Source organism: Serpula lacrymans (assembly GCF_000218685.1).
Source record: "Serpula lacrymans var. lacrymans S7.9 unplaced genomic scaffold SERLAscaffold_5, whole genome shotgun sequence".
Lineage (NCBI taxonomy): Eukaryota > Fungi > Basidiomycota > Agaricomycetes > Boletales > Serpulaceae > Serpula > Serpula lacrymans.
The window spans coordinates 3,011,506-3,123,542 of record NW_006763294.1 but is presented as its reverse complement, the minus strand read 5'-3'; the positions used below and the strand labels follow the sequence as shown (position 1 = coordinate 3,123,542).

Genomic DNA, 112,037 nt, shown 5'->3' with positions numbered 1-112,037 from the left:
CATCCCACAACAGGAACAGAATTATCGAATAGCATGCTTAGGCTGCTGGTGACTCAGCATGACAGGGGAAAATACTCCTGAAATGCACTAAGGTTATTCTGTAACATATAATCATAGGTAAGTTCCCAGCAGCTTAAAATATTATTGTCCTTTTCCAGCAGTTTCCATTTTTTACATGTTGCAGTATTTTGTTTGTAAACCAACTATTATGTTATGGTAGGACCTGGATGAACCTAAGGTTGAACTGGGACAGTGATTCAGAGTAGCCCTCACGTAGGTTCATCCCAAGTCACATGAAATTGCATAAGCATGCAGAGCACACCTTTCAGCCATTTTTGTTTTCACAAAAATTTATAATCAATTGTATGCGTGGGGACATATAGTGGATAAAATGGGTGTTGGCTTGTGGATGCTGGGCTGCCACAAAGAGCCAGCAATTTGTCTCATGCAAGACATGTTCTGCCTTTGACAATGATGCAGCAGAGGGAAGGATAATGAATATGTAGTACTTACTCGGACTGGTATCTTTGTGCATTTTTCAGTTCAGGCACTTGGATAAAGCTGCACAATTCAAAAAAATATCATATCTTTTGGATCAGCACATTAAATGGATTTGTGACATATCTTTGCCTGGTTGCAAGAGTGTTACATTATTTAAAGTTGGATGAGCCTGAATGAGAGGTATTGTAATCCTGCAGATGTATATGCTTGGTATTGTCAAACATCTTGTATTCCTTTGACTATAAGCCATTTTAAGTAATATTGATAGAAATCCAGGGTAGATAAATCTACTTTGTGATATGCAGTAAATTATATGATAAGTAGGAATGACAAAGTTATATAGTCAGTTAAGGAAAAGAGATATGGTTGAATTATCTCCTAATCAACTGAATTAAATCAGGTTAATTTGTAAATGGTTATATGTCACAATTAGTTACACTAACCTTTGGTCAAAGTCTCCTCCATCAATCTATAGTATATGATATTACACTAGAAGCTGGACAAATTAAGGTTCAATTGAGAGTAAACACCATTTGAAATTTGTATATATGTTATAAATGATGAAAGCAGGTAGTATTGTATTCTGCTTCATGGCTATTAGTACTATTGATAATGTATTGATGTTGGCTACATTTATGCAGGAACTATTTTTGCAGTAAAGCCCCCCTGACACCATGTGACATGTGGCAAATGTCTGGGATTATCCCATCTAATGGGATTATCCCACCATAACAAATGGTCTGATACCATGGGAAAATCCCAGAAGGGTGGTATTATCCCACTTCTGGGATGATCCCATCCTTGCTGGAGCACTTGGGATGATACCAGGAAAAACAAGCTCTTAGCTTTATACATTTACACAGATAGTTGAAGCTAAATGCTTATGTTTTGGGGGTGACTGAAGTGACACTGAGCTGGTTTCATCCATGCAGGTACGTTGTTTAGCATCTCTTGTTTAGTTGTGGAGTTACTTTCTGATGGTGTAACAAAAGGGTTGTCGGTGGCTGATGTGATTTTTTGGGGTGACTTAGAGATGGTTCAATTGACAAAGTAGTTCCAACAGTGTGCTCCTGCTGATACTGACATATAGTATTCACAAATGCTCTCACAGGACTTGGCTGTGTAAGTGGCAGGTAACTTGATGACAATGTCCCTAGACTTTGGGGCCATTATCTCAGTTGTGACAGTATCAGGATTAAAGGGTCAGACCCCCGTTTTGCAAAATGCCATATGAATGTTCTGTGGTGTCAGGGCCCGCTTGTGTGCCTTTGTATAGATGGAAATGTAACCTTTTGCCATTTTGAGGTTTCATATTGATCTTGTTCTTCTGTCCAGAAGCGCTTGAGAGGGCTGAAGGTAACAACATCAAGGCCCTGGTAGACATGGGTTGCATGTGTAGGATAGCACAGTATATGGATGTTATGCTCACAAGCATAATCAAGAAATTATTCTGAATAATGTAAGTTATGGCCATCCACAAGTAATAATCTTGCTTGGCTGTTTGCTTTTGCAGCAGTTTTTTTTGTCAAAATCCTCAATCCACAGACGGCCAATGACCCTATCAGTCCAACCTTTTGAAGAGTGTGCAATCCTACATAGATCCAGTTAGGAGCTGACTTAAGCTGGAGATGAAACAAAAGATCTTACAAATCATTTAGGGGGTTATCTTTGTGCCACCGTGTTAGAAACTTCTTACCTTTGTAGATTACAGTGGGTGGAAGATCCAAACTATCAGCACATTTTGTGACTATTACAGTGATGGTTTCACAATTCCCATCCCATTGCAGGTGCTGACATTTCTTCTTTGCAGGTCCAATAACATACTGTTTCAGACCTCGAGCCAATAAACATAGTCGCTTTGCGCTGCCAAATACAGTCCTCCTTAATATTCTGTGCCACAAGTACCTCCTCAAGCAAATTGCACCACTTCTTGTGTGTATGCTTGTTCACCACATGGCCACGTGCAGTGTCCAGTGCACCACTCCAGTATGGGCTAAGGTGTGCTGAATGTCTTCCGAGGAATCAACTTGTCCAACTCTTCCCAGCACCCTTTTTGGGAAGGAAGCTTCCATGCAGGCCTTCAAGATGGCATCAATGTGAGTCTTCAGCACTTTGTGATTGAGTGGGAAAGCTCTGTTTGCAAGCTCAATACAATAGGCAACAACATTCTCCTCCTCCTCCGGTTTTAACCATGCATTGGTCTCCTGGTTAAACTCAGCACAGCTTCTCCCTCCATTCAGCCAGCATGAAACTGTCTTATAGTCAACATGAACTTGCTGCCTTTTCCCCTTGGAATATTCCTCCTCAACGTCTCAGCAAAGCCGGCGCAAGCTCTGCCTCTCCTGCTTGGGCTTATCTTCTTTTCCGCATGGTATTTTTTCACTGCTTGCTGGATAGCCTTCTCCCTGTGCTTGCTATTGATCCGCTTTTTTTTGGACTCAGAAAGTGCATGTTGAGCTATTTTGTAAGACAACTGCTGGCAAGCAAGGGAATTTTTACTCTGCTCCAGTCTTCATTTCTCCCCAGCTCCATCAATCAGACACCTAACCCATATATGGTTTCTCCAGAAAGTGAAGCCTTTGCTAGCTGGTGTAACAATCAAGAGTTAGTTACTCTGGCGCACACAGGAAAACACTATAAAGGTAGTGGATGGGGAGTGGTTACCCCTTAGGCTGCAGAGAGTTTGTTGGTTAACAACAGGAGGACTCGCTGAGGAGTCTCCTTGATCTATTGGGGTATTTATACTAATACAGAGTGTTTGTACCTATGTACTGTACAGTTGATAAAGGCAGTGGCTGATAATGTCAGAGGGCGCAGCCCATGTGACCAGCTCCACTGCATGAGAGAGTTTGAGTCTAAAAGAAGAATAAAGGCAGCGCTGCACGAGAAGGTGGAGTTAGAACAAAAAAGGAAAGTGCTGTATGGCACAGAGTGTGAACTATAGTAAAAGGTTATTAAAGCGGAGGATGAAAATTAAAGGAAAGGTCCAAAAATTGTGTTATTGTAACAGCTGGCTCCTGGATGTTGGTGGTGGTCGTGAAATTACAGGAGATAGAACTATTGAGCTTCCCGCCAACATGCTTATGCCATAAAACACCATAGACTCATTAGTTGACACTACCTATCCTGGAATTGCAAATGGAGACAAAGATGACCATTATTTCTGTTAGTTTTGGTGATTCTGCACCTATTTGTGCTATTTATTTTCCCTTCTTTCTAAATCACTTTCCTCTTTATTCTTTTTGCTCTATTGTTCAGTATTCACTGAGCATCTATAATTCTGCCTTTGTGGCTGATTTGTTCACCTTTGTTTACAAAACTTTGGACTAGTATTGCAGAGTCCAGTATTCCTATTCTTTAGTTACTCATACTGGACTCTAGGTACTGTACGTATTCTGTACTCTCTGATAATATAGTTACTCATACTGGACTCTAGTTCTGTCCCTGTTAGCTCTCAGCAAATGGCTAGACACTTCCCAGAAGTTCTCAATTGAACAATTTCCTCCACCTGTCAGGCAACAAATACGAAGCTATATAACAAAGCACAATGCCTGGTCAAGTCCTTGCTGGAAGGCGGTGAATCAGGGTATGAGAATGAAGAGTATCGGTATGAGCGCAAATCCAAACTGATATTGAACTAGAGAACAATACATCGAGTATGTACTTCTTTATATAGTGAACGGCGATGGTCAGACCGAGAAAGGGAAAAACTGAGAAAGTGGTCTGACCAGCTAGCTAACCAATAAGAAAAAAGGAGAAGGTGGTCCGATCTATCATATTTACTAATTGTATGAGAAAACGTATTGGTAAGGGATGTGCGATTGGCTGTATCAGTAAGCCCATGAGAAGGCGCTGACTCACAACATTCTTCGCTTATCAATATTCCTCCGAAGTATTCCCAGACATAGCACTGGATTGTGGCTATGTCATCTGGATATCTTCTCGAGGGTCGACAACAAGTCTACCTCGTTGTAGGTACGATAGGACATGAGTGTGAATAGAAAATAAGAAGAAAAAGGATAAAAGTAATAAGACACCTGCTGTAATCTCTAGTCCAAGGGCAAGAGGAGTGATGGGGATCGAGTCTGCTAACCACGACATGACGGGAATGCGATAAGAAAAATCGATTCCTCACACCACCGTGTCATCCTCTCTGCAAAAAATGATGCCGTTAGCGACCTTAATTCAGCAATCCTCACAACATTCCCTGGAGAAGAGTTAGTAGCTCTGTCAATTGATAAAGTGGTTGGAGAGGGGCATGAACATTATCCTGTGGAATTCTTGAACTCCTTGCAAGTATCTGGCCTTCCTGAAGCGCACCTCAAACTTAAAGCTGAATGTCCACTTATGCTCCTCTGCAATATTGATCCCCTAAATGGACTCTGTAATGGAACACACATGATTTTGATAGAGATGAAGAGAAGAGTATTGAAGTGCCATGTCTCAGGAGGAAAACATGCAGGAAAGATAGCTTTTATTCCACACCTCACATTGGAACCTTCATCAGAAGAACTGCCCATCAAGGAGAGAGAATAAAAGTGCTATTTCCACATGGTTCAAATAACAGACATACCGTCAATTTGGTGTATTCCAAAATTCTGACTGGCTTTATCTGTGACTGGCAAGTAGATTTTTCCCCAATTCTCACCCTTTTTACTAAAGTGTTTTGTTATCAGATCATATCATCATCCTTTACCATTTCTGGAGTCTTTTTTTATTTCTCATCAATTTATCAATGTAATACCACAGACTTTTTATGCTACAATATATGTTGATGTTTGTAAAGATTCAATGAATCATCTGCTTGAATTCAGTATACTGTGCACAAGTTTAGGGCAGGCTTATAAAAACATTCAACGACGGAACAGCAAGTCAAACATGCATCATAGGATTCAAAGACTTAACATACATTACAGACAGCATAAGTTCACTGACTTAAACATTTTGATCACTTGACAGTATTGTTATAATTAATATAATTATTATTATTATTTATCATATAGCAGAAACATCGCACCAGTGGCAGAGCCACGGGCTGGACCTCGTAGACTGTAGTACAGTCAAACTAAAGGGTCCGCCGAAAAACATGGCATCATTATCGAAATGGAAAGGACCAGTCAGAAAGGACCAGTGGAGTGTTGAGTGCAAAATATATTAGACATGGTAAAGCTTGAAACACAATAAAAGCCTTATTAGTCTCTGGTCCTTCCGCTGTCGTTAGAACGAGACTGGATTTCAAGTATGGTTTCCCTAAGTAAAACCTTGTCAACTTTTCCGTTACTATGATGGGTGAATGAGACAATGGTGGCAAGATGGAATATCATATCAAACGACTAACCTAGTCATGGGCAATGCATCCAGAGCAATAAAACTGGACGGCACTGCATAGTATGGCATTGACCGTGATATGGCTTTACGCACAGTCTCAATGTCTACGTGTTTAGGGCAAATGATGCCCCAGAGGGCACTGTTTACTAGTAGAGCCACAGCTCGAGTCACTTCTGTGCATGACAGCATTGCTGAAGCAACTCCATCAAGTTCTACCCGGAATCCCTTAATTAGGCTCAGCTCAAGTGGTTGACTATGTCATTTGGCGATCAGCATACCTTCACTTTCACTTGGTCATCTATCCTCCCAAAATGTTCTAACAGACCTTCTGCATTCCATCTGCAGAGATCCCCGGTATTGAACATTAAATTCCTGGTATTTTGAGATAAGAAATGAGTTAAAGCAAATAAATAAATGAGTACTACTACGAACCTGTTTAGGGTAAAACGATCCTCCACAAAGCGTCCACTGCTAAGCTCGGGGCGATTAACGTAGCCTGATGATGTACCAAGGCCCGATGCCCAAGTCATGCCTATTTGACCAAATGGAACTGACTTCATATCATCGTCTAATATGTATATTCGATTGTTCGGCGTAGGATTCCCAATCACATGTGAGTGAATCGTGTTGACGATAGTTGTCTGTTGAAGCTTTAGTGACATTGACGGATATAAACAGCAGAAAATGCACCTCAGTTGGTCCATATGAGTTATAGAATTACATAACTTGAGACCAGCTGTCGGCCAGGGCCTGGGGGCACGGTTCACCTGCTGTGGCTACACAGCATACGTTAGGATAGTCACTTGGGTTGTAACATTGAAGGATCATGGGAGTTGAAATCACAATGTCCACAGTTCGCAGCACATGGGACCAATCACTTTGGGCTTTTCCTCGTATGCAGAGAGTGCAACCGTCAACAAGAGATCCCAAAACTTCCCAAGCACACATATCGAAGGCAATATTCAATAGTTGCGAAACCCGAGCACCTGACTTCATCTGGAGTTTCCCTGGTTGTAAACAGAGTGCTTCATGTAACAATTAATTCGTTGTCAGAATGAATGAATGGTGCACAGACAGTTTGTCAGGTTTCTGTGGCTTATGCTGACACCTTTCGGCCTTCCTGTAGTCCCTATGGATACACATTCAGAATACACTAGCAGAAAAATAGAGTCTTATCAGGCTCACCCGAAGTATATATTACATATGCCTCGTGATGACCAGCTGATGTGTCCGTGAAAGATGGATCGGGACATAAACTGGACCGTGAATGTCGAAGGAGAAAGCTGTCTAAATCGATGTTCTCCATATAAGATGGTACTTTGTTACGGAAATGGGATAGGCAGAGAACTAAACATGAATTCGAGTCGTCCGATATGAAGCGTAGCGTTTGGTCGGTGACTATACCTCCATCTACCGGAATGTATGCAGCCTCCGATTTGAGTATAGCTAGGATTGATATAATCATAGCAACAGAACGCTGAACCAAAAGGCAGACTCTCTTTCCAGGATGTATTCCGCAACTTCTAAGATGCCTTGAGAGAATGTCCGACGTCTCGTCCAACGTTTTAAAGGTCATAATTTCGTTGAAGTGTTCCACTGCGATGGCATCTGGGAATTTATTGGCCTGGACAGAAAAGGCATGATGTATGTACTCGTAAGGAAGTGACTGGTGGGCTCCAACGCCATGCAAGACAAAGCGGGATCGATCAGCAGGTGAAAGGTTCAAAGCAGATTGGAAAATGGACAGTGTCTCAGCTAATGTATGGCGCATATCGGCACGGCCTATTTCGAGACCCAAACGGTCGGAGGGATCGCAGCACGCGCTATACTGCTGACAGCCTTGGTGAAGAAATTTCATTGAAGTTATGGTTGAGAACGCGGTCATCAACCGAAAGGAGGCCCACCTGGATATTTTATATATTAACGCGTCAAATTTCTCTATAACTTGAAGGTGTCATCCTACAGGAAAGATTCCGGTAACTATTCACCATGCGAAACCTAGGAAGAGAAGTCTTCGCACATCCAAGCCCTATCGAGTTTACCGTGACACGATGATGCTGGGAAACCGCCAATGCAGTGGTGCAAGTTCCTCCATAATGATGTTATCAAATCTGGATATTGGGTTGCCGATGAGTGGGCTGAAGTAGATGATCACTGGGTGTCAGCGCAAGATGACGGGTGCAGAGCTCCGCCGAGGCATTCTAGTCTTGAGACTCGAGAATATCTTGCATTTGTCGTCCTTGTTTATAAAGAAAATGCTTCAAAGTGACACTCCACCATGCATTTTGACAATTCTATCCAGACGAAGTTCAACGTTCAACGTGTACACTTTGAAGCATTTTTGCATGACTTAACAACTCACTGGAATTAGTATGGGAATTGATCCAACAATCCACAAATTGCAAAGTTATCTTACATCCACCACTGTCGTTACTAACCGTCAGTTCAGGGGGGGGGCTATTCGGACGTCACAGAGGTCACACAAGCCGAGTTGGAGCTCGGCTTGATGAGTTACCTCTTTCCTCGTTTGGATCCATGGGGTATTGGTGGTTTCAACAAACCAAATCAACGTCCAGATCAACATATCTCATTTGAGAGACAAGTCCGTAACTTGCTCAAGCAGCACAACTCCCCTTTCCAGAAAGACGCAAGGTTTGCTTATATTTGTTGAAACATTTTGCAGAAACGTGAGGTGAACAAGAACACCTCTTCTTCTATCCGCTCTTGTGAGCGAGACACTATTGTGCAGGAAATGAAAACACTTGCCCCTGACCTAACAGAAATGATAACTATGTGGGAACAAAACCCTGCCGCCAAACCCTCCAATCGTCAACAGAAGCATGCAATGAGATTACTGAACCGCTTAAAGTTAGCAGCAAAGGACCTGAAGGGCAGCTTTGGTTACAAGTTATGCAGGTGCAATGAGATTAGGGCTCTTATTAAAAAACTTGGAATGCCTGCTTTGTTTATCACCTTGAATCCTGCTGATATATATAACCCACTCCTTGGGATAATTGCTGGATTGTCCCATGCACAATGGCAGCAAATGTCAGCCTTTCAACAGGGTGTTTTTGTTGCCAATCACCCAGGTGCTGCTGCTGAATTCTTTGATACCATGATCAAATCGTCTCAACATGTGCTTGCTACAATTGAGGTCCGGGTCTCTTCGGGCACTATACTGCACATTACGGTATGGTTGAGGCTCAAGGGCGTGGAACATTACATTGTCACATGTTGTTGTGGATCAAAGGCAATCCAAATCTGCAGGTCCTGTGTGATAAAATGTTTGACTGCACTGAATTTAAGCAATCAATGTTTGACTGGTTAGAGAGCACTATAATGTGTCACTTACCGGGGTGATACACATGTAACAGTAGATACCCCAGACTTTTCTGTTTGAAAGCCACCCCATGACTCTTCTCAACCAGACCCTAGAATGACTCTTGGTCCAATATGTAGTGCTATGTCTGAGAATGCCTTTGCTTCTGTGTTTAGAAATACTGTACACCAACTTGCTGTGGATTGTAACTGGCATGAACATACCAACACTTGGAAACATCTGAAGCCAGGTCAATCAAAAGTTGACGTAAATCGTTGCATGCGCATGAACGGTTCTACGCGTGCACTGACAAAACCCGATCCCGAGACGTAGTCAATACTGCTGAAAAGACTGCATCCATGGATGAACAACTAATAGCATTAGTTTATTATGTGACAAATTACATTATGAAGTCCTAGTTACCAACCCATGTTGGCTTGGCTGCTGTTTTATATGCTATCCGACAAAATGACGTCAAATTTGATGGTGGTCTTGCGTCTGCTCCTGTTATCAACAAGAGCCTCTTTACTAAAACCATCAACACAATGATAGCCAGACAGGAGATTGTGCACCCACAAGTGATGAGTTACCTTGTTGGAGGGGGTGACTATTACTGCAATCACTCTTTCAAGTCCATTAAATGGCAATTGTTCGACAGCTTTATTTGCAGAACTTTGCCTACAACTGACATGGACACTAACAGTTTACTGCACAATGATGATGCTCTGGAGGAGCCTGCAGAAAACATTGTTATGAATAACAATGATCTTAACCCATTCCATCAGCGTGATGATGTAGAAAACAATGAGTCTGAGGTGTTCAAAGCTAAAGACCAATTGAACATTACTTTCCGTGATGGCCAACCAACCATGTTGAATAATATTCTTGACTACATGTTATGACCAGACATTGAACCTTTTCGCTCCATGTCTTTGTGGGAGTTCACAGAAACTACTACAAAAGTCACAAAGGACAGTGAAGTTCAGCAAGTTGCTGGACTCTTGCCCATCAACCACAATGTTAATCACACAAAGCGCAGCCGTAGAGCGGATATTAGAGGAGACTTTCACCCTTCCCATCCCCAAAGTCACTCCCACCTATTGAGAGTACGTGACGTCGCAAGTGTTCCTCTCCTCTTGGGTCATTCTTTGCCCAGAGCAGACAGGGGTGATTGTGAATGCAAGGAGTGGTCACGGGTCATGTTGATCTTGTTCAAGCCATGGGTCACACTAAAGCCCTCCAATGACACATGGCACAAGACTTTTCTTGCACATAACTTTCCCCCCGCTCTACAAATGGGAATCAACAATATGAATGTAGAAAACAAATGTCGGGATGCTCGTGACAAGTATGAGACTGATAGACACACTCAGCAAACATCGCCTCTTTTGCACGACATCTTACCTGGCACTGTCCCAGCAAATGATCTTGGCACAATTGCTGAAACTTTGAACAACATGGTTGACGACAACAATTCCACAGAAGGTGAGGACTTTCTGGACAGCACTGGGCATGATGCACTACATAATCCTGTTGTATTTGCAGCAGAACACTCTGGCATCATGGATAACATCACTAACTTCCAATCTCCCCCTCACGGCAATGCTTTACCAATTACTGATGCTGATCGACCAATCATTGACATGCACACCACTCTCATGAAGGTCTTATGGCGCCAAAAAAGATCTAGGACATTTCCTCCGGACATCAACAATGGTCCGTCCACCGACTCTGCAAGCTCGACGCAACATTGTCATTCCAAGTCGTATTGAGCTATCAATTATTATCTTGACAATTGTTCAAAGCAATATTACTTCGCAACAATTGCATGACAACTTTAACTCTCACCACCTTTAATCTGTTATCAATGGCATGGGCCTCCATTTGAATGCCGAACAACAACGCGCTCTGTGAATTGTTGCAGAACACCACCTATTGCAATCACATAAACAACTTTTCCTCTACATCTCTGGTGTTGGTGGTGCTGGGAAGAGCCATGTGATAAACTGTATGGTAGAGTTCATGAAACACTGCAATGACAAAGGCAAAGTCCTGCTCAGCGCACCAACTGGTTATGCTGTAGTACTTATCCATGGCCACACCATCCACGCCCTTACCGGTCTCCCATAATCAAATTGGCAGAGCAAGTGTGACGAACTGGAAAGAATCTGGCACAACGTAAAAATATCTAGTTATTAACAAGGTGTCAATGATATCTGCCAAGCTGTTGAGCCAGATATCACATCAAATCAGTCAATATTGGGCTTGGGACCACATTAACGCACAAAAACCTTTTGGTGGAGTGAACATCATCTTTACTGGCGGCTTTGGGCAGCTAAGACCTGTAAAATAAAAGTTGCTCTTCTGTCACAGCCTTGTGCGCAACATCTCACCTGCAACCGCACAAATCCATCATGGCCAAAGTGCTTTGCACAGAGCGTTTCTGTGGCAACAAGTCAAAAAGGTTGTCATTTTGAAGAAAAATTGGAGGGCTGCTACGGACCCTTCTTTTGTGAATCTCTTGATGCACATTTGTGATGGTCAAGCATGGTGCTGCTCTCAGCCCATGTCTCCTGAACAAATAGGCACAGGGACAATTACTCTGTTTCCAACTACGGAACACTACACTTGAATCTGGACAATGGCATTTAGCATAACAATCCGCAAGATTTCACAGACTCACCAATTATTGTAACTGGAAGAAAAAACTAGAGACATATTCAAGCTCCTTCACTCCCCCCTGAAACCATCCCTATCCTACCCTCACCATCTTACTTCGTATACAAGAACAACAACCTTGATTTCCAACTGTGAATCAGTCACATACAACTTTTGCTCATCCCTGCCTGCACCTTCACTGACTACAACGTCTAAGGTCATTCTCTCATGGGGGTGATCGTCAATCTAGTGGCATGCAGAACACTACAAAGTGCCTATGTCATGCTCTCTCGTGCAAAGTTGTTGGCAGGCATTGTGATTGCTTGTTGGTTCAAATCAAATGTTGTCTGCAGGAGGCTAACAGGAGAGTTCCAAGATGAAATTGCACGTATAAAAGACCTTGACAGGCTTACCCAGGAAAAATTAGAGTTGTCTCATCCTGACTTACATCCTCCATAAAGGTAAGAGTGTCAATGTCGACTTTAAACACAACTTACTTACCTTCCAAATTGACAGAGAACAGTCACATTGTAACATCAACGTGACCAGAAACTGGCCCAACTGGTACTTCATAACATTATACGCAGTAATACACCGATGGGATGCGGGCAAAGTGACAGAATAGCGAGTGAAGTGGAGGGCAAGTATTCATTGGCAAAGGGACAATGGAAACAGCGGGCTGGTGACATGGATGGCATGACAGAAAGATAGCCAGTGGATTATTGGACATATTTATGAAACAACGTGTAAGACAAAATTGTATTTTCTGCACCACTACGGGTGTAAGATTGAAACAATACCTGTTATTGCCTGAAGCCTCGTGTGTGGACGTTTGAACAACTTGCACCACAATTACATGCCTGTGCGTCTACACGTATGATGTTACAAACAACAAACATGTGCCACCACACACACACCTCACATAAACACCGACGACTCAGCATTTCTGACCCCATACTTTACTGACATTATCATTAACCTAGCTAAGTGCTGATCACCCCTTTCCATTCCTACTTTCACACACTGCTAAGTCCCTGCAACTCTCTGGACTCTATGACCAACGAGGATTCAGCGTACATACATTGACTGTCATGTCGGTATCCTCCAAGTTGCCACTCCATGGTAAGCTCATCATCATATCCTGCTGTGAGCTTCATTTTGATATCCCTATCTTGTGTTACAATTGACATACCAGCACCTACTTACACTTCACCTTTTTGTACTTTTACTTTTACTTTTTCCAAGTCACATGACCAGTCATGTGACCATTTACTTTACTTTACATTTTCAACTTTTCAAAGTCACATTCCCAATCATGTGATGTATTTGAGTATATATACATATATACAGGAGCAATACATGGGGAAGGACTCAGCGAGTCCTCCTGTTGTCTACCAACAACTAACTTGTTCCTACCAAATGGGTAACCACTCCCACCTCTTCCTCTTCTTCTGAGTGTTGTTTTCATTGTGCTCCAGTGCCCCAAGACTGTGTCTTGTTGGCGTTGTCACATCTTGCCCTTTGTTTGATCCAAATACTACGGTGAAACAGCTACAATTGTGACTGTTTCTGGACGTCTGGGGACATGAATGATACTGACAACAGGCACCTATATGGGCATTCCACAGCAGTGGGTGGACATGAATGGTGTATCCTTGGTGGTCTGTCCTCACCAAGACAAGCACAATGTCTGATGAAGGCGACAATAAAGTAGGGAATGATAGTGGATTGATTAACCCACGATGCATACACAGAAGGTTGGGATATGCCAAAAAAAAAGCCATGGCTTGAAATATAGTTCATTGTGACTGTTAATGCGGTGCAAAAAATTGGTCCCGACAAAAGGGGAGTAGTCGCTGACATGAGTGACAGGGTTTGTGACCGGTTGCACATCTTGTCAACACAGCATACACCACTTGTAAGGATCTCTTCAAAACCAAGCTCACTCGAATACACAATCTCATAATCACTACCCATTAACACCATCCTCAAAAACACTGCAAAGTGCTCCATGGGTATATACATCTCCATATTGCAGCCAATACTGACAGCTGCCATATTGAAGACAACGGTGGGAATCATGCCACCTACAACTGCTTGAAACTGATCAATCAACTGCAAGAGTTTGCAAGGATCTGGGTAAAATAATCCCATTACAGCCTCAACTCAACGGTATATGGTGTAGCGGGCAAGTGCACACCCGTTGCACGAAGCTGATGCAAATTTCCAGATTTCTGGTAGTGCACAACATGCAAGGATTTCCAAGACATTTTCACAAGAGAATTTTTGAGCCATCTCTCTGATAATGGTGTGGAAGATGTCAATGCAATAAAAGTACACAGTGCTGATATACAGCAGAGATCGGCCACCCTCATTTTCTAAGGTTTTGTTTTAGCTAAGCTCATTCCCCCATTGCCGTCTGTATTTAAAGCTCTCTCGCCACTTCATTGTTCATCTACTCACTTGACTCTCACACCATGATCCCTCTGAGGCAGTTCTCTGCTAATGCACCTGTCACAGATGAGCAACGCAACTTAATACGCAACCAGTGGCCTGCAAAGGTTGTGGAAGCGTGCAAAATATCTTGGGCTGAAGAACTGCAAGATTAGCAGCACATGCCAGCTGAATATGACAGTGTCTGCAAGTGGGCCTATGTCTCTTACAGTGGGGATGATATCGTGCGCCATAAACAATACCTGGTCTTGTACAAGTTACTAAGAGACTCAGAAGAGGATATTCTGTATGCTGTTACCATCCATGTACAGGGTTTTCTCGGCAGATTCAATGTGTCTCACTTCGGAAACTGGAACAGGTGAATGCATTCCAATCAACATGGATATTGCTAATTGAGGTCTTAGTGATCCGGAATGCATCACAAACACCGTGCACCCCATATTACTTTGACGTCAAAAGGCAACAACCAACCCTGGATATCAACGCAGTTGGCAATCAATAATATTCAACGCCTCATCCACACAAAGTTGATGTCTTAAAAAGCAAGTGTCGACCTAGGAGATCTGGATCAAGGGGACCTGTACATCAGCCACTGGGTGTTCACAAGGGCAAGTATCACATTACACTCCCGTTTCTTGGCTAATAAAAAATCCAACAGGTAACTGATGAAAATGAGCATAAACCAGAAATAAAGGATTGTACCGATGATCGCTCCACTGCTTCTACATCAGTAGCAAAATGCTGGCGTGTCCTGGATAAAGTACAGATTGGAAAAATCTCCAAAACCGGCCTGGAAGTGGCCTGCAACCCTCTGTCCATCAGTTGTGGCAACTTTGTAAATGTTAGCATCAACTTTCAAATAGCGTACAAGAAAGCCCATAACGGTCATAAGTACTTTAAATGCCACCTGGTCCTGACCCACATTCTGCAGCTCATACCGGTTAGGGTGTTGAATGAGGTATGCACCTATTCTCTTTAGCCTGGACTGCAAATCAACACCGCTAACAACTACATAGCTCTGTCCGAGTAAATCTGTACGGCAAGAACAAGACACTGAAACGCTGAACAAGCCTGTTCAGCGCATTGTCCTGTCCGGACCAACATTCTTATCAGCTGCTGAGGAATCCAAGCAAATGGAAGTGTCTGAGGACTTGATTGTTGGCAATGAGACAGGTGGTTCCAGCTCGATCAATCATGCAACCACCCCCTGAATATATATGCCCCATTGCAAATATGTGACCTCAATTTCTTTTGAAATTTATTTAATACTTTTACCTGTTTCAAAAATATATAAGCTGTTGTGCCCCGCACAGGTCTAGACTGCACATTCAAAAGACACTGCACAATCTAACAAACACTGCCTATAGCACCATCCAAAAACAAGTGTAAAGTGGTGGACAAGTCTCCAACTCCATCTCCTCCAAAGAAACCAAGATCCAGCAATAATATCATTGTGACAACATGAACAAGACACAGTCTTGGGGCACTGGAGCACAATAAAAAACACTCAGAAGAAGAGGAAGAGAGAAGGGATCACCCCTTAGGTTTCAACAAGTTAGTTGCTGATAGACAACAGGAGGACTTGCTGAGTCCTTCCCCATGTATTGCTCCTGTATATATACTGAAATACATGAGGTACTGTACAGTTGTAAATAAAGTTTAAAGTCCAATGTCTAGCATGTGACCAGTCACATGATGAGTCTAGACATTGGTCAGGTAATGTGTCACATGCATGACTGGTCATGTGACTATGAAAAGTCGAAAATATAAAGTAAAGTAAAGTAAATGGTCACATGACTGGTCATGTGACATGGAAAAAGTAAAAGTAAAAGTGAAGCGTAAGTAGGTGCTGGTATGTCAATTGTAACAATCATTGCTGACAACAACGAGGATAGTGAATTGACACTTGAGTATGTGAAATTTATATATTGTGGTATGCACTCATTGGCACTGTTTTAGCTCATCACAACCTTTAGAGTACGCAAACACTACTCAGGAATATGGACCTAGCGATAACTTGTAAGTGTGCATCACTGTTGTGCAGCAGCTCATATGGAATGAATTATGCCAGCAATGTTGTCTTGGACCAGGAGATGTTAAATGAACTCAACACTACTACACGCAAGTACATATGGAAGGCATTATTCAATAAACACACTTTGACCTCATCTAATGTGCAGCCAAGTAACCAAACTTGCTATGTACTGCAATGCCAAGGCTCACATGTACACATTAGACAAGGTGCCTGAGCAGGGGCTTGATTGGAGTGTACAAGCAAAATTTGCAGATAAGAGCAGCATCCTCTGCCACGCAGGAGGTGTTAATCCAGCCATGGTATGGGTGACAGGACAAGTTTCAGGCTTATGGTTCTTTGACAAAACAGGCGGACCCTCCGAGCATGTAGCAATAACGGTAGTTCCATTTTTTATGGACGCGGCCAGCATAGCAAGGAAGATGCTGTCCTTGAGATCTACTCCATAGCTTGGTACGTGCACGTCATAAATTACTGTGATAACACTTAATATGTAATATGTGTCAGATATTACTGAAACTAGCTGGAGCGCGATTTGTTTTCCTCATTGGCAAAATACACGAGTGCCAGGCAAAAATACTCTTGTAAGCTGTTGCTTTCTACTACTGGGAGACCGCTCTTGCCTGATCAGCATTACCAATCACAGGTCCACCCCTTCACCGAAGTGTTTGACGCATGCAAGACAATCACTGGAAAGAGGAAGATGGCTACATATCCTGTAGCAAATCTCAAGAATCAAGATGTGGTAGTTATTGAAGCCTGGGTAACCCATTACAGAAAGAAAGACGGATTTGCCAAACCTGCTCCTGCCAAAGCCCATAAGTGGGTGAACTGGGTGGCCAATTTTGAGCTGCAGAGTGTTTTGTTATTAGACCGGCCGGAGCACTCAGGAAATGCAGACACCGTGGAAGACACCACAGTTGAAATTTAGATTCCAATACACGCCAATACTTTTACTTGCAATCAGACCATGCTGAATTTTTGTATGACATATGTATGACTTCATCTGTGGCGTACTTTATAAATTGATGTGCACCATAAATGCGTTGTAAACCTTGAACACTATGCATTCAACGGAAACCAGAAACAGATCTCTTAGCTGAAATTGACAAGATGTTGTGCTGCAACCCTTGTCAGGGCACTGCAACAATACTGAAAAAACTCAAAGCAGAACACCCTACATAGACAATTGGTAAAAAGGTATGTTACGGTTCCATCAAAAGGGAGTCTGAATGCTGACCCAACACAGTGTGTTGAAAAACTGAAATGAATGCCAAACAGGATAGCATCTGGTGCTGTCATCCATAGTTGTGAAGCCATACAGAGCCTGGAAGAAGTTGTTGCCATAATTAGGCCTCTTTCACTACAATCAAATGTTTTCAATCCAGATGTCCTTGCCAAATTGGCATTCTTAATGGATTGGAGAACTATCACCCCGCTCTGTCAATTCTACAATTGAGACCAGAGAATTGCAGATTGGTGGGATGAAGCACATTATCAAGACATCACAGGCCCACCATCCAAAATGAGGCCAAACACCATTGCAACCTGCATTGCTGCAAAAAAAAATCAGCAGGTAACATCAGGTCCCCTGGTGATCATAAAAAACTGCCCCCAAAACACTGTAAATGTTATCTTTCCCTGTTTCAATATGAACGATCTGGCCCGCACCATATGGTGGTACATTGCAAGTGGGTCAGATGCAGCTGAGGTGCAATGTGAACATGAGCTGGTTCGCTTGCTCAAAAACTTGTGACAGATGCCTGAGTACACTAGCTCATTATTTATTGATAAGAGACATACTGACCATCTGATAAGCCATAGCTCATCAACACCATCCCACAAAAATCCTATCACCTTCAAGTCAGCAAGATAATGCGCAAGGCAAGTATATCCATCCGAATATCTACAAACCAACCAACAAAAATTACTTTTTAGAACATGAACATCAGAGCATACACATTCAGAATGAACAGGGCATCATACATTGATGTTCCATGTTTCCAGCAAACATCAATGTTGCCTTTCACACATCCTCACCTATAATTATATCTGCAGAACCCATCAAACACAAAACTCCATGTCAAGTACGTACAAACAGATCAAGCTGTTTTCACAGTGTATTACAGCAATAGCCATAGTCACTGCCCTACCAATATTGCTCTGCAAAACCTGTACTTGTGAATCTCCTTCAAGGGTGAATTAGTTGTCTTCCACCAAAGCATCATGTATGAAGACGTGTTTGTCAACATGCGACATGGCAATAGGGAAGTGGTAAGGTGGGGGATCAAAAAGTGAGCACATTAACTTAAAACATCCACATGTACAACTTCAACACACATCACAGATTGTTTGGAAATTGGAACCAGTCATCAGCTTACATTGGAAGATGGGTGCAAATGGAGGGGACAACAATGTGATGGGGCCAAAATACATAGTACAATGTAAATGAATTCATCATGTAGATCTTACATCTACCAGCATACTATACATGACTTCTCAATGACTCCTGTTCTCAATTCCATGGAGTTTGAAGATAAGGACTTATGAATGCAGGACAGCTGCCAATCCGGGTCCAGGTCTGCCCCGGAGGGCCATGTTATGTTACTGATATAAACATTGGATGCTACATATGCACCATATACCGTGGGGGGCATTTGTGGCTTGCTTTATATTGCTGGACAGTGGTAAATATACATGTGGGATCATGTGAGTGTTGCTAGATATAATATTGAAACAGCATGTTGATAAATATCAGCTGGCTGTATACTCCTTATGACTGTATCACTGTAGACCCCAGAAAAGGTGATAATCACCTGATAACCTGATGAATATCCACAATCAACAAACCAGCTGATATTTGGTGCAGGGTCATTTATGGGTCATTTAAAAATCACCCGCTGGCAAGTGATAATCACTCAGATTGGGTGATTTATCTTTATTCAACTTTCAAAACAGATATAAAATGTAGCTAGGTGATATTCACTTTCTGTAAGGGTGATTTTCATCACCATGTGCGGGCACAACTTAAAAATGTAAAGGTCTAATATACACATATGTTAAAAGTGATTTTTTTATCTACAACATGAATGTTTTAGTCCAAATCACCTTCATAGATGGTGCAAGCTAGGACCCAAGTAGAGTGTCCAGAAGGACCACAAGTCTGCTGAGCGGTCATGGATAAAATCTGGCGGATGGGCAAAATATGCTGAAGGAATTGTTGCCCCTGAATTTACAGTTGCTTTGCCTATGGCCTCCCATACCTGTTTGTCTATGTGGTAAACCTGGTTTCCTGACAAAACCGGATAAACCCGGTCTCTGCCGAAGCAGCCATTGTTCTCCATGGAGCATAGCCACCACTCCATGGAGTAACCATTGTTCTCCTAGGAGTCATTATACTGTAGCGAGTAGCATCTCCGACTATAAGTAGTGAGGGGTTTAGTATAGAAATACCTCAGTTGTTTCTATAGCCTCTTGGGCAGCGGCTGAGGTATGTTACATTACATTTATTAGAAATCACCTTAAACTAACATCCATTGTAGTTTCACATAGGTTTATTATTTCCTTCATCTAGTCCCTTGTATTCACCAGTCCACAGATGTATCAAGTTGGGTATGATGTTTTCCCATATAAGGTGCATGAAATCGTATGGGAAAGAGTTCAGAAAGGATACAGATGGAAGATATCCAAGAATTGATGAACCTTTGACACTGTATTGTTTCAATAGACGTTCAGATTCAGCAGCTGTATGCGCTAACTGAACTTCTCGTCCCTGGGCAAATATCTCCTCGTGTGTTCGTAGGGGGAGTTCAGTCGGATGGTACCTTCAAATGGACGAAGAACCATTTGCATCTGGATGGTTGTGGCGATCAAGAGGAACATAGTAGGCTTTTCCTTGAGAACCTGGTAATCGAACACCAAGAATCTTGCAAGCGCGGCATGGAGAGAAGCCGTTGTGCCCTTTCATCTTCATGGCCATGGAAACTGCCGGAATGTCTCCTGATATTATTAGCAAATACGCGTGAAGGGCAAATATAGTTGCAGCAACAATGTCAAAAGCGCAAACCCCAGCAGCTAGTTGAAGAAGCTCCTCAACCATAGGCCATATAAATGAGTCAAAATCTTTGGGTTTTGATGGTCCAGGTATAATTCCTAAGCAGATAATGAATTCCTTGAGAAACTGTATGTCCAGAGGGAGATTGAAGTTGTATAGAATGATGGGCCTGATTGTTGAATTTCGACGGCAAAAAGGAGCAAATCCATCTGTGGCTAGCCCTAATGTAATGTCTCAAGGATCTGAAAAGTAGCAGTGAGGTAATGTATTCCTGCCTATAGTCACTTTCTTGTTCAGCAACCCTCAGTATACAGAACCGTTCATCATGTCGCCAATAAATCTGGGTTTATGAGCATGCTCTTTTGCTCGATAGCTCATCTTGTACACCAAATTAGGATTCTTGAAGAAACCAACCAACCGAGGAATCAAGGGAATATAGATGAAATGTTTCCTCTGTTGTCCCTCTAAGTAGCGTGACGTATTGCAGTGAGGACACTTGTCGAGCGAGGAGTTCGGCCCAACAAAACAGCAACAGGAATTGACACAACAGTCATACAATACTGGTTCAAATCCTGAAATGAAGGCCACTCGTTGTGTACTTTCCTTCCAACTCGGGAGCGGTTCAGATGTAAATACAGATGGCAGTTTATTGAAGGTGTCGCTGTTCATATGGGATCTGACTTTGAGTGCGAAGGCGCGCAGGATTTGCAGATCCGTATCACTTAACTCATCAGCTAACATTCAAATCATCAGTACTTAAACTCAATCTCAAACTTGATCAGCAATGCTCACCGACAGCACAGATTTCCTGTTCCAAGCTCAGCCCTAGCTCTTCCCAGAAGGGCAGTCCTGACAACCCTGTATCTGATTCACTTGCCAATTCCGTGGAATCATCCTTGCTATCACTACTAGCAGCCACAGTATTGTGGTAATGGGCCCCTGGTATTGTACTGAGATCATGGACAGCATCCGATAGTACTGATTCAACCATATTTGGAGGAAGCTCATTCTGATCATTAACATTTCCTTCCCACCCTATGTTTTTGATCATTGCAGAATCAATGTTGTGAGCATTGGCTGATACTGTGGTTGGATTCTTCTGCGACTTCATTCCTGCGCTACCAAGATGTTGTCTCTGCCATGGAGATGATGATTTAATCCTGAGAGGTGCTTGGTGTAATGCGCAGTGACGATACTCTGTTTGTGCACTAACTAATTGTCCACAGCAAATACATAGTTTCTTTGCTATAAGCTGGCTAGCCATATCAATTGAAATAAGTCTGAAATGTAAAATTTGAGTCACACCCCCCCTAAGCGAGTCAGCTAGAAAGATGACCAATAAACTCACTATGAACTTCTTGCACAGTATAATTGCCGAATTCAATGGACACAATACACGTCTGCTTGGTACAATTACAGTGGATGATGAAAAGAGACCAGATAGAAGTCAAGCCAAAAAGTGTTGATGGACAGCAAACAAAAAACACCTAGTCACAGTAGGAATACCGGTTTTGTCTTGCAAACTTGAGATGGACGACAGTCGACCATCTGGGATTTAGTACACCAGCTACGTCTCAATATGCAGGCTAATTTTTGAAGTCAACCTGAAAAAGAACTAGGAGATTTATTTAGACTGGTAAGTTAATGCAATCATAGGCAGAATCATTTACAGACAGACATTGTTGTAGGCAAGACACTACCACCCCTATTTGGCGCGCTTTCAGAATGACTGGGCTACCTCAGAATTGGTCAAACAATACCTCAGTAACCGCCGGAAGAACAAGTCACGCAAGGAGAGGAAAGGGGTGGCCAGCACTTCACCACCAGATATTGATCACCTCAAGCGTGAAGGGGAGCAGGAACAGGAGCAAGAGCAACCACGAGATGGGGCAAATACTGGGAATATTGATGAGAATTGGGAATAAAAATGCTTATTTTTTTTCACTTGATAATGCAATGTATTTTACTATCTCCACTATATGATATCAATGCATCGGTATATTTTGGCAATTCATTGATCACTACTAAAAGACAAACAGAAAAAATAGCCATGTAATGAGAATTAGTTCAAAAAACAGCCTGAAATAGGTGAATAAACAAGGTTTAGCTTTTGGTAATGTCGTACTGGAAGAGAATCCTATCCCAGTGAAAAAATGTTCCTGGGGTTTGGCAGCAACTATGGACGTCATCTTCAAATCAAGGAAGAGAGCATGACATAGCTTCACAGCCTCTTCTTTTCCTAGGTTCCAACCATCCCTTTGTAGGACTTCAAACCAACGAGTACTGCGATTGGTGGATATTATTTGGCGAAGTCGAGTGATTGTCTCGTCAGGGAGGTTAGAGGTATTAATGAAGTTGTCGGTATTAGGGCCAATACTGAAAATTGCTTCAAGGCCGGATTTATCTTCTGGATACCGAACAATACCTGTATCTATCAAAAGCTGCGCAGAGTTTTGACTTGCTTTTATGTTGTCAGAGGATGCATCCGTGGAATGGGGCGCTCTCAATTTCTGTTTGTGCAATGCCATGCCATTTACACATCCGATCTGATGAGATTCTGTCAGCAATGGTCATGGTATGCGGATGGGGGGGTGAAAAATCAGGTGGTATTGAGGGACTGGAGGCTAATGAAGTATGATGGCTGTTGTGCAGCCATGTGTCCCGGGGAGAATCCGGAGCCACACCCACCGCAGCAGCAAAGAGACTTTTGAGGCAATGTTTACCATGAGCTTAGAAGCAATGATGGGAGCTGCCTGTTTGGATGGAGGGTGGTATAATAAAAGTATCCAAATTTGCCTGGCGGGGAGTTTTTGGTCGGCTCAATGTTGGTATATCAACTGTGGAAACCCTGCAGTGGCTTCTTAACTTGCGTAAATGGGGGATGGCAATTTCCTCTGCAAAAATCTGCACCATCTGAGCAATGAGTTGCTCATATTGCTTCTGATGGTTTTCAATCTCCCGTGGAGATAAATAAACATCTATGATAATGTCTTCTAAAACAACAGCTCCTGTTACAATAACACAATTTTTGGACCTTTCCCTTAAATTTTCATTCTCTGCTTTAACCTTTTACTGTAGTTCACACTCTGTGCCATGCGGCACTTTCCTTTTCGTTCTAACTCCACTTTCTCGTGCTGCACTGCCTTTTTCTTATTTTAGCTACAACTCTCTCATGTAGTGGAGCTGGTCACATGGGCTGCACCCTCTGACATCATCAGCCACTGCCTCCATCAACTATACAGTATACATGTACAAATAGCTTGTAGTAGTATAAATACCCCAATAGATCAAGGAGACTCCTCAGCGAGTCCTCCTGTTGTATACCAACAACTAACTCGGTCCTACCTAAGGGGTAACCACTCCCTCATCACTACCTTTATAGTTTGTCTTAGTGTGCGCCAGAGTAACTAACTCTTGGTTGTTACAGCTCCTTGAGTGTCCTCAACAGGCCATATCCCTGGTATTTGTAAACACAGTGTAAATCCACCATTGGTCCTGTCTAAAGCAGTCGCCTAAATCACTATCAGTTGTGGCTTTGAACTTAGGGATGGAAAATACTGACTGCATCAAACAAGTCACCCGGAGTTGCCTGCAAGGATGATGACCTCAAACTATGACCAATTTCACCGTAGCTTTGTTTCATGAAAGCTTTGTGGTTGTTGTGCACTCCCTTTTCTTCCAGGTCCAGATCTAAGTGACAATTATTGGCATGCATGTCGTGGTGAAGAAGAGCACGAGCAGCAGCAGAAATTTGGGCACTGTACATTGCCTTTGAGTGCAACAGATTTTGAGCTTCTACGGGCATATAATAATGACCTGGAACAGGGAATGAAAGCACAAATGTCGATGGGGTGGTTATTTTGGTGCAATGAATGTAGGCACAACCATTCAAAGGCATAGAATTTCATATATGTAATACAGCGGCCACTGTCAGTGTATAGTTAAACCAGCTGCAACTGGTAGGTTGGTAAGTTAGTAAGTTGGTGCATGTACAGTCTAGCATTCTAGATGACGTACGAGTATATATAGTTCCCCAGATAACATTGAATCCAAATTTGTATGAATGTGAATCAAGTTACTATGTATATGCACAATCTTCAATCTGAAACTACCCATATATATGACGCATACATAGAGTCAATGGACTTAGAGTATATATTAATTTTTCAAAGCTTGAGCTTGAGTACTGATCAATCAGAGTCAAAAATGCCTATCTGGAAATGGTGGTATTACTGGATGCGTTACTGATGAGGGGCATTACTCAGGAACTACTCAGTCATTACTCACAATTTTGATAGGATAGCAGGGAGTGGAGTTTTTATTGAAAGTGCGGTGTATTACTATGAGACTATGCAGAAACAGCTACTTAGTAAGCTATAAGTAAATTTGGTGAGCCTTTCAATCATCTCCATTTCCGACAATTTCCAGGGAGAATTCACTAGCTCCTTCTAAATCCTTTCCGGTTCAACAGTATTCAGATCAGTATATTTCCTAGGGCATTTTTTGATGGGAACCTATGTCAGGTACAGGACGGGAGGGGGGAGATGATCGCCAAGGCCTAGCTTGGCTTTTGCAGAATATGGTATCACCTCCAGGAACCATAGAAGATAGCAACTGTCTCTCTTTGGCCTCCATTAGCCATTGACATCTGTAGTGATGCACCCTTTTTCTCCAGTGTCCGAGTTCTTGTTCTATATCGCATACATGCTGTTGCATATCTTCTGCGGTAGTTTTGATGGTGCTGAGAAAGGTTTCAATTTCTATCCTTTTTTGAGCATCTGGATGAACTGCGTATGTGTTAAGCATTCAAGTCAAAAAAAGACGATACATATAAAACTGACTGACCATGATCAGACGATGGCAAGCCCAAAGAACAATTACATCCATTCACATTCTCCTGTACAGAATTTCCTATAAATAATTTGTTTGATAAGTCACGGAATACATTGTGCATAGATAGCCTAAGAATAGACTATGCACCTTCAACTAAATTGATGTTAGGAGTAGCTGACGTGTTAGGACCCTGGCGGCTGGATTTATGACGAGAAGAGCGTCTTCTAGAAGAAAGAGAAACAGGTAAGTAAAACTACATCTTTAAGGGACAACTCACGACTTCAACTTGGGAACTTCTACCACAACCTTTCGACAACCTGAAATAGTGACCTTTAATCCTGACTCGTGAGTCTTCGAGGTTCTTTGTCTGGAGCATGGAATAAAATCCTTTTGAACCATGAGTGATCAGTAAAGGACTAGAAAGAAAGTAAGGAAGATGTACTGCAAAAAAGGCTGTCCCAAAACAATACACTGGTAGAATTGGTAAATTGGTTAAAACTGAGAAGGAGAATGGCGGCTCCAGATACCAATATCCATGCGTGAGAACTATTTTCAAACTCAGCGGCCAGACTGATCAATCAATACCATTATATTGAATTGCCACTTTTTGCTCATCAAACTTGAAGGTCACAACAATATTGTATCTGTAACAACTAAGAGTTAGTTACTCCGGCGCACACAGGAACACACTATAAAGAAGATGATGGGAGTGGTTACCCCTTAAGCTGCAGTGAGTTAGTTGGTATACAACAGGAGGACTCGCTGAGGAGTCTCCTGGATCTATTGGGGTATATATACTACTACAGGGTTATTTGTACATGTGTACTATACAGTTGACAGCGACAGTAGCTGATGATGTCATGGGGCCTAGCCCGCATGGCCAGCTCCACTGTGTGAGAGAGTTGTGTTTATAATAGGAAGAAAGGCAACGCGGCGCGAGAAAGGGGAGTTTGGACAAAAAGGGAAATGCTGCGTGGCACCATGTGTGAAAGCTAAAGTACAAGGTTAAAGCAGAGAATAAAAGTAAAGGGAAGGTCCGAGAATTGTGTTATCGTAACAGTATCAATGTCTATTCAACTGGAAATTGTAACGACCAAGAGTTTCTTACTCTGGTGCACAACTTAGACGCATAAGAGAGAGAGAGAGAAGGGATCACCCCTTAGGTTTCAACAAGTTAGTTGTGCTAGACAACAGGAGGACTTGCTGAGTCCTTCCCCATGTATTGCTCCTGTATATATACTAAAATACATGAGGTACTGTACAGTTGTAAATAAAGTTTAAAGTCCGATGTCTGGCATGTGACTATGAAAAAGTCGAAAATGTAAAGTAAAGTAAATGGTCACATGACTGGTCATGTGACTTGGAAAAAGTAAAAGTACAAAAAAGTGAAGCGTAAGTAGGTACTGGTACATCAATTGTAACAGAAATGATAACTCTATTCTCTATTACCAAGTAGGTTACATCAAGCTCAAGGATTCTTGACTAATGGAATACAAACAGAACCTTCATAATCTTGGTCGTATGCCAGTGTGTATCCCACATTTTCATATCTGGATCCCCAGAAAATGCCATAGTACTAGTTAGCAGGGACCTTTTTTTTGGTTTTTGGGAACTCTGCAGTAGACAAATTTAGCAAACAGTGAGTTCCTTTTATCCGCAAAACAAATTATTTCATATATTTTCCACTTTTCTAGGTCTTGTAATATGATCAATGTAACTACAAAACCCTCAAGAAATACATTAGATATATCATTCAGCTTCAATCATTAACACCTACCGCGCATTCTATTGAATACAAGCCATCAACATTTACACTCTGTAGATAGCTGTTGTAGAGTATACGTGACAACCCTAGACCTCAACCACGGTACCAGCAGCTTGATTGATACAATTACCAGGTATGTACACCCAGCAACTTCTATTGATCGGTACGATAATATACTTATCATCATTTTACAGCTAATGTCAATCCAAACTTGAGCTATGGATTTGTCCTTGGCATTACAGTAGGTCTTGCCATGTCTGTAGTAAGTAACATCACCCAATTACACCCATACCAACAAAACTAACCATATTTTTTCTCTCAGTATCTACCAAGGAAACTATCCCCAGCACAAGAGCAACTAGAGGCTTTAAAGGTAAGTTACTTATTCCTTTGATTGTTCAATGTTCTCGCTTATAACTTTTTAGGCAAATAAAATGGTGATCGTGAACTTCTTTAGTTCACGATTGTGGCTCGCTCACCATTTGTACAGAGGATGAGCAAGAGTCTCGCTGCTGCAACAGAGGTGGACGCATCTTGCAGTACATTCAACAATATCAAAGGCGTCCAAATCAATAATACTCACCACCACCACCACCACTGGAACTATGGACCTCCAGACTCGCTTCCAGTTGATGACAAATGTGACGAGGGTAGTTAGGTACCATTGGGCTTGGAAACCCATTGCAACGGGGTAGCAGGTAAGCATTTACAAATCGATATCATTCTTACACTGATTTCATTTTTAGTAGCCTTACAGATTTCACATTTTACACTACAATATACACTAATGAAGCCCACGCTGCTATCCAAACGCTCCTGTGAGGTAACCATCAAATCAGGAGATGTAAATCTTTGCATGATTCTGAAGGTTAGAATATGCTTAATGCATCCTATCTTTTCTAAGTAATAATATAGTCTAATACCGCCATAGGCATGGTGCAAATTACATCGGTGGTATCTATCCTGGATGGCTATTTTTCTCGCGCTGTGGTGCAGTAGCTTCAAGTTCTCTAGGTGCAAGCTTTGGAGTCTGGTAAGATTGCATATTATACTCCAAACAGAATTAAATTTGATACATGTTGTGTTCAGGAATAAGACATAGCCCCGATACTGCTGTGTTATTGGGCTGTCAGTTGATTCAGCCATACCCACTTCCTTTCACTCCTTCACACTTGACAACGCAATTGTATCTTTGCTCTTGGACGACCACCAGGGGAGCACCCCCAAAGTAGACGCAAGTACAAGATTGTCCCTCCAAATTCATGGTGTTGAGCAGCTTTGCACTCGGCCTCTCCTCATCACCCACCATCCTACTCCACTCCCTTTTGCTACCAGGAACAGCATCGGGCAATCTTTCTTGTTGTGTCCATGGTTTGCTCAGTGACATCCAGTGCTTACTATTCATTCAATCCCACACGCCGCACACCTTCACTTCAAGTCCAATGATATCAATAATAACCCGTTGACAACGAGACTGAGATATTGGTAATTTGGATTCACAGCAGGTTCCAATTGAGGCAAACAAGCAGCAAATGTATCCTAAACACTAGATTTACTACTATATCAGGGTCAGAGAAGCAGAAAACAACTGTGTATCATATAAAGAAATTGATATAGATGTAGGAGCAACTAAAATGAGTACCTCCTCCTGCGTGGCCTTAGGTTGCAATGAACAAAAGACTGGTAACCACCTAAACCAGCATAACCCGCATTGGACATGGATGGTGAAATGGTTGGCATTGTGGTATTTGCCTCTTGGAGATCTATGAAAGCAATGTAAACCAACAGTATACAACTCACAGGGAAAAAAAAAAAACGATTCAACAAACCATTATTGACATCAAATATCACATTTGGCGCACTGATGGGTTGACCAACGTCGGACTGAATGGCAGTGATCATGGTCACAAGGGGTGCAACACTAACAGCTGTTAAGGAGGTAGCAGAATGGAAAACAGCAGCTGGAACTGGGAGTGCAGTGGTTGATGATAGCAGTGTGGGATTGTCAACCGTTGTACCCTGATTGGCTACGAGAGCAGGGGTACTTGGTGAATGAGAAAAATTAGAGTTGCTAGAAAAATATTAATAATTGTAAGTAGTCGCTCAATAAACATCCCACACAGCTGAAACTCACCGAGTCTGCACAAGGAAAATACCATGTAACTCTGTTTTACGTTGATTGAATGCCTGATTTACCATAGCCTGCTGTTGTAAGTGGTTCAAAGAGTCAATAAAAACCGGGCCCTCATATTCCCTCCATGTAAGCCTTGGTGAAGTTGCGTGGGTACCCAACCACAGCTGATGGAACGAATGTGATATCTGTGAAACCTATGTGAGTGACGTGACAGTGTATAAGAATCATGACAAACTAACCAATGTAACAATGTGCACATAGGCTGTCAAAGGGATCATACCCAACTCACGCCAGTCAGTTAAGGTGAGCACTCGCTCGGAAGGTAAGAGAAGGATACAGCACAAGACCTCCTCAAAAGCAGGGTTGTTGTACAGACCTAAAACATTACCCTAAGTGATATTAGTAATAGCACCCCTGATGTGGAACTTGAATCTTACAAATTTGTTGAATGTATGTGCAAATGAAATATCACCGGGTCGAGAATGAAGCCAATTGAGTATTGCTTTTGTCTCTTCTGCTGACCGAGTGTGACCATCTATGTATCACGCATTGTAGGAGGAGGGTTGACTTGGTCAATCTTCTGATGGCTCTTCTTGTTGCCTACCTTTACCTTTTTGTGAAGATTTCCTTTTGTTTGCCTTTCCCTTATCTTTGGGACAGGGTCCATCTACAATTGTCGCAGTGCATCTCCTATCGCTGGTACAAAGGTTTCAGATCCTAGTCCTGGCTAGCTCAAGGAAGTGCTGATCCATGCAAACTTCTTGGTGAGGAACATAGAAAGCTACACAGGTATATTATTAAAAAAAAAGTCATTATCATGAACCTAATGAGATCAAAATATGGAGCTTACTGAAACTGCGACTGTCTGGATGCTCACGGATGAATTTTTGTTCAGCATCGACAGCTTCATTGTCGAGTATGTCTGCATCCAAATTGGAAAAAATATGTAGGATCTCGGTACTACGCAAACAAGTTAACATAACCTTGATAATTACATAGTCGTCTGCTTTGTTGCGAGGAATATTCTTGTACCATTCTAACGTGCAAAGACAGGGATCAGTCAGAGGGTTATTTGCTGCAGGATTAACAAGCCGCAAGTCGTGGGGCGGCTGAAGAACCTGGGGATCCTGGTTGACTACGCTAGGGCGAACAGATCTGACGGGAGGACACGCCTGCAAACACAAAGATCAGCTTACACATGCAATTATAAATGTATTAGCCATAGAATGTTCATACCAAAACCAACATCATACTCTATGTTGTGGGCAGCCAAGTTTAGGAGAGTAGTGTCTTCCGGTATGAAGCCTCGTCCTTCCTCGTTATTAAGGGATGTGAATACACCCCAAATACTAGAAGCCCTGCTCAAATTACTGCTATGGGCATTAGATGAGCTGTACCCTTCAGAAGATGACCCCTGGATCTGCAAATAAAACAAATGCGATGAATCAACGATTTTTGTACAAATGGAACTTGAAACTCACAAAAGGGGCCAAGGGTTGGAGGCCAGACCCCCATAGAAAATTCTCTGCTTGCAAGGATGCTTCAATATTTTCAGGACGTAGTGCAGCTGAAATGGAGGCTAGGGCCTCATTGTTGTGGAATCCATCTGGCGGGTCATCCAAAGAAGGGGCCATAGAAAGATGTGGTAGATTTCAAGCCTGACACGCTTGGAGGCACGTCAGATATAAATTATATACCTGGTGAAAGCATTCAAGAAACCTTTGCTTCGCCCAAAGCAACCGGATTTTGACCCTGAAAATGTGACAATGTCTATTGACGGGTAACTTGCCCCAGAGGTAAAATGTAAAATAATGTACCGTTGCCAGAAGTTGGTTGAATAGTGAGTGACAACTCAACCAACTCGCTCAGAATCCACGATAAGTAAGCATGCTCAGGAAATTATGACAACAAAGTGCTGGTTCCTGCTTCACTCACCTCACCCAAGTCCCAGATCTCAGACTTGAATAGCTACTGCCACATATGCCTCGCTCTCTGTGGTTTTGATAAAATTTTTACATGTAATTTCAACCATACAGATGTCAACTACGTGTCTCACAATTTCCCTGCAACCTGCTTTGACCACCAGTCAATTATATTCGCCCAAGCGGGACGAGGCTACTTTAACTTCATCAAGGTCATCCCAAGGCTATGCCAATTGTTGCGTTCTCAATAGTTCTGCATCTCCTTGCTATCCACGTTTTACTGATTTGGCTTCTGAACCTGGCATAGAACCTATCATCATATCACGTACTCAGGAGGAGACGACCAATATGCAGAATCTCATAGAGATTGCGGTCAACTTGGTGCATCCAGTACTTTCTAGCCTTCTTGCCATCTAATATGTTTGCAGCGACGAACTTTGTCGAATCCACAGACTGAATCTCTGACCCCGCTTCATTGCAGCAGCAACTTCACCATGCCCAGTTGTCACGCAGTGCTTTACATGCAATTGTGCGCACTTCTGAGTTCAAATGGTGTTATAGCCTCATCAAGGCTAACTCGTACAAAGGCTGTATGTTGAAAGCCAGAGTGGAGCTTCAAGCTGTGCACCATGATATTGGAAGGCTTTGTTCACTCTCTCAACAATCCTACTTCCTCCAAGAATGTCAGTCAGTGTTGGTCCATCCTGTATAATTGTATTTGAGTTCTACAACTTTTCTTGTGAGTTGCTTGTTACAAGGTAAATATGTTTGTATTTTTATTAATTTGTTTTCTGTAGTTTTTCGCAGTGTTTGCATTAGTTGTCTCATTATCTCTTTCTTTCAAGTTGTATCACTCAGTTGGAAATTTTGTGTAAAAATTTAATTAAAATTGAAACATTTTCTAGATTGAATAATACACTAAAATTCAATCATCCCCTGTAAGGTCAATGATGGTAGGTTCTATTCCGAGGGCAACAGCCATCATGCAGTTGTGGTGGGAAAATGCCCTTTTTGTCATGATCAACCCTCAGGAGCACTGGGTAAATATCCTCCTGAAATTGGGCTCAGTGAGTCCAGGGTGTCGCAGGGCGTCTAAACGAAGAATTTGATCCAAAAGTGCATCCGTTTCTCCGCGTGGTGCCCTGTTATGTCTATGGATGGATGTAAGTAGAGTTGTGATGCCTATTTCTCAGAGTGTCATTTCAAGTATATGAAGTGTGGAAGTTGCGCACCAATGACCTGTTGCCTCAATCTGGTTGAATAGACTACACGCGGGGGCACTGGGGAGTTTGTATCTGGTACGTCTGAGTTCAAGCGTGTTGCAAATACAAGTATATTGACTTTGACTGGTTGACTAGAACCTACCTTGACGGGGGTACCTGTTTACCAACAGCCCATTCCTTGTGTACATGCATTCAATACTGACTAATAAGTGGACCATATGGTGAGTAAAGGCCAGCTCGATGTTTGGGGGTAACTTTAGGACTTGCCTGAGTATCCACAGTCTCCTTTTGCACACTTGGCCATGTACTCCCCAACATACAACTCGTCAGCTTCAATGGTGATGACACACTCTGTATAAGCTCCTTGCTCGCCTTTCTTCAAAGCACAAAGACAGGAGGGGCCAAGAAAGTTGTAGATTTTTCAATGGTGGTCCAACTCTGAAGGTGTTATCCTTTCGCCTGACAAAGTTACCAGCCTAATTAAACCCAGACATTAATAGCGAGAAGCGTCAAGGTGCTACAGCAACTTACCACAACCAAGGATGAAGGTTTTCGGCTTCGGCATCATAGTGCCGGTGAATGCGTTTTAAGTATGGCAGAAATAGTGCCTTCTTGTTCAACATATCAAACCTGAGACCAGCATAGTTGATGTTGCTGTAGGCTGGCACTGTATGCTGGGACATTGGACAGATTAGGGATATTGTGTAAGTTGTGGTAGCAGTTGGGATCAAGTAAAAAATTGTGGTAAGGGCCTTTTTCTCTCAGATCAACTGCAGGATAACTCAGTAGATTTATATGCTTGGGTGTCCCAATCAACAAACAGGGTGAATGGGCAAGCTTTGTCAGTCAACCATCATTTACATTCAGGGTCCTTGGTGCTCTGGTCACCTTTCAACTTTGTTAAAAGCTACATTTTTATAGTCTATTTGTTAAATTTCCCCAGCTTACCAAGTTGACCACTTGCACGAGGTGACCACTGCCTTATATATCCAATTTCTAGACTTACTCGCGCCTGTCACCCCCAGTCCCAAGTTTTCTCTTCATTCGATATCCCCTCCTAGCAACTGATCTCTGGCTCTCATCATGCCTCATCTAAGCCCCTCTCAAATCGTTTCAGGTCATCGACATTGTGAGAGTGCTCTTCAAGTGGGCCCAAGGAAAAAGCTGTGAGTGGTGTGTGATTGGCCACATATGGGACTGACTAGCTAATGTGATAGATGTACCTCTGACCCATTGGTGCACCATGGCCAACATTTTGGACAAACTGCTCATGCTATGTGCGATATCAAAACCCTGGTTGTCAATGGCACACGGCGTATGGAAGACTTGGACCCAGAATTTGCTAGTGACCAGCATGGGTTAGAAGTGCTCAGAGTGGAGTAAGTCACATTTTCTCCATATTGTTTTAAGTTCATAAAGGAATGTTTTGTTTCAGCGAATTGAGAGAGCAACATATTTTCAAAATGCTTCTAGATATAATACCAGGTCTAGAAGAGCATATCAGGGCAAGCTTGGAAGAAGAAATTGGGATAATAGCAGAGTTGGTAAGTTTATCACTTTATTTTCTATGCAAACTACTAACCTGAAATGTGGAAGATCCAGTGGGGTGCATCTAGGCTAGGTCAGACAATACCAAAAGTCTCAAAGGCACCATCCTTGACTGGATAACACATCCAGGACAAACCATTTGTTACAATTGACATACCAGCACCTACTTACGCTTCACTTTTGTACTTCTACTTTTATTTTCCAAGTCACATGACCAGTCATGTGACTATTTACTTTACTTTACATTTTCAACTTTTCATAGTCACATGACCAGTCATGTGACATATCACCTGACCAGTGTCTAGACTCATCATGTGACCGGTCACATGCTAGACATCGGACTTTGAACTTTATTTACAACTGTACAGTACCTCATGTATTTTAGTATATATACAAGAGCAATACATGGGGAAGGACCCAGGGAGTCCTCCTGTTGTCTAGCACAACTGACTCACTGCAGCCTAAGGGGTAACCACTCCCCATCATCTTCTTTATAGTGTGTTCATGTGTGCGCCAGAGTAAATAACTCTTGGTTGTTACACCATTCATCCTCCTCTATCATGCAACATCAAATCTGATTGCGGGTTCAATCATGAGTGTACTGGGGCTTTGTTATGCCCAGCTGGCTTGGCCTGGTCCAACCAACAGTAAGTTTATCAGGCTATCACTCATTCACATTATTCATAGGTTTGCATAGGCTGAAAACGAGTTTAAAAGATGGAAGTTTGATCATCCCCGGCGATCAGTGGCCGAATTTCATCTACAAGGACTACAAGTACGATAGTGACAATCCCTGGATTGGAGCATTCCAGAGCTCATTGCTAGTATCTGTAAGTTACTCGCCCTTCTCATTTACGAAGAACTAACATTATGGTCATAGTCTTACAAATATGTCTTCACGTCGCCTAGCTCTGTAGAAAAAGAGCCAAAAGCAACCAGATCAGGCAATGCCCGCATTCATGGGATGTCATCTGTAACACCTGCCTCGATAGCCTATGTTGCAACGCAGGTAAATGGACAATTTCCCTTTTACTAAGGTCATAGCTCATATATGGGTATCCCTCAGGTCCGGTTTGGGCTATCGTTGTCACTGGTCTTTACTAAAAGTGACGCAATTACAGATTCTGAACGGTTTTACTCTTCAATACTTGATTTGTTCAACAACATTGATGAGAGAGAAGAAGTTGAGGCATTGCTGAAATGGTGGAACATGTAGGCCTTTCACAATATCATCATGATGTGTTTGATAGCTCAATTTTCCTCTGTTATCAGCCAGATCTTTCCAAGTCACTCGTCTGCTCAATGCCTTGTATCCAAAAACAGTGCATTGGCTCGTATAAAAGAAAAATGTGCTGCATTAAAAGCAGCTAGGGTGGAGTCATCTGAGCAGTAGGAGACATGTCATTTGGGTGAATGATGCCAAAGTAGAAATTGATATATAGCACATTTTCTCCTATGTAATTGCCCAATTAATAGTATATTAATAAAATTTTTGAACACAATATTAGCACGGCCGAGATAGAATGATACTGCCTGCAGATATACATACAATGCAATGGACGTCGTCCAAGTTGATCGAAGCCCTAGGTAGTTATATTCACCATCCATGTACATGTCACCGTTCTCCACAATATCAACCTGGGCAGCGTGTGACCATCAGACCATCAGTGCAACAGAGATGTGAACGGAACAATCCCTCATATTTATCAGCGTGGAACATATTGAGCGATTGAGTACTCACATATGTCCTTTGTTTTGCGATATCTGCATCCTTGAGCTATCAACGCAAGACTATCTATCCTGACGCATCTGAACGGTGTGCTGCCCAGCACATGGCCATCAATGTAGTCGGTACATAAATAGTCCAGTCTATAACATCATCAGTTCGGTTTGATTCGAGCGATTGAGTACTCACAATTATCCATATGAGATTGGTGGGCAGTTCCAGTATTGTACTTAGGTGCTTTCTGCATAGTGTTGGCAGTTGTAACATGATGTAGATATTTTCTTGTAATCCCTTATTGGTGTTTGTAGAACGGTGCATAGCCCTATGAGGTTAAAATCGAAAGAATAGTAGCTATACAATGAGGACTATAAGAAATCCACTTACACTGAGTGCAACACGGTCCTTGAACTAGTGATTGAGATAGTCGACAACCGCCGCCGCCTTCAGCTGTCCATAGGTGTGTTGCCTTGGAATCCAGCTACCGGAGCAACATGAGAAGCATTAGGAGATATTCAAAGTTGCTCCAAGAGAGCAGAATTTTAGCAGTACAAGAGTATTAAGCTTGTGATGCTTACACAACCACACCCACAATTATACATCTGATACTGATGGTAGCCACTTATATAGCATTATCAGAGCAACAGGAATCTCCAAACATCACTTAAACTGTGTGCCATTTGTATTCCCTATTGATCAAGCCATCAGTGCCTGAATTCTCATGTACATAGAAAATCTCACATAAGAGATAGTTCTCGTATTCTTCCACCCCACTGCTTCAAGACATCTGGGAGGGCAAAAGCCAGAGCCTTTAAACCGGGTTCTGGAATCAGCTCAATTGGCAACACAGAGTAAACCCCCAGTCCTCCTTGTTTGCGTCCCTACTCCAGAAGCATTTTTGCTGACACCATCTCATCTTCATCACGCTTCCATTGCTGGCTGCCAATTTTAGACCAGATCTGGTAGATAGCCTTCCTCGTAAACGTTGGATTAGGGTACTTCTGGAGGATTTTATTCCATAACTGTGAGAGAATATGTCAATTAGCGGACATAGTATTCGTCTTCTCACATAGTTAGCATACCTGTGAGCTAGTTGAATCTGAATTTTTTGCACGAGTTCATGGACCTCTTTTGGGATATCAATGCAACAGTAAGGAATATGATCCTCTTGGTGTGTCACAGATATTTCAGCAGTCATAGAGTGACGTGAAATAGTGATATACAGCCAGCCTTCACATGCAAAAGTAAGCATGCTCTGCTTATCACGTTGCTTCTCTACATTCGGAGCACTCTTTTTAGGCTTCTTGGAGCGTGTATTACTCTGTGCACAATGACATCTATACTGGATTATGTCACCACCAGAACGTCGATAAACATATTTACTATGATAGCTAGAAGATGATGATTGACTTTAATATCATGTGAAAATTGGCAGCAGTGCTACTTACAGCCAACGGTAACTCATCATATCCCAAATTAACTTGGTAATACGGTCTGCAATTGTGCAGGTATCCAGAGACAGATTTCGGTTGACACTGCTAATGTCCACATTAGCATCCACTTCAAGGTGATTCCCCTACCTGCTGAGAAGTGCGAGGAAGTCTTCGAGTGCTACAACACCAAGTCCAGCAGCCGCTGACTCATTGGTGGGTTCATTGGTGGTATTTTCCTTCTCAGTATCCCATTTTTCACGGTACTTCTCTTTAGCCCATTCAGACTGTCGTACAGAACGAGACATACAAGTTGCTTTTGGCAGTCCTTTGCCCTTGCCTTTGGTAGCCAAGGCAAACTGTTCCAAAGCAAGTACCCGCTTGCACCCAATGCATTCCTTGGTTGTTGCCTTGGTCAATGAAGTGCCGGTTATGTTGTCGGCATCACTGGTCCCTAAAGGAGGCATAGCAAACCAGTGCTATGGGCAAGAAGCTGATAGGCTGGGAGGAAGTGCGGGCAGTCAATGTAAATGTGGGCAGACGCGTTCAACATCCGGGTCCAGGTGGCTATGCTATATGATTGTTTGTTTGCATAGTCCACTGGACCTATTACGTGACCTCCGTGGATTAATGTGTTGGGAGAATTGCACTCACTTTTGTATGATCGCTCACAGCTGTTGAAATAGATATGATGGAGTAAAATAGTATTTGTATATATTATTTAGACAATTAGAGATGAGAGAAGATAAAAAAATATAATAAGTATTATTTTCGTGGTTTGGTGGTGAAGGTCAGATTATTGGTTTTGCGGGAAATTCCGGAGAACCAATTTTTTTCGGATTTGTCAGCTGATTGGAAAGAAATTCTGGAAAACCCAAACTTTGGATTTGTCAGCTGATTGTAAAGTTTGAGAAAATGAAAAAAATCTGAAATTAGACCTTCGGAGCGTTCTGAGGATGGGTCCAGGAACGAGTGGGGAAGGATTCTAGACCTAACCATCCGAGAACATTGGCTCACTACAGGTCGGAGACATCCCCACACTGAGTCAGTGATCAAGGAATGCTTAAAATACCAAACCAATCATGTGTAATTTTGGCAAGAAAAAAACAAATTAAAAACAAATTACAAAACATTGAATGTAAACCTGAGAATGTGATAATTACAACATATGTTTTGAGTTTTTGAGTGATGAGCGCTCAAGATGCTGAAATGCCGTGTCGTTGGTGAAAAGTATCTATGGATGCTAAGAGACGTGAACAAGATGAGTCCTGATTAGAAGCAGAAAGAAACAAAGGAAGAATGGATTCTATGCGATGCCAGTATAATAAAAATGCCCTGCTGTGCCAACATCCTTGAGTTGCAATGATGTCTGGATTGATGCCTTGAAGTAACAGTTCAGTGGTACCTCCGATCTGAAATGCATGTCCCAGCATATCTGGATATCCCGCTTCCAGCCATACTGCATTACATCGGTTCAAGAACCACAGCCTGGTTAATGGTGCCCAGGAACCATTTGCTGTTTCAGAAGCAAACAAGGGAGCCATGTCAGGTACCTTTGCGTTACAGACAAGATGGTGTTTGAGAGCTGTTATGGGACAAGTGGGGTGAGCGCGTGCAGTGACAGAGATGTCCGCTCCATCTTGTAGAGTGGTTTTCGTCCAAGGTATGTGAAATGTGGTGAAAACTGTGTTATTGGGTAGGTGATGGAATGTTAGTGGGATAACGGAACGGGATACGTGTTTGGCAGGAAGTGTTATGATAACACAATTTTCGGACCTTTCCTTCTTTTTCATTCTCCGCTTTAACCTTGTACACTTTAGCTTTCACACATGGTGCCACGTGGCACTTCCCCTTTTGTTCAAACTCCTCTTTCTCGCGCCGCATTGCCTTCTTCTTATTTTAGATACAACTCTCGCACACAGTGGAGCTGGTCATGCGGGCTAGGCCCCATGACATCATCAGCCACTGACTTTATCAACTGTACAGTACATAAGCACAAACACTCTGCATTAGTATATATACCCCAATAGATCCAGGAGACTCCTTAGCGAGTCCTCCTGTTGTATACCAACAAACTCTCTGCAGCTTAAGGGGTAACCACTCCCTCAACATCTTCTTTATAGTGTGTTCTTGTGTGCGCCAGAGTAACTAACTCTTGGTTGTTACAGGAAGAAAGAGATTGGTGCTGGGTATGATAAGTTCACCAAGACTACATGAATTGTTGAAAAAAGGAGAAAGAAATGAATATAGTATAATCAAAGGAGGTGCCTACCAACAACACAACCAAAAGGCCAGACTGGCATCAAGAGAATTGGTTAGGTCCAGGCCATGGCAGAGTGAAAGTAATGCCTCTATAGTAACAGGAGGCCTCTTTGTATGTTTGGAGGAGATGGGAACCAGTTTTGTGACTCCTCGGCGTACATGATGAAGCATTTCATGTCCGTGCCAAGGAGCACCGTTTATAGTGTGCCAGAAATGTAGCCCAGCTAACCAATTGTTGAGAGCGCTCAAAGAGATAGAGCCAGCTGCGTGTGCTGAGAATGCTGTTAAGAGAGTTTCTGATGCGGGCATACAATTCTCTTCGGGAATATTCAGTTGATCACAGTATTGAGTGAATTGAAGTAGCCCGGCCCCATAATTACTGCGTGTATTTTCGTCTAATGATCAAATCATGACCTGGAAGAGTTTGATTAAATGAGAAGAAGGAAAGGCAACATCAAGATCATGCTGGAAGGATATAGAGTGCGGAGCTGACCAAAGTAAAAGTCTGTCACTTGCAAGAACGTGAGGGCAATGAGATGATTGTTGGATGCAATTATTAAGACGTGGTGTCCTGGGAGTGCGTGTTTGATCAGTTGAAGAGGAGGCTAAGTGCCTCACAGAGGGAGGAAATTCACGATATAGGGCTTGAGTGGCGGCACCAACATCTACAGATTGTAGTATGTCTGTTAGAGAGTGGCGGTCAGACATGAGAGAAGAAGGGGGATATGTCGGTGGGTAGTCGGACTGCAAAGGGGAGACGAGAGGCAGTAGAGGGATGGATGCCGTGTGATATGGGGTCAGCAAGGTTGTCCTTGGTATTGACGTATATGAGGGTGAGAGAGAGGCTGAGTGGTGCCAGAACGGCTTCTGTGCGACAAATGCACATGTTGATGTGCATATTGTGACATTGCCCTTTGCGAAAAGAAGCAATGACTCCTTTGTTATCACTTCGGATAAGAAAGTTGGTAACTGATATTCCAAGTTGGATCCCCACCAACACTGCCAGTTCTATGGTGAAGGATTGGCAGTAATATAACCATTCGTCTATTGATCAGATTGTATGCGAGGGGCGCACATAATACAATGTGGTGGAGAGCCCAATACAAAAAGGTGCGGTACATTGTTTGAACTATCATGAAATGAACTTACGAGTTGTGCAATGTACTGAGCGGTGCCCCATTTTGTGGGATATAAGGAACTGTTGATTTCGTTGTTAACTGAGTGTCCTTGGGATCCGACGTATGATAGATGTCTGCAGACACAAAATTTTGTCGGTTCGCCAGGTAATCCTTCTTTGATGGAAACTTGTAGGGGTGAAGAGCGGAATGATCCTATTTTCAATTTGAGAGCGGTTTGAGTAAAGGGACCGGAGAAACGGCCTAGGCGAAGTTCGTTGATGATGTATTCGTGGATGACATTTATGTGAATTGGAGCACCAGGAAGATTTTTTGGTGTGTAAGTATGAGTGATGGGAGAAAATACACCAATTATGAAACCATAAAGTAATTTAAAGGAAAGTTCAGGATAAACTCAGAGTAAGTTGGTACAACAAAGTAAAATGTCAAAATTGTCCAAGTATACGTGTGGGATTTGTTAGTACAGGTGGTGTAGTCCATAATGAAAAAATGAGAAGTGAAGAATCAATTACATTTGCGAGAGCAGGCAGAGTGCTCTGAGGAGCCACAGAATAATATGTTGTTCGGGATGATTGTGTGTGCAGATCATGGGAGCAAGCATCATGAAAGAGACTGGCATCCGCGGTGGACCCCTCCCACCCACTAAGGACATACGTAAACTGCATGTTGAAATTGCAGCACAAAAGGCAGTTCTGTGAGAACATGCCCTTGCAATTTTCCGTAGCATCACGCTCTGCAGCCAAAGGGCTGCAGGCAATATGGGTGCCGTCAATTGCACCAATGGCGTCCTTGAAGTGGCAAAGTTTTGGGTTGTTGGCAATAGCAGTTGGTGTGGCCTCAGTGGCCTCAGAAAGATGTACATAGGAGTTGTAGATATTGGTGGAATTGAAAGCCTGAAGCATCCACTTGAAATACTTGGCAATTGTGTCGTTGGAATATTGAAAGTGTTCAGCAAGATGGCGGGTAGATAGACCGGTGACGCAGGCATACAGAAAGACATTGGTTTGTTCCTCCAGCATGACATGCTTGGAGTCAGTATACTCATGACTCTGCAGGAAATCAATAAGCTTTACAAATACTTCTTGCCACATACCCAACTCAGTCCTTATTTGATCAGGATGACCATCCATTAATTGTCTAACCCATCAATAACCCGTCAGAATTGAGTTATGATATGGCCTTGGCCGTAGTTGCTGCTCCTGCTCCTCAGCAACAGTGTGAGCTGTTGCAATGATCAACTGCACAAGGATTGACATGAACCTCGACATCTGCAGGCCATATGAGAGGATTTGTTTTCTAGTCAAGGCAATCTGTGAGTTGGATAGGGCTTGATTTTTGTCCATGCAATTAGAATTGGACTCAATATTGAGCTGCAAGATGGACCTTATAATAATGGCTGGTAGTGCTAACTAGGGGTATGTGCAAGAACTTTGTGGTCTGTGTATTTTCATTCTCCGCTCTAACCAGGAGGAGCTGTGCCGAAGCAAAAATTGAATTTTTTGAAAGTGAGAGTTCCCGTACAAGCTCTTACTTTCTCAAAAGTCACGCACATGGAACTCACTCAATAATTCAGGATTTTGTGTTAGGAAAGTTGGAGTGAGTGGTAAAAATACACAGAACCGCTATGGATTAAGTTGTTGAGGAAAAATGAGAGTGGAATGTAAGTTTTCAGAAATGTCCGAATACATCTGCAAAATGAGAAAATTTGCTTATACCTCACCTAGCATTAGGCGCATTTCAAAATTTGAGACTTCTGGTGTTGATGTCTCTGATTGGTGGAAAAAGTTGATATTACCATATATATCCAAAGGATTGAATTTTCAGAAGTAGATTGCGATGAGATTTCAGACATCATAGAGATAGCATTTTATCAGCGTGATAAGATAGAGATTGCCAGTGGTGGCTGATTGTCATTATCATATCAGAGAACGATAACTAGAAGTGTGAATATCTATTGTACAACAATCAATCTGCAAACTCGGTCAGAAACATATTATAGGTCTCTTTGTCCGAGAAATTATTGACATAGAAAGTCGTTGGAACCTCCATAGAGTTGCTGGAATTGATGTCACAGTTCATAACTGCACCAAAAACGGGTATGAGATCAACAGGCAAGTGTATTGAGTTGAGAGGATACACATTGCCTACCCGGATCCTTTCTCCGGTTGTTGAGTTGTGGAAGAGTCGTTCAACCATGTACATATCAACATCTTCTTCCACCAAAACATTCCCCCGGCCATCTCCTCTCGCTCCTGTATAACCAAAGTTTTGTGCATAAATAAGCACAGGCGATAGACATTGGTTGAGGACAGTGTTTCACGGCACTATGGCCCTGAAATATGATATGTGTTTGCACCACAGAAGTAGCTAGATAAAAGCAACACATCGGTTAATGTTATGATAAACTTTATAAACTTACACTCCAAACCACGCCCATCCTGATTACCCAGCATCACAGCATCGCAGTTTCCAAGTGGCATATTGGGAAATGGCGGATATGCTTGAATAGTTTGCGGCAGCATGATGATATGTGACCAAAATGTTGAGTGTAGCTCTATTTTGCATTTATACCACACCCAAATATGTGTGAATGATAAATTTGCACAGTCATCTGGCCCAGAAAACCTGTGACCAAATTGCTGTGCGTTCAATAAGCCTCGTGCATAGTTGGCTATGGCTGTTGGTAAGTCTTCTAAAGCAAACAGTTCTGCCGCATCATTGATCGAGATAGACTTTATACCTGGCTGCTTTGTGAGGTGAAACACTGACCTGGTGTCAATAGACTGGATCCCTTTCAAAAAATGGTTGTGGATGGGCTGGATGCTGGAGATATGGTTTTCTTCGGGCAAAGCGCGAGATAGCCAGCTTGATTCATGGTCAAGTTCAGTGAGCATTGAGCTTTCTAATTCCCTCAAACTCTGGATTAATCTAATAAAGTTGTTCAATAATAGAAAGAGGCCAAAAGTGTTTGGAGTCAAGTATATTATTATAGGCAAGATACTATAAGTGCTCTTATAGCCTATAGCAGCCTACATAGCTCCTATAGCTGTGAAGGTCATAGTTATAATATAGTCCAAGGTGCTTAAAAGGGCTAATAAATCATCCAGTATTAATTAATTATGTAGCCTGTATTAGTGAGATAGTAGTTTGTATCTTTGATATTTATAAAATAAGAATAATGATTTATTCAAATATAAGTAGTGACAATGAGTAAAAAAATAATCTAAGTCCATGAAAGGTCAATATATAAAACCTGTATGATATATTTTATAAGCTTTTATGGTGTAGTGGATAAATGTAATGTGTGGTGATAGGTTGCTTAGTCACCCAAAAGCTGACTAGCAGGTTGAGAGTGCAAATCCTGTCTGTGTTAATTTTTTTTTATCAGCCACACAACAATTTCCAACATCTATAAGAGCATTTATAGAGCTATATGAGGCTCTATAGATGGCAGAGGTTCTATAACAGGTTTGACCACTATAATAGCTTTATGAGTACTTATAGTGCTATAGAGCTCTATATAGCTACCCCCATTTTTCCTGATAAAACTCTTGTGGCGTGCACCGAGTTCATCTCTTCCAATAGCTTCCTTACACCACAGCAAGACATGGTCAAAGAAAACCTTATGGCATGTATGTAAATCCTCGGGAACACAAAATTTGCTTGGGTCTGCCAAAGGCCAATCGTGCCAAAATGGATGATGGACACCACTCAAACCTTTAGCCTTTGCCTCTGAAACAAAGCTGGCAAAGTCCCACATATCAGATTGGATGCTGTTAATGGCTAGGAGTCTATCCATGCCTAGCCGTGGTCGACAAGGTTTGTTATTGCCAAATTTCTTCAAGCAAGCATGTGAGATTGGCGGGAGGTTCTTTGTTGTGCATGCAATCATTTGCTGTTCTGGTAAGTCAGCTACCCAAGCAATTAACGGTGTATATACTTGACGAGCTACACCATTTGGATCAGCCATCCATATGCCTGTGCTAGCCGCCATCTTGAGGTTTGTTGTAACAATGTCCATAAAGGTGTTAGACACAATCCAAGAGAATAGATTGGTATTCAGTGTGACAATCCAGGAATGTTGGAATAGGTAAGAAAGCCGTGCGGAGCCAAGAGTGAGTTGTGGCTTTCATAGGCACGTCCAATGAGATGTTTGCGAGTGTAGAAAAGGTAGGATGCATGTCAATACCACCTGTTCCCTGAGTAACTGTTGACTTGTCTGACGCACCAACAACTCCAACAATAGTAGAACCAATAGGAAGTTGATCCTAAACTGCCTATCAGCTAAATGAGTGAATAATGATACAGATACATACCTGTATAGCCCATGCATAGTCACCGGTCATCCACTCGCTGTACTCCCATTCGCCATCTTTGTTCACTACTTGCTTGGGGTCCATCATCATGTGTTTAGCAAAGATAGGATTTCCAAACAGTGATTTGACGACTTCAAGACCATCCCTATACAACAGGATCATGGGTTTTTCAGTCTTGTAATTTCTGGCCTGTATTTCTTCCATTTTCCATACTGGCCCGCTTGGCAGTATCTCCATAAACAATGTTAGACAGTATGCCAAACCAAAGCTCAACTTTGAAGGATCTTTTGTCTGAAAAAACATGAGCACTTCTCACAGATTCTGAATGATGAAGTAATTACCCAGGCAAGTTTTAAGAACTTATTGATCTGTGTTTGATTGAGCGTTTCCATCAGGACTTTTGCCAGCTCCCATTTGTTCCGTGAGTGCATTTGTTGGCATATTTATCAGCATTCATTTATTCCAAGGCATTTGGTAGTATGCCATAGTTGGGTGCAGAGTTAGGGTGATAAGAGAGCTTGGTTCCCAGTGGGATGGCGCCCTGATTATTCCAGTGAGGCAGATCAGGGGGTGCATTTCTAGCAGGTATGTGAAGTTGTTCGCCATTTGCAGTAGTAATAGGTTCCGCTAGAGGAATGCAAGAGAGAAAAGGATTGTTGAGGTGACTGATTACTTTATGCCAGTCTCTGAATTGTTCAGAGCACCCTTGTGTAGGACAACTGACTAGATTTTCTTCCATAGGATCATTCTGGATGTGCTGTTCCATGTCTGCAATACACTTGGTCAGTTTACTGTCTTCCTGCTGTATGCTCACCTAACAGTGCAGCAGGAATGCACAAGTCCTTCAAACTCCAATCAGTCTCTTTAACTCATTACTACAATTTTCTCTGGAGAGAGTGCTATTTTCACCAATATTCCTGACCTTTCTCCCACTGGTTTTGCTGTCAATCCTAACACTGAAATCAATTTCCCTCCTACCTCCAACTGCGATATGACTTCTGACAACCACAAAGTCAGTATTACTTGGGAGGGAGGAGTTCCTAATCTAGGCGCCAACTTGTCCCAAATCTCTGACAAGCACATATCTGCCCATCACCATCCGCACTCTCCATGCTCATTGAAGGGAATCACATTATACACCCCTTACCCTCAGCCTTCCAGTGGACTATCTCAAAAGAAGCTTCCTCCTGTCATTACAAAGATTGAACACTGAGTGTCTCCTGAAAAAAAAAATCCCCAAAAGTCTCTGTAAGAGCTTGTTAGCTTTCAATTGATCATAACTTTGACAATTTCTAGGTAGAAAAACTTAGCAATAACTTACCCTTCTTGCTTGCTGACGAGGAAGACTTAACCCCTGACAAAGTTGGTAGAGCATTTGAAATCCAGGTGGCAGAAAGAGAGTCCTTGCGATGCAAAGTACAGTTTAGTGCTTGGAAGATCAATCAGTCCACAGGGATGATTGATCTCCACAAGGACATATTAAACACCAGTCGCAAGAGGCTCAGCAGAGTAGATAAGGAGGTATCAGTGATAAAGGTGTATATGGATGAGAATGACATCAACTATGTAGACCCAGATAGCTTTGTCTTTTCAGCGCTGGCACCTCAGGCTTTCAATCCTCACTTGATGATATTTTGGAAAGCTTGTGGTACAATACCAGAAAAGTATTTTGGCCATCACTTACCCAATGGCACAGGAACGTGAAGGATATTTAAGCGGTGTTGGTGCAGGATACAAATGATCAGACTACTCCATCCAAATCTCAATCCTAAGTAGCTAGTCATGTCTTCCGTAGTACAACAATGGTTGCACGACAAAGGTGTATATACCCGGTCAGTTATATTATGTTTAGTGACTGCAGATTGATACTCAAAGTTTCCTACAGACCTCTCTTAGGGTCCGAGGCTACACACTACCAGATAAGCCAGTTCACAGAAGGGTTTGTATAGTCGCCTCTCGTTCCTGAGGGACATAGCTAACTCCGATACAGAGCTAATGAATTCTGCATGGAGGTTCCATTTAAATCCACTTTTGTTGAGGACAGCTTGGCCGCAAAGATATGTGATGCTCTTTGCCATCTAAGGTCTGAGTAATCTTAATCTTATAAATCCATATGAATAATGCTTACGGTGTACTAGATTTTTCTCTCCTTTAATTGCGGCAGAAATTTGCAGTCAGCAAGATAGCCATGCTTGGTTCTACACACCTGCACCTGATTCTCTGCATGTGTGCAACTGGGCAAGGGATAGTCTGACAGTTCACCATGATGATATATCAGATGACGACTTCATCCTCTCGAAAAATGAAATCCACCTTCCAGAAGTGGATAAGAGTGATTTGGTTTGCAAATAGTATTTTGCATGCCTTTTTCTATTGTGCAGCACTGGCTTGCATTCCATTTTCATACACGCAACCCACTTTCTTGCAGATGGGTTCACGGTTCTCAACATGCTTTACACCATATTCCATCATATCACTGTTACGATAACACAATTTTCGGACCTTCCCTTTACTTTTATTTCTCCGCTTTAACCTTGTACTATAGCTTTCACACATGGTGCCACGCGGCACTTGCCCTTTCTCGCACCGCGTTGCCTTTCTTCTTATTTTTGGACACAACTCTCTCACACAGTGGAGCTGGTCATACGGGCTAGGCCCCATGACATCATCAGCCACTGCATCTACCAACTGTATAGTACACATGTACAAACAAACATGTAGAGACTCCTCAGCGAGTCCTTCTGTTGTATCCCAACTAACTCTCTGCATTCTAAAGGGTAACCACTCCCTCTTCGTTCTCTTTATAGTGTGTTCCTGTGTGTGCCAGAGTAGCTAACTCTTGGTTGTTACAATCACTGCGTCAAAATCAGCTAGAACCGTTGAGGACCAGCATTGGGGGCTTGAGTGGAAATATCTACCTGTAGGCCCTGTTACGGCAAGCGGAGGCCTGCAGGACAATTGGGAAATTGAAGTACCCTTGCAGCATGAAGCGATGAAAAATCTTGTTTCTACTCACCAGGAGGCAAGTCCCTTACACTGCTTTTTTTTGGCGCTATACAATCTTAAAAACACAAAAAGTTTTCACGGAATATTACTGCGGAGAGAATGCAAATTCAGCAGCACGGGCATCTGTTGCATATCAAGCGAGTCATTGATTCCGATACATTGAGCAAACTCCTCGCTGCACTAAAGCAAGCAGGTTCAAGTGTTTCTTTTCTCCTTGATACTGCCCAAGTTCTTGCAATCTTTAAGCAAGAGTCAGTCCAGGCAACCTTGATGCAGGATACAAATGTACTTTTGGACTTTTCCATGTAAGAAACTTCTTTTGCTGTGACATCAAACAAGCTCATTAATTTTCTGCAGAATTTCTTTGGATAAATTCTATGTACCACCCTTCAATAGTTGAACACACGTGGCTTTGGCAATGTGCTTTGTGCTGAACATTTTTAGAACAAAAGATATTCCTTGGGATAAAAGCTTGAGAGAGCAAGTGCTAAACATAATGGTTAACCTGAAGCATCAATATCGAAGATGGCTGTCAAGTAAACACCTACCACATTTAGCGGCTCAGACAGTCATTCAGGGTACATCAGTAAAATGCGCGACTGCTTGGTGGTTGCTTGAACGTGCTTAATACCTGTCTAAGCTGTTCAAGTAAAGAAAGCGCCAAGCAGCCAGATCAGAATTCAAGAAGGAATTAAGTAGGGTCTTCCACTTAGAATCAGCTTGTGTCACCTTATAAACAATTGATGCTGCTTGGAACAATAAAACAAGTGTATTAAGCCATCCTAAGGAAGGAAGAAATATTTAAGCACACAAATGACTATGCAAAAAAAACAAGCCGAAAACATCATGGCCAAGCACATGCATAACTTGAAAAGCAGAGAAAAAACTGAGCAAGGAGGCATTAGTAAAATAAACTCATAAATGAACCACAACGTGTTTTATATGACCTATAAATCCATCAAAAAAGCCCGGGGGTCCATAGACTGGCCAGTGCTATCCTCTTGTTCCTTTAATTTGAGGTGCCCCTTTGTGTAGGTAAGAGCCTTCTTCACAATATTGTCCAGCAAGCCATCTTTGAGTTTACAAATGGAGTCATAATAGCTGCGGGTTTTTGGGCCCCAGTTAACATCAGAAAATGTTGCATGACTACCAGTTGCCTTGCCTGTGGCCATGTTGAGCTTGGGTGCCGGTTTCAATATTGCTTGGGCCTGTTTACCTTTGCCCTTTTCGTGAGTGTCATCAATGGGCTCCCACTGCATATCAGCCTTAGCCCAAAGGGTAAACACGCGCTCAACCTAAATAATGATAAGAGATAAATCAGCTGATTATGAAGAGACTCACCGCAGCCGCACAAATGGCTAATGCACCCCGTGGCGGATATTTTCCAATGTCTGTTTTGGATCTGGCCCGCTCCAGTGCTTGTATATCAACTGCAGTACTAATTGTGTTGAGATGGGATGCAAATGTTTGTAGAATAAATTCAGAGCGGAAAACACCACAAAGTTGCTGTGGGATTGAGTGACGAATAGTGGTCAGAAATAAATTAGTGGATACAAATGAAGACTCACAGATGAATTGCTGGTGTCAGCGTAGAGGAAATATAGCTGGTCGAGCATTGCCTTTGAAAAGTCCTGACGTGCCTCATATGTATTGAACTCGGGGTCACTACTAAAAAAATCCTCAAGTATTATTATAGCTGCTCCACCTAAACCGACACACCATTCAGAGAAGCATTGGCTAAGCTATTGGATAAATGAGGCTTAGACACTAATTGTGAGAATGAAAACAAAACTTACTACACAATAGACTGGATCGTGAATAGACACAGAGTATGAGATATCCGGGAAGACTCTTTCCCAGGTTGTCTGTAAAGCTGATAAGGCTGCATTGTCAGTGGTGCACCATGGATTATTGGTTGTACCAAGCCATTTTGTATAAGTTGGCACAAATACAGACCGCCACTGTCCTCCTTCAAGGCAGCCATATGGCAAGTCGGAGTTCTTGGATTTGATACCAATAGCACGACCATTTTCTGCTTTGATGCATTTTGAGACCGGTGCAAGGGACATTATGCGATCAATCTTTACCATGCTCTGTTAATCAAAGGTTCGTTAATAGATCAATTAGCAATTGATTGATGTACTGATGCTGTTGTCCACTTTTTTCCAACCATAGCCTCACGTCCTTCTATCTCATCTTCATCTTCAAACCCCCCTTCCTGATACTCAGTCTCCTCTTCATCCTTGGTTTGAGCTCCACTTTACTTGTGTCTGTATGTAGCTTGTTGAACTTTGTTGTAGCGGATTGGCTAGGTGTCAATGTCCCTAAGGTTGAACATGAATGAACCAGTAAATTTTGGGTTGGTCCGGATGACGTCAAATTTGATGTGGTAGCAATCCTGCTATTTCTGGTGGCTAACCGTGCAGGGACCTTGTTGGCCCATCTTTCAATGCCGGCTGGCTTGTGGATTTCTTCAGGCTCCAATGTTCTGAGGTCATGGTACATTAAGATAGTTTCAGTGAGGACAAGCATCATGTAGCAAAATTTGTAATAGGAAATCAGTGATGGTGTGTATCAAAACCAAAGAAGTATTACAAACCTGCTGTGTGACTTCTGTTTCCCATCAGGCCTCATGTTCTTAGCCAGGCGTTTATCTGATGAACCATTGACTTGGAGTTTTGTTTTGTCCCCACAGCAGCAGGCTGCTTTTGCAGCACCTTGATGGTCTGTCAAACACCCACCTTTTTCTTTTTCCTAGGTCAACTCTCCTCCTCACTGGATATGCTGATAGTGTCTTCTTCATCATTAACAGCCAGGTTAGGATTTCCAAGTTCGAGCTCAGATTTGTCGACTAGTGGGAAGGACTTGTTGATCACAGGCTCCTCACCGGTGGCTGGAATGGGATAGTAATGATAAGGTAGTGTCTCTTGTTCCATGTCAATGCCGGCCTATCCCTTCCATATCAAATCCTTCAAGTGGATCTGATTTTTTCCTTTCTTCTTCACTGTCAGGGACTGTCTGAGTACTCTCACGACGGATGATACGCCACTGAGATGGTGGTAACATGTGCATATGCATGTCATTGTCCTCTCTCGCCTGCCTACTCTCAACAGTTGCAATGGGCTCAAGTGCTGCTCGAGTTCCAAGCTCAACTTCTTCGCGTGTTATCCTCTTCCTAACCTTTTCTTCTTCAACTTCGGCACAAGATTGTCTTTTAGACTGCGCATCCAAGATAATTTGACCAGGATGCTGGTGAGCATTTTTTGCATGTGTATTTGGGCGAGACATATGGCTAATTGATGATAAGCTGTTGAGTCATCCAAGTCAGGACTTGCAAAGTGGTAGAATATGAAGAGTTGACATGAGTCTCTGAAGATTCCAGTTTTATGCAAAGAGCACCAGTCTCACGATACTTGTAGGTATTGCGGCTCACTCATTCACACTCAGCATCTCATACTGGCAGCCTTTCAATGGTCCCACCTATCCCACAAACACAGTCCCATCATAATCCTCAACGTCTTCTTCCTTGCCACTTTGCAGGATGCAATCACTGGTTTCGGAATCTCTCAGGGAGGACAAATCATCTATGCTCTGCTCACATTCCACTTTGGTGAAGCAGTAGAGCTACTCATCCCACTATGGTAGTTGATTAAAATGGAGGTCATAATGAAGACACTCCTAAAAGGGAACAACATGATGATGAAGACATTTCTGTGGTGGAACCTGACAAAATTGCAGCAGACTGGGATGTAGAGTGTCCTAGGACTTCTGAATTTGAGTATCATCCTTTAATTGATGGTGCGTCCCAAAACTGTGCTTCTGTGACTCTTCGTTACATCCACCCCACAGGCAAGCCATGTAACAAACTCGGCAACACTTTGCCAGCAAATGTACCAGTTGTAACAACCAAGAGTTAGTTACTCTGGCACACACAGGAACACACTATAAAGGTAGTGATGAGGGAGTGGTTACCCCTTAAGCTGCAGAGAGTTTGTTGGTATACAACAGGAGGACTTGCTGAGGAGTCTCCTTGATCTATTGGGGTATTTATACTAATACAGAGTGTTTGTACCTATGTACTGTACAGTTGATAAAGGCAGTGGCTGATAATGTCAGAGGGTGCAGTCCGTGTGACCAGCTCCACTGCGTGTGAGAGAGTTTGAGTCTAAAAGAAGAATAAAGGTAGCGCTGTGCGAGAAGGTGGAGTTAGAACAAAAAAGGAAAGTGCCGTATGGCACGGAGTGTAAACTATAGTAAAAGGTTAAAGCGGAGAATGAAAATCAAAGGAAAGGTCCGAAAATTGTGTTATTGTAACACCAGTGCCACCTGCCCCATAGCCTCCACTTAATGATTGGACACCGTACCAGGATCGGGTTTCATTTTAGACTTCAGAGTTTCTGTATAGAAAGGAGGAGATGTCAGCGGGCCATATAGACACATTATTAGACCTCTGGAAGGCATTGATTGTGAAAAACGAACTATTCAACGAGAACACCATACCTTTTACTGACCATACTGATTTATACAATACAATAGACTCCACACCTATTGGCGGCATTCCCTGGCAATTGTTTTCATTGTCTTACAGTGGTCAAATGCCTCAAATGGATACCCCTCCATGGATGTCTCAATCTTTTGATGTGTGGTTCCGTTCGCCCCGTGGACTGGTGCATAATATCCTTGAAAACCCAGAATTCAAGAATGAAGTCGACTACACACCATTGAGGGAGTTTGATCACGATGGAAAACAGAAATGGCGGAACTTCATGTCTGGCAGCTGGGCCTGGAAACAGGCTGACAAAATAGCAGAGGATCCACAAACTCACGGTTCCATGTTAGTCCCTGTAATTCTTGGGAGTGATAAGACCACTGTCTCAGTTGCAACTAGACAGAACAAATATTATCCACTCTATCTTTCAATTGGAAACATTCATAACAATGTTCGTTGTGCCCACAAAAACGGCGTTGTATTAGTAGGATGTTTGGCCATCCCAAAAAGTAAGTCCTCTACTATGTTTAATTATTGTGCATACTCAAAAACCTATTAGCCGACAAGAAATACAGCAATAATGATAAGTTCTGCAAGTTCCGCCGCCAACTTTTCCATACATCATTAGCTTTTATCCTTCAGGATATTTGGCCAGGAATGACCAGTCCCAAGGTAGCACGATGCCCTGATCAACATCTCCGACGAGTCATTTTGGGGCTTGGACCATATATAGCTGATTACCCAGAACAAGCATTGCCGGCTCGTATTGTCCAGGGATGGTGTCCACGGTAAGTCCAGTTTAATCCTCATATAGTAATTCATGCTCAAACATTTATCAATCAGCTGTACAGCGCTACCAACCAACCTTGATGGAGAAGGCAAAAGACGTTCAGAAGAGCATATAGAAGCCCTTGTCAATTGTTTAGATTTAGGTGTATTATGGGATGAGTATGGCATTGTAGGGGACCTGGTAGTAAGTTCTCTCTCATGTTTTCAATGTATTATCTGATCTTTAATATAACTTGTCCGGTTCCTCTAAGTCTTTTACCAATGACTTTCCACGCGCTGATATTAATGAGCTCTTGGCTCCCGACTTACTTCATCAGTTCATCAAGGGTACCTTCAAGGATCATCTAGTCACCTGGGTCGAAGAATATATCACACAAAATTATAGCTCAACTCGTGCAAACGAAATACTAGACGATATTGACCAAAGGTATGTTGCCTTTGTGGTTATTTTTATATATAGACTAGCTAATGAACACTGGTTAGAATTGCTTCGGCACCTTATTTTTCAGGTTTGCGCCGCTTCCCTCAAGGCCATGGATTCAAACAGTGGACTGGAGACGAATCAAAAGCACTAATGAAGGTGCAAAACTACTTTACAATTGTAATTACATATCCACTGAAATAATACTAGGTTTACCTTCCAGCCATTGAAGGACATGTCCCCCCTGACATAGTACGCACATTGTGTGCATTCCTGGAATTCTACTATCTAGTCCGACGTGATGTCCATGACACAAATACACTAGCAAAGATACAAGACACCCTCAGCAAATTTCATCGATACCAAACAATATTTCAAAATCTTGGTGTCAGGCCAACCAGGTTTTCTCTACCGCGTCAGCACTCAATGACGCACTACTACCGCCTCATTCAAGTGTTTGGTGCCCCAAATGGACTTTGTTCATCAATTACTGAATCAAAGCACATTCAGGCTGTTAAGAAGCCCTGGTGTCGCTCGAGCAAGAACAAAGCCCTCGGCCAAATGCTACTTATTAACCAGAGGCTAGATAAACTTGCAGCATCCCGGATTTCCTTCACCAGCCGAGGGATGTTATCTGGTACGGTTCTCTCTGATACATATATCCAGGCTGGCTTGCTAGGTTTTTATCATATTTTTCTATCCTTGGCATGGTTTTACTGACATTTTCAATAATTTACTCTTTCTTACCAGATGTTCCCGGCCATCATCAGCTCATGATCAATGCCAACACTGACTCAAATGCTGTTAATGGCAACCATAATGAGGGCGGCCCTGTACCAGGACGCACAACTACTAGCCATGTAGAACTAGGAAGATGACGATGTGAGTACCACATCCCCATATCCTGCTTACCAGCTTACATTTCACTCGTGAATCCAACAGAATTGGGATATGCACAGCACACTGCTCAACTAGGTCATCAAATCAACCAACCTGACCTCCCCAATTTAATACGGCGATTTCTGTTTGACCAGATCCATCTTGACAATGTGAATGCTCCATCCTCACATGATATTCCCCTTTTGCTTTGTCCATACTCCGATGGCCAAGTCTCAGTCTTCCACTCCACTACTGCATACTACTATGCACCTTGTGACCCCAGTGGCATCAGTTGTATGAGGTGCGAGATCCTCAGAGCAGTACCATCTCGGCGTGGGGGTGGTCCTCAACATGACTGTGTCTTTGTCGAGCGAGATCCTAGTCTTCAAGGCATGCAAGGACTGGATGTTGTCTGGATCCTGGCTTTTGTTTCTTTCTTGTTTGAGGGTGTTTACTATCCTTGTGCACTTGTGCGATGGTTTTCAAAGGTTGACAACATGCCTGATAATCTCACAGGCATGTACAAAATTCAACCGGACTTCAATGAAGATAACTCTCCATTAGTGGAAATCATTCACTTAGATTGTGTTCTTTGGGCTGCCCATCTACTTCCAATATTTGGGGAAGAATTTATTGACCCGGATGTTGCCTGTCATAATTCCCTTGATAGCTTCAGTTCATTTTATGTCAATAAATTCATAGATCATCAGGCCTTTGATATAATATTAATGATGATGTTGCCTTTATGTGCAGCTTTACTTAGTCTTGTTAAATGTCCAACTCACTTGTGCGACTTCCATTGAACTTGTGACTTTCTCCTCATCTTAAATTTCCTTTATCATATTATATTCAACTTTCCTATCTTGCACTGCTTGGAAACAAAAATAAGCTGCCCAAGGAGTCGCACATTTTACTGATGTAGTCTGCTGACATTTTGGTTTGGCCCGCCGAATCTGAGCAACCCATTGCGGTCATCGAAGAACTGATCCTAGGCCACCGCCAATCTCATTCATATTGCCCATATGTATTGTTTTGAACTGATGAACATTTACTGACAATATTTTAGGTTTATTCACTGTTGTTCATTGAGGTCGAAAGTCCACATTCAGATTGTGGTAAGTCTGTGGCTTTTTGGGGAACATGGTGCTAACTGTAAATCCTTCAGGCATCTGATAGATACAATGAAAATAGCTTAGAAAAATTTATGGATGACATGGTAGCTATAGCTACTTCAATTATTGAAGATTAACAACTTTAGGGCTAGTAATGAGGAGATGTAATATACTTTTGTGTGGTGTGCCATTTGAGAGTGTAGTAATAACATGACCGTCCGAGGCAGACCCCATGAGCTTGAATGTTATGAACAGCCACTGACTCCTTTCCTGGACACCTCAACCTCACATGTCTTATAGTCTCCCCAGTCAGACCAATTTACAAGTTCCAACCTGTGGTTCTGACACTGTGGTGCAATGTTTTTGTTATATGATAAATAATACCATCACCCTCTGGGACAGACCCACCCTTGGCAGCGTGTTCCAGAGGTTCCCATGCATTGTCAGATAGGGTTATCTTGTGGAGCTGATTGCATCTAACAGACAGGCTCTTGGAAGAAGATAAACTCAAAGGATTGTGACTTCCTCCCTGGAGAGGCTCAACCTGTTGAGATTTGTCAGATATGTTCATTTTTGGCACCTTTGGGCAAAATTGTATAAACCCAGCCCCTGCTAAAGCAGCCATTGTTCTCCTAGGAGCCATTATACCTTAGTGAGTAGCACCTCTGACTATAAGTAGTAGGGGGCATAGTACAGGAATACCCTGGATGTTTCTGTAGCCTCTCAAACAGCAGCTGAGTTATGTTATATTATATTTCATAGATTACTTTAGCCTGACATCAATTTCAGTTACTGATACAACCAAAGTTTGTATACTCTGGTGCACAACTCAGACAAGCAAGATTGAAGGAAGTAGGAGTGGGTATACCCTTAGGATAGGACCAAGTTAGTTGTGAGTAAACACAGAAGGACTCGCGGAGGAGTCTCCTTAATCTACTGGGGTATTTATACATCTACAGGCTATTTTTACATGTGTACTATACAGTTGATGAAAGTGGTGGCTGATCATGTCATAGGGTGCAGCCCGTGTGTCCAGCCCCACTGTGTGAGAGAGTTGTATCTAAAAATAAGAGAAAGCTGTGCAGTATGAGAAAGTGAAAGTGACATATAACAAAAGAGCCCGAAAGAAGGTTGAAGGAGAGACTGAAAGTTAAAACTCTAAAAACTGTGTATCGTAACAGTTTCACTTACTGTAGGTAAATAATAAAAGTCCTTTTTATAGCCTCTCAGTCAGGGGCTGAATTTCACTTAGTTTTATTACCTTTCCAAAATGTCAGTGGGGGTACTGTTTGAATTTTGATCCAAAACACACAGCCAGGGCAACTATAATCTTTTGGGCCCCCATTTTGCTTCTTTTAAGACATGATATTTTATGGGGCTCTGCAGATGAGGCTCAATGTGAGCCTCAGGCCAGAGCTATCGCTCTTCAAACACAAGAGACAAAAAAACACGACCATACCAATTTATACAAAACACAACATACATAGCTGTGGCAATAACATAACATGGTGGTGAGGGTTAGACGAGAGACAAAATGGTAACAAAATAATACCTAAAGTGTGGTCGGCCCACAGCAAGTTCAAGTTGATTACCAAGGGCTAATGCCCAGTGAAAACTAAATCAGTATGTACATGTCCATACATGTACTCAGCTACCAATAAAAATACAGATAAGAAACACATAACATCCTTGCAAACAACCAAACACATCATCAATCTAGAGACTGAACCTGCCTCGACGCAGATCCAATGCAAGTGCTTTGTGTGAGGCAATGTTAAACTATAACAAAAACAATACCCATCTCCAACTGCGCTTGCAGGGGGTAGAAGATATGATAAGTTTGAGGTTGACAGATGCTAGAGATTATAGCAGGTAGAGGACTGATAGTAAACTCAAGGGTTTCTGATAAGGAGTCAAGCGGGTTATTCAAGTAATAAAAAGCTAAAGAATAATACATCATCAGGAAAAAGCCTTCTGCTATATAGCAGAGGGGTTTGTACATATCTGCAAATAAAGCCTATTATAGCACCTATAGCACTTATAGTACTTTAAGAGCAACTATAGTATGATCATAGCGACCATAGTGTTATACGAGCAATAAAAGCAACAGGAGCAACAAAAGCAATAATAGTATTATAGATGCAAAATTTAAAATGCTATATATGACTACCATAATGTTTGATTTGCATATTTGCTACTAAAGTTATTAAGATAAAATGTGTGACAAACATCCAGAATATTACTATGAGTCCAATGATGAGAACATATATTGTGCAAACCACCAAAAGCAGGGATAAGTTAACAAACCTGTCTAATACTGGATAAAGGGATGATTTGTCCTGGAGGAAAACCTTCAGCGTATAGAGGTACCTTATTAACAGAGTACATTAAAGAGGTCCTTTTCAGCTGTGGATTCGAGGTTGCTATACCACTCTACATATGCCAAATGATATTTTGGCCAATTATTGGGGGATGAGTGGAAACTGTATAGTGTTTTAGGTAGTTTAAAGATTACTCTCAATCTCCCAATTCTTGTTCCTTGAATACAGTCATTAGTATTAGATGTGCTTGTGGCTATAGGGTAAGAGAAACATTACCTTTTATGCCTGTAGCCTCACAATCAGGAGAATTCATCACAACCACTGTGTCAAACTGTGACAACAGATTGTTTTTTCCACTTGGCCTGGCTTTGACAGAATCTACCTGGTCATTCTCCAGGTTGACATCATTGCCTAGGCTATCTAAACAAAATTTGAAGCCATGGAAGATATTGAGGTTTTGAAATGGAAGGGGTAGTAATCTGGTTTCACAACGTGTATTTGGGTGAGTTAGTTTACTGTTAAGAAAGACTTCGAGTGCTGATTCCAGGACACTGATGCTTCTTCATGATGTCCAAAAGGTTTTGCTGATATTTATTAGGATATTTGGCAACAACATGTCTTTGGTCTTGAAATTTGGAGTGAGGGAATTTGTCTTCTTCATTATCCATGGTCATTTTCAGATAGCTTTGGAAAGTAACCACCCTTTCATGATGCAGAAGCCATGTCACCATTTGTGGTGCCTTATTCCTTTTATTAAAGGCCCTCCAACCTTCTTTAGCAAAGTCAATATGAAAGCGCTCAAACATCTCAGTATTGTGATTGTTGGTGGTTCCAAACCATGTGATGAACTGGCAGTAGTGGAGGAGAGAGTGGAATTTAGGGATATTCAGGTGTTCTCTTATGTTGAGCCGTACCAATATATTTTTATATTTGTGGAAAGTGTCCAAAGTATCTGAAAGGTAGCCCAGAGTGGTGTCATCATGAGTGGGATACTGTGCTATCTGGATGAAGTCCAAGAGGGATCAGTATGCAAGTATAGCGCTCCTGGGTATTTTGTAGAGATTCCATTTTTGAAATGACGAACACCATAATAAGCAGGAAGGGAGGAAATGTGCTGGTCAAGCTCCTTGGGATCCATAAGGTTCTTGCACCAGTTCACCATATGCACAAAGATGTCTTTGTATAGTTGATAGAGAATGTTGGGGGAAACAGATAAATGAATGTCGCAATGAGGGAAGTTGAGCCAGAATAGCTTGTAAACACCACCAGGGACCTTTTTTTCCTTGCACCTCTCCTGAAATTGATTGAAGGAATTTGCATTAACTTCAGCACCATGAATAACTTCCTTGGTCCAGGTCTGTGTACGTGGCTCCCCAGCAGTAGATCCTGAAAGCTCAGAAGCAAGTCTTTTTCATTTGGGACATATGCCGTACTTTGTACATGTCACAAAACATTGTTCTGAATAAGCTGCAACGTAGCAAGCCAAGATAGGATGGACTCTCCTTATAGCACCATCTCCCCCAGTGACATTAATTCCTTCGATACCAGCTCTCTTCAAAGGCTCTAGTATAATCTGCATCAACTCATAAAAAAGGCGCTAAACCCTTGAGGGCTTCTCCTTTTCAGTAAGCTGAGATCCAGTGGCTTTGTTGATGGACAGATATCCTATAAATATGCAAGCATGTTGGCTTGGCTTACGACGTATAGCTCTGGGTATGTTGCCAAGTGTGAGATAGACAGGGTAGGCTGATTTAGAATTAGATAATTGCATGAGCTGGGTTTTGTCTGTTGCAATGATAACAGGAGCTAAGGCTGCCCCAGATAGTAGACGAGCCTATTCCAAAGATTCTGTAAGTCACTGTAAGTGGGAGATACATAACCATGCTCACCTGAATAGCATGCCACCATTTCCCCGTCCACATTTTATGATAAATCCTTGATTCTTTCCTTGCATTGGTGAAAATCATTTTTGGTCAATAGACTATATGTTTGGCATGTGCAGGGTTCCCAAGGAGAGTCCTGATAGCTTAAAGTACATTTCTATACTGGATAAGGTGTGTATCATTTGGAGTATCAGGAAAAGATATCATAGTTGATTTCTATTCAGCCCTAGATGGTATGCTGTAGTCAACAATCTTGTGTAATCCACGTATATTATGGTAAAAAAGCCCCAGCTTCTCCATAACCTGGCAATAGTATAAGCAAGATTCATAGAAATCATAAAATCACAGTCACCTGGGATACTTGACAGCCGATTAAAAGACTGGTGCCCTATACCATCTTGAATTGCCCAACATGCTACTCTCCAATCCATCTCCGAGGCAAAGGGGAAGAACTTGGGGTCTGAAGCTTCACCCACATCTTCACCATCCCCACCTGCTGCAATGAATTCTCTTCTCCACCTCTGATGTAAAGTCTCGCCCATGCTTATGGCCTTTCCAGCTGTGGGATGTTCCACCTCCATACATTCACCCTCATCGCCATGTAGGACCATTGAGTCCTGATGAAGGGATGGGCCTGCTGTGTTCTCCCCATCATCAATAATGTCTGAATGTGCAATTGGAATGAATGAAAAAGATCCTCTTGCAACTCCTGTAGTACTCCGCCAATTGCCTCCTCCATATGCTCATCATCTATCAACATGTCTAATCCACTAGCTTCTTCTCCATTATCTTCTTGTGGCTGAGGGATAGCAAGTGATTGTAACTTACCTTTGGGTACCATAGGCATTTTTAATGCAGGGATCATTTCTGTTAACCAATGTACGATGATGATATATAGGCAAGGATATAATAGAAGAAATGGAAGTCTGAATGATAATGGTGCTCCAAGTCACTGATAAAATGAATCTGTAATGGGTCTTGCTATTTGGGGAAACACAACAGTTATGGTCATAAGATGTCCATTCATGATGAGTATGTAGGGTTTTTATAGTTAATTGTTTATCTCTCAGACCAGAAATAGAATAAAAGGAAAAGAGGTCTGAGGATGAAACTATCCAATAAGAAAAGAACAACTATCATACAACTTCAGGAATTAATCAGCAGGTGAGAAAATGTACTAATAATAGGTAGTATCACACATGTTTGGGAACCATATTCTCATGATGAGGTATAATCCTGACTAAAGTGTCTATTAATATTTCCAGGCACTGATGGGACTTGGAGCTAGTTTACAAGATCTCAGCTACTAGTCCTCACCTATTGTGCTGGCTGGCTAGGAGTACTACTGTGACAACACCAACAAGACACAGTCTTGGGGCACTGGAGCACAATGAAAACAACACTCAGAAAAAGAGGAAGAAGTGGGAGTGGCTACCCATTTGGTTTCAACAAGTTAGTTGTTGGTAGACAACAGGAGGACTCGCTGAGTCCCTCCCCATGTATTGCCCCTGTATATATACTAAGATACATGAGGTACTGTACAGTTGTAAATAAAGTTTAAAGTCCGATGTCTAGCATGTGACCGGTCATATGAAAGCCTAGACACTGGTCAGGTGATGTGTCACATGACTGGTCATGTGACTTGGAAAAAGTCAAAGTAAAAGTACAAAAAAGTGAAGTGTAATGTTACAATAACACAATTTTCAGACCTTTCCTTTAAATATTCATTCTCCGCTTTGAATTTTTACTGTAGTTTTCACACACTGTGCCATGTGGCACTTTCCTTTTGTTCAAAATCCTCTTTCTTGCGCCGCATTGCCATTCCTCTTATTTCTAGCTACAAGTCTCTCACGCAGTGGAGCTAGTCACATGGGCTGTGCCCTCTGACATCATCAGCCACTGCCTTTATCAACTGTATAGTACACATGTTCAAATACTCTGTGTTAGTATAAATACCCCAATAGATCAAGGAGACTCCTTAGCAAGTCCTCCTGTTGTATCCTCACAACTAACTTGTTGAAACCTAAGGGGTGATCCCTTTTTCATATCTCTACTCTTTGCTTGTTCTAGTTGTGCGCCAGAGTAACTAACTCTTGGTTGTTACATTAGGACTTGCTCTCATTACTCTCTCGCACATTGTGCAAACCTGGATTCCAGGATGAAGGAGATTTGGTTATTGTTTAGGAATATCCCGCATAGCAGATAGGTGTGCTCCTAGCGACGGCCTTATAGTGCTTTGGGAGAAGAAACAATACCTTTGATACGTGGCCCGCAGCGTGAAGGGGAGTACCTTAGCTCAGCAGTTGGTGTGGAACCACTGTTGATTAGTTTTAGAATACAAAACTTCACTTTCTCTTTCCTCTGACCAGGCCGGGCACTTGCCTCCGCCAGTCTGGAGAAGGGCTGACAGCTTAACAAGCGGGCCACCCCCTGACAATTATTCGGACCAGGGTTTATTACAAATACCTTTATATATACAATTTCAAATACTATAGTGTGGGTAGTCGGAGATTGAGATCCGATACTCAGCTGGGAAGAGGTAGATCCGCAGATAGCAAGCAGGGACCCCCAGTTACATCTTTTACTATACTTTACAAGAGAACAAGTCGACATGTTGTCGCAACCTCAACAAGACATCAACGCTCTGTTGTACAACATGCATGCACAGATCCTGGCATTGACCACGCAACTCACCAAGCTGCAGGCGAATCCCCCTGTGGCAACCCCCTCGGTAGAGAAAAAGTTCAATAAGAAAGTCGAAGTCGTCGCTGACCCTGGCGCCTTCAAAGGAGACAGAGCGAGATTTGCCGAGTGGTGGATCAAGCTCCAAATCTGGGTTAAAGTAAACTGGGTTGCATTTGCCGACGACTTTGAAGTGGCAACGGCAGTGCTATCCCGACTAAAAGGACCTGTGGCGGGTTAATACACCCAAGTTAGAATGCAGGAATGCTACACCGCGGGAGTGTGGCCCACCTGGGACGATCTGAAGGTAGAGATCGAAAGATATTTCAAACCGCAAGCTGAGCATGACTGGGCGCATCAGCAAATCTGCCCCCCCAAACAAGGCAACATGAGGACAGATGATTTTGTAACCCGGTTCCTGGCCCTCTCCATCCAAGGGGGTCTTGGTAAAGAACATGCAGTGGAGCTGCTGGAACGCAATATGAACCCCCACATTGCAGAACAGCTTTACCTGCAGGATACAAGAAGTGAGAATCTCTCTGAAGCAGCGGAGGAGGTTTGAAAGATAGGTAGAGCCATAGAGCTCTACAAAATACACCAAGGTGGCGGGCCCACGATATCAACACGGTCCATGGCGGACAAAGGCGCGGATTCAACTGCTACAACTGTGAGCAGGAGGGGCACATAGCCCAAAAGTGTCCAAATGGAGCGCAGGCCACTCAACAAAAAAATAACCAAGGGCTTCAGGCACGCCAATTAGAAACGGAAAAACCGGACAATCGGCTCAATACTCTGGCCGGTTGTTCTTACAACGAGATCCGGGCCTTCTTTTACGACCAGCAGGTCGCTGAGATGAAGGCTCAGGGAAAAGAGTTTGGAGTGTAGGTCACTTGGGTGCCTTCGCTCCCCATCACAATGAGGTAAACCACAACAAAGTGGCCCCTGCTCCGGGGTGTTGCACAAGCAATAACGGAAAGAAAGGGGTGGCTCCCCAATTTGTAAATAAATTTTTTATTTTGTTGTCAGAAGTATGTACTTGTATGAAGCATTGTGAATGCAATATTTATGATACTACGGCTGCACCAGCGTCTCCCTTGGAGCGTGGCCTCAGCGAGACAAACACTAGGATGCTTAATTCTGGTAAAAATAAAAATAAAAATATAGTAGAGAGACATGTTTCTTTTGATAGTTCTTCTTGTTCAGAGCCACTTCCCAACAAAATCACAAGGCATGTATTGATGCGCACATACTTATTCCAAAAGGAGATCTGTGTAGACATTGGTGTGGAAAACCTTGCCCTGGGTATAGCACACCCAAGCAGTGTACTGCTTGATTCAGACGCTAACGGAATCTTCATAGATCAGGTCTGGGCGGAGCAAATTGGACTCCCCCTTGTAAAATTAGATGTATCTATTCCCATCTATAACATTGACGGTACGCTTAACGTGGGTGGCTGTATCACACACAAATGTTCTTTTGTTGTCGAGTACCAAGGACACAGAGAACGAGTCACCGCTGAAGCTACTCAACTAGGGAAGATTAATTTAATCTTGGGCTGGACCTGGCTATTTAAACACAATCCTGAGATCAACTGGCAGACAGGGGTTGTCACATTGTCACGTTGTCCTCAGGAGTGTGTGAACTTGGTTAAACCAAGTCACGTCTGTTAGAATGAGTGTCTTGAAAAAATAAACGCTGGTCACGTTTATGAGCTTGGATCTTTAGAAAAGATTAATGATGATGATGACAAGGTAAAACCCGAGGAAAAGATTAAGAGGCTCGTACCTCCCGGGTACCATGACTTCTGGAAAGTCTTTTCAAAACATAAATCAGAGCGCTTCCCAGAGGCTAAGCCTTGGGACCATGCTATAGATTTGAAGGACACCTTTAAACCAAGAAAAGGACATATGATACCACTCTCTGCTCCAGAAAGAGATGAGGTTTCTAGTTTCATAGATGAGCAGCTTAGGAAGGGTTAATATCCGCTGCCTTTGATCAGTCAGCTAGTAGACAAGTTGGCTGGTGCTAAAATGTTGACAAAGATGGATCTCAGATGGGGGTACAATAATGTATGAATCAAAGAAAAAGATGCTTGGAAGGCCGCGTTCACGTGCCACCGAGGATCCTTTGAACCCCTTGTTATGTTCTTTGGGTTGGCCAATTCACCGGCGACCTTCCAGAGCATGATGAATGAGATCTTTACAGATATGGACTACTGTGTCGTCATTTACATTGACAATTTGTTAATATTTACGAAGTCGGACGATGAGGCTGAGCATGACAAGATCGTGCAAAAAGTCTTTCGACGCTTACAGGAACGGAACCTATTTGTCAAACCCAAACAATGTAATTTTAAAGTGAAGGAAGTAGACTTCCTCGGTATGATCATAGGCCACAACGGAATCAGGATGGATCCTGAGAAAGTTCAAGCTATATTGGACTGGCCAGAACCTACTTGCGTCAAAGGAGTTAGGGCCTTCCTAGGCTTGGGTAATTTCTACCGAAGGTCTATCAAAAACTTTGCAAAAATCACGAGACCGTTGAACGATCTCACTAAAAAGGACATTGTTTGGCACTGGGGCACCAAAGAACAAGAAGCTTTTGATAAGCTTAAACAGGCATTTACAACATCGCCCATATCAGCATTTCCAGAATTAGACAAAGAGTTCTGGCTAGAAACCGACTCTTCTGATTTTGCTACTGGGGCTGTTTTGTCAATTAAATGCCCTGACAATCTTTGGAGGCCTTGTGCCTATTTATCGCATAGTTTGTCGCCTACGGAGCGCAACTATCAAATTTACAACAAAGAGATGCTAGCCATCATTAGAGCCTTAGAGTACTGGCGGCACTACTCAGAAGGTGCTAGACACCAATTTGAAATTTGGACCGATCATAAGAATCTGGAGTATTTTATGACGGCCCAAGACTCCGCCCGCTACGCGGTATACTTGTCAAGGTTTAATTATTAATTAATTCATAAGCCTGGAAGCTCTATGGGGAAAGCGGACACTTTGTCCAGAAGAGAGGATCATGCCAACGGCATCGAGGATGACAACAAAGGTGTCACCCTGATAGACCAATCAAAGGTTGCCAATGTTAGAATTGGGCAAGATTTAGGTCTTCTGGAAGTCTTCAAGGAAGACATCTCCTCAGAAGTGAAGGTGCGCCTTGACAGCAATAAAAACTATTTATGGGAAGACGGGCTCTTCTATTTTAAAGACAAAATCTATGTGCCTGAGTCCGCAAGGATCAAGGTAATAGATAGACATCATGACACCCCAGTGGCTGGGCACCCTGGGTGGCAACAAACAATGGAGTTGATCTCCAGAAACTATATGTGGCCTGACATGGTCAAAGACGTACAGGAATAATTAAAATCCTGTCTGAGATGTGCCATGGCAAGGAATTCTCATCAACCGCCGGCCGGTAAACTAATGCCAAATCCGATACCAGCTGGTCCCTGGCAGGATATATTGGTTGATTCCACGACGGATCTACCTGAATCAAACAGGTATAATTCAGTAATGGTGGTAGTAGATCACTGCTCCAAAGAAGTAGTGTTCATACCCACCAACAAAACTATTACTGCCGCTGATATGGCAGACTTATTTAAAGATTTTGTATGGTCTACCCATGGGTTACCATAAATGGTCATCTCAGATAGGGGACCACAATTTGCTAGCGAGTTTACGAAAGAATTATGCCGGATGCTGGGCATCAAACCTAAATTATCAACGGTGTTCTATCCGCAGACTGATGGACAAACGGAGAGACTCAACCAGGAGTTGAAGCAATACCTCCGTATATTTATTAATGACAGGCAGACAGATTGGGCCAAGTGGCTAAAGATAGCCCAGTTCTCAGACAATATTAAACAGTCGTCGGCTACAGGAAAGGCACCATTCAAGGTAACGAGATCATACCTCCCCAGAATGGGTGTAGAACCTGGCAAAAGCAAGAACAAGGCTGCTGGGCACATGGCCAAGGACATGAAATCTGTCTTGGACGAAACGTGCAAGGCGCTATTTAAAACTGCAGAGCAGATGAAAGACAGGGCAGAATGTAGACACTCTAAGGCCCCTGACTACAAGGTCGGCGACCTGGTCTGGTTAGATACTGACCACTTAAAGTTAAAAGATCGGCAGTCTAGAAAACTGACCAAAAAGTGGATTGGCCTTTACCGGATTAAGGAAGTCAAACCCAACACAGTGGAGCTGGAACTCCCAAAACGGATGAGGGTAGTACTCACGGTCAATATTAGCTGTGTGAAACCTTACAAAAAGCCGCTGCCGGGACAGCGTGTAGACTAGCCCGGACCGGTTGTAGTCACCCAGGAAGGTGAAGAAGAGTTTGAAGTCGAACGGGTGGTGGATGCACGCTTGAAGCGTGGCAAATTAGAGTTCCTTGTCCTATGGAAGGGCTATGGATACGAGACAGAACGTGGGAACCAGAAGCCCATCTGGAAAATTCCCACAACACTGTTTGCGAATTTTACTCTAAGAACCCCTCAGTTCCTAGGAAGCTTAGAGGCATAGATTCAAAACTTTTTAATTCCCTTTTTCAAACTATGCCCGAAAATTTAACTACCACCTCCGGTATTTGGTCGAGCCTGGAAGTTGAGCCTTAAAGGGGGGGTAGTGTTACAATAACACAATTTTTGGACCTTTCCTTTAATTTTCATTCTCCGCTTTAACATTTTACTATAGTTCACACTCCGTGCCATACGGCACTTTCCTTTTTTGTTCTAACTCCACCTTCTCGCACAGCGCTGCCTTTATTCTTCTTTTAGACTCAAACTCTCTCATGCAGTGGAGCTGGTCACACGGACTGCACCCTCTGACATTATCAGCCACTGCCTTTATCAACTGTACAGTATATAGGTACAAACACTCTGTATTAGTATAAATACCCCAATAGATCAAGGAGACTCCTCAGCAAGTCCTCCTGTTGTATACCAACAAACTCTCTGCAGCTTAAGGGGTAACCACTCCCTCATCACTACCTTTATGGTGTGTTCCTGTGTGCGCCAGAGTAACTAACTCTTGGTTATTACATATATTGTTCCATCAGAACTAATTAAACCAAACTTAATCTTTCTAAAGACTATGCATCCCATGGCATTAATAAGGGCCATGATAGGCACTGTACACATCCCCTGATAAACAACAGGGACACTAGATATCACTAAAAGTACCAGGAGTAGGATATTCCCAAAACCGCTATGCTGATTGTACATGAACAAATTTCTAAGATTTGAATGATGGGAGTAAACTTACACGTAATATTGTAGACCACCTTGCAGAAGAGCACGAGAGTTTTGGGATAGAGCCTTGATCAAGAAAAGCCCCTATCTGGGATTTAAATGATTTTTCTAATGTGCAGCGCGTGAGGATGCGATATGATATGGCAAAAGGTATCACACTATCATTCAGCATCGCTACCGCTGAAAATAGCTCAGCATATCCGTAAACTTTGTGGACAATACATTGTTGTGTTGGACCTATATTTCCAGGAACAGTGCTTATGGGCACTGACAGTGACGACCCAACAACAGCCACCCATAAAACGATGAACATAGCACAAGTTTGGTGATTCCCATGCCATATTGCCACAGTCTGTAGAAGAAAAAGCAAGGATGTTGCTGATTGTGCTAGAACAAGACATACACCCATAGCAATCTGCAGTGCCTGGCAGTTTGGTATGAAACCAGCTACAGTGAAAAGCAATATTAGCACAGGAGCTGAATGACATAATAAAGACATTTACCTTGGAAAATAAGCATAGTAAGGATCCAGCTCAGGGTGAAAACTCTAACTTGTTATGATTTAGAAAACTATGGGTAGCAATGTGCTCAAGCAGACAGATTACCTTGATAACCAATAAGCAATAGTGGGAAAACCAACCCGGTGGTGGACAAGGAGTTTATAGTTGTTATCCAAGTTGGTTGCAATGTCCCACACATATGCCTTGTAACAAGTGTCAGACGGTGGGTCTCCAACAATGTGCAACCTGAAACAACTGGGACTTACACCAAGAGTGACGGCATAAAGATACCTGGCAACTTCAACTTGATTGGCCACATCTAGCGATAAATATGCCAAGGGGGTATGGGGGTTCTTCAATTCATTAGAGCCAGACATTCTGGTGACAATGAGGACTCGGAGTAACAAAACAACCTACCTGTACCTTATATGCATATATATATACCGAAGGCCTAGCCTGACACCTTCTCAGGAGTACCACTCTATAGTATTGTAAGATCAGGCATGAGCGCTGAGGCTGAGCATGGTTAACAAGTTAGAGGCCGCAAACAAATCTGCTAGAGCAAACAAAATGGTACTATCAGCCTGGAAGCAGTAATGCCTGGGAACCAACACGCTTGGCTTCATCGATAATATCACATGTCTAAGTTTTTCTGATGAGTCAATGTCTGATATGGAATGTGATTCGTCTACGAATAATTGTTCTGTGACAGATTCATAGTCCAGATGGCTTTTGCAAAACAGTTATGTCTGAGTTGTTGGTTCAGAGAGCTTTGTAATCAGCAGTGCATAAACAAATATCATTGCTAATGATTTATACAGATTTTATATAAGTATACTATGACCCCTGGGGCAGACCTGGACCTGTAACCGCCGGTTTTGCCACAGTACAACTTCATTACAAAATGATGTAGTACAGTCAAACTAAAGGGTCCGCCAAAAAACGTGGCATCATTATCGAAATGGATAGGACCAGAGTGCGACATATATTAGGCATGGTAAAGCTTGAAACATAATAAAAGCCTTAGTCTCTGGTCCTTCCGCTGTCATTAGAACGAGAGTGGATTTCAAGTATGGTTTCCCTAAGTGACACTTTGTCTACTTTCCCGTTAATATGATGGGTGAATGAGACAATGATGGCAAAATGGACTATCAAACAACTAATCTAGTCATGGGCATTGCATCCAGAGCAATAAAACTGGACGGCACTGTACTATAGCCATTATTTTCCACATACGGTTGACTATCTCACAATGCATAGCGGGGGCTGGTCACCACATCGGTGCCCACTATTCATGCACAAAAATCTCACATTGGATAGTGTATAGAGATTTGGGGGGTTAGCATTACTATATTGGGGAGAATCACACAGTTATACGCATAGACAGGGTCAAGGCAGCCCTTTGCAACAACAAGAAAAGCCAGAAAATGGCCCCCCATCCTGTCCGATACCCATCATGCCCCCCGAGCGCAAGTGTAAACCTTGTGCTCAGACAACCCCTTACAAAAAGTCAAAACCTCGGGTGCAAGGCAAGAATACCCCCAAGACATCAGCTGTCAATGCACCGAAACATGCTCACAGTCATCTGACATTACATGACTGGCTTACTGTTGTTGCCTATCATGATAACAATCAGCCAATCACACAGCAGGATGTGGTAAAACACTTCACAAACCGGGCTGAAGGTGCTCTTGTCTTTACACAGTCTTCACTTTCTCATCACCTGTCTGCCAAGGGGAGACAAGACGATAAAGAACACCTGGCACCAACTCCCATGGCGCTCTCATCTAAAAAAGTCCGAGTAGTGACAAGACCAGATGTCAAGAAGTCACTGTTCATGTGGACAAAGCACATGGAAGAAAAGAGGGAGTACATTACAGGTCCTATGCTCATGGCAAAGCGCGAGAAGTTTGAGGAAGCCATGAATGTTCCTCCCGAAGAGAGGATGAAGAGTGATGGCTGAGTTCCTAACTTGTGTAAAGTGTGAGTTGTTTCCATCATGATGTCGCTGTCACGATGTAATCTTACAGCTGTATTAGGTACAATTTGAAGGAATACAGACGGCACGGAGAAGCTGGATCTGTTACCTGGAGGTTGTCATTAAAGAATGTGAAAGAATTCTTGAGATCTACGAGCAGTATTAGCCTGAAGATAACCTGAATTTTTATGAAACAGGACTGTTTATGTTACGATAACACAATTTTCGGACCTTCCCTTTACTTTTATTCTCCGCTTTAACCTTGTACTTTAGCTTTCACACACGGTGCCACGCGGCATTTCCCCTTTTGTCCAAACTCCTCTTTCTCGCGCCGCATTGCCTTTCTTCTTATTATAGACACAACTCCCTCACACAGTGGAGCTGGCCATGCGGGCTAGGCCCCATGACATCATCAGCCACTGTCACTATCAAACTGTACAGTACATAGGTACAAACACTCTGTATTAGTATAAATACCCCAATAGATCCAGAAGACTCCTCAGCGAGTCCTCCTGTTGTATACCAACAAACTCTCTGCATCCTAAGGAGTAACCACTCCCTCTTCATTTGCTTTATAGTGTGTTCCTGTGTGCGCCAGAGTAACTAACTCTTGGTTGTTACAGTTTGGACTGTAAGGCAACTGATCTGTGATCCAACATAAGACAAATTCTGAAATTTTGCTACCATAGTGCTCCTCCCGACCAAGGCTTGGCTTTGAAGCAGATATCTAGGAAAAAAGGCAATAAATCTTGCATTACAGTTGGATTCATGTGCAATGCAACTGGAACTGAGAAATGGCCCATATTGTTCATTGGGAAATCAAAGAGACCTCACTGTTTTGGTTGGAAGACACCAGTGCAACATGTTTCTGGTATCGCAACAACAAAACAGCATGGATGACAGCAGAGTATTTTGAGGAGTAAGTTAAACATGTTCATCAATGCATGAAACTCACAAGATTATATGATAGATGGATCAAACACTATGACACATGGTTCAGAGAGAAGAATCAAAAAGTCTGCTTGTGGCTTGATAACTTTGCAGGGCACAGTATTTCATATCAACCGACGAACATTTGTATCATGACATTTGAGCCCAACATGACTTCCTTTATGCAACCCCTTGATGCTCATCTGATGCTTCAAGGCCCATTACTGCCGTGCATTTTTTCTTCGTGCAATTGAATTAGATAATGCTGGTGAAGACGACATTTATAATATCAATCTGCTCGAGGTCATGCTCATGGCCAATGAAGCATGGGTAGCTGTTAGCACTGAGACAATAAGGAACTGTTGGCACCATGCTTTTGAGTTAAAAGGGTACATTGCACAAAAAGAATTGTTGCACAATGTTACTTACTGACATTGACAAAAAGGCCACCAACCCCCAGTGCACTGAAGAGCGGAACGAGTGATGCTGGTGCTTGGAAGATTGTTAAGGGATATGTGGATGCCACAATTGCCACAATGCCAGTTGCTATAAGAGCATTGCAAGAGCATCTGGGCACCCGCTACAATGAGGCGGACTGGAAGCCCACGTTTGATGCAATTTTTCCAGCGGAAGATGACACGACCACTGCAGTGATAGCCCTCAATAATCTTACAGAAAAAGCGACCACTTATATGCAGCCAATTCCATGTTCCATCATCTCGACTTCACAATCCAACAAATGTTCTATTCCCAAGCTCGAAATTGCTGAGTCCAAGTTGATGCAATCAATTGATGAGCTACACCAGCGCAAGAGGATATGGGGAACGCGGCTGACAATTGAAGAGCTTTTGAATCCAATTGAGGAGATGGAAATAGTAGAGTCACCATACAGATTTCTGGGTGGAGACGAGGAGATTATTGCAGCAGCTCGAGCTGCAGTGGTGGCAGCAGAGGATGGAGTAGCTGTAGGTGAGGTCTGTGATAGTGAAGAACAGGAGGATTTGGACAGTATAATTGAGGTGACATCATGGTAAGGGATGGAGCTATGTGAAAAGCTGGAGCGGCTCTGCATACAGCACTCAAACACCAAATGCCTTCAGGTTGTCACACTCCAGCAGCAGCTACAAAAACTTCGTGGCCACTTTCGGCAGCTTGAGTTCACGTCTCACAAACAAACAAATTTTGGGGCACTCAATCTCGGATGTCTGACACTACAGTACTATACTTTTTGCATAACTAATGAATTGTTATATGCTGCAGTCGCCCACTGCAACGTCATCACCAATCTGGAGTGTGTAACTTTTTGGTTGGTGGTCACACAGTGTCATGAGGGTCACATGATGTGACTGATACGGTCATGCATACAATATCATAATGCATAAGCTAGGTTAGTCACCAGTGTTATGCACTATGAGATAGTCAACTGTATAGCACTATAATAGCCACAATAGCTATCAAATAGAACTAGGTTGTTCTTAGCACCCAATGTTACGACAGTATTTCCGGCCTTTTTATTTTCAAACTTTTACTTTTAAAAGTCATGTGACTGGTCACATGCTATGACATCAGACACTTTACTTACTTATCAGTGATATCATATAGAATATAATAATACACTTACTAGCCATTTACCTTTATTTATATTGACTTTACAGTATCACATATATTTTGGTATATATACTCTTGTAATAGATGGAGACTCCTCAGAAAGCCCTCCCATTGAATACCGTCAACCAACTAGCTCTTAAATCTGAGTCTACCAACTCACATATTCCTATCATCATTTTTTCTGAGTTTCTTGCTGTTACAATACACAATTTTTGGACTTCTAACTTTCAGTCTCTGCATCAACCTTCTTTCTCTTTTGGACACTTATGCCATGCAGCACTTTTCTTTTGTTTCAGACTACACTTGGACTTTCACTTTCTCATACTGCACAGCTTCCTTTTATTTTTAGTTACAATTCTCTCACATGGTGTGACAACACCAACAAGACACAGTCTTGGGGCACTGGAGCACAAACACATCAGGAAAAATGGGGGTAGCTATATAAAGCTCTATAGCACTATAAGTACTCATAAAGCTATTATAGTGGTCAAACCTGTTATAGAACCTCTGCCATCTATAGAGCCTCATATAGCTCTATAAATGCTCTTATAGATGTTGGAAATTGTTGTGTGGCTGATAAAAAAAAATTAACACAGACAGGATTTGCACTCTCAACCTGCTAGTCAGCTTTTGGGTGACTAAGCAACCTATCACCACACATTACATTTATCCACTACACCATAAAAGCTTATAAAATATATCATACAGGTTTTATATATTGACCTTTCATGGACTTAGATTATTTTTTTACTCATTGTCACTACTTATATTTGAATAAATCATTATTCTTATTTTATAAATATCAAAGATACAAACTACTATCTCACTAATACAGGCTACATAATTAATTAATACTGGATGATTTATTAGCCCTTTTAAGCACCTTGGACTATATTATAACTATGACCTTCACAGCTATAGGAGCTATGTAGGCTGCTATAGGCTATAAGAGCACTTATAGTATCTTGCCTATAATAATATACTTGACTCCAAACACTTTTGGCCTCTTTCTATTATTGAACAACTTTATTAGATTAATCCAGAGTTTGAGGGAATTATACATACTTCTCCCCTTGGTTAAAATTTTGCCTACTACTGTGCTATAAGAGCTATAAGAGCTATGATTGCACTGATAGTACTATAGTTTCTATAAATGCATTTATATATATAAGTGGTGGCTATATAGTGCTATATAGCAAAAGGGTTTTTCCTGATGCAACACTCAGAGTAAGAGGAGAAGGTGGGATTGCCCCTGAAGGTACAACCGAGTTAGTTGTTGGTAGACAACAGGAGGACTCCCTGAGTCCCTCCCCATGTATTGCTCCTGTATATATACTAAAATACATGAGGTACTGTACAGTTGTAAATAAAGTTTAAAGTCTGATATTTAGTATGTGACCAGTCACATAGTGAGCCTAGACACTGGTCAGGTGATGTGTTACATGATTGGTCATGTGACTATGAAAAGTCGAAAATGTAAAGTAAAGTAAATGGTCACATGACTGGTCATGTGACTTGGAAAATAAAAAGTAAAAGTACAAAAAGTGAAGCGTAAGTAGGTGCTGGTATGTCAATTGTAACACATGGTGGAAGCTGGTCACAAGGGCTATGACCTATGTCATCATTAGCCACCACATGTATAAACAGTCTATAGTAGTATATATACCCCAATAGATCAAGAAGACCCCTCAGCAAGTCCTCCTGCTAATTACCCTCAACTAACTTGGTCCTATAAGGAATCAAATTATCTAATTACCTTCCTGCTATGCTCTTTCAATCCCTTCTGACTACTCCTCTAGCTATCAGACTAGAAGTGACTGCTGGAACTCTCTTACTCATTTTTTGTTCTTGTTATTTTCCTTTCACACTCTTATTTTGTCATACTTATAACATAGGAGGATTTCCTCCTGCTCACCAAAAGATATCCCAATGGCATAGCTCCAATGAAGAGCTATGCACGGGAATACTTTGGTAAGAGATTAATCAGCAATATAGACTGTAACTCAGCACCTTCTCATGGGATTACTGATCCAGCCAATTGTATATCCTTTACTAAGGATTCTTCCCACATGATTAATAATTATGGTAGATTGTACCACTTTTTTATTTGTTTTTTATTGATTAGTTATCTGGTCAAACCACTTTCTTATTCCTTTCTTCTTTCAGTCTGACTTTCACTATTCACTACAGATACTCAATGTATCATTTCCCCAGTTCAATATTAGTTTGGATCCACGCCTATACCAATAATTTTTAGCAACTTCACTCAGCTCCAATGTCTTGCCTCAAGAACTTGGCCTGATAATAGTTGTTGTTATATAACTTTGTATTTGTTGCTTGACAGGTGCTACCCTAATGGAGTTTATCTACTCTCCCTCACTCACTTCTCTTTGCTTGCTCTCTCTGTCTTCCAGAGTATAAAATTTTTGGTTGTAATACTCTCTGTGTGCACCAGAGTATACAAACTTTAGGGTATTGTAATACCTAAAACCCACACCACATAGATGTACAATATGCCTGCACCCAAAGCACCCATCTGATCTCACACTAGTGAGGGCCAACAATCCACCACATGCACTGTATCCGTTAGGAGTAGCAGGAAACATGGGAAGGATGACTCAAGCTCTAGCTTGTGATCTGCTTCTTGTGATCATTAATCCTCCTGTGGGCACTGTATGTGTCAACAAGGTGCTCCCAAGAGAAGCTTTATTACGTTTGCAGGTGTCATTGCACACATGCATAATTGTGGTGTGTGCACAAAGTATCAACAGCATTACAATAAAGGTGGTTACTTTTGTAGAACCTCTTGTTGTTGTGTGTGCAAGGAGTGCAAGAAATATCAGCAAATGTCAAAGTTACTTTTTCTACCTTAAAGTGCCTTAAGCGTCATTTAAGGCAGATTAAAATAACACATACCTAAGACGAATCAGAAGATCCAAATTCTTAGAATGGTCTTATTCGGTCTTTTTTTGTATCCACAAGGCTGGTTAAGACAAAATAGAGCACAAGCTGTATTGAGAATGATAAGACTGTAAAAACAAAATAAAACAAACTGAAAGAAAACAAGGAAGTAAAGTGTATTAAGAAGCTAAAAACATCGGGAAAAAAGACAATTAAAATGCTACTAAAGTCCTGTCAGACGGCAACTCAAACATAGCTAAATGATGACAAACATGTGTAAGATACCTGCGTAAAATGTCAGAACCAGATTAATAGCGGTAAGATAAAACCTAAATATCCAAAATAAGTGCACAAAAGTCCCCCTCACTATCATTCAAAGCCAAATTCTTGCGCTTTGCATCAGACTTCATATAATTGAGAGACTTGATTGAAGATATCCTCAAGGGTGTTGGTACTGAGCGCTTTGATGGAAGTAACATAAATATTTGTGGCAACTCCCCAGTTGGTGACAGAAAAGTGACCATGTGAAGTCGACTGTTTGCCTGTGCTCTTGTTGAGCTTTGTGATGGGCTTAACAAGAGCCTTGCAATCAGATTTGCGGGTCGAAGGACCTGCAGCCGGTTTCTAAGATATCTCTTTCAGGCTCCATTTCATGAGAACCCGCTCAACCTAGAAAAACAAATGAGAAAAAATAAAGAAAATAAACATGTATTTACAGCAGCAGCAGGTCGTGCGAGAGCACCATACGGTGGGTACTTCTTTCCCTTAGGTGAGTCAAGAGTGGACTTGAACTTAGTAAGTCCGGGATATCAAGGGTGCCGGCAATCAAATCTAAATGAGAAGCATATGTTTGCAAAATAACCGGGGAACGGAAAGCTCCCCATTATTTCTAAAGATTAAGAAGAAAAAAAGTTAACATGCTATAAGATAATTTGAATAAACAAATGACAAACCAAAGAATTAGCATCAACTTCTTTGTATATGTAGTTCAAGCCTTGAAGCATTGATTGAGGACATCCTTGACGGGTGTCATAGGACTTGAAAGCAGGCTGGGTGTCGAAGAGGTGCTGCACCATGGCTTGTGCAGTCGAACTAAAACCATTGCGCCATTCATAGATCTGTTGACCAAGCTTGAAGGAAAAATAAATTGGTAGCTAAATTAAGATGACTTGCAGCTTACCACATTGTAGATTGGTGAATACAGCGTAACCTTGTATGAGAGATGTCAGGATATAATGTATCTCAGTACCTTTGGATCATTGAGATTCCAAGGATTTTCTGATGTCCCAAGCCACCATTGGAATGTCGGTACAAAAATGAGGCGCCATTTGTTTTCAATATGGCACCCCTCAGGAAGATCACCATTTTTTGGTTTGACTCGTACATTTGGGCCCTCACACTTGATGCATTTTGGTGCTGGAACAATAGTTCCCTCCTCAATTTTGACCAAAGCCTAAATGTATTTAATTAGCAGATTAGCCATCAGAGTCAAAAAAACATACCAATGAAGTAGTGCATTTTTTCCCTGTCAATGCGGCCCGCTCATCTACCTCATCTTCATTTGAATCTACCAAACCGCCACCTTGATATAACTTGTCATGTAGGTTACCTTCAAACACAGCAGAGGTGCTCTTCACTGAGGTTGCAGCTGTGGATGTAAGTTTTGATTTTCCACTGTTCCTACGCAATGTTACCGGGTTACCGCTGATGAGCGTACTACTCCCTCTTTTTTGATTTGGCACTAGTGGCGAAATCGGAGGCCCAACCCTTGAGGACATTGAACTGAGTAGATGGGTGCATATCTTCAATAGTGTCATTCCTAATATTGTGGTAAAAAAGTGTTGTGGTCGTTAGTAGCATATTTGTAGCCAGATATATCAAAGTGCCAAACCTGCCAGAGGACATTTGCTTCCTCCCATTGCTGCCTCCCACATTCTGATTTAGCCGGCAAAAGCTGATGCCAGTGACCCAGGCCATTGATAGACGTGCTGTTGCCACTGGTACCGGTTGACTTGATCTGATTGTGGCAAGTATCCAAGTCCAGTTGCATTCGCAACATGCTGATGGCTTCCCTTGCACTTGTTTTCCTCTTCTTTCTTTCCTGCTGTTCCTTGTCACTTGTTTCTGCAACATGATGCCTAGCCCTCCCCTTTCTCCTACCAGGTAAGTCATTGGCCTCTGTTGTGGTATTTGGACCTTCGCTGATTTCTATATCCAAGTCATCATTATTGATGGCTATTTTCCTGGGGCGGTACTCAGGGCCAGTGCTTGGTTGCGTCTCACAGAACTCCAAGTCAGAGTTGTTAATGTCAGGTGATGGAAGCCTCTCCTTGATTTCTTCCTCATCCTCTTTCTCACCTCCGTCACTTTCAGGAACAACATAGTGCATGGTCTTGTGGCAAACCAGCTGCCTCTTTTTTGTCTGGATGGCTCGGATCTGAGACACAGGAGAGGGTGCTAGGTCAGCAATTTTTTCAACCTGGATATTGATCGATGACCTTTCTCCTTTGCTGTCAGGAATAATCACTTGGCTCTTGGTACAACAGAGATGATGACGCTGAGGAGCAGGATATTTTGTTAGCTTTGCTTGGGTACCAGGACACTGTGATGGAGGCGACAGGTTGGCCATTCCTTCAACTTCCTCCTGGCCATCCACTAACAATCCCCCTTCCCCTTCCCCTTCCCCTTCACTGTCAGAAACAGTCACCTCCCTCTCACTATGACGGAGTTGATGGCGCTGAGGAGCAGTTTGCTTTTTTAACTTCACTTGGGCACCAGGACACCGTGCAATTTGGTCCTCCTTGGCTTGTACTTCTTCTCTCTCCGCAAGAGCTGCAAGAGCCTGCCTAATTACTAACTTGGTCATTCTATCATCCAGGACTTTCTGTTTCTTTTCTTCGGCTACCTCAGCACGGTTTTGACGTTTGACTTGCATATCAAGAACAATTTGACCGGGGCGTTGGTTGGCATTTTTTGAACAAGTAACAGGGCGGCTCATATTGATAAAGTGGGATTGGGGATGCTGAGTGGTTATGGCGCGTGCAGAAGGAAAAGAGCAAGCTCTAGTTGAAAAAAAAAGTGTTTGTGTTGCATGCTCACTATATATTACATGTACAGGCTGTATTCAAATCTTCTTCCTAGTAGACTACTAACATCTTCTGTTTAAGTTCCAGCATGTCTTTATAGCTCCTCCAATTACATGCACACATATTGCTGTCAATACCACACAGATGGAGTGCTGCATTGCAGAACTCCAGGCTGTAACCACTGGTTTTGAAACAGCTCTGGCCTCACCAAGCATATGCAAACTCAACACCCATCCTTTCTCAATCCACAGAGACCTCAGCCTCCAAGCCAAGGCCGCACACCTACTCCTGATGATGACTCTATGGATATCTAAGCCAACAATTCAGGAAATTTTGGGACGGACCAGCCGCATTTACTTGGTCCCAAAGTTGAATATCATCCTTCTATTAACGGTGAGTACTTTTAATTCTTTAAATCTCATTTATTCTACTAATATATGATACAGGTATGCCTAGTAATGAATACAGTGAATACTTACCTCCAGGTTCACTCCCAGCACCACAGCAACCTCCATCTCAATCAGACTGGACCCCATTTCATGATTGTATTGAGTTTGAGACAGCTGAGTTTTTATACAAAAAAATCAGATGTCAGCTGGAGAAATCAATACAGTCATGGACCTCTGGCGCACATCCTTTATCAAGCAATAGTTATCAGATGGTTCTATGCCCTTTCCAAATGCAGCTGATCTTTACAACACAATTGATGCAACTACTCTTGGTGATATACTGTGGCAGTCATTCTCACTCTTGTATGATGGCGAGCTTCCAAAAAAAAACACCCCAACTTGGATGTCAAAGTCATTCAAAGTTTTTTCCCAGAGCCCACATGCAATTGTCAAAAACATGCTTTCAAACCAAGGCTTTGATGGTCATTTTGACTATAAGCCAGTACAACACTATGATGCAAATGGTAAATGGCAATATCAGAACTTTATGTCTGGTGAGTGGGCTTGGAAGCAAGCTGATATCATCTCTCAAGACGACAACACCCATGGCTCTATGTTTGTGCCAATTATTCTTGGCAGCAACAAGACCACTGTGTCTGTTGCAACTGGACAGAACAAATATTATCTGATTTATATTTCTATAGGCAATGTACACAATAGTGTCCGGCGTGCTTATCAAAATGTGTTGGCCCTACTAGGGTTCCTCTCAATACCGAAAAGTAAGTCTCTCATCTGATTCTATTCAGTACAAATCACTAATAAATGGCTTTAGCTAAACAAAAACATTTGAATAATGCCAAGTTCTGAAAGTTCAGGCACCAGCCATTTCACAGCTCAGTATCATACATTCTTCAAGATCTAAAGCCCGGCATAACAGTACCTGAAGTAGTGCAGTGCCCAGACGGTCATTTTAAACATGCAGTGTGTTACAATTTGTCTACCTCTATTACGGACTACTCATTTCTCTTTACTCATCGGTTATACTATCGGACCGATGACTCACGTCCCTCACATACACTTCCGCTCCTCTCGCACTTCTATTACTTTGTATAGTACTCAGTCCTCAACGGACAGACCTACCCTAGATAGGACGTAACTCCTATCGCCGACTTACTTCTCTATAAATACGCTTGTAACAGTAGTAGTATTCTCCAATACGATTCTACACAGTTCACGCTTACAAAGCTAGAACTTCCAAGATCAGACTTCCATACGGAAGAAGACCAACAACCGTTGGAATCCCTCTATTCAGAATTACATCCTCGAACTTGTCTTCGGATAAGTCTCTTTGAACAAACTCGACGAACCCTCAGACTTTGTTAAGCACTTTGTGCGTAACAAAAGAATCGTATTCCATACCAGAAGTCCCACCTATTTAGGTTTGGGAAGAAAAAGCCGACAATACGTCGCAACGACCAAGAACCAGATCTCAGAGAGCAGGAAGAAGCTCAGACAATTTACAGACTCAGACAGCAACACCCCCGACATCGTCCAGACAAGGAAGGATAGCAGCACCACCCCCCTTCCCTCAACCAGACATCACCCGACTCCACACCAGAGAACAGGCAGACGCATTCTACGAAGCCAGAACATGTTGGCTACAGTTCTACGCGGAAAGTCATCCACAACTAATCCCCAGAACACAACACGATCCTCCAGTAACCACAGAAAACATCTACAACGAAGACGACTTCGAAGAATACGCAGCGGAAGGTGAACCAATACCCCTTCCCACACCACAGATACTCCCCACCGCACCCAACCCATCTCCTACCCCACCTACCTACACCATGTCAAACGCTACGACACCCAAACCCACTATGATTGGGAAAATCGACGACTTTGATGGGACCCCAGACAAGGCCCAAAGATGGATATCATCCACTGACTTACACTTTGACATCAACGACACCATTTATACCTCTGACAAGAAAAAGGTGTACGTGGCTCTCAGCTACATGAAGGACGGATCCGCCGCCTCGTGGAGTGAAGCCAAGATGACCGAATACAAAGACAAGAACGCCTACCCCACATGGGCAGATTTTATGAAAACATTCACAGCCAGTTTCAGAACAGCAAATGTCAAAGGAACGGCTTCGGCCGCCTTGATGAAAATGAGGATGGAACCAGGAGAAAATGCAGTGGCATTCAACTCGAGGTTTATGCTAGATGCCGGGAAAAGCGGCATCAACAACGAAGCCATGATCATGGTTTATCAAAAGGCAATCCGACCCCCCCTCCTCCGCGGAGCACTCACCGGAAAGGAACTGGTCACCATTGAAGACTGGATGAACACGGTGGCCAACCTAGATGCCAACTGGATCAGTGCCAACACCATCTCGGAAGGAATGTGGGGGGCCAGAAACAAAGAAAGACAGTACGACAAAAATTGCAAAAGTGGACCATCCACCAGCGTGAAAAGGCTGACCAAAGACGAAGAAGAAACCAGGAGGAAGGAAGGAAGGTGCTTCATATGCAACAAAAAAGGACACATCGGGAGGAATTGTAGGAACAAAGGAAAAACTCCCGAAAGAAAGGTACGTCAAACCAAAACTGAAGATGACGTCAAGACAGTGGTAGAAGAAGACAGGGTCCAAAACATCATGAGGATGTGGAGGGAGTTGGGAGAAGACCAAAAAGCTGAGGCGATGAAAGAATTAAAAGACGAGGGTTTTTGAAACGACGGACTACCCCGATGTTAGTACTGTCGAAAATGGCAACTGTAACAATAGCAACGATCAATGCCAACTCTTTACGAATTGATTGCTCGTTAAAACAGAAAACCATCGGAACCAAAGCCCTGATAGATTCAGGAGCTACGGACGACTTCATGGACACAAAATTCGCCATTAAAAACCGACTCCCCCTCCAAAAACTCCCGACCCCTATAACGTGTAAAAACGTTGACGGAACCACGAACAAAAACGGAAAAATTACGCATTGCACCTATCAGAGAATAGACGCAGGAGGACAAAACAGGTTTACGAAGTTTCTATTAACCGGACTGGACGGAGAAGACGTACTGCTAGGCTTCCCCTGGTTACGAAAAGTCAACCCGGTCATTAACTGGAAAGACAAAGAATTACCGTACTCAGACAAACACTCAATCAGGACAAACCAAACTACCACGGAAACAAAAATCAGGACAACCACAGTAGACGAGGACGAATACGAAACCATTCACAGATACGTATCCGACCACACACCCTATCCTCGAACCACGATTCGATTAAAAGTCAACTCGGCAATGGAACACGCACAAATACACGGAGAAAGAAAAGAAAAACATATCCTCCCAGATGAATATAAGGGCTATTCAGACGTCTTTGACAAGAAGAAATCGGAAAGACTCCCCAAGCGACGGGAATATGATCATGTAATCAACATGAAACCGGAATTTGTACCTACGGATTGCAAACTGTACCCACTGACACCAAAGGAAGATGAAGCGTTAACGGAATTCTTGACGGACAACTACAGAAAGGGATACATCAGGCCAAGCAAGTCGCCACAGGTGTCCCCCTTCTTCTTCATTGGCAAGAAGGACGGATCACTCCGACCATGCCAAGATTACAGAAAACTAAACACATATACCGTAAAAGACCCATATCCACTACCCCTCATACCCGACCTCATCGAAAGATTGAAAGGAGCCACCGTCTTTACTAAACTGGATCTACGTTGGGGATACAACAACGTAAGGATAAAAGAAGGAGACGAATGGAAAGCTGCCTTCAAAACCAGCAAGGGAGTATTCGAACCAACGGTCATGTTTTTCGGCATGTGCAATTCCCCGGCAACATTCCAAAGGCTGATGAACGACAAATTCAAAGACTATATTGATGAAGGCTGGATGATCATATACATGGACGACATCCTCATCTTTGACACCAATGTCGAAACACTCCGCATCCGGACAAAACAGGTTCTACAAAGGCTACGAGAAAACGACCTATTCCTGAAACTTGAAAAATGTACCTTTGAGGCGGAGACCATCGAGTACTTGGGAATGATTGTTTCCCACAACCAGGTATCCATGGACCCAGCCAAACTCGCAGGAATACGCGATTGGCCAACCCCGAAAGACACCAAAGGCGTACGGAAGTTCTTAGGTTACGGAAACTTCTACAGGAAGTTTATAGGCCATTACTCTGACCTAGCCCAACCCCTAAACGCCTTGCTAGAAAAAGACAAAAAGTGGAACTGGACGAAAATCGAAGATGACGCTTTCAAACTATTGAAACAAAGATTCCTCAAATCCCCTGTAACCCAAATCCCCGATTCCTCAAAACCGTCGAAGATAGCAGCGGACGCGAGCAAACACGCCACCGGAGCTGTATTAATGCAACCAGACGATCAAGGACAATGGCACCCGTGCGCATTTTTCTCGAAAACCCTATCCCCCGCAGAGAAAAACTACCAGATCTACGACAAGGAACTTTTAGCGGTAATGAGAGCTCTGAAGGAGTGGAAACACCTGCTTTTAGGAAGCCCACACACGATCCAAATTCTAACGGATCACAAGAACCTGACGTACTGGCAGGAGGCCAGGAAACTCACACCACGACAACAAAGGTGGCAGCTGGAACTGTCACAATACAATTACACATTAGAGCACGTACCTGGAACCCACATGGTGGTACCTGACGCACTCTCGAGACGACCCGACTTGTACATCGATAACACGGACGACGACGACGACGACACCCCAATGATACCAGCGTCGGCGTTTCTGTATCACACGAGAACAATAAAAGACACAATAGAGCCAGCAATGCTCACCAACGACAACTACCCTGGAAGAACGAAAAAGGAAGATTGGCACAAAGCGGAAGGACAGTTCTTCTATCAGAACAAACTACTGATCGACACTGCAGAAGAACAGAGAACGATCATCAAAAATCACCACGACTTGCTAACTGCAGGACACCCAGGAAGACTAAAAACCTATCAACTAATAAAAAAATCCTATTGGTGGCCAGGAATGATGAAACAGGTAGAGGAATACGTGAAAGGATGCGCAACTTGCCAGCAAGCCAAAGTAAACACGCATCCGACCACGGTACCGTTGATCCCGAATCAAACACCGAAGACCAGTGAACCGATGAAGTATCTCTCGGTGGATTTCATTACAGACTTACCCGAGTCTATAGGGTATGACAGTATAATGGTCGTGGTAGACCAAGGACTTAGTAAGGGGGTAATCCTCTCACCTTGCCACAAAACCATCGACGCACTCAAAACTGCACGAATCTTCCATGACTCTGTCTTCAAACGGTTTGGACTACACGACAAAATCATATCCGACAGAGGCCCACAATTCGCCTCTGAAGTATCAAAAGAACTCCACAAACTCCTAAACATCGAAACCGCACTCTCCACGGCATACCATCCACAGACTGATGGACAAACAGAACAATCCAATCAAGAACTAGAGATCTACCTCCGCATCTTTTGCCAGAATCAACCACACAGTTGGGCAAAGTACCTTACGACGGCCGAATTCTGCCACAACCAACGGCCACACTCCACGAATAACCAATCGCCATTCTACCTCCTCATGGGATACGAACCCTGAGGAATCCCGACTAAACACCGATCCACAAACATCCCGTCAGTAGAAAAACGATTATCCGAACTGCTTAGGGCAAGAGAGAACGCTCTAAAAGCACACGAACTAGCGAGAAGCAAGATGATGAAACGAACGAACGGAAAGTTCACCAGATTCTCAGAAGGACAAAAGGTGTGGTTAGAAAACACCAACCTGCGGGAAAAAGCCACCGAATACAAGAAGTTCAACATGAAATGCATCGGACCTTTCCGCATCCAAGAAAAGATTTCTCCGGTAAACTACCGATTATCGTTACCTCCCCATTGGAGGATACACAACGTTTTCCACGCATCCCTCCTAACCCCGTATACCAAAACCGACACTCACGGACCGAACTTTATCCGACCACCACCTGACCTTATCAACGAAGAAGAAGAATTTGAAGTAGAAAGTATTCTTAGACACAAACCCTGGAAATGCGGACGCCATTACCTGATCAAATGGCGCCATTACCCTCATTCCGAAAACTCATGGGAACCAGAAGAACACCTGACCAATGCTGCGGAGATACTGGAAGCCTATAAGAGAGACCACAAACTGCGTTGAAGAGACAACCACCCCCACCACCACCAATCCTCTGTCTCTCAAAACACACAACATGTCTACTTCTCACTCTACCGGCTTCCCCATCACCACCTACTCTGTACCCGGCGAAGCCAACATGCTAGCCGACAAACGAGTGTCCTTTGCCCGAGGGCAACGACACAACCAGGCTGACGTCTCTGACGCCATAGAATTAATGTCAGCCAAAAACGCCCACGTCTATCTATTTCGTGAAACAGAAAAACGCTATCCCGATGTGTACCACGCTCTTTCTTCCCTATACACTTTCCTTAACATAGACCTCATGGCTGACGAACTCCTGAAAGCCATAGACTCACTACATTCGTTGGAAAACGAGCATTCGCGGCACAACAATCAGGACTCGAGTATCTGTCGGGCACTCCGGATGGAAAAGTTAGTTTTGGAATATTTGGAACGACGCTGAGGATGAACTCCTTGAGTGGGCAGACGGACGCGGCAAAGGCATATTTGGAATTAGGCGGGAAGATCTTGCTAACCGAGGCGCGCACGCGGATAGAGCGAGACGGCTATACGAGTACTCCTCCACCCGGTTTGTCCCGCCGGTCCCCATTATACCCAGATCAGATCAGTGTTACCCCGGAGCTCACCTACCCCACCGCCACTCCACAACCTCCGCCCACCCAGTTAGCGGAAAAATACATTCCCACCGTCCCAACCAGCCCGACCTCACAAGGGTCGAACCCCTCCAGTCCCCGTTCCACTGGGTCGAACCCAGAACCACTACCACCGCAGTCACCTCTGCCTCGACCAGTACCAAACGCCCAAACCCGTCGCCTGACGAAACGACGAGGAGCCCGACTAGGCCGACAAGAAGTGATACTCCAGATCCCCGCCGTCAGAACTCCATCGAATCGGCAATCTCATACGTCGAAGAGTCCGAAAGACAGTCCGCCTGGTGTAACGCACAGGCCTGAGACCGGCTCCCCTTCCAATCCAATCAACGTAGATGACGCCGACATGATCGACCAATTGTACGCGGGAACGTACAACCTGGGAGATGACGATCCCCCCACTCCCAAATCCGACACCTCGTCCAATACCCGACGAAAGTACCACCAAGGTGTTCGCGACAACGCTCCTTACTGTCAAAACTGCGGTTGGAGTGATCACCGTACATATTACTGCGAAGCTTACTACTGCCCCGACTGCGATAGACGCGCACCAGGGCATAGTTTCAATTGGTGCCCTATTCGTAGGGAAAATGAAGATAGGATTCTGATGGAGGGATTACATGGAGATGTCAGCTACGACGACAGCTACAACATGGATGGCGAGGGTACCAAATTTCGGTGAAATTCGAAGCAAGTAAGGGGGTAATGTTACGATTTGTCTACCTCTATTACGGACTACTCATTTCTCTTTACTCATCGGTTATACTATCGGACCGATGACTCACGTCCCTCACATACACTTCCGCTCCTCTCGCACTTCTATTACTTTGTATAGTACTCAGTCCTCAACGGACAGACCTACCCTAGATAGGACATAACTCCTATCGCCGACTTACTTCTCTATAAATACGCTTGTAACAGTAGTAGTATTCTCCAATACAATTCTACGCAGTTCACGCTTACAAAGCTAGAACTTCCAAGATCAGACTTCCATACGGAAGAAGACCAACAACCGTTGGAATCCCTCTATTCAGAATTACATCCTCGAACTTGTCTTCGGATAAGTCTCTTTGAACAAACTCGACGAACCCTCAGACTTTGTTAAGCACTTTGTGCGTAACACAGTGTATGGTATTGGCCCGTACATTGCTGACTATCCTGAGCAGACACTTTTAGTTTGTATTGTACAAGGTTGGTGCCCTAGGTATGCTGCCATGTCTGCAAGTCTTACACTTTTAATCTAAAGCATCTATCTTTACAGATGCACAGCAACTCCTCAGAATCTAGATGTACCAAGAGCATGACAGATGTGTGAACACACAGAAGCTCTACTCAATTTGTTCAGCTTGGATATGATCTGGGATGAATATGGAGTAGTCAGTAACATTGTGGTATGTTGTTTGCTTTCTTAACTAATTTTACTACTTAATAGTTTCTTATATAGCCATTCATAAATAATTCCCCCATGCTGATATACACAAAGTCTTGTCCCCCAATTTACTACATCAAATAATCAAGGGAACATTCAAAGACCATTTAGTCTCATGGGTCAAAATATATCTGGTTCAAACACATGCCAAAAAATGAGCAGATGAGATCCTGGATGATATTGATCATTGGTGTGTATTCCTGGCTTTCTCTTAGAATCTAGGCTAATCAAACTCGTTAGAATTGCCTTAGCTATATCTTCCCTGGCCTACAAAGATTTTCAGAGGGCCGCAGCTTCAAACAGTGGACAGGGGACGATTCAAAAGCCTTGATGAAGGTATAACCGCTATTATTTTAACCATTATTGAAGAGTTGACTTCTTATTTTTCTAGGTTTATTTACCAGCTATTACAGGCCATGTACCCAATGATATGGCTTGCACTTTTTGTGCTTTTTTGGAGTTTTGTTATCTTGCTCGACAAGATGTACAAGATGAGGAAACTATTGCTCAAATACAAAATGCACTATCACGTTTCTATCAGTACCACACAATCTTTCAAACACTTGGTGTGTGGCCAACTGGTTTCTCCCTACCACGACAACACTTGCTCATGCATCATTGTATGCTAATCCAACATTTTGGAGCTCCCAATGGCCTCTGTTCATCAATCACAGGGGCAAAACATATTAAAGCCGTCAAAAAACCCTGGAGGCAATCAAACCACTATGAAGCCCTTGGACAAATGCTTCTGACAAACCAGAGGCTCGACAAGCTTGCTGCATGCTGCACCGATTTTGAAAAGTGTGGGATATTGAGAGGGCATATCTTAGAGTATGCATGGGTAAACACTGTCTCCCCAGGTAAGGCTACCAGCATTTAAATGTTTCTGTATTCACTAACTGATGCTGTCCTAAGATTCTGAGGATCAACAAACTTAACTTCACCTTGACAACAACGAAACCTCCAGCAATAATGGAGCCGAAGCTGGGGCTGTCCATGACCCTAGTGTTATTAGCCATGTAGAGCTAGCAAGGATTTGTAGTAAGTTTTCTCTAACACGTCATGACCAAAAGACATCCCACAGCTAACTATGTATTTAAAAAGTGGCTACATGAAAATGGCCAAAGAACTTGGACAGCAAATCAACCAACCAAACCTCCTTGAATTGATTCAAAGGTTTTTATTTAGCCAGAAGCATTTGAATGAGCCCAACGCACCGTCCCCCTTTGATGTACCATTGCCCTGGCCAACATTTTAATGCCAAAATATCTGTCTTTCATTCCGCAATGGCTTACTACCACACACCAAGTAACCCAAGTGGTATTCAAGGGATATGACACAAGATTATCCGTTCAACTCCAACATGGCAAAAAGGGTCCCACCGATGTAACTGTGTGTTTGTTGAATGTGACCCTACACTACCTGGGATATCCAGCCTCAACATTGTTCGTGTATTGCTATTTTTTTCATTCTCTTTTGAAGGCACTAACTACCCATGTGCAATGATACAATGGTTTCCCCATGTGGCTGAGGAGGCTGATGAATGAACAGGACTGTGGTTAGTTAGCCTGGATTTTGATGAGGATAACTCACCTACTATAGAAATCATACATGTAGATTGTATTCTATGTTCTGCTCATCTTATGCCAGTTTATGGTAGCAATTTTGCCAACTCATCCATTACTTTTGAGGACTCCCTAGATTTCTTTCATACTTTCTATGTAAATAGATTTGTGGATCACCATGCTTTCCAAATCACATCAATATGAATCAATTTACTTTGATTTTTGATTTACTAGTACTTATACAGCTTGAAAGTGAGTCTACAAGCATATGTTTTCTTCTCGCTCTTTTTGGTCTTACTCTATCATAGCTGTCTTATTTTTTCATGACCCGGACATCCTTAAACTTGGATCCACACCCGTGTACAGTGATTCTGGACCTTCTGGGCATACAACAAATCAGTATGCTTTCCAAGTACGCCTTGGTAGCTTAGTTGGTAAAGCACCAGACCATGAAAGCTGGAGTCCCAGGTTCAAGCCCTGGCCAATGCATATTTTCTCATACTATAAACAAATGTTATAATTTGTCACCATACTGTGGAGTCTCAGTGACACTCGCAATTGGAGTTTAATGTATTGTTTGAACCAGCATAACAACCTCAACATTGTGGAGGCATAAGCCAAGACAGCCAATATTCTGATAAAGCAGGATTATGATAGAGATGAAGTAAGGGACTCAGTCAATGGATGAAAAGACTGAGTTTTTTGTAAGTACCTATAGGATAGAAGTAAGAGACTAATATAATATCAGTATAATTCTGTAGATATTGTAATGTAGAGTCCTTACCTTAATCAATCCTCAGTCAATGGATAAAAGGTCGAAATGTAAGGATGAATGGAAAAGTGAGTAAGTGCAAGTTTCAAGGAATGCCCAATGTCTGTATTAGGAAGGATATTCATGTGTGCATAGTTTGCACTACTTATGGCTATTAATGTCTACCTATTGCTCATACTTGCTGTGTGTGGACTGCACACTCACTATATCCTGTATGCTGAAACAACTATGGCCACACTGGAAGAGCAGGTTCCTTTGCTGCTCAAGTAGGTGCAGGTACTTGCCCTAGCACCTTTGGTGGCTGGTATTATGACCTACTATGCAGTGAAAAATAATATATATATTTGATATATATTATATCTTATCAAAAATCTAGTTGTCCCCAATTGTGGCAAAGCCACATGTTTTATCTAGTAAATAAGATGCTCAAGGTGATTGCTTATATACTATTGGTAGTTTGTGCATACATTGTACCACCATACATATACTTGTATTAGTCCACCTTTACACAATATTAATTAAGCATTTAAGTTAACTTCATGCCACACAAGCTACCCCCTGAGTAAAACTACACACACCCTATTATTACATGCTGAGCTCCTGGAATCATGGTGTAGCATGGGTAGCTGCTAGTTATATTATAAGTAAAGTAGATAAGTAGATGAGAAATTGTTTATTGGGGAGGGTATTACTTCTGTTATTTAGTTTTTTTGCTTTTTCTCTCACTTTTTTGATAGTTTTTTTTTACTGTATTTTGTTTTCTTGATATGGTTTATCATTTATACCCACTTACCTACATCACTATGTATACATAAACTTGTATATTAATATCAATATGTTTTTTAAGACCATACAAAATCAGCCTGAGTAAAATTAATATAATAAAACCTATATACAACATTTGAAATTTATTCATTTTAAGAAAAGTTCACACTGAGTATCATCTTTTATTTAAAAAGTTTGTAAATTTGGCCATTTTTGTTTTAGGTTGTGAGAGTAGTTATATAGTTATATATTTATATAAGTATGGATGTTAGTAATTTGTATCAGCTGATACTAGTTCAAAATATATTCACAATTCTATTGTTCTTTACAATCCTGTCCTATCTTGTATTACCCTAAATTTTCCCAGCTTTGAACTGGGGTTTGAGTCCTGGTCCACTATAGCTGCCATCACAATGACAACTGAAATCTGTGCTCACCACACAGCAAGTTAAATCAACTACTTATAAGTTCAAATCATAACAAAAGATTGTGTAAACAGATGTGTTTGTCAACTCTTATTAATAACAAGAAAATACAATATTCAATAGACAGTACTGCAGAGTCCAATGCTTCCTACTCTCTAGTTACTCACATTGGACTCTAGGTACTGTATACCTGTCATACTCTCTAATAATAAAGTTACTCACATTGGACTCTAGTTCCAGTCCCTGATTGCTCTCAGCAAGTGGCTAGACACTTCCTTCAAGCTTTGTTCTTAATAGATGTAACAGCCATTTTTTCTTCCAGCCACTCGCTTCTGAAGTTGGCGGCGGTTCCTTCTTTCATGTATGACAGTACAAAGGTTATCTTTCTCTTTTCATCTCCAAAGTATGTGGGATCTTCTTCGAAGTGAAGTGAGACATGCTCCATGAAGTCCTTAAACTTTGTCTGGTCCCCATTGAATGTTGGAGGGTTGTCTAATGCACTCCTAGTTCTTCTGGGTTCCCTCTTCTCTGCACCTTTTTCTCTGTCTGGTGTCTCGGAGTTGATAATGAGCTGTTGCTCCCATAGTCTCTGATAGTCTTCTTTCTCTTCCTCCACTCTTTCTGCTGCTCTGTGCGCCATTGTCCGCCCTTCTCTTTCTTTTTTGGTTGCTTTCATTACTCTCCTGGCAACTTCTGCTTCTAGCATTCTTTCCATCCATTCTTGGATCTCTGGGGTTAAATCAGTTGGTATTGTCGGTTGAGTCTGGCTGGGTCCAGCTTCCGGCAATGCCCCGATTAGGTCGGTCATGCTGTTTGTCATACTGCTTATTGATGGTTTTCTTTGCCGAAATTGCATGAATTCAATGGAGTTTAGGTACGACAGGTTTGGGTGATTCTTGTTTTATTTGTGGTGTAGGTGATCGTGGGGATAGGAATCTGATTGGTTCAATTTCTGGTAATGGGAAGTCTCCACACCAGATATATGTAGTTGTATAGTTTTGTTCGGTTTCTATTCAAGTTTTCAATTTGTCTCTACACATGTACAGGAGTTCACCAATGACAAATCAGGTCAATACACTGCTGTAAAGCTTGTAGATACTGTCTTTCCACTTTTGATAATCTGGTCCTCTTCTGCCCAGAACTATCTTGTACGTATGGTTGATATAAGGTGTTTACAAAGGGTAGGTAAAATGTATAGTACTAATTTTGGGGCCCAAATGGTTGTCCCAAAATAACCCACTTATTAAGCTGTCAGTTCTTCTCCCGACTGGCGGATGCAAGTGCACGGCCTGGTCAAAGGTAAGAGAATTTGAACTGTAGGTAAAGTTTTATCTAAACTTCGCTCAAGTCTACACCGGGTAAAGTTGTAACTAGGGGAATTGGAGTGAGGGGAATTTCCTCGAGAGATTCTACATCTCTGGGAAAGAATGAGATGATGGTGGATGGACGTGGAGGGATGGGGATTGATGTGGTAGGGTTTAAGTTGGTTGTTATAGTTGTGTATATGAGATATGAGATGACAAATAGGATTGGTAGGGCAAAAGTTAGGATGATGATTTTTGAATCATTTTTATGGACACATATTTTTTTAGAATGCCTGACTGGCAATAAAGGAACTGTGTTGATACTGATATTGTTTTGCCTTGCCTTTTTTTACTGCATCTTCCCATGACATTATGATTTTCTTGCTCTCTTTCTGCTATTGGACTTTATTTTATGGCTGTACAAACCTATGACATTACCTACACAGCATTCATTGTTCTATCCCTTTCTTTTCCTTTTTTTTGACAATCTTATCCTGTACTATCTGTGCAGGATTTGTCAGCATACATTCATTCATGTTCTTTCTCATTTTTTTTGCAAAGCTATACTGTGCATAGCCTACCTTTCTTTTACTATATAAACCCCTGTATTTTACCTTATAAAAAAAGAAATCCAAACCAGACTTCTTCTCTAATCTCAAGTCCACTTCTTACTGCTACTTGTGATCTAGTGTGGTCACAATACTTCCCACTGCTACCACTGTTATCTGCTGCCATTGTCACTTGCCACTTTTGAAGCCATTATTATCCCTTTTGATTAGAGTCCTTCTGAGCACTACAGTCTGTGCGCCAGGAGCCTGCTATCACTGGGAACTTTGTCACCTCGTCATTTTGTCATTCTTAAACTTACCTTGTGCTACGATTAGCAAGGTAGTGCTCGTCTATACTCGTCCCAAAGCCCCTATCTTTTATCTTCCAACTATCCCTCCTCCTCAAAACCCACACGCATACATCTCTGGGTTTTACTTTGAAGGATCATTATACACACCACCCCATGAACAACCAGATCACCCACTGTTCTAGGAGGCAAAGCCCATAAACAAGTTCTGTGGAATCTGGGAGGATTGTGTGTTAGTTTGTTGTTGTGTGTGGTTTTCTAACAACAGTTCTCATCATTGACAGTGTATTCTTTACATTACTTGCATACTTATTGTAATAGCAACAAATTAGTGACAATTGTTATATTTGGATCTCATCTGTGTACCATCTGCAATTGCTTAGCACCTCTGAGAAAGTTTCATGTCTTGGCTTCATGCAGTCATACCAGCCATGTTTTGAGACACCCTTACCCCAAACAAGTTGACCACTCCTATATATTGATATAAGGCTGTACCATGGTTCATAATGTTTCCACTGAGTATACACTTGGGCCATGCCAAGGAACTTTCTGGTAGTCCTGCTATGTCCAGGCAGGCTTCAACTGCTTTCATGATGTACCAACAACCTCTTGACACCCATGACACCAGGCAATCTGCTGCTGAACCTGCTATAGTCTGCTAATCTATGCCAAGCCCGTCCAGTGCAGGTGTTTGTGTGCTGATTTTTGCCACCCGCCATCAGGCAATAGCAGGAATCAACCAAAAGAGGATTTTGCAGTGTGCAACGGGTAAATGTTTGATTGTCTGCCATTACACTGGTACCACATGCAGAACACTATTATTTTGTAGTTAATGGCAGGGATGTTATACTGGTGAATACTGAGTGACCATGTAAAATATCCATACATAGATATTCTACATACTATTTGCACTGATGAATGTTATAAAAATTCAAGCCACATTCACAACATTAACATGTCTGTTCCATGTTACTTCCCTCACCTTTGGTGCACATTGTGACATTCACCTCACTGTTTTCTATCCTGCGCCCTGGCTTTCATGTGTTGCAACGTGGGATATTGGCCATTGCTCATAGTGTCTTTGGGCTGGATATCCTGGATAGGGATGCCAAAGTTCAGTTCGTTTTGGTTCTCAAACACTTTAGTCTGAACCCCAAACTGAACCTACAGTTTAAGTGCTCGGACCAGACTGAACCTGGACTGGGTTTGGTTGGTTCAAACCGTGGACAAATTAATGCTCTATGATGGGACATGGGGTAATTCCAGAGGCGGACACTTGAGGGAGGGCCTAGATGATATGTTGACATGTTACCTGAGTCCTCCCTCAAATGGTGTGGCTGTGGAGAAGGTGGTGGTGGTGGTGGTGGTGGCGACAAGGAGGCGGTGGCGGCGGTACAAGGAGGAGGAGGTGGTGAGGTAGTGGTGGTGGTGGTGTTAAAGTTCGTCAGTTCGAAGAGGTTTGGGCAATAGCAAAAATGCCCAAACTATACCAAACCAAACCTTCTCTTAGGGTTTGGTTTGGCGGTTATCAGTTCTGAACTGTTTGCCTGAACCAAACTTTGGCATCCCTAATCCTGGACAATCAGCTCTTTTTAACATTATCAGTGAAAAAGTAGCACCCACTGGCGGTCTCCCAGTTACACAATATCCTGTTGACTATGTGTATGAGATTCCTATGACAGACATGGACTTGCAGCACAATGCGACCAGCCCTGGTTGCACATATAAATGGTACACAGGCACACCAGTCTATGACTTTGGCTATGGTCTACGCTACACAACTTTCAGCCACAAGTGGGCCAAAGCACCATCAAGCACGTATAGCATTCAAACACTTGTGCAGTCCGGAAATCTATACTCGTATCTTCACCTGGCACCTTTTGACACATTCACTATCAATTTTACCAATGCAGGCAATGTTACATCTGCTTTTGCTTCTTTGCTATTTGTTAACAGAACATATGGACCATCACCATACCTGAATAAGTCTATAATCACTTCTGCTTGTCTTCATGATATCGCATCTGGAGATACGGCATCTGTGGCATTAGCAGTTACCTTAGGGTCTATTGCCAGAGCGGACACCTATGGTAACATGTAGCTATATCCTGGAACTTAGTTACTTTGGATACATTGGGAGTTCTCACATACTAATTCCAACTGACAGGCAGTGCTACTCAGATCACGGATGTAACAACCAAGAGTTAGTTACTCTGGCGCACACAGGAACACACTATAAAGATAATGATGAGGGAGTGGTTACCCCTTAAGATGCAGAGAGTTAGTTGGTATACAACAGGAGGACTCGCTGAGGAGTCTCCTGGATCTATTGGGGTTTATATACTACTACATGTTTGTTTGTACATGTGTACTATACAGTTGATAGATACAGTGGCTGATGATGTCATGGGGCCTAGCCCGCATGGCCAGCTCCACTGTGTGAGAGAGTTGTGTCTATAATAAGAAGAAAGGCAATGCGGCGCGAGAAAGAGGAGTTTGGACAAAAGGGGAAGTGCCGCGTGGTACCATGTGTGAAAGCTAAAGTACAAGGTTAAAGCGGAGAATAAAAGTAAAGGGAAGGTCCGGAAATTGTGTTATCATAACAACGGAATTGTGAGGCAACGATAAACTATAACAAAACGAAACCTGTCTCCTTCTGCACTTGCAGGGAGTAAGGGGTTCGATGAGCTTGAGGTCGACAGACACTAGTAAATATAGCGAGTAGAGGACTTTGAGAGGTAAGCTTCAAAGGTTTTCGTTGAGGAGTAAAGCGGGTAAATTCAGTAATAGAAAACTAAGGAGCCATACATGAATAGGTAAGGCTTTATATAGTGAACTGTTTGTTTCCTCAGACCGAAAGGAGAATATACGAAAAGTGGTCTGAGGAATCAATCGGCCAATAAGAAAAAGTGAGAACAACTATCGTACAACTTTTAACTTGATTAATCAGCGGTGAGAGATTTGTACTAATAATAGAGGTTTGTTACGCGTGTTCAGGAACCGTATCCTCATAATGAGGTACGATCCGGAACAAAGCATTTATTAGTATATCCAGGCCTTACTGGGGCTTGGAGCTGGTTGGCGAGATGCCTACTACCAGTCCCTACTCATTGTGCTGGCTGGCTGGGAGCGATACCCAGTCTCTGATCTGTGATATAAAATGGTAGCGATGGTTAAGAAAGCCTGTGAGGGCTATGAGAAGTAAAATGGCAAATGATACCTCTAGCCCTAGAGCCAGAGGTGTAATGGGAAAAGCATTCGAGAACCAAGACATAGCGAAGATAAGAAAATAATAAAATGGTCCTTACATGTATTAGTATAAATACCCCAATAGATCAAGGAGACTCCTCAGCAAGTCCTCCTGTTGTATACCAACAAACTCTCTGCAGCTTAAGGGGTAACCACTCCCTCATCACTACCTTTATAGTGTGTTCTTGTGTGCGCCAGAGTAACTAACTCTTGGTTGTTACATTAAGACTTGCTCTTCTACTCTCCCGCACGTTGTGCAAAAAAGTCCCACTGGGCACCCGGACTCCAGGGTGAAGGAAATTTGGTTATTGTTTGGGAATATCCCACATAGCAGATAGGTGTGCTCTTTGCGACGGCCTTGTAGTGCTTTGGGAGAAGAAACAATACCTTTGATACGCGGCCCCCAGCGTTAAGGGGAGTACTGTAGCTCAACAATAATGTGCACACTATTGTTGATTAAATTTAGAAATACAAAACTTCTTCTTCCAATACCTCTGACCAGGCCGGGCACTTGCCTCCACCAGTCTGGAGAAGGGTTGACAGCTTAACAAGCGGACCACCCCTGACAACTGTTCGGACCAGGATTTATTACGAATACTTTTTATATACTTTTTCAAATACTATAGTGTGGGTAGTCGGAGATTGAGATCTGATACTCAGCTGGGAAGAGGTTGATCCGCAGATAGCAAGCGGGGACCCCCAGTTACCTTTTTTTTACATTACCAAAGAGAACAAGTCGACATGTTGTCACAACCGGATATGAACAGTCTGCTGCACAACATGCGTGCACAGATTTAGGCGTTAACAAATGAGCTCACCGAGATTCAGGCTGCCCCAGCAGCGGAATCTACGGTTGAGCGAAAATTCAACAAGAAAGTCGAGATCGTCGCTGACCCCGGCGCTTTTGAAGGAGATAGGGCGCAATTTGCCAAATAGTGGATCAAGCTCCAGATTTGGATCAAAGCAAACTGGGATGCGTTTGCTGATGATTTTAAAATAGCAATAGCTGTGCTGTCAAGACTGAAAGGACCTGTGGCGGGTCAATACGCCCAAGTAAGAATGCAGGAGTTGTTACAATAACACAATTTTCGGACCTTCCCTTTACTTTTATTCTCCACCTTAACCTTGTACTTTAGCCTTCACACATGGTACCACACGGGATTTTCCTTTCTCGCACCGCATTGCCTTTCTTCTTATTTTAGACACAAATCTCTCACACAGTGGAGCTAGCCATGCGGGCTAGGCCCCATGACATCATCAGCCACTGTATCTATCAACTGTATAGTACACATGTACAAACAACCCTGTAGTAGTATATATACCCCAATAGATCCAGGAGACTCCTCAGCGAGTCCTCCTGTTGTTAACCAACTAACTCTCTGCAGCCTAAGGGGTAACCACTCCCTCATCATCTTCCTTATAGTGTGTTTCTGTGTGCGCCAGAGTAACTAACTCTTGGTTGTTACAGGAGTGCTACACAGCGGGAGTGTGGCCTACCTGGGATGACCTCAAAGTCGAGATTGAAAAATACTTCAAACCCCAAGCTGAGTGTGACTGGGCACGTCGGCAAATCCGTCCCTTCAAACAAGGAAACATGAGGACGGATGACTTTATTACCCGGTTCCTGGCCCTCTCCATCCAAGGGGGTCTAGGGAATGAACATGCAATGGAGTTGTTGGAGCGCAATGTGTCACCGGCCATTGCCCGACAGCTCTACATACAAGATATGCAGAGCGAGAACCTTGCAGCAGCTGCTGAGGAGGTTCGAAAAATTGGTAGGGCCATAGAGCTCTACAATATGCAATTCCGTGGCGGGTCCACCACCAAAAACAATGTTCCCCAGAGGCGCCCTGGGTCATCAAACCACCATAAACACTCTCACGGGTTCAAGCCGTTCAGGCTGCAGCCAGGACAGGGTGTTCCTATGGATATTGGTGCGGTCCAAGGCAGACAGATGCGCAGATTCAAGGGCAACTGTTACAACTGTGGCCAAGAAGGACACATGTCCCGAGATTGCAGAAACAGGGTGCAGGCCGCCCAACAAAAAAATAACCAACGGTGCGCCTGGCGTGCCAATTAGAAACAGAAAAATCGGACAATTGGCTCCAGACTCTGGCCGGTCATTCATACGACAAAATCCAGGCCTTCTTTTACAACCAGCAGGTCACTGAAATGAAGACCCAGGGAAAAGAGTTCAGAGCTTAGGTCACTTGGGTGCCTTCGCTCCACGAAACAATGAAGTAAACCACAACAAAGTGGCCCCTGCTTTGGGGTGTTGCACGAGCAATAATGGAAAGAAGGGGATGGCTCCCCAATTTGTAAATAGATTTTTGAGTTTACTATCTGAAGTATGTACTTGTTTGCACAGTTGTGGCTGTGGATTTATCTTGGACCCTCCTGCTGATATCGCTGCTTTGAGCGCTGATGCAGTGGGTCAAGAAAATGAAGGAGTTAACGCTGAAATAGTTATAATACCACCGCTGTACCAGTGTCTCCTTTGGAGCGTGGCCCCGGTGAGACAAACACTAGGGTGCTTAATTCTGGTAAAAATTAAATAGAAAAACATTTAGCTTTTGACACTTCTTTTTCTTCTTTGGAGCCACCCTTTCCCGAAATCCCAAGGCGTGTGTTGATGTGCACATATTTATTCCATAAAAAGATCCGTTTAGGTGTTGGTGTGGAAAACCTTGCCCAGGGCATAGTACACCCAACCAACGCACTGCTTGATTCAGGTGCCAACGGCATCTTCATAGTGTAAAATTAGATGTATCTATTCCCGTCTATAATGTTGACGGTACGCTTAACGCAGGTGGCTGTATCACACACAAATGTTCCTTTGTTGTCAAGTACCAAGGACACAGGGAATGAGTCACTGCCGAAGCTACCCAACTAGGGAAGATTAATTTAATCTTGGGCTGGACCTGGCTATTCAAACACAATCCTGAGATTGACTGGCAGACAGGGGTTGTCACATTGTCACGTTGCCCTCAGGAGTGTGTGAACTTGGGTAAACCGAATCACGTCCGTCACAATGAGCGTCTTGAAAAGATAAACACTGGTCACGTTTATGAGCTCAGATCTTTAGAAAAGATTGACAATGACAATGACGAGGTGAAACCCGAGGAAGAGATTAAGAGGCTGGTACCTCCCAAATACCATGACTTCTGGAAAGTCTTTTCAAAACATAAATCAGAGCGCTTTCCAGAGGCTAAAACTTGGGACCATGCTATAGATTTGAAGGACACCTTCAAACCGAGAAAAGGACACATGATACCACTCTCTGCTCCAGAAAGAGATGAGGTGTCAAGTTCCATAGACGAACAGCTTAGGAAGGGTTACATCAGACCTTCCAAAAGCCCCATGACGTCCCCGGTGTTCTTCATTCCTAAAATGGATGGAAAGAAGCGTATGATTATGGACTATCGTTATGTGAATGAGCACACAGTTAAAAATGTGTATCCACTACCTTTGATCAGTCAGCTAGTAGACAAATTGGCTGGCGCCAAGATCTTCACAAAGACGGATCTCAGATAGGGATACAATAATGTATGAATCAAAGGAGAAGATGCTTGGAAGGCTGCGTTCACATGCCACCGAGGATCCTTCGAACCCCTTGTTATGTTTTTTGGGTTGACCAACTCACCGGCAACCTTCCAGAGCATGATGAACAAGATTTTTGCGGATATGGAAAACTGTGTCGTCATTTACATTGACGATTTGTTAATATTTACAAAGTTGGATGATGAGGCTGAGCATAACAGGATCGTGCAAGAAGTCCTTTGACGCTTACAGGAACGGGACCTATTCGTCAAACCCGAAAAATGTAATTTTAAAGTGAAGGAAGTAGACTTCCTCGGGATGATCATAGGCCAGAATGAAATCAGGATGGATCCTGAGAAAGTTCAAGCTATATTGAACTGGCCAGAACCTACTCGCGTCAAAGGAGTTAGGGCCTTCCTTGGCTTAGGAAATTTCTACCGAAGGTTTATCAAAAACTTTGCAAAAATCACGAGACCGTTGAACGATCTCACTAAAAAGGACATTGTTTGGCACTGGGGCACCAAAGAACAAGAAGCTTTTGATAAGCTTAAACAGGCATTTACAACATCGCCCATATCAGCATTTCCAGAATTAGACAAAGAGTTCTGGCTAGAAACCGACTCTTCTGATTTTACTACTGGGGCTGTTTTGTCAATTGAATGCCCTGACAATCTTTGGAGGCCTTGTGCCTATTTATCACATAGTTTGTCGCCTACAGAGCGCAACTATCAAATTTACGACAAAGAGATGCTAGCCATCATTAGAGCCTTAGAGCACTGGCGGCACTACTTAGAAGGTGCGAGGCACTAATTTGAAATTTAAACTGATCACAAGAACCTGGAGTATGTTATGATGGCCCAAGACTTGAACCGGAGACAGGCCCGCTATGCGGTATACTTGTCTAGGTTTAATTATAAATTAATTCATAAGCCTGGAAGCTCTATGTGGAAAGCAGATGCTTTATCCAGAAGAGAGGATTATGCCAATGTCATCAAAGATGTCAACAAAGGTGTCACCCTGATAGATCAATCAAGGGTTGCCAATGTTAGAATCGGGCAGGATTTTGATCTTCTGGAAGTCTTCAAGAAAGACATCTCCTCAGAAGTGAAGGTGTGCCTTGATGGCAATAAAAACTATTTATGGGAAGACGGGCTCTTCTATTTTAAAGACAAAATCTATGTGCCTGAGTCCGCAAGGATCAAGGTAATAGATAGACATCATGACACCCCAGTGGCTGGGCACCCTGGGTGGCAACAAACAATGGAGTTGATCTCCAGAAACTATATGTGGCCTGACATGGTCAAAGACGTACAGGAATAATTAAAATCCTGTCTGAGATGTGCCATGGCAAGGAATTCTCATCAACCGCCGGCCGGTAAACTAATGCCAAATCCGATACCAGCTGGTCCCTGGCAGGATATATTGGTTGATTTCACGACTGATCTACCTGAATCAAACAGGTATAATTCAGTAATGGTGGTAGTAAATCACTGCTCCAAAGAAGTAGTGTTCATACCCACCAACAAAACTATTACTGCTGCTGGTATGGCAGACTTATTTAAAGATTTTGTATGGTCTACCCATGGGTTACCATAAATGGTCATCTCAGATAGGGGACCACAATTTGCTAGCAAATTTACAAAAGAATTATGCTGGATGCTGGGCATTAAACCTAAACTATCAACGGTGTTCCATCCGCAGACTGATGGACAAACAGAGAGGCTCAATCAGGAATTGAAGCCATGTCTCCATATATTTATCAATGACAGACAGACGGATTGGGCTAAGTGGCTAAAAATAGCCCAATTCTCTTATAATATCAAACAGTCGTCGGCTACAGGAAAGGCACCATTCAAGGTTACTACATTGTACCTCCCCAGAATGAGTGTAGAACCTGGCTTTGCCACAATTGGGGACAACTAGATTTTTGATAAGATATAATATATATCAAATATATATATTATTTTTCACTGCATAGTAGGTCATAATACCAGCCACCAAAGGTGCTAGGGCAAGTACCTGCACCTACTTGAGCAGCAAAGGAACCTGCTCTTCCAGTGTGGCCATAGTTGTTTCAGCATACAGGATATAGTGAGTGTGCAGTCCACACACAGCAAGTATGAGCAATAGGTAGACATTAATAGCCATAAGTAGTGCAAACTATGCACACATGAATATCCTTCCTAATACAGACATTGGGCATTCCTTGAAACTTGCACTTACTCACTTTTCCATTCATCCTTACATTTCGACCTTTTATCCATTGACTGAGGATTGATTAAGGTAAGGACTCTACATTACAATATCTACAGAATTATACTGATATTATATTAGTCTCTTACTTCTATCCTATAGGTACTTACAAAAAACTCAGTCTTTTCATCCATTGACTGAGTCCCTTACTTCATCTCTATCATAATCCTGCTTTATCAGAATATTGGCTGTCTTGGCTTATGCCTCCACAATGTTGAGGTTGTTATGCTGGTTCAAACAATACATTAAACTCCAATTGCGAGTGTCACTGAGACTCCACAGTATGGGAGGAAGTGTTTTTTGCATTTTTTGCACACACAACAACAAGAGGTTCTACCACAGTAACCACCTTTGTTGTAATGCTGTTGATACTTTGTGCACACACTACAATTATGCATGTGTGCAATGGCACCTGCAAACATAATAAAGCTTCTCTTAGGAGCACCTTGTTGACACATACAGCGCCCACAGGAGGATTAATGATCACAAGAAGCAGATCACAAGCTAGAGCTTGAGTCATCCTTTCCATGTTTCCTGCTACTCCTAATGGATACAGTGGATGTGGTGGATTGTTGGCTAACTGAGGTATGTTATATTACACTTTATAGAGATTACTCTAAACTGACATCTATTGTAGTTTCACTTAGGTAAATAATATCAGTTGTTTCTATAACCTCTTAGGCAGCGGCTGAGTTTCACTTAGATTTATTAATACCATGGCAGGGCCACCAGCAGATTCTGTGTGAACCCATGGATTTGAGAGGAACAGATGGTTACTGAGTGAGTCCCATATGGCAAAACCTTCTTTCTGAATACTAATACTGGATATGTGGTGCATCCCAGAGAATAGAAATGACTCAATATTTTTTGGTTTGTTTGGACCAGAGACAAAACCTCCTGGTATGACATGTTTTTTCTTGTAATAATGCTGGTATCCAACAGTCTGATGCCTTGTTACAATATAACTAAGCTTTTTTGATGGAGAACATGAGAACAGGATTACTAAATTTTATCTTGCCTGCTCAAACAGCATTTAGGTAGTGATCTCCTGTCAAAAGGTTGTCATATTTTTCTATGCGGTGACCCTGTATAATTGTTTCTGTGATCTGTTGGGTCTGTCTGTCTCAATATTGTATCTTATTAGCGGACTTGGGATCTCTCTAGAGGGCTTGTATTTGAGGATCAAGTGGTCTGGTGTGGAACATCTGGTGAGGGATCTTCTTGCTACCTCTGCTTTGTGCGAGTTTGACTTGATTGTAGTGAGGCTCTGTACAGCATAGACATATTTCTGAGTTACCAAAAGGGCTTATGTAGGCCAAAAATGAATTGACACACATATTATGTACTACTAATTGGACACTGCTTAGATTAGCAACAAGATATTTTACTTGGTAAAATGGCAGAATTTTACCCTTGTTCTGAGGGTATAGCCTGTAATAGGCTTCACATACTTTGTTATGGACATCCTCTGTATCTGGCAGCTGATATAGAGCTATATAAAAAAACCAATATCAGGTCAGGTTGATGTTAGTAAGGCAATAAAGCTGAGTATGACTTTGAAGAGTATTGATATGAGCACAAATCCAAACTAATCTTGAACTAAGGAAATGATACATCAAGTATCTACTCCTTATATAATGAATAACAAGGGTCAGACCAAAAGGGAAAAGGATAGGAAAATAGTCTGACTCAACAATTAACCAATAAGAAAAAAGGAAGAAGTGGCGTGATCTATTGTAATTACTAATCATGTGGGAAAAGTCTTTAGTAAGGAATATGTGATTGGCTGGATCAGTAACCCCATAGGAAGGTGCTGATTCATAGTCTGTATCACTGATTAATCTCTCACCAAAGTATTTCTGTGAAAAGCTTTTGATCAGAGCTATATCAATTGGATGTCTTCTTGTGAACAAGAGAAGAGTCTCCAATGCTGAAAATACGATATAATGTAAGTGTGAAGAGAGAATAGAAAGAAAAGAAAGATAAGTAAAAGAGTCCCAGCAGTGACTTCTAGTCCAATGGCTAAGGGAGTTACTGGAAACAATTGAGAGAATCAAGTCATAGCAGAATGCAATTAGAAAAATTGATTCCTCACACTCTGCAGCTTGAGTGACCATGAGATATAAATCAATAGAGTAGCAGATGTAGGGGTCTTCAATTGTATGAATGTCTTAAGGTGGGTTACAAAGTTGGTCAAGTGAGTCTGGATATATATTTGTACACAGGTCCTCCAAGGACACATTCTATATAGCCTGTACAAAGTCAAGTGAAGCCTTGAGATTGTTGATTTTTGTGAGGCTGGCTAATCCTCCTGAGCTGTAATCTTGCGCACTGTCTACATATAAATGTTCAGCATGCTAAGATTGTATGTTAGTTTCTGTATCAGGACAAGATAAATAAAACTTACTTCGCATGAATCAGATTTATCACTAAGTGGTGATTCAGGAGTCTTGATATTTGGGTATCTTAACATCTTGGTGTTGCTGATTGTTCTGTAGGAGAGTGATGAGTAACTGTAAGACTGAATATTAGTTTGTTATAAACCTCAATCTCTGTATGATTATGATTGATTTGATCTTGTTTGAGGAATTGTCCAATATCAGGACCAATGTAGCCTTGAGTTCTGTGTCCAAGTCCTCTCTGACATGAAACAGCCTCCTTTGCAGTGGACAGGGCAATTACACCATTACTGTTTGTTAAGTCTATATCCAGCGTTGTATTGCACTTGGTCCTTGTCTTGTGCCGTCTCTATGCTCAACCACTATAAATCAGCATGTAAGTTAGCATGTGAAGTGGCTTGTAAAATCTCATCTATAGCAGTGTGGAATGGAAAGTAAATGAGGTAGTTGTATTGCATGCAATCTACATCAGTGATATGCCTCTATCACTGGCGCTAATGGCACATGATGCAACAATGTGCTTTGAGTCCAAAGTGTAAGGACCATTTATGTTTTCTTATTTTTTTGTTCCATGTCTTGGTCTTCAGACACTTTCCCCATTACACCTCAGGCTCTAGGGCTAGAGGTATCCTTTTCCATCTTGCTTCCCATAGCCCTAACATGCTCTCTTAACCATCACTACCACTTTATATTGCAGATCAGAGATTGGGTAGTTATTACAATTGACATATCAGCATCTACTTACGTGTAACAACCAAGAGTTAGTTACTCTGGTGCACAACTAGAACAAGCAAAGAGTGGAGATATGAGAAAGGGATCACCCCTTAGGCTGCAGTGAGTTAGTTGGTATACAACAGGAGGAATCGCTGAGGAGTCTCCTTGATCTATTGGGGTATATATACTACTACAGGTTGGTTTGTACATATGTACTATACAGTTGATAAAGGCAGTGGCTGATGATGTCAGAGGGTGCAGCCCGTGTGACCAGCTCCACTGCATGAGAGAGTTTGTGTCTAAAAGAAGAATAAAGGCAGTGCTGCGCGAGAAGGTGGAGTTCTAACGAAAAAAGAAAGTGCCGCATGGCACGGAGTTTGAACTATAGTAAAAGGTTAAAGCGGAGAATGAAAATTAAAGGAAAGGTCCGAAAATTGTGTTATTGTAACACTACCCCCCCTCTAAGGCTCGACTTCCAGGCAAGACCAAATACCGGAGGTAGTGGTTAAATTTTCGAGCATAGGTTGAAAAAGAGAATTAAAAAGTTTTGAATCCATGCCTCTGAGCTTCCTAGGAGCTGAAGGATTCTTAGAATAAAATTTGCAAATAGTGTCGCGGGAGTTATCCAGATGGGCTTCTAGCTCCCACGTTCTGCCCTTGTCTCCATAGCCTTTCCATAGGACTAGGAATTATAATTTGCCACACTTCAAGTGTGCATCCACCATCCGTTTGACTTTGAACTCTTCTTCACCTTCCTGGGTGACTACAACCGGTCCGGGCCAGTCTACACGCTGTCCCGGCAGCGTCCCTTTGTAGGGTTTCACACGGCTTATATTGACCGTGGGTACTACCCTCATTTGTTTTGGGAGTTCCAGCTCCACTGCGTTGGGTTTGACTTCCTTAATCCGGTAAGGCCCAATCCACTTTTTGGTTAGTTTTCTAGACTGTCGATCTTTCAATTTTAAGTGGTCGGTATCTAACCAGACCAGGTTGCCGACCTTGTAGTCAGGGGCTTTAGAGCGTCTATGCTCTGCCCTGTTTTTCATCTGCTCTGCAGTTTTAAATAGTGCCTTGCAAATTTCGTCCAAGACCAATTTCATGTCTTTGGCCATGTTCCCAGCAGCCTTGTTCTTGCTTTTGCCAGGTTCTACACTCATTCTGGGGAGGTACAATGTAGTAACCTTGAATGGTGCCTTTCCTGTAGCCGACGACTGTTTGATATTATAAGAGAATTGGGCTATTTTTAGCCACTTAGCCCAATCCGTCTGTCTGTCATTGATAAATATATGGAGACATGGCTTCAATTCCTGATTGAGCCTCTCTGTTTGTCCATCAGTCTGCGGATGGAACACCGTTGATAGTTTAGGTTTAATGCCCAGCATCCAGCATAATTCTTTTGTAAATTTGCTAGCAAATTGTGGTCCCCTATCTGAGATGACCATTTATGGTAACCCATGGGTAGACCATACAAAATCTTTAAATAAGTCTGCCATACCAGCAGCAGTAATAGTTTTGTTGGTGGGTATGAACACTACTTCTTTGGAGCAGTGATTTACTACCACCATTACTGAATTATACCTGTTTGATTCAGGTAGATCAGTCGTGAAATCAACCAATATATCCTGCCAGGGACCAGCTGGTATCGGATTTGGCATTAGTTTACCGGCCGGCGGTTGATGAGAATTCCTTGCCATGGCACATCTCAGACAGGATTTTAATTATTCCTGTACGTCTTTGACCATGTCAGGCCACATATAGTTTCTGGAGATCAACTCCATTGTTTGTTGCCACCCAGGGTGCCCAGCCACTGGGGTGTCATGATGTCTATCTATTACCTTGATCCTTGCGGACTCAGGCACATAGATTTTGTCTTTAAAATAGAAGAGCCCGTCTTCCCATAAATAGTTTTTATTGCCATCAAGGCACACCTTCACTTCTGAGGAGATGTCTTTCTTGAAGACTTCCAGAAGATCAAAATCCTGCCCGATTCTAACATTGGCAACCCTTGATTGATCTATCAGGGTGACACCTTTGTTGACATCTTTGATGACATTGGCATAATCCTCTCTTCTGGATAAAGCATCTGCTTTCCACATAGAGCTTCCAGGCTTATGAATTAATTTATAATTAAACCTAGACAAGTATACCGCATAGCGGGCCTGTCTCCGGTTCAAGTCTTGGGCCATCATAACATACTCCAGGTTCTTGTGATCAGTTTAAATTTCAAATTAGTGCCTCGCACCTTCTAAGTAGTGCCGCCAGTGCTCTAAGGCTCTAATGATGGCTAGCATCTCTTTGTCGTAAATTTGATAGTTGCGCTCTGTAGGCGACAAACTATGTGATAAATAGGCACAAGGCCTCCAAAGATTGTCAGGGCATTCAATTGACAAAACAGCCCCAGTAGTAAAATCAGAAGAGTCGGTTTCTAGCCAGAACTCTTTGTCTAATTCTGGAAATGCTGATATGGGCGATGTTGTAAATGCCTGTTTAAGCTTATCAAAAGCTTCTTGTTCTTTGGTGCCCCAGTGCCAAACAATGTCCTTTTTAGTGAGATCGTTCAACGGTCTCGTGATTTTTGCAAAGTTTTTGATAAACCTTCGGTAGAAATTTCCTAAGCCAAGGAAGGCCCTAACTCCTTTGACGCGAGTAGGTTCTGGCCAGTTCAATATAGCTTGAACTTTCTCAGGATCCATCCTGATTTCATTCTGGCCTATGATCATCCCGAGGAAGTCTACTTCCTTCACTTTAAAATTACATTTTTCGGGTTTGACGAATAGGTCCCGTTCCTGTAAGCGTCAAAGGACTTCTTGCACGATCCTGTTATGCTCAGCCTCATCATCCAACTTTGTAAATATTAACAAATCGTCAATGTAAATGACGACACAGTTTTCCATATCCGCAAAAATCTTGTTCATCATGCTCTGGAAGGTTGCCGGTGAGTTGGTCAACCCAAAAAACATAACAAGGGGTTCGAAGGATCCTCGGTGGCATGTGAACGCAGCCTTCCAAGCATCTTCTCCTTTGATTCATACATTATTGTATCCCTATCTGAGATCCGTCTTTGTGAAGATCTTGGCGCCAGCCAATTTGTCTACTAGCTGACTGATCAAAGGTAGTGGATACACATTTTTAACTGTGTGCTCATTCACATAACGATAGTCCATAATCATACGCTTCTTTCCATCCATTTTAGGAATGAAGAACACCGGGGACGTCATGGGGCTTTTGGAAGGTCTGATGTAACCCTTCCTAAGCTGTTCGTCTATGGAACTTGACACCTCATCTCTTTCTGGAGCAGAGAGTGGTATCATGTGTCCTTTTCTCGGTTTGAAGGTGTCCTTCAAATCTATAGCATGGTCCCAAGTTTTAGCCTCTGGAAAGCGCTCTGATTTATGTTTTGAAAAGACTTTCCAGAAGTCATGGTATTTGGGAGGTACCAGCCTCTTAATCTCTTCCTCGGGTTTCACCTCGTCATTGTCATTGTCAATCTTTTCTAAAGATCTGAGCTCATAAACGTGACCAGTGTTTATCTTTTCAAGACGCTCATTGTGACGGACGTGATTCGGTTTACCCAAGTTCACACACTCCTGAGGGCAACGTGACAATGTGACAACCCCTGTCTGCCAGTCAATCTCAGGATTGTGTTTGAATAGCCAGGTCCAGCCCAAGATTAAATTAATCTTCCCTAGTTGGGTAGCTTCGGCAGTGACTCATTCCCTGTGTCCTTGGTACTTGACAACAAAGGAACATTTGTGTGTGATACAGCCACCTGCGTTAAGCGTACCGTCAACATTATAGACGGGAATAGATACATCTAATTTTACACTATGAAGATGCCGTTGGCACCTGAATCAAGCAGTGCGTTGGTTGGGTGTACTATGCCCTGGGCAAGGTTTTCCACACCAACACCTAAACGGATCTTTTTATGGAATAAATATGTGCACATCAACACACGCCTTGGGATTTCGGGAAAGGGTGGCTCCAAAGAAGAAAAAGAAGTGTCAAAAGCTAAATGTTTTTCTATTTAATTTTTACCAGAATTAAGCACCCTAGTGTTTGTCTCACCCGGGTCACGCTCCAAAGAGACACTGGTACAGCGTGGTATATAACTATTTCAGCGTTAACTCGTTCATTTTCTTGACCCACTGCATCAGCGCTCAAAGCAGCGATATCAGCAGGAGGGTCCAAGATAAATCCACAGCCACAACTGTGCAAACAAGTACATACTTCAGATAGTAAACTCAAAAATCTATTTACAAATTGGGGAGCCATCCCCCTTCTTTCCATTATTGCTCGTGCAACACCCCAAAGCAGGGGCCACTTTGTTGTGGTTTACTTCATTGTTTCGTGGAGCGAAGGCACCCAAGTGACCTAAGCTCTGAACTCTTTTCCCTGGGTCTTCATTTCAGTGACCTGCTGGTTGTAAAAGAAGGCCTGGATTTTGTCGTATGAATGACCGGCCAGAGTCTGGAGCCAATTGTCCGATTTTTCTGTTTCTAATTGGCACGCCAGGCGCACCGTTGGTTATTTTTTTGTTGGGCGGCCTGCACCCTGTTTCTGCAATCTCGGGACATGTGTCCTTCTTGGCCACAGTTGTAACAGTTGCCCTTGAATCTGCGCATCTGTCTGCCTTGGACCGCACCAATATCCATAGGAACACCCTGTCCTGGCTGCAGCCTGAACGGCTTGAACCCGTGAGAGTGTTTATGGTGGTTTGATGACCCAGGGCGCCTCTGGGGAACATTGTTTTTGGTGGTGGACCCGCCACGGAATTGCATATTGTAGAGCTCTATGGCCCTACCAATTTTTCGAACCTCCTCAGCAGCTGCTGCAAGGTTCTCGCTCTGCATATCTTGTATGTAGAGCTGTCGGGCAATGGCCGGTGACACATTGCGCTCCAACAACTCCATTGCATGTTCATTCCCTAGACCCCTTGGATGGAGAGGGCCAGGAACCGGGTAATAAAGTCATCCGTCCTCATGTTTCCTTGTTTGAAGGGACGGATTTGCCGACGTGCCCAGTCACACTCAGCTTGGGGTTTGAAGTATTTTTCAATCTCGACTTTGAGGTCATCCCAGGTAGGCCACACTCCCGCTGTGTAGCACTCCTGTAACAACCAAGAGTTAGTTACTCTGGCGCACACAGAAACACACTATAAGGAAGATGATGAGGGAGTGGTTACCCCTTAGGCTGCAGAGAGTTAGTTGGTTAACAACAGGAGGACTCGCTGAGGAGTCTCCTGGATCTATTGGGGTATATATACTACTACAGGGTTGTTTGTACATGTGTACTATACAGTTGATAGATACAGTGGCTGATGATGTCATGGGGCCTAGCCCGCATGGCTAGCTCCACTGTGTGAGAGATTTGTGTCTAAAATAAGAAGAAAGGCAATGCGGTGCGAGAAAGGAAAATCCCGTGTGGTACCATGTGTGAAGGCTAAAGTACAAGGTTAAGGTGGAGAATAAAAGTAAAGGGAAGGTCCGAAAATTGTGTTATTGTAACAACTCCTGCATTCTTACTTGGGCGTATTGACCCGCCACAGGTCCTTTCAGTCTTGACAGCACAGCTATTGCTATTTTAAAATCATCAGCAAACGCATCCCAGTTTGCTTTGATCCAAATCTGGAGCTTGATCCACTATTTGGCAAATTGCGCCCTATCTCCTTCAAAAGCGCCGGGGTCAGCGACGATCTCGACTTTCTTGTTGAATTTTCGCTCAACCGTAGATTCCGCTGCTGGGGCAGCCTGAATCTCGGTGAGCTCATTTGTTAACGCCTAAATCTGTGCACGCATGTTGTGCAGCAGACTGTTCATATCCGGTTGTGACAACATGTCGACTTGTTCTCTTTGGTAATGTAAAAAAAAGGTAACTGGGGGTCCCCGCTTGCTATCTGCGGATCAACCTCTTCCCAGCTGAGTATCAGATCTCAATCTCCGACTACCCACACTATAGTATTTGAAAAAGTATATAAAAAGTATTCGTAATAAATCCTGGTCCGAACAGTTGTCAGGGGTGGTCCGCTTGTTAAGCTGTCAACCCTTCTCCAGACTGGTGGAGGCAAGTGCCCGGCCTGGTCAGAGGTATTGGAAGAAGAAGTTTTGTATTTCTAAATTTAATCAACAATAGTGTGCACATTATTGTTGAGCTACAGTACTCCCTTTAACGCTGGGGGCCCGCGTATCAAAGGTATTGTTTCTTCTCCCAAAGCACTACAAGGCCGTCGCAAAGAGCACACCTATCTGCTATGTGGGATATTCCCAAACAATAACCAAATTTCCTTCACCCTGGAGTCCGGGTGCCCAGTGGGACTTTTTTGCACAACGTGCGGGAGAGTAGAAGAGCAAGTCTTAATGTAACAACCAAGAGTTAGTTACTCTGGCGCACACAAGAACACACTATAAAGGTAGTGATGAGGGAGTGGTTACCCCTTAAGCTGCAGAGAGTTTGTTGGTATACAACAGGAGGACTTGCTGAGGAGTCTCCTTGATCTATTGGGGTATTTATACTAATACATGTAAGGACCATTTTATTATTTTCTTATCTTCGCTATGTCTTGGTTCTCGAATGCTTTTCCCATTACACCTCTGGCTCTAGGGCTAGAGGTATCATTTGCCATTTTACTTCTCATAGCCCTCACAGGCTTTCTTAACCATCGCTACCATTTTATATCACAGATCAGAGACTGGGTATCGCTCCCAGCCAGCCAGCACAATGAGTAGGGACTGGTAGTAGGCATCTCGCCAACCAGCTCCAAGCCCCAGAGAGGCCTGGATATACTAATAAATGCTTTGTTCCGGATCGTACCTCATTATGAGGATACGGTTCCTGAACACGCGTAACAGACCTCTATTATTAAGTACAAAATCTCTCACCGCTGATTAATCAAGTGGAAAGATGTACGAGAGTTGTTCTCACTTTTTCCTTATTGGGCGATTGATTCCTCAGACCACTTTTCATATATTCCCGTTTCCGTCTGAGGAAACAACACGTTCACGATATAAAGCCTACCTCATACATGTCT

At 42.6% G+C, this 112,037-nt stretch overlaps 23 protein-coding genes across 23 annotated transcripts; 12 read left to right on the top strand and 11 right to left on the bottom strand.

The window, feature by feature from the left end:
• Positions 1-1,748: 1,748 nt before the first annotated feature.
• SERLADRAFT_347771 (uncharacterized protein) lies at positions 1,749-1,943 on the bottom strand (the record flags this gene model as incomplete). The annotated part of the gene is made up of 1 exon (XM_007317136.1): positions 1,749-1,943. A coding segment is annotated over one exon (195 nt), but the record flags the coding sequence as incomplete, so codon positions are not given.
• Positions 1,944-5,826: 3,883 nt separating this feature from the next.
• On the bottom strand, positions 5,827-7,687 carry SERLADRAFT_436853 (uncharacterized protein; the record flags this gene model as incomplete). The annotated part of the gene is made up of 6 exons (XM_007317135.1): positions 5,827-6,054; positions 6,108-6,201; positions 6,262-6,470; positions 6,619-6,836; positions 6,905-6,958; positions 7,015-7,687. The coding sequence occupies 6 exons, from the start codon at positions 7,685-7,687 to the stop codon at positions 5,827-5,829; spliced, it is 1,476 nt and encodes a 491-aa protein (XP_007317197.1).
• On the top strand, positions 7,679-8,241 carry SERLADRAFT_386453 (uncharacterized protein; the record flags this gene model as incomplete). Its single annotated transcript, XM_007317134.1, has 3 exons — positions 7,679-7,733; positions 7,793-8,123; positions 8,192-8,241. The coding sequence occupies one exon, from the start codon at positions 7,901-7,903 to the stop codon at positions 8,096-8,098; it is 198 nt and encodes a 65-aa protein (XP_007317196.1).
• Positions 8,242-9,265: 1,024 nt separating this feature from the next.
• SERLADRAFT_407600 (uncharacterized protein) lies at positions 9,266-11,278 on the top strand (the record flags this gene model as incomplete). The annotated part of the gene is made up of 6 exons (XM_007317133.1): positions 9,266-9,415; positions 9,568-10,000; positions 10,055-10,254; positions 10,366-10,633; positions 10,694-10,864; positions 11,073-11,278. The coding sequence occupies 6 exons, from the start codon at positions 9,266-9,268 to the stop codon at positions 11,276-11,278; spliced, it is 1,428 nt and encodes a 475-aa protein (XP_007317195.1).
• A 3,143-nt stretch (positions 11,279-14,421) lies between these two features.
• Positions 14,422-17,223, top strand: SERLADRAFT_407599 (uncharacterized protein; the record flags this gene model as incomplete). Its single annotated transcript, XM_007317132.1, has 10 exons — positions 14,422-14,565; positions 14,919-15,218; positions 15,277-15,433; positions 15,628-15,661; positions 16,220-16,279; positions 16,308-16,385; positions 16,441-16,672; positions 16,702-16,745; positions 16,816-16,876; positions 16,939-17,223. The coding sequence occupies 10 exons, from the start codon at positions 14,422-14,424 to the stop codon at positions 17,221-17,223; spliced, it is 1,395 nt and encodes a 464-aa protein (XP_007317194.1).
• Positions 17,224-27,079: 9,856 nt separating this feature from the next.
• SERLADRAFT_407598 (uncharacterized protein) lies at positions 27,080-27,981 on the top strand (the record flags this gene model as incomplete). The annotated part of the gene is made up of 7 exons (XM_007317131.1): positions 27,080-27,107; positions 27,139-27,206; positions 27,267-27,317; positions 27,435-27,483; positions 27,603-27,642; positions 27,691-27,762; positions 27,876-27,981. The coding sequence occupies 7 exons, from the start codon at positions 27,080-27,082 to the stop codon at positions 27,979-27,981; spliced, it is 414 nt and encodes a 137-aa protein (XP_007317193.1).
• Positions 27,982-28,082: 101 nt separating this feature from the next.
• Positions 28,083-30,712, bottom strand: SERLADRAFT_407597 (uncharacterized protein; the record flags this gene model as incomplete). The annotated part of the gene is made up of 10 exons (XM_007317130.1): positions 28,083-28,300; positions 28,636-28,707; positions 28,774-29,015; positions 29,079-29,272; positions 29,318-29,340; positions 29,368-29,454; positions 29,683-29,745; positions 29,929-30,250; positions 30,325-30,498; positions 30,560-30,712. 10 exons carry the CDS (start codon positions 30,710-30,712, stop codon positions 28,083-28,085), a joined length of 1,548 nt encoding a protein of 515 aa, XP_007317192.1.
• Positions 30,713-33,306: 2,594 nt separating this feature from the next.
• On the top strand, positions 33,307-35,164 carry SERLADRAFT_368512 (uncharacterized protein; the record flags this gene model as incomplete). Its single annotated transcript, XM_007317129.1, has 8 exons — positions 33,307-33,389; positions 33,441-33,568; positions 33,643-33,767; positions 34,369-34,418; positions 34,469-34,601; positions 34,652-34,780; positions 34,838-34,983; positions 35,044-35,164. 8 exons carry the CDS (start codon positions 33,307-33,309, stop codon positions 35,162-35,164), a joined length of 915 nt encoding a protein of 304 aa, XP_007317191.1.
• Positions 35,165-36,375: 1,211 nt separating this feature from the next.
• SERLADRAFT_407595 (uncharacterized protein) lies at positions 36,376-37,391 on the bottom strand (the record flags this gene model as incomplete). The annotated part of the gene is made up of 3 exons (XM_007317128.1): positions 36,376-36,516; positions 36,943-36,988; positions 37,075-37,391. 3 exons carry the CDS (start codon positions 37,389-37,391, stop codon positions 36,376-36,378), a joined length of 504 nt encoding a protein of 167 aa, XP_007317190.1.
• Positions 37,392-38,120: 729 nt separating this feature from the next.
• SERLADRAFT_368511 (uncharacterized protein) lies at positions 38,121-39,894 on the bottom strand (the record flags this gene model as incomplete). The annotated part of the gene is made up of 4 exons (XM_007317127.1): positions 38,121-38,723; positions 39,091-39,133; positions 39,197-39,565; positions 39,680-39,894. 4 exons carry the CDS (start codon positions 39,892-39,894, stop codon positions 38,121-38,123), a joined length of 1,230 nt encoding a protein of 409 aa, XP_007317189.1.
• Positions 39,895-44,350: 4,456 nt separating this feature from the next.
• SERLADRAFT_436846 (uncharacterized protein) lies at positions 44,351-45,069 on the bottom strand (the record flags this gene model as incomplete). Its single annotated transcript, XM_007317126.1, has 3 exons — positions 44,351-44,590; positions 44,639-44,929; positions 44,980-45,069. The coding sequence occupies 3 exons, from the start codon at positions 45,067-45,069 to the stop codon at positions 44,351-44,353; spliced, it is 621 nt and encodes a 206-aa protein (XP_007317188.1).
• Positions 45,070-46,875: 1,806 nt separating this feature from the next.
• On the top strand, positions 46,876-48,044 carry SERLADRAFT_464728 (uncharacterized protein; the record flags this gene model as incomplete). The annotated part of the gene is made up of 4 exons (XM_007317125.1): positions 46,876-47,117; positions 47,497-47,660; positions 47,717-47,949; positions 48,002-48,044. 4 exons carry the CDS (start codon positions 47,087-47,089, stop codon positions 48,042-48,044), a joined length of 471 nt encoding a protein of 156 aa, XP_007317187.1.
• Positions 48,045-48,591: 547 nt separating this feature from the next.
• SERLADRAFT_407593 (uncharacterized protein) lies at positions 48,592-50,932 on the bottom strand (the record flags this gene model as incomplete). Its single annotated transcript, XM_007317124.1, has 10 exons — positions 48,592-48,939; positions 48,986-49,150; positions 49,213-49,312; positions 49,364-49,386; positions 49,441-49,737; positions 49,788-49,902; positions 50,064-50,132; positions 50,244-50,370; positions 50,421-50,537; positions 50,677-50,932. 10 exons carry the CDS (start codon positions 50,930-50,932, stop codon positions 48,592-48,594), a joined length of 1,617 nt encoding a protein of 538 aa, XP_007317186.1.
• A 1,307-nt stretch (positions 50,933-52,239) lies between these two features.
• On the top strand, positions 52,240-54,221 carry SERLADRAFT_436843 (uncharacterized protein; the record flags this gene model as incomplete). The annotated part of the gene is made up of 9 exons (XM_007317123.1): positions 52,240-52,642; positions 52,693-52,921; positions 52,977-53,106; positions 53,174-53,349; positions 53,406-53,502; positions 53,554-53,606; positions 53,669-53,798; positions 53,854-54,022; positions 54,094-54,221. The coding sequence occupies 9 exons, from the start codon at positions 52,240-52,242 to the stop codon at positions 54,219-54,221; spliced, it is 1,515 nt and encodes a 504-aa protein (XP_007317185.1).
• A 5,588-nt stretch (positions 54,222-59,809) lies between these two features.
• Positions 59,810-60,385, bottom strand: SERLADRAFT_407591 (uncharacterized protein; the record flags this gene model as incomplete). The annotated part of the gene is made up of 3 exons (XM_007317122.1): positions 59,810-59,841; positions 59,933-60,202; positions 60,367-60,385. The coding sequence occupies 3 exons, from the start codon at positions 60,383-60,385 to the stop codon at positions 59,810-59,812; spliced, it is 321 nt and encodes a 106-aa protein (XP_007317184.1).
• Positions 60,386-62,149: 1,764 nt separating this feature from the next.
• Positions 62,150-63,105, top strand: SERLADRAFT_436842 (uncharacterized protein; the record flags this gene model as incomplete). Its single annotated transcript, XM_007317121.1, has 3 exons — positions 62,150-62,425; positions 62,483-62,776; positions 62,896-63,105. The coding sequence occupies 3 exons, from the start codon at positions 62,150-62,152 to the stop codon at positions 63,103-63,105; spliced, it is 780 nt and encodes a 259-aa protein (XP_007317183.1).
• Positions 63,106-67,387: 4,282 nt separating this feature from the next.
• Positions 67,388-68,530, bottom strand: SERLADRAFT_464727 (uncharacterized protein; the record flags this gene model as incomplete). The annotated part of the gene is made up of 6 exons (XM_007317120.1): positions 67,388-67,444; positions 67,497-67,930; positions 67,987-68,030; positions 68,089-68,186; positions 68,250-68,352; positions 68,401-68,530. Coding segments are annotated over 6 exons (753 nt in total), but the record flags the coding sequence as incomplete, so codon positions are not given.
• A 909-nt stretch (positions 68,531-69,439) lies between these two features.
• Positions 69,440-69,946, top strand: SERLADRAFT_436838 (uncharacterized protein; the record flags this gene model as incomplete). Its single annotated transcript, XM_007317119.1, has 1 exon — positions 69,440-69,946. The coding sequence occupies one exon, from the start codon at positions 69,440-69,442 to the stop codon at positions 69,944-69,946; it is 507 nt and encodes a 168-aa protein (XP_007317181.1).
• Positions 69,947-70,755: 809 nt separating this feature from the next.
• SERLADRAFT_407589 (uncharacterized protein) lies at positions 70,756-72,190 on the top strand (the record flags this gene model as incomplete). The annotated part of the gene is made up of 5 exons (XM_007317118.1): positions 70,756-70,880; positions 70,932-71,011; positions 71,151-71,280; positions 71,337-71,865; positions 72,152-72,190. 5 exons carry the CDS (start codon positions 70,756-70,758, stop codon positions 72,188-72,190), a joined length of 903 nt encoding a protein of 300 aa, XP_007317180.1.
• Positions 72,191-76,296: 4,106 nt separating this feature from the next.
• Positions 76,297-79,022, bottom strand: SERLADRAFT_407588 (uncharacterized protein; the record flags this gene model as incomplete). The annotated part of the gene is made up of 12 exons (XM_007317117.1): positions 76,297-76,320; positions 76,354-76,530; positions 76,581-76,610; positions 76,650-76,853; positions 76,903-76,982; positions 77,010-77,074; positions 77,118-77,182; positions 77,292-78,462; positions 78,554-78,667; positions 78,769-78,796; positions 78,831-78,870; positions 78,966-79,022. 12 exons carry the CDS (start codon positions 79,020-79,022, stop codon positions 76,297-76,299), a joined length of 2,055 nt encoding a protein of 684 aa, XP_007317179.1.
• Positions 79,023-80,739: 1,717 nt separating this feature from the next.
• On the top strand, positions 80,740-81,038 carry SERLADRAFT_386446 (uncharacterized protein; the record flags this gene model as incomplete). The annotated part of the gene is made up of 1 exon (XM_007317116.1): positions 80,740-81,038. A coding segment is annotated over one exon (242 nt), but the record flags the coding sequence as incomplete, so codon positions are not given.
• Positions 81,039-85,144: 4,106 nt separating this feature from the next.
• On the top strand, positions 85,145-86,424 carry SERLADRAFT_436832 (uncharacterized protein; the record flags this gene model as incomplete). The annotated part of the gene is made up of 2 exons (XM_007317115.1): positions 85,145-85,503; positions 85,551-86,424. The coding sequence occupies 2 exons, from the start codon at positions 85,145-85,147 to the stop codon at positions 86,422-86,424; spliced, it is 1,233 nt and encodes a 410-aa protein (XP_007317177.1).
• A 4,551-nt stretch (positions 86,425-90,975) lies between these two features.
• Positions 90,976-91,506, bottom strand: SERLADRAFT_436831 (uncharacterized protein; the record flags this gene model as incomplete). The annotated part of the gene is made up of 1 exon (XM_007317114.1): positions 90,976-91,506. The coding sequence occupies one exon, from the start codon at positions 91,504-91,506 to the stop codon at positions 90,976-90,978; it is 531 nt and encodes a 176-aa protein (XP_007317176.1).
• Positions 91,507-112,037: the final 20,531 nt, after the last annotated feature.